Below are 144,179 nucleotides of genomic sequence, written 5' to 3'. Positions count from 1 at the left end.
CCCGTTTTTCCCAAAAAGGGTCCTATGTTCCCCGGTCGCAATACATACCGGTAACAGTGGGGAACATAGGACCCTTTTTCAGAAAAAGGGTCCTATGTTCCCCGCTGTTGCTGGTCGATGGACTCTCTCTACTTATCTGGACTCTCTATCTATCTGGCCTGTCTAGCCTCTACCTGGTCTTTTTACTAAACTTAACCAACTCCTTTCTTCATTGCCTAAACCCAACCAATGGGACAATTCTACTTCTCACTCAAAGTCACAACTCAACTTCTCACTCAAAAATAGGCAAAAATCTGCAAAGTCACAACAGGTATGGGTACAAAAATTGCATGTTCCCTGGGTCCTTTTGAAGAAAAGCGGGGAACATAGGACCCTTTTTCTAAAAAAAAGGGTTCTGGACACAGTGGGGAACATAGGACCCTTTTGGGGAAAAGCGGTCCCATACAAAGTGGGGAACATAGGACCTGGGGAACATAGGGATGACCCCAGCGGCTCTCCGCCGTATCCCCGCTCTGCTCCGCTGGCGCCACCGGTGAGGAGTGGAGGAACGGAAGAGCCGTTGCAAGCGCCACTTTCAAATGTTTAACGTTAGGACGTCGTTTACATTCGGACGCAATCAGGACAGACCGTCTCATTTACCGACGGTCGACGCAGCCTCTGAAGACGGGTTAGGCTGCATCCTCCGAAAGGCTGCAGCCGCTGAACTGAGACACGGCGAATGTTTGACAAATAGATTTCTGACTGCATATTCATCTCTGGTCACATCTGACATCATCATCATCCTGTAAGAGAAACTCTGTCCCTGAACACCACGCTCCTCCACTACCACGTCTCTGGACATCAGCAGCTTTAGAGAAACGACTCGTAGGGATTCATATTTTGATATTCATCCATATCAATTAATCATGCATAAAGTAGTTCCATACACTGGGAGAAAAGGAAGATGGTGGGAAGAATTAGGGATCTGGGATCTGGGATCTGGGAAGGTCGGAGGGAGGCGAGAGATAAGAACATGAGTAGAAATTACAAACCTGAAACCATGAGAATTATGATTAATAATATAACAGTTAAATAAGCAGCGATTTAGGACAAATGAAGAAGACAGACCGAGTCCACATGAGTCCACATCAGACTGAGTCCACCTCAGACCAGAACCTCAGACCAAAACATCCTATAGATTCATTTGTTCATGTTTCAGTGCAGTCAGTTGTGTATCTGTGTGTGTGTCTGTATGTGATCAGTGTGTGTCTGTGTGTGTATCTCTGTGTGTTCAATGTGTGTGTGTGTGTGTGTCCTCACCAGTGCGATGGAGAACCTCTCCTCCAGCTCGGCGGCGTCCGGCATCGGGAGTCGAACCGGCGCCGCTCTGGACCGGATGACGGCGAGCTGCGTCTCCATGCTCTCTGCGTTGCCCATCACACACACACACACACACACACACACACACTGAGCTAACACACACTCAGCTAGCGGAGCGAACACACCCACTACAACAACACACTCAGACACACGGCGGCGGCGGCGGCGGCTGGAACATGTGGTCGGCCATGACGGGGCGAGAGACGGGCGGTCGAGCTGCAGCAGGCCTCTCTCTCTCTCTCTCTCTCTCTGTCAGTCTCTTTGTCTCTCGTCCGTTCTGCCTCCGTTGCTGAGGAAGAGGAAGAAGATGCTGAAGACGAAGATGCTGAAGATGAAGATGCTGAAGATGAAGATGCTGCTGCTCCAGATGAAGCTTCGCTCTGCGACGCGTGTGTGTGTGTGTAGATGTGTGTGTGTGTGTCAGTGTGTGTGAGTCGGTGTGTGTGTTGATGTGAGATGTGTGTGTGTGAGCGGTGTTAATCCTCCCCTCTCTCTCTCTCTCTCTCTCTCTCCTCCCCCACATGAAGAAAGAACGAGACTCGTTCGCCCTCTTTGTCTCTGTCGCTCTCTCTCTCTCTCTCCCAGCTGCAGTCTTTGTCTACCTCGCTCGCCCCTCCCTCCTCCTCTCTCTCTCTCTGCTCCTCAGACAATGAACCTTCTGCTGCCGCTGGCCCCTCCCCCCCCCACCGCCCCTACACACACACACACACACACACACACACACTGAGGGGGCGGAGCCATGAGGCCACTGACTGTCACATCGTCTCTGTTAATGACAATTATCATAATAACAATAATAATATTGGTAATAATAATGATGATGATGATGATGATGATAATAATAATAATGATGATAATATTGATAATGTGACATTATGAAGGGAAACGAACATGATTGGATCAATGATCAATAAGAATATCAATGATCAATATCACTCTGTTTAATCAGTTTACAACCCTTTGATTTTATTCATTAATTTCTAAAAGTTGCTCAGTAACAGATTGAAAACATGAAGCGGCTGTTAGTGTTTTATTATTATTATTATTATTATTATTATTATTATTATTATTATTATTATTATTATTATTATCATTTATTATTATCATTCTTCTTATTATTATCATTATTATTATTATTATTATCATTTATTATTATCATTCTTCTTATTATTATCATTATCATTATCATTATTATTATTGACATTATCATTATCATTATCATTATTATTATTATTATTATTATGGCCACGGGGCTTCACACCGAGCTCTTTGGTCAGTAACTATTATTATTATTGCTAACCCTAACCGTATTATTACTTATTTCCTTTTTTTTTCATCTTCCAGACTAATTTTGATTCGCTGCTGATGTCTGTGAAATGCTCCTTTAACTCTACTGCAGCTTTAAACTGAGTTTCAGCTCCGAGTCTCTGCAGCGCGCATCACCCCCCCCCCCCCCCCCCCAACCCCATCCTAACCCCCCCATTCCTTCAGTCTGCGTCACGGAGACAGAGACTGAGACAGAGACTGAGACAGAGACTGAGACAGAGACAGGTGGAGACGGAGACAGAGACAGAGACAGACAGGTGGAGACGGACGCTGCTGCAGTTGCTCGTCTCTGTTTCTCTAAATGATGATTTTTTTTTTTACTTTAATGATTTGACGCTGTAGCGCAAGGACACACACACACACGCTCTTCCTCCTCCTCCTCCTCCTCCTCCTGCGCTGCAGCAGAGAGGCTCGCGCCGCTCGGTCCGGTTGTCGTCATGGGAACGGTGCTGTCTCTGTCTCCGGGCTCGCGGAAAGCGGCGGCTCGTGGGCCGGAGCTGGCGGTGCAGAAGCCGGTGGAGGCTGGCGAGGAGGAGGAGGAGGAGGAAGGCTTAGCGTCAGAGCAGAAGCAGAAGAAGAAGAAGAGACGCCACCCGGTGCTGCTGCACGCGCTCCGCTGGAAGAAACGTCTGGTGGCGGCGCGCGCCAAGAGGAAGGGCGGGAAGAAGGTGAAGCCTGTTCCCGAGTCCGAGTCCGGGCCGGCGCAGCGGGACAAGGAGAACGACGACGGCTGCCACCGACCCAACGGTAACCCTAGCAACGGCCGCCACCAACCGAACCCCAACCCGAAGACTGGACAGAGACACGGACCGATCCCCGTTCCCGTCCCCACCGTCCCGGAGCGTCCGGAGCGTCCGGAGCGACTCGACACGGTTCTGTCGCCGCGGAGAGTCGTGGTGCAGGTCGGTCACTCAGCAGCACATATATATAATCAGTCTATACATATACATATATATACATGTACATATATGTATATGTATATACTGTATATATATAGGGTTAGTCGTGGTGCAGGTCGGCTTTCAGCAGCCGCATCGAGCTCCGATGGGTTCCGATCGATTAGAGACAAGGAATCAATGATCCATATAGACTCATTATATGTATATATACTGTATATATATACATATATATATATATAGTATATATATATACTATTTATATAGAGACTGATTGGATGTTTATTGGACACGTGATCAGTTTGATCCAAAATCAAACATAAAGAAACAGAAATTATTTTCCCTCCAGAAGAAACTGAAGTTCAGAGATCAAACTGTCCCACAGTGTCCACATGTCCTTGTCTCCTCATCCTTGTCTCCTCGTCTCTATGTCCTCATCTCCTTGTCTCCTCATCTCTATGTCCTTGTCCCCTCATGTCCTCGTCTCCTTGTCTCCTCGTCTCCTCGTCTCCTTGTCCCTGTGTCTTCATCTCCTTGTTTATGTTTCCTGATCCTTGTCTCCTTGTCTGTCTCTTCATCCTCGTCTCCTTATTTGTGTCACCTCATCCTTGTCTCCTTGTCTCTGTGTGTCCTTCTCATGGCAAGGCAAGGCAATTTTATTTGTATAGCCCGTTTTTACAAACAGTTTGTCTCAAAGGGCTTTACATGGCATCGTAACAACATCCTCTGTCCTTAGACCCTCACATCGACTGAGGAAAAACTCCATGGAAAACCCTTTTAACAGGGAAAACCAGGAGAAACCTCAGGGTGAGCAACAGAGGAGGGATCCCTCACCCAGGACGGACAGACGTGCAATAGATGTTGTTACAGACAAGAAAACAGTTTATGTCACAGAATGTGCGAAATATGGAAATGTTAGCAGGAGTTGATGAAGGCAGCCTCTGGTGAGGGGGGGGGGACAGGGAGAGCTGGCCAGCTTAATGGGGAGGACTGGATGGCAGACTGGTCCATGGGAAGGGAGGGGAGGCCGGTCTAACAGCAGGGGAAAGGGTGGGAAGGGGGGGGGGGGGGGGGGCGATGCAGGCGGCGGCTGGTGCAGAGAGATGGAGCTCCGGTGGATCTGTGGAAACACAGAGAGAGTGCGAGACACCAAGGCCAAACTACAAAGTACAACAGAAAATGACAGTTCAAAAATATACTGAGGAGAGGAGAGGAGAGGAGGGAGAGGAGATGTGGGGAGAGGAGTGGAGAGGAGAGGAGAGGAGAGGAGAGGAGAGGAGAGGAGAGGAGAGGAGAGGAGAGGAGAGGAGAGGAGAGGAGAGGAGGAGAAAGGAGAGGGCTCTGTGTAACCAGATGTGTCCCCAGCAGTCTAAGCCTATAGCAGCGGATGGAGAGAGCTGGTTCCACAGTAAAGGAGCCCGGTAACTGAAGGCTCTACCTCCCAGTCTGTTTTTAGAGATACTGGGAGTCACTAACAGACCTGTCCGTCCTGGGTGAGGGATCCCTTCTCTGTTGCTCACCCTGAGGTTTCTCCGATTTTTCCCTGTTAAAAGGGTTTCCATGGAGTTTTTCCTCAGTCGATGTGAGGGTCTAGGATGTTGTTACGATGCCATGTAAAGCCCTTTGAGACAAACTGTTTGTAAAAACGGGCTATACAAATAAAATTGCCTTGCCTTGCCTGCATTCTGGGAGCGGAGTGCTCTGGTAGGACAGTAAGGAATGATTAGTTCTTTCAGATAGGATGGAGCTTTATGATTAAGAGCCTTATAAGTCAGCAGAAGGAAGCCAGTGGAGAGAAGCTAAAGTGGGAGAGATGTGCTCTCTCTTCCTAACTCCTGTCAAAACCCTCGCTGCGGCATTCTGGACCAGCTGGAGACTCTTTAGAGAGTTTTTCGGACATCCTGACAGGAGAGAGTTGCAGTAGTCTAGCCTAGAAGTGATAAATGCATGCACTAGTTTCTCAGCATCACTCTGGGAGAGGATATTCCTCTTAATGATACTGCGTAGATGGAAGAAGGCGGTCCTACTCATGTGTTTTATGTGGGAGCTGAAGGAAAGGTCCTGGTCAAAAATGACTCCAAGGTTCCTCGCAGTTGTTAGAGGACATCCAGGATCTAATGTCTTTCAGACAGTCTTGCAGATTGATGAGGCGGCTTCTGTCATCTGGCTCCATGGACAAGTAGAGTTGCGTATCATCCGCATAACAGTGAAAATTGATTGAGTGCTTCCGGATGATGTCACCTAATGGGAGCATGTAAAGAATGAAGAGGATTGGCCCTAAGACTGAACCCTGTGGTACACCATACGTAACTCTGCTGTACTCTGAGTGGTCGTTATTATCATTTACAAATTGAAACCTGTCAGATAAGTATGACTTAAACCAGGTCCTTTAATCCCAATTTCATGATCCAGTCTCTGCAGCAGGATGCTGTGGTCGATGTTGTCGAATGCAGCACTAAGGTCCAAAAGTACAAGTACAGAGACGAGACCTCTGTCTGAAGCTATAAGAAGATCATTAGAGACTTTGACAAGTGATGTTTGAGTGCTATGGTGTTCTCTGAATCCAGATTGGAAAGCTTCAAAGAGCTCGTTGCTGTGCTGATGTTCATGTAGCTGCTCCAGGACAACCTTCTCGAGGATCTTGGAGATGTAAGGAAGGTTGGATATAGGCCTATAGTTGGCTAGGACGTCTGGGTCAAGAGAAGGTTTTTTAAGGGTTAATGACAGCCACCTTGAAGGCCTGTGGCACGTAGCCTGTGACTAGGGAAAGATTGATTTGGTTCAGAAAAGAAATGTTAATTAAGGGGAAGACATCCTTAAGTAGTCTTGTCGGGACTGTGGAATTGTGGAAGAAGTAATTGCAGAAGTTAAGTCCGACAGGTCGATGGGAGAGAAGCTGTCCAAGTGTGTACCAAGTCTGGGAGGTGCTTCTGTGGTTACCGTAATCTGTGCTCCATTACTGGCAATCTTCGTTCTAATATTAACAATCTTTTCGGTTGGAGGGATGGATGGCTCAACGACACTATGGTTCTTGGTCAGCCTGGCCACAGTGTTGAAGAGGAACCTGGGGTTGTTCTTATTCTTTTCTATTAAAGATGAATAGTAATTCTGGTCTTCTGTTTCAAAGCTCATCTCCTTCTGTCCTTGTCTCCTTGTCTGTCCCCTTGCAGGCGTCCACAGGCGAGCTCCTTCGATGTCTCTCTGACTTCCTGTGTCGTCGCTGTGTGAAGGTGAAGGAGCTGTCGTCCAATCAGATCGTCCTGTGGTTCAGAAACGTCGACCGAGCTCTGCTGGTCCAAGGCTGGCAGGTACTGGAGTAGTACTACTGTAGTACTGGAGTAGTACTGTAGTAGTAGTAGTAGTAGTAGTGTTTATGTAGTACTAGTACTAGTAGTATCTCTGTCTCTCCCTAGGACCAGTGCTTCCTGAGCCCGGCCAGCCTGGTCTTCGTCTACCTGCTGTGTCGAGAGGCCGTGGACGAGGACACGTGTTCGGAGGCGGAGCTCCACGCCGTCTTCCTCACCTGTCTCTACCTGGCCTACTCGTATCTAGGCAACGAGATCTCCTACCCGCTCAAGCCGTTCCTGGTGGAGTCCAGCCGCGATGCATTCTGGGAGCGAGCGCTGGAGCTGATCGAGCGCCTGAGCGATGACATGCTGCGGATCAACGCCGACCCGCACTTCTTCACGGAAGTCTTTCAGGATCTGAAGAACCAGGGGGGGGCGAGGGAGAGACAGAGGGAGAGAGAGAGGGAGGAGGAGGAGAAGAGAAAAGAGAAGGAGAAGGAGAAGGAGGAGAAGAGAAAAGAGAAGGAGAAGGAGGAGGAGGACAAAGAGAACGATGAAGGAAACAGGATTGTTGATCTGGATCGTTAAGAGAGAGAGAGGATCTCAGTGTTTGTCAATGAGACTCGCCCGGCGGCCGTCGACCTCCGAGGTCTGAATGTAAACTGGCTGCCCCGTTACCGTGGTGACCGAGACTCTGGCTGCCCCGTTACCGTGGTGACCGAGACTCTGGACCTCCGACACTCGCTCACTTTAACTGCATGCTGTCAATCAAAACCAACGTCATCTTCTGATTGTACCATTGTGGATGTAGACAAGTTACCATGGCAACCTTATATCCAATCTCCAGCCTTATTTTGTGTCAACACGTTGGTGAGAGCTTCATGACATCATCAACACCTGGAGACGTCCAACAGTCTCCTCTGGGGTTGGGCTCCGAGAACCAGATGGAACCGGTTCCATCAGAACCGTTGATGAGTTTTAATCTGGTTCACTGGCGCCGAGCGCCGGTAAAACAAGGAAGAAGAAGTTAAGATCCGCCCACAACCCGCAGCGTGCGACCAGTCAAACACCAACGCAGATAGAATTCCTTTCTCTTTTTCCTGCGCGTGTCAAAGCGTGTTTCCTGCAGAGCGGCGTCTGTTCTCAGAACGACGGTGGAATAAATGTAAATAAACAGAATAAACGGAGCTTCAATCAGAGGACGTTGTTGTTTCCGTCAGGAACCGGAGCCCAACCCTCGTCTCCTCGTCTCCTCCTGGTGGACGTCTCCTCTGCTCTACAAAGGCAAAGTGCAGTATCTGGAAAAATGCCAAACTGAGAAAAACAGCTTTTTGTGTTTTTCTTTAGCTGCGTTTCCATCACAGATTTTCGCAAAATAAAAGCGATATTTCTGAAACTTCGAAAAAGTGCAATTGCTATTTGCGGGTGTTTCCATTGAAAGGTGTTTTGCGAATGAGCCGTAATGCGTCTTGCGTTTCTATGGTGATAGCACAGTGATCTCAGCTGCCTACAGCTGTTGCTGTTATTGTTTTTAACAAAGACGAAAACAGCGCTTGATCGCTGAAAGGCAAAGCCCGTGTGGCGCTGGCAGCGGCCACAAATAAGGGCACACTCACACGGGCCAGTTGTTCCGTACCGCTCTGAAGCCCGAATGCCCCCCCTCCTCTGTCCCCCGCTGGCCCGCACTCACACCACCTCCAACCCAAGCTGCTCAAGCACGGTTGCCTCCGACACATACGTTGATATAGAGGGATTATTTGTTTACCAACACGGCGGATGTGCGCTTTAACCTGACTGCAGAAAGACCGGAGCCTTTTAAACACCAGCGGTGATGAGGTGGTTGTGTCCACACACCCGTACTGGTTTATGTGACTAGAGGGGACATTTCGGCGCAGGAGGGAGTGGAGCGTGGATGTGAGCCAATCTCCTTCAACCATGCACGGAAAAGGGGAATAATAGGAAAGGTTTTTCTGATTTATTGAGAAACAATGTCCAGGTCAGCAATGCATGACAAAAAACATGTGGTACATTCGTCCCCTCCAGTCACATAAAGCTGTGGACACACACAACTCCGGTGACGCCGGTGACGTGTAGAAAAGCGAAAAAAGTGTTTCCATTACACTTTTGCGATACACGTTTGTATCGATACGTCTCAAAAACCACCTCATGAAAACTTTTTAGCGATATTTGAGAATTTTTTCGAAATGTAGGTGTTTCCATTACCAGTTTTTAATTTCAATATTTGGGTATGGAAACGCACCTATTGTCAGGTTTAAGCATCAAATTATGAATAACTACCAAGTCTATAATTGATTAGATAAAGGTGGACTGAATTAAATGTATTTTGTAGTTTGTCTTTCTGACCAATTTTGACCGTTTTATGGCAGGTACGGCACTTTGCCTTGGTTTTGGTGCAGATACGGCACTTTGCCTTGGTTTTACTCCAATGGAATCATAGAGTAAATTATGGGATGTAGGGAGTACCGTTACTCTTTGCAGATACTGCACTTTGCCTTGGTTTCACATTCACAGAGCTTTTTTGGATGGACAGCTAAATAAAAAGCCTGATAACTCTGGAAATTTTAGCAGTACTAATATCAAATTCTACCAGATTGAAGAGAATATGCCACACTTTTGATTGGTCAAAAGAAAAAAGAAAAAAAGGAGATACTGCACTTTGCCTTTGTAGGGCATCCCTCCTCCTGGTGGACGTTCATGAAAACACATCCAGTTCCTTCACTGATTGATATTTACTCTGATTCTCATTCTGGTTGATTGTTGCTGATGAGACGGTCGTTCACTTCCTGTGACGGAGGTCAGAGATGAGACGGTGAGGGAAATCAATCATGTGATCAATAATATTTTTGATCAGTGAGTGGAAGCAGCAGCCATAATGGCGGACAGACCCGAACCTGTTGAATGTAAAAACCAGGTTGAATGATTTGTGTCAACTGTTTTGATCTGGAAATCAAATCACAAAGTAAACGGATCCAGAACCGGAGTCTGTCGCCCTGGTTCTGTTTGGCTCTGTTATGTTCTGTTCTGTTTTATTCTATTCTGCCCCGGTTCTGTTTTATTCTGTTCTGTTCCGCCGCAGTTTGTTTGTCGAGGTTAAATCGGCGTCTGAGTGTTTGGACCATCACAATATTAAAATGTAGAATCTGAGATATTTAGTGAGAACTGCTTTTAAAAGGGTCAGAGGTCAGAGGTCGGGGTTGTGATTGGCTGATGATGAACCTGTTTCTTCTCTCGTGACCAAAGGAAATAAAACTGGCTAAAGGTCAAAGGTCACGGCCCAGGGTTCATGATGTCATCGTCAGCATGAGTCACTGAGTCGAGGTGGTTTCATAAGTTATTTAATAAAACACTGAAGAAGTTTGAACTATGACATGGAAATGTACAGATGTGTTACAGCAGGTGTGTGTGTGTGTGTGTGTGTGTGTGTGTGTGTGTGTGTGTGTGTGTGTGTGTGTGTGTGTGTGTGTGTGTGTGTGTGTGTGTGTGTGTGTGTGTGTCACTGCAGTGAGTCATCTCTGCTCTGGTTTTGTGAATCGTGGACACACTGGTCACATGATGCAGATCCACTCGCTGCTGATTGGTCTGAATTTGCTGCAGAGAGAAGAGAGACGGAGGAAGAGGAGGAGGAGGTGTTTCACAGAGACGAAGGTGAAGAGGAAGAACTCAGAGTGAAAACAAAGATGCAGAGATGAAATGTGTTTGTCTCATGCAGGACTTGAACTTGTCCAACAGGAAGTGACATCATCAAACAACCTCAGAGGTTTTTAAACTGTAGCACTCAGTCACAGCAAGTTTCACTTTTATAATCGTAATTATTATAATTAGCTAATGAGCACCATGTTAAATGAGGTGAGACTTCAAATGATCGCAGGTTTGATCTCTGTATTGAGCTGAAACTGCTGTTAACCAAACACCAGAACACACATGTTAAGTGGAATAATATTTGTTTTTAAGTTGAACTCTAATGTCATCTAATAAAAATAATTTCATTATGATTTTTGATCTACTACTTTTATTTTGTTTGTGACGCATTTCCAGTTCAGAAAAGCCCGGGAGTTGGTTGGTTTGAATTCATTGGTTGATTTATGTGTTTGTCAAGTCCTGGTCTATTTCTATTGCTCGAATCAAACAGCAGTGACTTCCCATTGGTTAGAGAGAATAAGCTCCGCCCCCTTACAGGTGAAAGTCGTCAGAGAAGCGCGCTGCAGAGACACACATCAAAGTGATGGAAGTGTGTGACGGTTTGGAGCTGGACAGCGTACAGCCTGCTGCTGTTCTACTCATCATTGTGGTAGTCTCGTTCCAAAAATACCACTTTCTCCCCCGTCGGGTCACTTCCGGGTAACTCTTGAACGGAATGTCGTAGAGACTCGGGGGTGGTGTCTACGTGTTCCTCGTGGTCAATATAGTGGGGTAGAGGCCACTTAGAAGTCTGTGGGTGTTAGTGTTGATGATTTATGGGCGTTGAAAGCGTCCTCATAGGAATGCATTAGGTAATAGGGTGAAAGGGGGGAATAGGAGTCTCGTAGAGAGTAGAAAACATTTCCAATTCACTCAGTGGGGTACTGTGATTCCAAAAATACCACTCACTCCCCCGTCGGGTCACTTCCGGGTAACTTTTGAAGGGAATGTCCTAGAGACTTGGGAGTGGTCTCAAATTGTTCCCCGTGGTCAATATATTGGGGGTAGAGCCCCTTTGCAAGTGTGTGGGAGTTATGGTTCAAAAGTTATGTCCCTTGATTAATGTCTGAAACGGCCTGTCGGCGAAAGGTCCATCTGTCATAACTTTGGCTAGGAAGGTGGGTTAGACTTGAAATTAGTGTCATTTTACTCCATCTGGGACAAGCTTTCCAGAAATGTCCTCGGTCTGTAGGAGCTTCCTGTCAGAAGTTGGCCATACAGAGTGTAGGGTTACTGGGTAAAAGGGGGTATCGCCGAAACGGCCATCTTTTATAACTTTGGCTGGGAAGCTGGTATAAAGTTGAAATTGGTGTCATTTTACTCAGTCTGGGACGAGCTTTCCAGAGATGATCCTGTCAAAAGTTGGCCATAGACTGCCATGTTAAATCAGACGTGGAAAAATCACGAATAGATATACTGTATGTTAGGTCCTCACTAATCTTTCTTATCTCCAGGGGCCTCATTTATCAAAGAGGGTGTAAAACTGCTACTACATTTTTGCTTACGGCGAAAAGACAAAAATGGCGTACACCAAAAATATTCACACCTTTTTCAGATCAATCAAACTGTGCGTACGCACAACTCTCCGCAATAAATCACACCGGACCCAAGAATGGTGCACACGTGAACACACCTCTTACTCCACCCCCGAAACGCCTATATACAACTATATATGGTCAGCACATGCATATTTAATTAGCCATGTGCGCTCTGTGGAGCGGCTACAAAGTGACAACAAAGTGACAATGGAGGGGCGGAGGGCGGGGGAAAGAAGCGGAACTACATACACGGGCGATATCGAGCAATAAATCAGTCAGAAAAATGATCTTGCATTTTAATAAGCTACAATAAAAACAAAAACCTCCCAAATCTCAACAAAAGGGAGCAGAAAGAAGAAGAATCTTATGTAATCTGCCCCTTTATCCCAGAAAACCTTTTTTTTTTTTTTTTTACCTAGATGTTAAAACAATGTAGGAACTTTGCACGCCTTTCCACTACACAGTTACAGCTCTACTGGACTCAGTTTAGGTCATTTTCCATTACAGCTGAGTCCTTCACAGTTCCTCCTCAGGGCCGCGTTGTCTCGCTCTTTATTCTCTCCTCTCGTCAGCTCCAAACTCACGTGCACCTGGTTAACTCAGGTGACAGAATAATAACAGTCTAGGCTGCAGATCAGTGTGCGCTGCTGCCGGTGTGTTTTTAAACTTGGATGGTTTGATCCTTGTCGGACGTCACACATAGCCTAATCAAAAAAGCAAAATCCTCAATCCTGATGTCACAACAACAAACAACCTCCAAGAAGACTGCAACAATAGGATTCAAATCTGCAAAGAAAAACTTCTACCAGAGCGCTGTGGACGAGGCCTTACAGAGTCCAAATGGACACCTGGACTTGTTCCTCCGCTTCCTCCTTGGTCTTTCAATGAAGACCAATCAGACTCTCCTACAAGGCCTGATGACACAGACAGGAAGTGACTCAGGGTCCAATCAGGAAACAGTCCAGTACATAAAGAAGAAGATTGAAGAGACTCCCTCTGCAGAGAAAAGCATCAACCTGTTCCACTGTCTGAATGAACTGAATGATCGTTCTCTTGTGGAGCAGATCCAACAGTCCCTGAGATCAGGACGTCTCTCCACAGATAAACTGTCTCCTGCTCAGTGGTCGGCTCTGGTCTTCATCATATTGTCATCAGAAGAAGATCTGGACGTGTTTGACCTGAAGAAATACTCTGCTTCAGAGGAGGCTCTTCTGAGGCTGCTGCCAGTGGTCAAAGCCTCCAACAAAGCTCTGTAAGTGTAGAGATAGTTGGATTTATTCATCATTACATAAAAACCCTTCTGTCTTTTCAACAGGACAGACAAAATAAACTCCTTTGTTCTTTAATTCCTCATGATCATCTCTTCAGACTGAGCAGCTGTAACCTCTCAGAGAGAAGCTGTGAAGCTCTGTCCTCAGTCCTCAGCTCCCAGTCCTCTAGTCTGAGACACCTGGACCTGAGTGACAACAACCTGCAGGACTCAGGAGTGAAGCTGCTGTCTGGTGGACTGGAGAGTCCACACTGTAGACTGGAGACTCTCAGGTGAGGATCCATCCAGTTGTTTATCTGATGACACTTGAACACAGCAGCAGGTGTTGACAGAGGGTTCCTGTGTGTTGTTGTATGTGTTCAGTCTGCCAGGATGTCTGATCACAGAGGATGGATTGTTCACACCTGGTCACACCTGGTATTAACATCTGTCTCAGGTGAGCCTGTGGTGTTTGAGAGTAAAGCACAGCAAATGTTGAATTTCTGTCTCACGTTAGACAGCGCCCTGCTGTTCCAGGTGTTGCACACTATGTCCCTTAGAGGGCACTAGAAGTATGTAGTAGAGAGTGTCTACGGGGTTTCCTCCTCAGGTCAGTGGGGGGTCTTTGGTTATGTTCATGTCCACCATGCCTGCACACTAATAAATGGCTGCTGCCTGCTAGCAGTCCTGGTCATCGTTTTTCACCTCCTTTACCACACAGTCTGACGACACGACAGATCCATGCTTTGACGACATCAGATCCCATCACTCAGACCATATCCAGGTGCTGTAGGCCACAGTGAAGCTCTGCCCACTCCACTAGCATCCTATGTCACAGTCTGACTCGTCCCAACACAGTTTATACTGAAGCCAAAAACTCTGGGTGTTTCAAACATGAGCTGTGCAGCTTTTATCAGTCACAGGAGTTTCTCCTCATGATGACTTCAGTGTCTCATCATGACTCACTGTGTCATATTCTGGAGAAGAGATCTCAGTGATGAAAGCAGCTGTTGGCAGCTGTGCTCTGGGTCTCTCCAGATGTTTGGATCAGACTTTACTTTAGAGTGTATCAGGAAACATTTCACACTAATAACAGCACAGCAACAAGAATCAAACCATGTCCACTGCTCAGCGACATTCGTCTCCCAATGTCTCCAACCAAGGAGGAAATAAGAGACAGAAACCAGGCGGCACCATCAGGTCTCTATCTGGTCAGATATTGATGATCAATAATCAGCTCAGTCTCTCTGAGATCCTGATCTTGGCCTGATGAGATGTGTTGTTGTGTTGAGGAGACAGTAAATCACAAGTGTGACATCCAGATGTCTTCACTGTCCAGAGGCCTGGAGCTGTCAATCAGAAGAAAGTGAGTGTAGTGAACAGTGTAATAATCAGTGTTTGTGGCTGAATATGTGTGTGATCAAACAGCTATTTTCAGACTGTGTGTGTGCTGCTCAAACACGTCTGACTCCAGATCAGATGAAGCCACAAAGTGTCTCCTTAATGAAAGTCTCCAGCAGCTGGAGCTTCACTTCCTGTCTGAGTCCATGTGCTCTGAGCTGAGCCTGGTTCTCTCTGCTCTACAGTTTCTCTAAGTCCAGTAAAAATGTGTGGACAGGTTTGATGGAGCTCAGGACTGGTCCTGAGGACGGCTGCTTTGTTCCACATGTGTGTGTGACTGATCACAGTTAGTCAGTGTGTTGCCGCTGATCTGTGTGAAGAGCAGAGAAGAACAGAGTCATTGATCATGAGCAGTGGCGGCTGGTGAAAAATATTCTAGGTGGGGCTGTTTGTCCCTGACGTTTGTCCCTGACATTTTTGGTGACCATCCTGATAAAAGTGATAAACATTAATTATTTAATTGCCTTTGATAAATCAGCAGTTTGACAGATGACCCTGAACAGACAGTAGTTTATCTTTGACACACAGTGAACATGAAATATTAGGTTAGGTTAGGTTAGTTTATTGGTCTCCACCAGGGAGAAATTTGTCGTGGAGACAGGGAACATGTTGCATACATAAAAACACATACAGTACAAAAAGAACATCAAGTTAAAAGACTGGTGGAGTAAACAGACCACTGGACAATCCTGCACATGCAGCAAGCCGACGTGAACGTCATTCACATGCATCCACACCGCTACTCTAACTGTAATCATAAATATACATTCATATCAGCATCACATAACCTCAAACATACATTAATCCATTCACTCACATACAGTATGTCCATAGTTTAACTCATAATACATTCATTTCCATATACACATAGCCTATGTTCGTATACATATACAGAGACATCGCAATCATTTCCTGCTGTTGAGAAGCTTGGTTGATCAAGGCACAAAGGAATGTTTGTATCGATTGTGCCTGCACAAGGGAAGCCTATATCTCTTTCCAGAGTTCAGGAGAGTATATTCACTATTCAGCACATGAGAACTATCTGTTAAAATGGCATTTGCCTGTCTGATCGTCGCCTGCTCAAAAAGGTCCTGTGGATTTAGGGGGGGTGTTATTCCCATAATCTTGCCAGCAGTTTTGACAAGGCTTGAGATTTCAGCTCTAGATTTAACAGTTAGGTTACCAAACCAGCTGGTGATACCATAGCGGAGTATTGACTCAATTGCTGCTCTATAAAAAATTTGCATAATATTTTTGCAAACTCCAAATACTCTGAGCCTACGTAGGAAATGGAGACGTTGGTGAATTTTGGCACAAACATTGGCCACCTGTGTGCCCCAGCTCAAATCGCTGTCAACATGGACACCAAGGTACCTGAATATTTTGACCTGCACAATGTCCTGGCCATGGACGGCCACAGGGCTCTGGTCTCCCATTGATCTAGGATCCAACAACATCTCAACAGTTTTAGTTGTATTAATGAGCAGCAAGTGGGCATCACACCAGTTGACAAATATATTGGCAAATCCTCCTTTTACAAAAAAATGGTTATTAAAAGGCATAATTTATGATGTAACCTACAGCAGGGATTAATGTCAGAGATGACTTTGTTATTGTTAAATATAGACAAAGTGCTCTAGTCTTGTGGCGCGGCGCAAGGTGGCGCAGGGTGGCACAGCCGGCACAGTGCAAGTTTCGACCAGCGCAGCATGGCGCACGGTCAGGTTGGCAGTTTGGTAGACTGTGCTGCGCCGAGATGGGTGTGATGGCGCAGCAGGGGGAGGTGTCACAGATTCCGCTTGGTGCAGTGAAAGTTTCATGCCAAAAAACTGAGGGTGTGCCGAAAGTCGCCAGCTTCAACCTGGTCTACTCTCGGCGCAAGGCGCATGCGCAGCCGGCGCAGTGGTAGTTTGGCTGACCGGCGCGCAGTGCTCACGCGTCACCAAGACTTCACAGGCAGGTTTCCACTGTTCCAGGCACATTTAAATGCAATAAACTGTGGCAAGGTGAAGAGGGCCCGGGCGGGCTTCGAACCTCAGGCTCCCGGATAAGAGTCATGCGCGCTTACCGCTTGGCCAAAGGGACATCCCCTTGGCCAAGTAGCCAGGGCGCATGATCAATTGGAGGCATACAGTAGTGACAGGACCCTCAACTGTCACATCTCTCCCCCTCTTTTCACAAGCACGTCCTCGTGCTCCGCGCAGGCTGCCACACATTAGGAATCCATGGACCCACCCCTAGGAAACTCGGCCTGACTGAATAAACACAGCTGAAACTGTGGTGCAAACTAACGAAAAACAAAAAAAAACTATCATCTCTCAACCACCCACAAACAGCCTTGGCACCAGATAGTGAGTATATAGCCTATACTCAGCATCTCTCATCACAGAAAAAATAATGCAATGCGTCCCGTAGGGTGAGATGCTTCTGATTTCATCCCTTTTACGCATGGTGTTTGTTTATGTTGTGATCAGTGTACACTTCTCATCTGTGTCACATAGGGTTTAAATATGGGTTACTTAAATGTTACTTAAATGTGAGTGTCTTTATTAAGGGGTGTGTTTTGGGGGCACAGGGGACATGCCCCCTGCACTTTTTACCGTTCAAAAACGATGTTACGCTATATTAAACAGAGACGGGTCAAGCACTAGGACCAAGCGGAAAACAGTCGCTCAAGCTGAAGCCTGTTTCCCTTTAGACCGCCCACAAGCTCATTGATTGGCTCTGCTTCTTGCTAATGTGACAGCTGCTCATTAATCAGCTGTTTAAACAGAAACAGCCCCGTTGGTAGCTTCACGTCACAGACAGAAACCTCCTCCAGGTAGGAGATCTCCTGCAGGACAGAGATGAACGGCTGCTCAGTCGCTTTCTCTGTCAGACACCAGAGCTCTGACTGAGGAGGGAGTGGAGCCGCTCTGGTGTGATACCTGTTCAGGTGCAGGTGATCGCCACAGCAGAAGTTCTTTTTTGACCTGTCAGCAGGAGACCAGTCCGGTGTTTCACAACCCACCGTCAGCCGAACCTGACGAACTACTGACGGTTATAAAGTCGCGTTCACAGCACCTAATTATAATTTCCCAAACACTGATCGTTGGGTTTTCTGATGTGATCGGTGCAACCATGTGACTGATTGTAGCCTACCTGCGTCTGAAGCCTCCATCCACCAATGATCACGCTTTTAATCAGTCATTTCTCAAAGTTGGAATTCATTTGTATGTTGGTGCTGATAGTTACAGTAAAACAGCAGCAAATTAATTTCTTCATAAATAAAACTATACAAAATTTAATAGCCTTATATTTTCTTCATTGAGTGATGCAGGTCGGTTAAAGTTTGGGTTATCTACACAAATAGAACAGCCTCACTGAATCAGATGGTCATTGTTCAGCAATGGTCAGTAACTTGTCAGGGTTGGAGGAAGCAGGGGGACCCAAATGCAGGAGCTACACAGGCAGATATTTGCAAACTAAAGTTTTAATTGCTCACGACAGGCAGGAGAACAAAACATCACAACAAACACAATAATCGGACAAGGAACTGAAAGACACACAAGACTAAATACAACAGAACTAATCAAAGCAACAAGCAACAGCTGGAAGAGACGGGAGGGCAAAGAAACCTGATTGGTGGAGACACACAAGGAGCAGGGCAGGGTTGACGAGGTGAAACACATGACAGGTGTGCAAGGAGAGTGTGGAGGGAAAACACAGGAAGCAACACTAGAACAAAATGCACAAGAACTGAACTACAAAATAAAACAGGAACTGAAGAAAACAAATGGTAAAATGGTAAACGGACTTGCACTTATATAGCGCTTTTCTAGTCTCTTGGACCACTCAAAGCGCTTTACAATGTAATGGTCACATCCTTTCACACACATTCATACAGCATATATATACATACATATAGTGCAGGAAACTAAGCATTCACACACATTCATACCCCGATGGACACATCTTGCCCCTCTTGCCCAAGGACACTTCGACATGTTGACTGGAATCGAACCACCGACCTTCCGGTTAGTGGACGACCCGCTCTACCTCCTGAGCCACAGCCGCCCGGAGTCCAAAACAACAGAAAACCGAGCCACTAAATGGCGGCAGGCTCAGGACCATGACAGTACCCCCTCCTTAAGGGACGGATCCCAGATGTCCTCCCAGGCCAGACAACCTCGACCAGGGTGGGCGGAGGGGGCCTGGAGGAGGGAACCAAGGGCAAGACCATGGGATATGACAGGCAGAGCAGGGGACCTCAGGCAGGCGGCCTGAGAGGCCAAGCAGAGGGTTCGGACACTCTGTAGGGATTCTGGGGGGAGGCCAGGAGGCCGGGCAAAACAGCACGGAGAGTTTGGGGGTTGGCCCGGAGGCCGGGCAGAAGCACACAGAGAGTCTGGGGAACGGCCCAGAGGCTGGGAAGGAGGGCGACACCGCTTGCGGGTCCCCTCCGGAGGCAGGGCTGGAGGGCGATGCCGCTTGCGGGACTGGAGACCAGGAGGGCGGCTGGCCGCTGACTGGAGTCTCAGGACAGAGATGGGCTGGGGTGCCAGCTGGACACTGGAGACAGGAGTCAGACGGGCTTCCAGCTGGACACTGGAGACAGGAGTCGGGCAGGCCTCAGGCTGGACTCTGGAGACAGGAGTGGATGAGCCCCTTGGCTGGAGGCTGGGAACCTGGGACTGCTCGCCACCAGGTTGGAGACAGGAAATTCCGAGCTCTGGCACATCAGAGCTGTGGGGTGCTGAGGATCGGCGTCCTCACCGCCTATGTCTCCCTCTCGGTGCCCTGACCTCCACAGGAGAGCTGGGTGCTGCATCATCTGACACCAGAACTGGGGTGACGTCCGCCAGGACCCTCTACGCCGGAACAGGAGTGGCGTCTGCCGGGACCCCCGACGCCGGAACTAGAGTGGCGTCCGAGGGTGGCTGCAGCCCAGGGAATGGTGCCGGAGAATGCTGCAGCTCTGGAAGTGGCGCTGGAGGAAGCTTCAGCTCTGGACGGGGTGCTGGAGGATGCTGCAGTTCCGAGGAGGGCACCAGGGAATGCTGCAGCTCTGGAGGTGACCACCAATGAAGCACGGGGGCAGGCGTCGGCTGTCTGGCGTTGCTGTCTACATTCTTCCATGTTGAAGTATAAAATGACAAAATTGCAGTGCGCATCACCCGCGGTGCAGTTAAAGGTGAGGAGAGGAGCTCATTTGATTGGTGAAGATCTGAATCGGCTGTGTCAATCCCACTCCACACCTTCTCTCCTCCCTCTTTCCCACTTGCGCCAGTAGGAGGGATTGAAACAGTGTTCTTCATCCAACTGTGGAACTCTGCTGCTAGTCCTGCCTGGCATGGCTAGATGACAGCACTGTTCCTGTGTCCCTTGAGAGTTCATGTTTTTTAATCCGTTCAGATAAATAGGTCTCTAGGTCGCTAATTCGTTAGTTACAGTCCGTGTGGTGTCTGTCCTCACTGTTTTAAAAAGTAAAAAAGAACCAGAATTTGAAACTCATGAAAACTCCGTAGCCATGCTGCTACCGAGGAAAGCTCCTCTGTTATTTTCCCCCTCAATTTCTGGTTGCCACGGGAGACCAAAATGTTTGCTAATTGGCTAAATTACCTGTTGCTCCGTGTATTTTTGACTGAACAACAATCACTGATTGGCTGAGCTGCTACAGTGCTGGGGCGACTTGTCCAGCGCCCCCAGACAGAGACAGTAAATCAACCTGTAGGCAAATTACCCTCTAATTAATGGTTTTATTTTATATACGGCTCAATTTTAAGAATTCTAGTCCTCATGAAGTAAGATCAGACAAAAAAATGTTGCCTCCATGTGAACACAGTGATAAAACAGTGTGTGTGTGTGAGAGCCATGTAATGTCCATGTGTGCATGCTGACAGAGAAAGTGCTGCTCTGACCCCCCTCCTCCTTTCAGGGTGGAGCCTGCTGGAGTCCGATTCTTGACACCAGGTCTGAGGAAGTGTAAGTGTGTTTTTACTTTGAGCCGCACATTCAACCATCTGGTAACACTTTATTTTAAGGGGTCCTTGTTCCTGTGTAGTTACCTAATTAATTACAGTGTAATTACCTATGTAACTGCATGTAATAACATGTACTTACATTGTAAATACATTGTATATTTTGGTGTACTTACAGGTCCTTGTTACACATGTAATAAGAAATGCTTGTTACAATACCTGGTCAAAGTGGCCACTCTCTTTGGGGAAGGGGTACATCTGCAAGAAAAATGGGTGAAACCACAACCCATGTTGCCTGGGAAAACTTTTCCATCAATCTTCCTCCTGCCTCTTGAGTCTTGGAACATGTATGCTGTTTCACAACTTAGTCTATGTAACAGTTGTGTTACTACACCGTTGTTACTCTTTGATACAGTGTAATAAGCACATTAAAATAAAGTGTACCTGGGATACCTCAGTCCTTAAACATTAACTGCAATAACCAGTGTCTTTGATAGTGTACCACGTGTGCTGTTACACAATTTAGTATATGTAACAGTTGTGTTAGTACACCTTTGTTACTCTTTGATACAGTGTAATAAGCACATTAAAGTGTACCTGCTGGGATACCTCAGTCCTTAAACATTAACTGCAATAACCAGTGTCTTTGATAGTGTACCACGTGTGCTGTTACACAACTTAGTAACGATTGTGTTAGTACACACTTGTTACTCTTTGATACAGTGGAATAAGCACATTAAAATAAAGTGTACCTGCTACATACTTACATGTAACATCATGCAGAAACTTGGTACTCAAGTATTTTTACATAAACCAATAACTAGAATAGCATTTTTTCAGAAAATGAGACAATGCTGGATAACTCAATTCATATGGAACTGAAAACATCATCAGCAATCTGTATGCATAAACCACACACTCAAAAAATGCATTTCAGTGTTCCTTTATCGTCCTTTATTTTTATTATCCCCAAAAAACCACAAGGCTTGATCTTTTCAGTCCTTTAAATAGTCCTCTATTTCTCCTCCGTAAAACTGAAATGATCACAGAAACACAATTTACTTACAGTCAGGGGCGGAGTGGCCATCGGGAGGACCGGGAGATTTCCCGGTCGGCCGGCGGCCAATAAACCCAAGTGAGCCGGCCCGCAAGCTGCCCTGCGTGGCCGTGTGGTGCTCACGAGTTAAAAGTAACATTATTCACAAGTCCCCATGATAATCTCCAAGCTCTACCTCTACACATGATTAAAAGTCCACCCATTATTTGTACCCGTTCATGTCTCTCTACCTCTCACTCATGGTTGCGATAGTGAATCAGACTCTCATCAATCCAGCCTACTAAATGATTTTTGTTTAGCCTCCTATCTTTATCTAATTATTTTACTTCAATGTTACAGAACTTTCATGACCACAAAATATAAAATAACCAGCAATTTAATTTGTTTGTTTGTTCTTAAACTAATGTAGAATGGTGCAAAGCCTCATGGGAAATGGGAAATGCGTGAGCCTATCACTGTTAAAGTTATCATTAAACTAGCGGCTGCGGCTAAAAACAGAACGACTCACGGAAGCTACCCAGCAAACCTGATCAGTCCTGCCCGTGTGTTACGTTATCTATAAGTTATATTAATTTAACAAGACAACAAAGTCCGTGCTTTACTGTAAGTGGGCCAGGGGGCGGCGGTACGCGGACCGCGGTACCGTTACGAGCCGGAACCTCTCACATCACAGCAGCAGCCTGCTCTGTCTTCTCCATGGGCACGAAGCATGTTGGTGAGTAGGACAAGACCCGAAACCGTGGCGTTTGCAGCGCGCTGTCAGTAAAATCAATTTGCAGAGCAGAGTAGTTGAGAGTGGGAAATAAAGGAGTAAACATGACTGGATGTAATGTTATGGTCAGCAGTGTTAAATCTGCTTGGGAGGCACTAATTGCAGCTCTTTCACATTCTGTATTTCTGTAATTTCTTTCTTTCTTTTTTTTTAGCTAGATAAAAGTAACAATGTGTTAAAATCATGGATGTATTGGTTAAAATGCACCAGAATATGGGAAATGGTGTAGCCTTTAAAAAAAAATTTCTGGGGGAGGACCCACAGACCCCCAATTAAGTTGTTTCACCCACATTTTTTTTTTTTTGCTTCTGGCACTCATATATTTTGCCATATGGAATGACACATAGCTCTGTTTGAGCAGTGAGCGGTACAGAAATATGTAAATGGTGTGTGTGTGTGTGTGTGTGTGTGTGTGTGTGTGTGTGTGTGTGTGGGGTTGGGCCGATGGTGGGCCGGTGCGGTCAGAATTTTCCCGGTAGATTTTGGTGCCCCACTCCGCCCCTGCTTACAGTACTTACAGTAGCATTGCATGAATACACTTCAATTAGCATCCAGATTAACAAAATGAAAAGAGTTAGCATAGACTGAAAGCTAGCAAGGTATATTTACCGAAAACATAACTAATCATGTCTTAATTACAAAAATACACAATCATGTAACACTATTGACATATTCTACTCACAGATAGACATTCCTCAAGGCAAAAGCATCCAACAATATTATTTAGCAGTCTGTTTAGCCGTCTGTGCTCACTTTTACACCCGAGCATGAGAAGTGAGCATGCAACAGAAAAAACACAACATAGCTGGACTTGACGAGCCGAGCGCTCACTTCGACGTGGTTTCTTTGAACCAAAGCACACACTTTTTTAACCCTCAAAGACAGTACAAAGACACTGGTTATCGCAGTTAATTTATAAGAGTTGAGGTATCCCGACCCAGGTATACTTTATTTTAATGTGCTTATTTCACTGTATCAAAGAGTAACTAGTGTGTACTAACACAACTATTACATATACTAAGTTGTGTAACAGCACACGTGGTACACTGTCGAAGACACTGGTTATTGCAGTTAATGTTTAAGGACTGAGGTATCCCAGCAGGTACACTTTAATGTGCTTATTACACTGTATCAAAGAGTAACAAAGGTGTATTAACACAACTGTTACATATACTAAGTTGTGTAACAGCACACTTGGTACACTATCGAAGACACTGGTTATTGCAGTTAATGTTTAAGGACTGAGGTATCCCAGGTACACTTTATTTTAATGTGCTTATTACACTGTATCAAAGAGTAACAACGGTGTACTAACACAACTGTTACATAGACTAAGTTGTGAAACAGCATAAATGTTCCAAGACTCAAGAGGCAGGAGGAAGATTGATGGAAAAGTTTTCCCAGGCAACATGGGTTGTGGTTTCACCCATTTTTCTTGCAGATGTACCCCTTCCCCAAAGAGAGTGGCCACTTTGACCAGGTATTGTAACAAGCATTTCTTATTACAAGTGTAACAAGGACCTGTAAGTACACCAAAATATACAATGTATTTACAATGTAAGTACATGTTATTACATGCAGTTACATAGGTAATTAAACTGTAATTAATTAGGTAACTACACAGGAACAAGGACCCCTTAAAATAAAGTGTTACCCTTAACTCTGTTACAGCAGCAAGTACAAGACAAAGCAGCCAGATAAATAAATAAAACACATTACAGCAGAGTGAGGACAGAGGAAAGTATGAATGTGCTTAGGAATGACTTGTAAACAGTTCATAAAGAAAACAATATTGATAATGTATATGGAACATTTTAAGTAGTTTTAATATTCACATCATAATTAAACAAAAAGTGTGCAGTGAAACAACAAAGCAGCAAACTAAAGTATATAGATGGACCATGGATCATGAAGGGATTAAGAAACGCCTGTCAAAAGACAAATACACTCTACAGAGAATTTATTCAACAGAGAACTAAAGAGGCAGAAAATAAATGTAAGTATCAGAATAAGTGAACCAATATTATAAAGCTCTGTAGAAAAGAAAACTATAGGACAGTATAACACCAAAAACAACACTAATGGAATATGGTATAAAATGTTATTATTAAAAATGGCTCAACACAATTAAGTTCCCCAACAAGCAATGAAGCAAAAAGAGCAGCAGGTCTATATATATAGTAGCCTATATAATATATAGCCTATTATTGGTTAGGCTATATTAAATGTGTGAGCAGGCTCCATCCAAATAATGTATACACCTCATTGTTGTTATCATCAATATATTGAAGCACCAGACCAGACTGCACAATGTTCTTAGATTTAATACATTTACACCTGTTGTGCTTCTGGCCACTTGTATTTGAGCTGCATGAACTTTACTTTAGACTATAAGAGATTTGTGCAATGAAACAACTTCCACTGCTCATCATTAAAGCAGAGTTGTGATGATGACGGATTATAGTTTTGGATTACTTTCACATTCAGTCAGTCCACAGTTGTCCACCACGATCTCTCTCTCTCTCTCTCTCTGACAGCATTATTATTATTAAAGAGGTGTGTCACCTTACGTCAGCATTAAGATCTGTTGTGTGTTAGACCATGGGTTAAACTTACGCCGGAATATCCCTTTAAATAAATAATGTGTTACATTAACATTTTTAATTTGGCTCCCAAATGTCTTTTTGTGCCCCCAAATATTTGACTTTTAAAAGTGTGAGTGGAGCCGTGCATGGAGTCCTGCAGTGTCCTGGAGGAAACTGGAGATGAGTTCAAACACACAGAATCACTGACAGGCTTTTACGGCTGATTGGAAGATACAGTCCCTCCATCTTCTCTTCCTCCTGCTTTTCCATGGATGTTTTCCTGATGTTTTCTAGGAAGCTCACAGTTCTTCTAGTGTGGGTGTTGTCCCTGCTGCAGTGGATCAGTGTCGCCCCCTGCTGACGCTCCTGACGACATCACAACAACACACAGAGGGGAAACACATGTTCTTCTGACAAGCGGCGGACTGAAGATCGATATTATTATTAATATTTTAACTCTTTATGGTTCAGTAGTAGAAATAAACAGCAGTAAAAACACCAGTCTCTCTAGTCTCTACTCAGATTACAAATGCCCCCCAACCCCCCCCCTCATTCCTCCTCCTCCTCCTCCTCCACTTCCTGTTTAAAGTTTACTTTCACTTTGTCCCCGCTGTTGTGTCGCCGTTTATTTCCTCGTGTGAAGGTAAGGTGAACAGTCTGAATGTTTTCCTCGTTAACACCTGTTATTACCTGGGTTCTCTGCTCTTCAACTTGTCGTTGTGTTATTGTTGTGTTATTATAATGTTACTGTAGCTGAGTCGGAGCTGTGACTGTGAAGTCTGGACCGACAGAACCGTGTCCGCCATGTTGTGTGGATGTTGTCGGTAGAAGCGCTGGAATAAGAGCAGAAGCAGAGTTGGTCGATGGTCAGTAGTTGAACACAGTGGTTCTTTGTGTGCAGCTGGAGGCAGCTGCCTGGATCAGCCTGTGGAGGAGGCGGAGATGAGCCGCTGCTCTCCCGCTGTCTGAGCCACTAAACGCGGCCTGAGCTGGTCGAGACAGCTGCTGGAAAACAGCTGGGACTTTGTCTGTGGTGAGTGGTCTGTCATTAGATTTACACTACAGGGGCCTCGTTTATCATTGTGGATACACCTTTTTTTCTTTTTTTTTTTTTACATGCTCTTTCCCCCGTTTTGTGCGTAGCCTACGCACTTTTCTCCGCTTAATTTGGGATCTGTCAAACCAAAACCTGTCGGGAGAAAGTGTCTGTTCTTTCTGTTTTTTCCCCTGTGCATTTATACTAGTTTGCTCCTAAATACTGGCTTTATAGGGGAGAGCCGGGTCGAGTGATACACTTCAAAGATGACGTTGTGTACACAAACATTTTTATCATGTGATCAACAACTCACATGTGTATTCTCTTAGTTACAAGTGTAATTTAACACATATGTTGGATGATCGCGCTGTTTTATAACTTTGAACGTAAGTTGACATTTGTCTCAAACGCCCCACCTATGCGGGTCGTTTGAGACACAGAGGAGGGACGGTTGAAACAGCATGTTTTAAACAGAAACTACTGAACTTACTCTCGTTTTTATGCAGCATATCAGACAACATAGGCTACTAGTGTACTCGTCATTGCCAAAATGTCACATAATTTCTCACAATAGCCTATAAATAGGTCAAATAAATATTTTTGTCCCGTGCTTAATTGTCAGGATCCGCATTTCGATTAAACTCACCCTTCTTCTTTTGTACGAGTTGTTGGACAACTGCATTTTCATTTCATTGACTTATTTCCCTGTCCTAAGTCATGTTTATGGAGACACAGTTGAACATATTGTCATTTTACCCTCGGCATTTCCCCCTCACTTTGCTTAATATCTGTTGATTCATGTCATAAACACGTTTTGTTCATAAAAAATATGTGGTTAGGGTTAATAAAATATACATGTTGTTCATTCAAATCGGTTGTTGTTCATTGCAAAACAGTTAGGGTATTAATTCGGTGATTTATACAGATATTGATCGCTCAATGTGTCCACAATCACTACGCACGGTGGCGTGAGGGACATTTGAAACAGCTGTATCAATCGTCCCTGCAGCGACTACTGACACTTCAACCTGTTTTGCCTCTAAACTTCAAAACTATGACATTGCATACATTAGGACCTGTTTATGTAAGAATTCAAATGTTGTTAGGTCATATTATTATTGCATGAAACACACAATACAACTTTTGATCACAAAAAAACTGCCGCACGTAAGATTTTACTTCCCGTAGTCAAAAACCGGTTCGCGCTAATAACTTTTGAATGGCGTGACGTCATTTCACGAGCTTTCCCAGGATTGGTCGGTGTTGAGTGCTGAAGGCGGTGACGAAATCTTGTGTGGTTTTCGAGGAAATCGCTGTGTATCAATCGACCCGGCGCTCCCCTAAAACAAATTTCGTTTTCTTTTGATATCATATTGATATTTTTCCCCTGCATGTGCATGCAAAGTAGCCAGACTGGACACACACACACAGCGCAGCAAGCCCAATAATGTCGGCGCAAATTGGTGAATTCTCTGGTCGTGGCGTGGCGGTTACAGGTAAAAATGAGAAAACATTATCATATTTTTTGTGTGAATAATATTTATTGTATTTAACAAAAGGGGGTGCTGCCCAACATCATTTTAGTAAAAGACACAGACTGGTGGACTTCAATGTTTTAGAATGTTTCAAAGTAGCCTAATAGTAACTGGTAGGGGAAACCCTGCTTTGAATTATTTGTGACATTGGGGCAGATTGAATAGGATTCTTCTTCTTTCCGCTCTGTTTCATTTAGCTTTGGGAGTTTTTTGTTTTTATTGTAGCCTATTTCAATGCGAGATCATTTTTCTGACTGATATTGCGTATCTCGCTTTCAGAGAAATTCCGCTTCTTTCCCCGCTCTCCGTCCGTCCGTCCGTCCGTTTTTTGTTTTTTTTTGCTCTCCATCCGTCCGTTGTCTTCACCGTCTTCCACTGACGTCACTCCACACATTTCCAGAGCGCACATGGCTAATTAATATGCACGTGCTGATTTGCATTGACCATATGGTTGTGTTGGGCCTTTCAGAAGGCGGAATGAGAGGCGTGTTCACATCCGCACTTTTCTTGGGTCCGGTGTGATTTATCAATGAAAATTGCGGAGAGTTATGCGTGCGCACAGTTTGATAGATCTGAAAAGGGTGTAAATATTTTGGGTGTACGCCATTTTTGGCTTTTCGCCGTACGTCAAAATTTTGTAGCACTTTTACACCCAGTTTGATAAATGAGGCCCCTGGACTGATGTGGACTTGTCTGTCATTAGCCCTCATGTTGTCCTGGGCTCATTTTGACCCCAAACCAAAATCCTTTCCTTCATAATTTGCTTGTTTTTTCATCAAACAGCCTGAAATTAACAGAGGTTGTTCAATATGGTATTAACAATTAGAATAAATTTGAAGTAATTTGGTTGAACTATTGAATTTAGTAACACTCTTTGAGGACAAAAAAGCACAAAACATAACATTATCACACAAAGTTGTGTTTTATCTTTTTACTCAACTTCAGACCAACCTATTAATACTAATTTAGCACCTCATTTATATGAAATAATACCTATTTTTTGAGTTTCACAAAACAGGTGGTTTGACTGCTAAAAAGCACAAAACATAACATTATCAAACAAATTTGTGTTAAAAGACAAATCAACATTCATTTCCAAAACATTTAACATTTAACAGCATACATTAAATCTTTCAAAACTAACGTTTCAGAATCAGTCTTCATTAAGAAACAGTCTGCATGTGTCCTCAGATGCAGGTGGTAATAGTGTGTTGTGTGCAGATGTGTGCATTGCATTTTTGACCCCAGAGGACAATGGATGTTACTATTTGCTGCCATAAAAAAAAATCTTAATGGAAGTTTGTCATATACCAGTGTCTGTTCATCCATCAATTCATTTCCCTTCACATTATTCAGATTTTCTGTTTTGTGAAACTCAAAAAATAGGTATTATTTAAAGACTGAGTAAACCAAATTCAGTAATTGTCTTCTTATCATATTAATTAGGCCTTAAATGTGTCCCTCAAAACATGTAAAAAGTATTTTTGCCATTCATAATTTCCTTGAGGAGCTAGGCCTCAGAGACTGTTCTGTGTGCAGGTTTTGAATGGCCGGGCCTACTTACATAAACCCGCCCCCTGCTCTGCTCTACGTATAAATACATTCAGCCAACTGGCTTCCGAGGTTTTCCGTCCCACTTGCTCTTGAGTCTAGCTGAAAGGTGAAACAGCAGCTAAGTAAATGTAGTTCATGTTCACACACAGGGGAGACCACTACTGTCTTGTTCCTTCATATAACGAGTTTACAGTGCTAACGTAACGTACTATTCACACCGTGATAAACCACAGTCACTGCAGGGAGAGAGACTGAACCTTCATTTATTTCAGGAACGGTACAGTTACTGTCGGCCGTAACCCAAAAGAAAGAAAAACAACAAAGACAAACTTGTCTACTAACGAGCCTCTGCTCTTCTCGCGCGCGCACACACACACACGCAGACAGGCAGGCTCGGTCCTCCTCACACCGCCCCCCACTCTCTCATCCTACCAACTTGGCGACTTTATCTTTTTTGTCAATAGCGACTAGCGACAAATCTAGCAACTTTTTCCGGTGTTGTTAAAGACGTCTCTCGTTTGTAGACTCTGATGTGAAAACACGTCAAGCACCGTCTTCAACGAGCCACGGAGCCGCCGTGAGCCCCGCCCCCCCCAGCCTCACCGGCGGTCAGTCTCACAGTGTCACGGTGCCTGCTGCAGTCAGAGACCCGCTCCGCTCCGCGCAGCATGACCGACGCTCGTCAGTCTGCTGCTTTTCACACTGATGCTGCTATTCGGACTGAAGTGTGCACAACATGCAGTAGTTTACTGTGTGACCCTACATTTCACTATTTTTAGTTGTTCACGTTCACAGCTGTTTGTGGGCCAAATGGCCATGACAAAATTAAAATACTTTTGTATTCAACAGCAACAGCTTTTGGGTGAATTCTTCATGTCATATTTTTAATAATGCACCAGGTTACTGTCCCAATAGCAATCCATTGCAGTTGTTGTGTGTGTAGCTTGTTTGATCCAGTGGTTTTCTACAGGGACAGAGACTGTGTCACATCAACTCAGTGGATCTCAGTCCTTGTGTGTGTCAGTGGATGGAAACAGTGGTCCATGGATCATGTTGCTGGGCTGCAGCTTCATGACGCCATCTAGTGGACTGATAGTAGAAGTACAGCAGCTGATGGCAGCTTCCTCTTCCTCACTGCTGTGTGTAGGGATGGGTATCGAATAGGGCCGAGACTTTAACGCATTAATTACGATTAATTAATTACACAAAAATTAACGCATTTTAATCGCACCGCGGAACGTTTCTGACTGGATGAGTTTCAGGCGTACTGATTACACTGGAGCACAATCATCTAACAAGCCGCACACACTGATCACTGCAAGGGAGAGAGGAGGTGAAAAGAGACAACAACACTGTTACCTGTTGTATACTGGCCTCAGCCTGTACCATCGCTAACACACAGAAACCAGTGAGTAACGAGTCAAAAAGCCGCCGACACTGAGCTGCCTGAGGAGTTTTAATGCAGCCTGAACGCAGCTCAAACCGACCCGGTGCCTCAGCACAGCGACCAAGCTTTGATAAACACACCTGATCCGCGCTGGTTTACAGTATCCTCCTGTAGTTTAGCTGGTCGCTACCGGAGCTTAATAAAAAAAATAAAAAAATAAATAAATTGCTCGTGGCGGGGAAGCTGAGAGCAGCAGAGTGTCCTCTGCTGCAGCTGAACATCTGACATGTGGTCAAGACGTTGCTACAGACCTGTCACTGTCCACGGTGCATTTCAGAGCTGTCTGTCTTCAGACTGTCCTGACCCAGTGTTTCCCATCGTTTGGGCCCGCCACAGTCTCTCACAGAAAAAAAAAAAATATATATTATTTTTTTCTCACGTGTGTCTACGTGCGGTGCGCCCGCACGTGGGAGAGGCGGCAGTTTGAGAGGCTGACTGGCAGAGATGAGAGCTGGTGAAACACTAGCATGGTTATTTAAAACACCATCTCTGATCTCTGCCTGCACATAGATACACAGACACGGGCGCACGCTAAAATCGCGCTAATTACTCAGCTGCAGCGCTATATCCCCCCCCCCCCCCCCCCCCGAAATACTGTGGGAAACACTGCCTGACCTGTCCCTGAACATCACACAGAGACAACATGGAGCTGTGTGATTGGTTACTGAGTTTTATTGATGTTTACAGCTGGCTGCTGAGTTCAACAAATCAGTAAATGCTACTGTGATTTAAGTAGCCCTGTTTGTTCACAAGTCTTTTTTTGCAAGTCCAAGTCAAGTCTCAAGTCTTTGGTCACGAGTCCAAGTCAAGTCCCAAGTCTCTAAAAAATCATCAATCAATCATCATCAAAACTCATGGGGGCGTGTCGACATGTCCAGACTTCCATACGGGCCTTCAGTCATATTTTGCAGCAAAAACATAAATAAACAGGAGGATTTAGCCTACAGTAGCCTGATATGTGCCAGTTATGCAGCAGCTAGTCCCCGTGAAGGAAAGTCTGATAACAAACGGGCGTTGTACCTCACATGTAGGCTACGGACGGTGCCGCTATAAAAAAAGAAAAAGCCAGTTCACAGTCACCTGTCACTCACCCGCAGCTGACTGCGCTGTCAGAGGAGCTCTGCTGTTCCTCTCTCTTTAGACACTGGTGTGTGGCTGCACTCTGTAGGAGTTCAATATGAAGATCTAACCTCCATCTGAATAACGTTACCGGTCATGTGGCGCTGCTCCGCTAGTGGTGTGTTAACGCCAAAAAAAAAAAAAAGATCGTCGGTCGTCCTGTCAGGAGGGAGGCACGAGCCAAAAAAATAATGATTGTGATGATTCAAAACTCTGGAGTTGCCCATGGTGAGAGGCGGCGAGCTGGTGTGGGTTTACTCATAGCTCCCCAGCTCAGCCGCCATGTGTTGGAGTTCTCCCCACTTAACGAGAGGGTCGCTTCCCTGCGCCTTCGGGTCGGGGATAGGTCTCTCACTGTCGTTTCGGCCTACGGGCCGAACGGCAGTGCAGAGTACCCGGCCTTCCTGGAGGCCCTGGGAGGGGTGCTGGAAAGTGCCCCAACTGGGGACTCCATCGTTCTGCTGGGGGACTTCAACGCTCACGTGGGCAGCGACAGTGTTACCTGGAGAGGTGTGATTGGGAGGAACGGCCTCCCCGATCTGAACCCGAGCGGTGTTTTGTTATTGGACTTCTGTGCTAGCCACAGTCTGTCCATAACGAACACCATGTTCGAGCATAAGGGTGTCCATCAGTGCACGTGGCACCAGGACACCCTAGGACGGAGGTCAATGATCGACTTTGTAGTCGTGTCATCTGACCTCCGGCCGTATGTCTTGGACACTCGGGTGAAGAGAGGGGCTGAGCTGTCAACTGATCACCACCTGGTGGTGAGTTGGATCCGCTGGCAGGGGAGGAAGCTGGTCAGACCTGGAAGACCCAAGCGTATCGTGAGGGTCTGCTGGGAACGTCTGGCAGAATCCCCTGTCAGGGAGGTCTTCAACTCCTACCTCCGGGAGAGCTTTGACCGGATTCCGAGGGAGGCCGGAGACATTGAGTCCGAATGGACCATGTTCTCCACTTCCATTGTTGACGCGGCCGTCCGGAGCTGCGGCCGTAAGGTCTCCGGCGCCTGTCGCGGCGGCAATCCCCGAACCCGGTGGTGGACACCGGAAGTAAGGGATGCCGTCAAGCTGAAGAAGGAGTCCTACCGAGCCTGGCTAGCTCGGGGGACCCCCGAGACAGCTGACGGGTACCGGCAGGCCAAGCGGACTGCAGCCCGGGCGGTCACGGAAGCAAAAACTCGGGTCTGGGAAAAGTTCGGGGAGGCCATGGAGGAGCACTACCGGTCAGCCTCGAGGAAATTCTGGCAAACCATCCGGCGCCTCAGGAGGGGGAAGCAGTGCTCCGCCAACACTGTTTACAGTGGAGGTGGGGAGCTGTTGACCTCGACTGGGGATATCGTCGGGCGGTGGAAGGAATACTTCGAGGATCTCCTCAATCCCACTGAAACGCCTTCCGTCGAGGAAGCAGAGGCTGAGGATTCAGAGGTTGATTCATTCATCACCCAAGCTGAAGTCACTGAGGTAGTCCGGAAGCTCCTCAGTGGCAAGGCACCGGGGGTGGATGAGATCCGCCCTGAGTACCTCAAGTCTCTGGATGTTGCGGGGCTGTCGTGGCTGACACGCCTCTGCAGCATCGCGTGGCAGTCGGGGACAGTGCCTCTGGACTGGCAGACCGGGGTGGTGGTCCCTCTCTTCAAAAAGGGGGACCGGAGGGTGTGTCCCAACTACCGGGGGATCACACTCCTCAGCCTCCCGGGGAAAGTCTATTCCAGGGTGCTGGAGAGGAGAATTCGGCCGATAGTCGAACCTCGGATTCAGGAGGAACAATGCGGTTTTCGCCCTGGCCGTGGAACGCTGGACCAGCTCTACACCCTCCGCAGGGTGCTCGAGGGTGCATGGGAGTTTGCCCAACCAGTCCACATGTGTTTTGTGGACTTGGAGAAGGCTTTCGACCGTGTCCCACGTGGCATCCTGTGGGAGGTGCTCCGAGAGTATGGGGTCGGAGGCCCTCTGCTGAGGGCTGTACGGTCCCTGTATGACCGGAGCAGGAGCTTGGTTCGCATTGCCGGCAGTAAGTCAGACCTGTTCCCGGTGCGTGTTGGACTCCGGCAGGGCTGCCCTTTGTCACCGGTTCTGTTCATTATTTTTATGGACAGAATTTCTAGGCGCAGCCAAGTGCCGGAGGGGGTACGGTTCGGGAGCCACTTGATTTCATCTCTGCTTTTTGCAGATGATGTGGTCTTGTTGGCTCCCTCGAGCCAGGACCTTCAGCATGCACTGGGGCGGTTTGCAGCCGAGTGTGAAGCAGCTGGGATGAGAATCAGCACCTCTAAGTCCGAGGCCATGGTTCTCGACCGGAAAAAGGTGGCGTGCACCCTCCAGGTCGGGGGAGAGTTCCTGCCTCAGGTGGAGGAGTTTAAGTATCTTGGGGTCTTGTTCACGAGTGAGGGGAGAACGGAGCGCGAGATCGACAGGCGGATCGGTGCGGCGGCCGCAGTAATGCGGTCATTGTATCGGTCCGTCGTGGTGAAGAAGGAGCTGAGCCGAAAGGCAAAGCTCTCGATTTACCGGTCGATCTACGTTCCCACCCTCACCTATGGTCATGAACTCTGGGTCATGACCGAAAGAACGGGATCCCGGATACAAGCGGCCGAAATGAGTTTCCTCCGCAGGGTGGCGGGGCGCTCCCTTAGAGATAGGGTGAGGAGCTCTGTCACCCGGGAGGAGCTCGGAGTAGAGCCGCTGCTCCTCCACATCGAGAGGAGCCAGCTGAGGTGGCTCGGGCACCTGTATAGGATGCCCCCTGGACGCCTCCCTCGTGAGGTGTTCCGGGCATGTCCCACCGGGAGGAGGCCCCGAGGAAGACCCAGGACACGCTGGAGTGACTACGTCACTCGGCTGGCCTGGGAACGCCTTGGGGTCCCCCCGGAAGAGCTGGAGGAAGTGTCCGGGGAGAGGGAAGTCTGGGGATCCCTGCTCCGACTGCTGCCCCCGCGACCCGGACTCGGATAATGCGGCGGACAATGGATGGATGGATGGATGATTCAAAACACGAGTCCGAGTCGAGTCTGAAGTCTCTGTGGGTGCGACTTAAGTGCCTCGAGTCCCCATCTGTGGTAATCATCATAGTGTATTGGCAGGAAAGACCATTTAAATCTGTATGTATCAAATATCGATTAATGAATTAATCGATACCGAGTATCGATTCACATAAAGTCAATCGGTACCACATTTCGGTACCTGAACGCACCTTCGTCGTGCGTCAGCGAGAGAGAGTGCAGTCTGCATGACCGCACACTTGCGCCCGCCCCCCTTCTCTCTCCCTCTCTCTCTCTCTGAAATGAGACGCGGAGAAGCGGTAGCGTCAGTCCGTCGTTTTAAATCACTACCTGAAAAACAGCCGTCCGTCATTTAACGTGAAGAACAGACTGTTGTGACAACAGTGGAGTCCTGCTTCTCATCAAAGCGCCGCCATTCAAGTCCTCGTCATGTAATGAGAGCACATCTAAACGAGGATGAAGTCTCCCACTCTCCTCTCGTCAAAACGTGAAGTCCACATGTTGCAGAGTTTGCTCTGCAGTTTCAGTTGTTTTTTTTATTTGACAAAGTTTCACACAGAGCTTTCTGATGGCTGCAGGAGTCTCTCCATGTTTCTCCTTTTCCCACAGTAAAAATGGACATTTTTTCAGACAAGACGATAGTCTCATAAACTTTTTTTTTTTTCATTGAATGACTATTCCATTATATGAAAATCATTGCCCATCCCTAAAACATAAAATACTCTTAAAGCCTGAGGAGTTGTGATGTTGTTACGTAAGAGGTAAATATTAAAATTTTAGACATTTAGATTTTTTTTTAATTACCACACACACAAAAAGTACCGAAAACAGGTACCAATTGGGACTGATATTGGTTCCCAGGTACCGAGTATCGATGCCGTATCGATTCAAATGCGAAAGGTACCCATCCCTACTGATATGAAGCGGAGAAGAAGAGCCAATCAGTGGAGGAGCAGCTGGAGACATGATGGACATGTGAGCTGCTGTGCAGATAAATGATGTGTGTTTCCTCTGCAGGTGAAGCTACAAAGTGTGTGTGAGCTGATGTGGATGTGAGCTCAGCAGCATGGATCAGTGTGAGGACAGAGAGGAGGGACCCCCTCCCTCTAAAACCACTCTGTGTGGGGGACATCAGAGCCAGACCACAGGTCAAAGGTCAGAATTTTAAACAGTCAGAAAGACTTTCTCTCTAAAAGTCAGTTGAGTTGAGATTACTTTATTTATCCCATAGGGCAATTCTACAGCTGACCACTGCACCACAATCGCATACACAAGCATACATACAATTGAGGAGGAAAGTGCAAGACAGTGCAAAATTGAGATCAGGTAAGATAAAAGTACAAAAGTATAATAAATACATAAGTAGGGCAATATACATAAAAAACACAATGTCAACAACAGTACTAAACTACAGCTTCAAGCCAACTGAGCATTCAACAAACTAATGGCAGAAGGCACAAAAGACCTAGAATAGCAATTGGTCTTCCTGAGAGGCTGCATGTAACGTCGACCTGATGGCATCAAGATAAATTCACAGACCAGAACATGATTATGATTAGGGATGCACCGATGCATCGGCTGAACATCGACATCGGCCAATGTTCGGCTCGTGAACTGCCATCGGCCATCGGCAAAAAAACATTCACAGATGGCAGTGGCCGAAGTTTATGTTGGTTTAAATGCCGCATGAACGCTGTGCTCGGGAGGAACCTTTCTTTTTTCCTTTTTTTGGGGGGGAAGATATTAGTGGTGCAACAGATCATCATTGATCCGTGATCTGTTGGATCAATATCTTCGGTTCGGCACATATGTGATCCGTGGATTGATTTTTGAAAAAAAAGTTGCACGCATGTTTAATAAACACACTTGTTAAGTGCAGCGCGGTCATGGCGAGCAGAGGAACGGAGGATCCTGAACGCCCTTCGTCATTTAAATCCCCTGTATGGGCTTACACAGAGAGGAACTCGTCTGGTCGCTTTTTTTCCTAACCTCCGCCGGGCCACGTGTATGTGTTTACAACGATGCCAGTGAGAAATCGATAAATGGAGCGGTGGATTACGTAACTGTTATAAACATTAGTGTCGCAGTGCCACAGAGACAAGACCTGGGACATGGACACCGCGGGGCGGCCTGGTAGACTACTACACTGATGTTACAACTAGAGAGACGCCAGGTGAAGGCAGAGAGCCTCCGTTCTCACTCGTTACCAGTCACAAGTCATATAGTTAACTATCACAATTACTCTGGGGCTTTTTAATTGAGGTAAAAATGTAGCATAGCCACGGGAGAAATCCTGCTTAGTTCCTCTTTCAGTGTACATTATACAGATTATTTTTAGTTCATCAACCATTTGGAAAAAAAAAACCTTTCATCATTCTGTCTCTGTGTTACTGCAGATAAAGGAGGTTAGGGAGAGAAGTCTAAGTAATTTGACATATTTGAGCATTTTATATAAAAAAAAAAGTAATGCTATAGTTACTTTTCCTGGTAACTACTTTTACCATGTAGCAACTCTAATACTAACTCTAGGCCACTGTAAGTGTTATAAGGTTATGTCAACTAAAAATTGACATTAAAGGTTGTTTTTGTTTCATAAATTTGTCTAACTGAATTTGTGCTCATTAAATAATAATATGATGAAGAGCTGAAAGACTTTTAAAATAGTTCAGTAATGTTTCTGTGGCACCAAAGACGGAATAAATAACAAAAAGAAAAAACATCGACAACAACAATCGACATCGATAACAACAAGTTGTTATTTTAAACATCGGTATTGGCATCGGCCCAGAATTTCACAATCGGTGCATCCCTAGTAATGATGCATGCTGCCTTTTGTGAGACCCGTCTTTCCCAAAGGGAGTTCAAGTCAGTAAGTTGGGTGCCAGTAATTTTCGAGCAGACTTTAACAATGTTATTTAAACAGTTCCTGTCCTTCACTGCCAGGCTGTTAAAACAGCAGATGAAAGAGAAAGTAAGGAGGCTCTCAATGTATGAAGAGTACACAGTACATAGAATAGAATTGGAGACCCTGAAGGAACTGATGTGTTTATTAAAAGATTGAAGATATTTTTCATCAGTTTTTCTCCAACATGCACATTTATCAGTTAGTTGTTTCAGGATCCAGCAGCAGAGACCAGACTCTCCTGAATCCGGCTGTCTGTCTTTAAAGAGTAACATGTCAATGGGCTGGATGGATAACTTTAAAGGAGGACGTGGATCAGCTGATCAGATGTAAGACAAAATTATAGCTGCTGCGCAGCGATGGGTCGAGTCGGGCTATTTTTTGGCAAATTTAGGCAAATTCTGAGCAACAAACAGGAGAATAGGAAGACAAGACAGTTGGCCTTATAACGTTCACTTTGCACCAGTTGAGGATTGAACCCGCATCCTCTGGAACCAAAGAGCATTGTCTATCGTACTGAGCTAATTGACAAGTGGCGGTTCAACAGTGGCTTCACAAATTGAGTAAGCCATTCACTGTTGTGAAGGCAGATTTAAAACCACTGTAAAAAGAGGTAAAATTCTGGTATAAAAATCTACTGTGACTCTAAGATTTTGTTCATGTATTTCACAAAGACCATCTGGTGTGTTAGTCAATTCCCTTGACGGGTCTTGAACCCACATCCCCTCGCCCCACAAACCAGCTTTTAACTCACTGAGCTAATTGTCTAGAAGTGAGACCTGCTGTGTGTCTTCTCAAATAGACTCAGGGGGCCCTAGTTTCCTGGACCGAGCGCAGTCTAGGCGCAGCGCAGCTTCAACACGCCAATGAGGCGTGTCCAGGTGTATTTTGCAAGATTGGTGGACAGCGCAGTCCGACGCAGGCCAGCACAGACACTCCCCTTGTCCGTCCTACCGGCGCAAACGGCAAAGAGGGAGGAGACAAGGCGTAAAGTGGGATTAACACAGCCGATTCAGATCTTCACTAATCAAATGTGTTGGCCCTGTGATAGACTGCTGAGCTGTCCAGGGTGAACCCCGCCTCCTGCCCAAAGTCAGCTGAGAAAGGCTCCAGCTCACCCTCGACCCTAGTGAGGATGAGCTGTATAGAAGATAAATTAACTTAAAGAGATATCGGTGAATGAGGCCCATTGTTACAAAATGTAGGAAAAGAAACTCATTCACATGTGTAACCCTTAAAATAACTTTGCAGAGAATTATTTTGAAAACCTACAACTGTTAAACACGAGTTGTGTTGTTGTTTCAGGATCCAGCAGCAGAGACCAGACTCTCCTCAACCCAGCTGTCTGTCTTTAAAGAGCAACAACTCAAAGGACTTGATCATTTTCTTTAAAGGAGGACGTGGATCAGCTGATCAGATGTAAGCTGCAACTGACAGTCAGACTCAGGTTATTGTAGAAAAGAACCAGTTTGTACGACGTGTTGTTGGACCAGGTCTGAAACCAAAGTGTCTCTGCCTGCTGTGAACGTCCTCAGGGGACATATAAAGTCCATCTTGTATTATCTCTCTGTCCTGATGTTGACTTGACACTGATTCCTCCACAGAGTGGACCAGGAGAGCTCAGAGGTTCCCAGTGGTCAGTCTGCCCAGCAGCATCAAACACACCTGGACTCCATATTTATGGTGAGGACATGTCCAACAGCTGCTGTTACATCTGTTGTGTTCACCATCATCTCCATGCTGCACTTTGACACCAGTGGATTGTCAGTCTGTCCAACATGGATCTGATGTTTGGCTCCATGGTTTTAGTTTGATGCTGTCACTCACAGAGTTTCTGTTCCAGCTGCTGGAGGAGAACATGGTCACTTTTGTCAAGAACGAGCTGAAGAAGATCCACAAGGCACTGAGTCCAGATTACCCAGAATGCTCAGGGAGTCAGAGGGAGGATGAGGAGGTGTTGGACGGTGAGAATGAAGAGCAGAGGAGGAGCAGCAGAGAGGCATTAGTGAAGATCACAGTGAACTTCCTGAGGAGGATGAAGAAGGAGGAGCTGGCTGAGCGTCTGCAGAGCAGTAAGAGGATTTCTCTAAAGATTGAACATGATGGACAAATGAGACGTTCACTGACATCAACACATGGAGGGAAACATGTTCATATAGTCGTTATTTAGAGAAATTAAAATGTTATATTTCCTCATTAATGTTTTTTCTTTTTTTTCATTCAGAATATTTTGGTCCAGTTTGTGGACGTAAACTCAAATCTGTCCTGAAGAAGAAGTTCCAGTGTGTGTTTGAGGGGATCTCTAAAGCAGGAAACCCAACCCTTCTGAACCAGATCTACACAGAGCTCTACATCACAGAGGGAGGGGCCGGAGGGGTCAATGATGAACATGAGGTCAGACAGATTGAAACAGCGTCCAGGAAACCAGACAGACCAGAAACAACCATCAGACCAGAAGACATCTTTAAAGCCCCACCTGGAAGAGACCGACCAATCAGAAGAGTGATGACAAAGGGAGTGGCTGGCATTGGGAAAACAGTCTTAACTCAGAAGTTCACTCTGGACTGGGCTGAAGAAAAAACCAACCAGGACATAGACTTCACATTTCCCTTCACCTTCAGAGAGCTGAATGTGCTGAAGGAGAAAAAGTTGAGCTTGGTGGAACTTGTTCATCACTTCTTCTCTGAAACCAAAGAAGCAGGAATCTGCAGGTTTGATCAGTTCCAGGTGGTCTTCATCTTTGACGGTCTGGACGAGTGTCGACTTCCTCTGGACTTCCACAACACTGAGATCCTGACTGATGTGACAGAGTCCACCTCAGTGGACGTGCTGCTGACCAACCTCATCAGGGGGAAACTGCTTCCCTCTGCTCGTCTCTGGATAACCACACGACCTGCAGCGGCCAATCAGATCCCTCCTGAGTGTGTTGACATGGTGACAGAGGTCAGAGGGTTCACTGACCCACAGAAGGAGGAGTACTTCAGGAAGAGGTTCAGAGATGAGGAACAGGCCAAGAAGATCATCTCCCACATCAAGACATCACGAAGCCTCCACATCATGTGCCACATCCCAGTCTTCTGCTGGATCACTGCTGGAGTTCTGGAGGAGCTGTTGAAGACCAGAGAGGGAGGAGAGCTGCCCAAGACCCTGACTGAGATGTACATCCACTTCCTGGTGGTTCAGTCCAAACTGAAGAAGGTCAAGTATGATGGAGGAGCTGAGACAGATCCACACTGGAGTCCAGAGAGTACGAAGATGATTGAGTCTCTGGGAAAACTGTCTTTTGAGCAGCTGCAGAAAGGAAACCTGATCTTCTATGAATCAGACCTGACAGAGTGTGGCATCGATATCAGAGCAGCCTCAGTGTACTCAGGAGTGTTCACACAGATCTTTAAAGAGGAGAGCGGCCTGTACCAGGACAAAGTGTTCTGCTTCGTCCATCTGAGTGTTCAGGAGTTTCTGGCTGCTCTTCATGTCCATCTGACCTTCATCAACTCTGGACTCAATCTACTGTCACAACAACAAACAACCTCCAAGAAGACGGAAACAACAACAGTCAAATCTGTAGAGACAAACTTCTACCAGAGCGCTGTGGACGAGGCCTTACAGAGTCCAAATGGACACCTGGACTTGTTCCTCCGCTTCCTCCTGGGTCTTTCACTGGAGACCAATCAGAATCTCCTACGAGGTCTGATGACACAGACAGGAAGTGACTCAGGGTCCAATCAGGAAACAGTTCAGTACATCAAGAAGAAGATTAAAGAGACTCCCTCTGCAGAGAAAAGCATCAACCTGTTCCACTGTCTGAATGAACTGAATGATCGTTCTCTAGTGGAGCAGATCCAACAGTCCCTGAGATCAGGACGTCTCTCCACAGATGAACTGTCTCCTACTCAATGGTCGGCTCTGGTCTTCATCTTACTGTCATCAGGAGAAGATCTGGATGAGTTTGACCTGAAGAAATACTCTGCTTCAGATGAGGCTCTTCTGAGGCTGCTGCCAGTGGTCAAAGCCTCTAACAAAGCTCTGTAAGTGTAGAGTTGGATTTATTCAGCATTGTTCTTTTAGGTATCTATTTATTTGCACACACACACACACACACACACACACACACACACACACACACACACACACACACACACACACACACACACACACACACACACACACACACACACACACACACAATTCCCAGCGACTTAGATACTTTCTATGCAACATAATCAGTATGCTCTTTCCAGCTACATTTTCCATCAACCATGTCTACCAGAAAGCGAGCAGATGCTACTTTAGTAATGTTGGGAATTACCATAGGAAATTGGTGGTTGACAATAATTATTAAGCATTAATAATCAATAAGCAGGTCAACTAACTAACTAGTGTGTGTGTGTCTGTGTGTGTGCGTGCGTGCGTGTAGCCTAATGGGGGGGGGGTCAGATGTCAGATGTCAGATAATGGACATGATGTGGCTGTTTCCACGTGTTCCTCAGGTACACACACAATGGCCACAGTCACGTTGCTCACACTGATTACTCTGATACGAACGCTCGTGTTTGGGGCGGAGTCCCTTATGGGGGCTTGTTGTGTTATATAGGCAGGTGTGTGTGGGTGCGTGCGTCTATGTGAGTTAGTAGAGAGGAAAAAGGAGAGAGAGGAGAGAGGGATCAAAGGGCCGACTGGTCACACAAGTCAGGGATGAACCCAATCTCGTATCCAATACCACAGTAAGGATAAAATAACTGACGCTCAGATATCCTCTCTGGTCTTCTGACGCGGATACGGAGAATTGCGTTCAACACGTGACTAACAACTAGTTAATAACTAGTAAACACACAGCAAAATCAGCACAATCAACATAACCGGACGCGGAGGTCCTCAAAAATAAACACAAATTCACACTAATTCTAGTCTCTGCCCAGACAAAAGCTCTCTTACTTTCAATAGAAGCGTGCTTCCCGGCGCTGAAGAGGTTCGTCGACCTGATGGTGTACGGGGCAGCTGTAGCGTCCTACAGTGGGATAAACTGGTCGTCCTCTGGAAGGGTGGCAGAGACGGAGGGCCAGCAGAGTTAACTCTGATGACGAAGCGGGGTCTTCGGCGGGGTCCCATCTCGTGAAGAAAGGCGATCTTCACTTCTGCGGTAGATGCGGGAGAGAGAGAGTGGCGGTTGCTTGGCAGTCTCCACGGGATCCGGCCGTTTCAGATGAAACTTGAGGCAGTTTACTTGTCCAGCAAGCTAAGAACTGCGGCCTAGGTCTTCAGTTCAAACGTTTGGAGTGCTCCCTTTTAGTAACTTGTTGCGTGAAGCCGGAGCTCCTTGCAGCACTTCATCACACGGGAAAAAGCGGGGAGCGGCGCATCGCAGCGGCGCATCGCAGCGGCACTTAAGCCTTTGCTGACGTCACGGGGGTCCCTGGGGCTTCCCCCAGGTGCTGACCAATGGGAGGCCAGTGTTTGACCATCTGGGTGGAATCACACCTAGGTGTGATTTACCGGACGTTTTGCCGCTGGCGCGCATTCTTTGTTCTCAGCTGGTTTTATGGTCCTTTGTTTGAATAATGTGGACAGTAATCTCAATGCCATCCAATATGAGCTTCACGTCATTTTCATCATATTTTGTCCTACCTGCAAGTAGTAGAAAAAGAAAGAAAATAAGAACAAATGTAGGTTAGTGGGCCTGCAATTGAGGACTTAACCTCTTTCAGTCTCCAGCTGGTTCAGAACGCCGCAGCAAGGTTTTTTTTGTAACTATATTTTTTGGCTTTTCATGCCCTTATTGATAGCATAGTTAAGAGAGACAGGAAATGGGGAGACACGCAGGAATGAGTGCCCGACGCGGGATTCGAACCGGGGCCGTCTGCATTGAGGACCTCAGCCTCCACATGGGGCGCCTGCTTAACCTCTTGCGCCACTCGACGCCCCCGCAGCGAGGGTTTTGACAGGAGTTAGGAAGAGAGAGCACATCACCTTTAGACTTCACAATCCACAGCCATGAATCACCAAACACCACCTCACACCATCCAGCAGTAAATAGAAAAGAAGAATTTGCAAAAAAAGAGGAAAATAGATTCCCTCCTCTGCTCTCTGCTGCTGCTATCCTCACAGAAGACTTTGTGTAAAAACACTTCTGTCTTTTAAACAGGACAGATAATAAACTTCTCTCTTCTTTAATTCCTCATGATCATCTCTTCAGACTGAGCGGCTGTAACCTCTCAGAGAGAAGCTGTGAAGCTCTGTCCTCAGTCCTCAGCTCTCAGTCCTCTAGTCTGAGACACCTGGACCTGAGTAACAACAACCTGCAGGACTCAGGAGTGAAGCTGCTGTCTGGTGGACTGGAGAGTCCACACTGTAGACTGGAGACTCTCAGGTGAGGATCCATCCAGCTGTTCATCTGATGCCACTTGAACACAGCAGCAGGTGTTGACAGAGGGTTCCTGTGTGTTGTTGTGTGTGTTCAGTCTGTCAGGATGTCTGGTCACAGAGGAAGGCTGTGCTTCTCTGGCCTCAGCTCTGAGCTCCAACCCCTCCCATCTGAGAGAGCTGGACCTGAGCTACAACCATCCAGGAGCCTCAGGAGTGAAGCTGCTGTCAGACGGACTGGAGGATCCAGACTGGAGACTGGACTCTCTCAGGTATGGAGAGGCTGCAGCAGCCTGGCCCCGTTCACACCTGGTCACACCTGGTATTAACATCTGTCTCAGGTGATCCATGCAGTGATGACATCAGATCCCATCACTCAGACCATATCCAGAGGTGGTGTAGGCCACAGTGAAGCTCTGCCCACTCCACTGACGTCCTCTGTCACAGTCTGACTCGTCCCAACACAGTTTATACTGAAGCCAAAATCTCAAGAGTGTTTCAAACATGAGCTGTGCAGCTTTGATCAGCAGTGATGGGAATAACAACGTTAAAATAAACAGTGTTACTAACGGCACTACTTTTCTCAGTAACAAGTAATCAAAAACGTTACTGTTTCCCCCGTTACAACGCCATTACTGTTACTGTTACTATGCGCCGTTACTCACCGTTGCTTGACTCAAGAAATAGATTACCATCAGAAAATAATACACCCATTTAAGTGTAAGTTATATAGGCCAGCAAAATTGTGAGAAAAACACACACATCAGGTAGGCCCAGTTTGGATGGGTGCTGGATAAAGGAGGAATAAATGAAATAAAGAAAAAATCCGCACACCATAGGAGCTCCCTTCAGAGGATTTAATAGCGTCACGCTATTCGTCCCGTGACGGCACGGGACGAATACATATACCGTTACACCCCTAATAGCTCGTTTTTACAAACAGTTTGACTCAAAGGGCTTTACATGGCATCATAACAACATCCTCTGCCCTCACATCGACTGAGAAAAAAAACGTGCAATAGATGTTGTTACAGACAAGAAAACAGTTTATAAGACAGAATGTAGAAAACATGTTAGCAAGAGTTGATGAAGGCAGCTTCTGGTGGGAGGGAAGGCAGGGAGAGCAGGCCAGCTTAATGGGAGGACTGGACTGGTTCATGGGAAGGGAGGGCAGGCCGGTTTAACATCAGGGGAAAGGGCGGGAAAAAGCTGTCTGGAATTGACCGACTTGCTCAGTACTCCTCCACACAAGAAGGCTCAGTGACGCGCTGAATCACTTCGCTGTTCAGCTGTTTGGATCAGCGGCGTGTGGAAGAACAGGTGACTGTTACTGTGCGTCTGTCCCATCCAGGGGCGTCACTAGGTTTTAAGGACAGGGGGGGCTTAGCCCCCAGTAGATGCACAGGATGTGAGAAAATGTAGTGCGCAAGCACGAACTTTCACAACAGAAAAAACAACAACAGAAAAAACACAATATTTAGAATTTAGAGTAAATTTAGAGTATTGAATCATAGGCTAGTTGAATCTAAGAATTCAACTAGCTAAAAAAGTGAACCTGAGTAATTTTTCAGGTGTTTGACTATCATGGATATGTCCAGGTGGACTGGAAAACTAATTATATTTCATTAGTAGCCTGTGTCATAATGGTTATACACTCCATCCAAATACAGATGTTTTTGGCTCTTTTTGATTTCACCCAGACCTCTTCACATTTTCCAATTCAAATAAGACCAGACAACAAAAATGAAGTGCGACTCCAACTGGAGCAGATATTTATGGTAAAGAGTGCACATTTCACCCTAGAAACCCCTTCATCTTCTACACAACCAGGACCTTCACAAGAAATTTCAGATTTTTTTTTTCTGAGCTGAAATAGACATTGGGGGGTTGTGCAAATGACTGACCCTGAGAATCATTTTAATTTGAATATTCTGCTTTTATTAGTAGTTTTATTTGGACTAGGTTTAAAAAAAAATATATATTTATACCTAGCCTATATTGTTATCATGCTGTTTTTATATATTCCTGTGTCTTACCTGATCTTCTGCATATTCAGGGCATGTCTCTGTCTGGCCTCTCCCTACAGCATTTCTCTCCCTGTCTGTCTGTGCTGCTGCAGTGTCACCAGATATCATTAATATTTTAAATGAATCCATTAAATAATCTGTTTTCACTGCTAAATGTTATTTTCTTTAACACAGCCAAGCTATTAAGTACCAGATGCATGTTACAGTAACACATTACACACATAGGCTACACAGCACACACACACACACACACGGCGCATGAGACAGACAGAGAGAGAGAGAGAGAGAGAGGAACACACACAGGAGTGTTCAGGATCCCCGTTTAAAAGTTTTCCCCACCAGAATCTAGCCGAACTTTGGAGCATTATTTAGCCCGTTTTCTGACAAGCTATCATGCCATGGTTGGTACCAACAGAAGCCTAGCGTCTCCTGGTTTCATATGATCCGTTTACAACGCAATTAATATTTCACATGAATTCAAATTTTATCGCGGTCATTTTGACAACACTGCTATTTAGAGATGTAGTAGCTTACTGTCTGATGCCTGCTAGTCCTCTTTTAGCTACAGGTGGACTGACTCTCTCCCTCTGTTGACATCAGAGCTCCTGCAGCCCGTCACTGCAGGCTCGAAGCGGAGCTTCAAACAAGCCGCCGCTACATGGGCGCAACCAGCTGGGAAGGGGGGTGGTCACACACTCAACAAACTAATTAAATTAAACAAATCAGAAATAACAAGAGACAAATGCGGTGACAGCTGGGGTTCTTAAAAGGAGAATATATGTCACATATATATATAAAAAAAGTCACATAATAAAAGAACACCAAATTATTTGGGGGGGCTTAAGAATATTAATGACGCCACTGGTCGCATCATTAAAGAGGAACTAAACCCCTAAACCACTTTTTTCTGCTGAAAACAAATATATTTGGGTATAAGGTAGTGTTGTTGCTTGATTCTGGTCCAACTTTTGACATTTTAGTCAAAATATTTCAATTTGGTGTATTTTGTAGTAAAAATGTAGAGTGACTGCCCTCTATGGGTTGAAACACGGCTATTACAATCAAATTTTTCTATTGGCTGAGATGGAGGCAGATGACGTTTTGGAGGCAGCTTTCGTCACCGGCCACCAGCTCCCCGACCAATCAGCACCGGCTGCTGCCTGCCTACGGTTGCTAGGCACTCTAGCTGCTCTGCTGCGGCTAACGGCTGCTAACAGCTGCCTGAACGGGAATCGTTATTGCGGCCGGCGCTAACGAGCCGTTAACAAGCTAACGAGCCGGCGGATCGGCTGTAGATGCTGTGTCACGGCTCTGGCGTCCTCTCCTAGTAGTGTCCGCGCTACTAGTGCTGTTAGTCGCTCGTTAGTAGCTCGTTAGCCCTAGCAGAAGTGTCAATGTGTGTTTATTACTTTTTTTTTCTCTTTTGTGTGATTTCGCGGGTGTGAATGGGGCGCAGGGGGTCGGAGAGTGCTCCTGAGTCCCGCCCATAATCAAGGCATTTTTTGAATCTCAAGCTTAGAGTACGTCATCCAAAACTGAGGGGTTTAGTTGCTCTTTAATGGTTGCAGCGGTGGCGGAAATAATGAAGCAGCAGCCGCTTACCATCACTGAAACGCTCGGTGGAATCTCGGATTATAAATACGCTGAGCTGCGAGCATCGTATCTCTCTTGGTAAAGCACACTCGCTGCAGCAACCCCGTTCATTTCCACCCGAGTCCCGACAGTCCCTTTACTGCTCACTTTTTCTCCCTGCCCCCATCTCTCTCCAGCTGTTCTTTCAAAATAAATACATAAGTCCCCGGAAAAAAACAACAACAACACTGACTCGTGAGTAGGGCTGCACAATTATGGCCAAAATGATAATCACGTTTATTATATCAATATTGAAATCACGATTACTAATCACGATTATACATTTTGTAAAACATGTTTTTTTTAGGGCCGGGACTTTAACGCGTTAATTACGATTAATTAATTACACAAAAATTAACGCGTTAAAAAAATTAACGCATTTTAATCACGTTTCTCACTGGATGAGTTTCAGGCGTACTGATTACACTGGAGCACAATCATCTAACAAGCCGCCAACACTGTTAATATAATACATCCATGCACTGATCACTGCAAGGGAGAGAGGAGGTGAAAAGTGACAACAACACTGTTACCTGTTGTATACTGGCCTCAGGCTGTACCATCGCTAAGAAACCAGTGAGTAACGAGTTAAAGTTATGGTCTACGATTTGGAGCATTGGTAATTATTATTTACATCGTTTATACAGCGATTATGGTCCTGTGGTCCGATATACACGCGGCCCTGCTGAGCTGCTGGTCTTCCTCCTCTCCCTGTCACACAGCCGCAGCTGAGCCTGAGCGGGTCTCTCTGCACTGCGGCGCTGCAAAGCTCCAGGCCCCGGTCTTTCTGCTCCTCTTCCCCAGGCTACAGACCTGTCAGTGTCTCATGGTGCATAGGGCGGCACGGTGGCACAGTGGTTAGCACTGTTGCCTCACAGCAAGAAGGTCCTGGGTTCGAATCCCCGGTCGCCCAGGTCCTTTCTGTGTGGAGTTTGCATGTTCTCCCCGTGTCTGCGTGGGTTTCCTCCGGGTACTCCGGTTTCCCCCACCACTAAAAACATGTCGGCTAGGTTAATCCTCCAGTCAGTGCCCCTGACCAAAGGCACTGGCTCATAATCTGGAGTTGGTCCCCGGGCGCTGCACCGTGGCTGCCCACTGCTCCTCAGGGATGGGTTAAATGCAGAGAAAGAATTTCACCGTACTAGCTGTATATGTGACAAATAAAGTACCTTTAACACAGCACCATGTGCCCGGTCACCCAGCGCGAGGAGTCTCCCTGTAGCATGAGGCTGTCAGCGGTCGCCGCGGTCCCGTTGCCGGGGATGGCGACGACGGCAACTGGCACCACCTCATTACCGGCTGCATCTGGACTGGCGCCGCCGCTATTAGTAGGCTGGCGCCGAGCACAGCCGAGCTACAGGGAGACTCTTGGCGCTCAGGCTGCTGCAGCAGCGGTGCTGAGTTTATGTTGAACAGGTAATCTTTGGTTTTATTGTGGAAGTTGTGACTGTGAATATGACATTTTACTCCGCATTCGGTTTCTGCAGGCAGCAGCAGGCTTGTTGCTTGCTCCGCTCTGGGGGGGAGGGGTGGGCGTGTTCAAAAAAAAAAAGGAAAAAAAAGCGCTCGTCGCGGGGAAGCTGAGAACAGTGGAGTTTCCTCTGCTGCAGCTGAACAGCTGATATGTGGTCAAGATGTAGCTACAGACCTGTCAGTGTCTCATGGTGCATAAGACTTCAACCTCAGAGCTGTCTGTCTTCAGACTGTCCTGACTGTCCCTGAACATCACACAGGGACAAACATGGAGCTGCCTGTGTGATTGGTTACTGAGTTTTATTAATGTTTACATCAGGCTGAGTTCAACAAATCAGTTTATGCTTCTGTGATTTAAGTAGCCTAGTTAAATACTACAGTAATCATCATAGTGTATTGGCAGGAAAGACCATTTAATCTGTATCAAATATCGATTAATGAATTAATCGATAATTTGCATCCCTAGTCTGTTGGTCTTGGTTAATTACCACCTTGAAAAAAAACTATGTTTTGTTGCTTAAGCTTATGTATTCAGTCATTCAATGGTATACTAAAATCCATGTGAAAAAAAAATGCTTCTCACTGTTCTCAGGTCAAATATTTATATGCGATTAAAATGTGATTAATTGCGATTAATTAATTACAAAGCCTCTAATTAATTCAATTAATTTTTTTAATCGAGTCCCAGCCCTAGTTTTTTTATTTTTTTATAACGATATGTGAACAAGTATACAGTATTGGTGTAGAGGAGAAGAACATAAGACTTGAATCAGAAGAAAGTGAGTGTAGTGAACAGTGTAATAATCAGTGTTTGTGGCTGAATGTGTGTGCTGAAACACATCTGACTCCTTCTTCTATGTGCTCAATGTTCATCCAGACATACCAGCCTCCATGTGAACACAGTGATAAAACAGTGTGTGTGTGAGAGCCATGTAATGTCCATGTGTGCATGCTGACAGAGAAGGTGCTGCTCTGACCCCCCTCCTCCTTTCAGGGTGGAGCCTGCTGGAGTCCCATGGTTGACACCAGGTCTGAGGAAGTGTAAGTCTGTTTTTACTTTGATTCATTGAAACAAAGGGACATATTCAACCATCTTCACACTGTCACATCACTGACGTCATGAGTCTTCATCAAACTGTGTCTTGTTCTCTCCATCAGATTCCCGTCCACTCACAATCAACACAAACACAGTGAACACAAACATCAAACTGTCTGACAACAACAGGAAGGCGACACGTGTGGAGGAGGATCAGTCATATCCTGATCATCCAGACAGATTTGACCAGTGTTGTCAGCTGCTGTGTTCAACTGGTCTGACTGGTCGCTGCTACTGGGAGGTGGAGTGGAGAGGAGGGGTTTATATATCAGTGAGTTACAGAGGAATCAGGAGGAAAGGACGCAGTGATGACTGTAGGTTTGGAAGGAACGATCAGTCCTGGAGTCTGAACTGCTATGACGGTGGTTACAGTGTCTGGCACAATAACAGAGGGACACGTATCACCTCCTCCTCCTCCTCCTCCTCCTCCTCTGACAGAGTAGCAGTGTATGTGGACTGTCCTGCTGGCTCTCTGTCCTTCTACAGAGTCTCCTCTGACTCACTGATCCACCTCTACACCTTCAACACCACCTTCACTCAACCTCTGTATCCTGGGTTTGGACTCTGTTCTGGTTCCACAGTGAATCTGTGTTGAGTGAACCAGAGTCTCCTCCGTTCACAGCAGTGTTAATTTTGTCAGCTATTTTTCAATTTAGTTTTAGTCTTAGTCTTGTGTCAAATGCCCTGATTAGTTTTCGTCATATTTAGTCAGCTTGTATTCTTTTTTGTTTAGTCACATTTTAGTCAACGAAAAGTCTTGGCATTTTAGTCTAGTTTTAGTCAAAGAAAATCCAAAGTATTTTAGTCGAGTTTTAGTCAATAGTCTTTTTTTAGTCTTTGAAAGGAGATTGACAGTATGTTAATCACAATTAATTTAGTCAAATCAATAGATTAATTTTAGTCTTTTTCTCACTCATCTCACAAGATTTATGTCATTATTACCTGATGAAGTAGCTCCACATGTTGAATGATTAGGAATTTCTTCCAAGCATGATGTTAGCAGGGAGCTTAAACTTTCTCTGCTGGGCCCCCCTTTGGCTGATAAGAACATTTCCACACACACACCCCCCACCCACCCACCCCCCTTTTTTTTGAGAGAGATGAACACACACACACAGAAGCGCTTGTCGACCGACCAGCGCGGAGACGCGTCTATGCCAAGGACACACCGGCCGCAGAAGAGCTGCGAGAAGCGGAGCCCTATGATGTTAACTATAGCGTCGTTCACACCAGAGCCGTATCGCTCTGGTTCACGGCAGCAGCGCCGTGGCGCACGAGCCGCGATCGATCCCGTCAAGCCGGACAGGAAGTCGCACAAAGAAACAGCGGGAGAATCCGGTTAATTTTAAAAATAAAACACAGCGATTGACAAATGCAATGATGTGAACGGGAGGGCTCCGGCTCGCACATGATTTCCGTTGCTCGGCGCTTCGGCCCACGCCCCCCTGCAATGCCCATGCCCCCCCCCCCCCCCCCTAGCCAGTTTGTAGGCTACTCACCGCACTTAGCACAGACAGCACAGACGGTGTGTGTGTGTTCCTCACTCAGACACACAGCGCAGGAGGAGAAAAAAACAGCATCCAGTGATGTGGCACTTTTTGGATTGTAATTTAAAAGTCTGTGACGAAAAAAGAAAGAGACATTTTATCAACTTTTTATTTGATTAAGTAGATTTCGTCTTGTCTTTTTTCGTCAACAAAAAAATAGTGTTAATTTCCTCACAGTCAGTGTTTAAGGGCATTGATTTCGTCTCGTTTTCGTCATGAAAAAAAACATCGTTGACGTATATTTTTCGTCTCGTCTGACGAAATTAACACTGGTTCACAGAAACCTTCTCACTGTTGAACAGACAGTTCAGTCTCTACATGTCTGTCTCTGTTTTCACATTCATGGATTAAATCAGTTGATTTTTTAAACTCTTCTCGGTGATTCTTGTAAACTTCCTCTTCCTTAAAGATGGAAGCGTTGATTAATATAGGACAAAAACCACGGTGACTTTTACTCAGCTGCTGATGAAGGACGAGGCCTAATATCACCAAGCTAAAAGTCTCTGAGCCGCCAGCGTCACTGAGGAGAAAAACACATTTTAAACAAATTCACTGTTCTTGTTCAACTTTACAGGATGTTTGTTAGCTGGTCACAGGTAAACACACACAACAAGAAACACAACTAGAAACAAACATCATGTTGTATAGAGGCTGAATAGAATGAATTACATGTGATTTCTTTTTCTTTGCGTTTTCACTGAATCAAATAAAAGTTTCTCTTTACCGTAGAGCAGCACAAAACCATCAGCTACTAATCCTACCCGCAAATGATTTTTTTGTTACCATGACACTAAATTCATTATTAAACTATATTCATCTCTGTCCTGTAAATAATCTGATGTGAAACAAATAAAAAATGTGATTTAAAAAAGTGTCATGATGTGTCATGTACATGTTTACGTTTATTAATGGATTTATTTTGAGATACATTTCCTGGCAAATTTTTATTCATTAATTTATTCATCAAGTTTTGACTAAAATGTCTCTCCATAGGTGTCGACGTCTTACTCTGAAATTATTCACTGCTGCCAATGTGTGACTTTTACTTTGAAGGTGAACAGTCGCCATTTCCGACTCAACACTTCCTGGTTTATTTCCCATTACGAGTCCAGAGTCTTCTATGGATGTAAGGACACACACACACAGAGTTCCCATGCCCATCACGCTCTGCACCGACCTGCGGGCGCTGCTGTCTGCAGTGGTTTTCAGGCTTTTTCTGCTCATGGCCTCCAAAGGTGGAGCCTGTGAAATAATCTCTAAAACCCTTGTGTGCACTCACATCAGACTGTAAACATTGATTCTGATTTAAAAACCTAAAGTTGGAGAAACAACTAATCCAGAGGGAGGATGAGTGTCTCTGCTGTTGTGTGCCGTTTCTTCTGCTTTGCTCACACAAATTGACAATAACACACTGTCAAACTTACCTGTTGTTCCTGTGTCTTTTACCTCTGCTACTCGTTGCTTATTGCTGGTTCTCTCCTGTACACCAATCAGCTTTTCACACATTACCTGCAGCTCACAGCACAAACTAATAGGAAAACACCTTGTGATGTCACACTGACGTCATTACACCCACATCAAACTGACACCTTTCAGTGTCTCTTACTCTGAATGGCAAACCTGCTCCGGGGCAGGGCAGCTTTCAGGATTGATCTGAATCCAGTAAAATGCTCCACCCGCCGACCAATCACCTGTACGAGAATAATGACACGTGTCCTCTCACCGGTAACCGGAGCCCAGACAGTGAGAAGACAACGGATTTTCACGCTGATTATCCATAGGAGAGGTAGGCTGCCGGTTCTCACGGCCCGGACTTCTGCCAATAGTTTTTTTTTTTTTTTGAGGGTGTGTGTGTGTGCCGAGCAGACCCGTCTATAGAGACACGCGTCTATATGGGACAGGCTTTTATTTACTTTAGAACAAACCTTATGCTCAGCAAAGATGGAAAATATATAGTCTATATAATAAAATAGTTCTGTTGTTTGGCCACGGTTTAAAAGAATCAGAATAGAAGGAAAGAATCGGATCCAAAGCAGTATCATTTACAAGTTTATCAGCACTGATTAAACTTCTTCTGAATAAACGTAAACATTCAATAACTGGGTCAGGTCGGACCACGGGCTTCTTTTTTTTTCCTTTTCCTCACAGGAGAAATAAGGTGTTTGCTGCACTCTCTGACGCGTCGGTGCTCATGGTTGTGATTGGTCAGCTGCCTTGAATCCGCCCTTTATACGTGCGCGTTCACAGATTCACAGCAAGACAAGCCGAGGTTGAGTTACCGAGTTGATAACCAGCGTTGTGGTACCGCTGATTGCTTTCGATTGCTTCATGATACAGGCCCCCCCCCCACCACCAACAAGTGCAGTATGATCAACACAAAGCAGAGTCTCTCTTCAGAAGAGTTGAGTGGTGTAGGTGCGTCTAAAGACCAGCAGAGGGCGACGCTGCCACACACACACACATACAATCAAACAGAACAAACCACTGACACCACAAACAAGAGGCTGCATTCGATGGTGAGGAAATCAAGACATGAACTGAGAGCAGATGGAAATCTGAAACCAGACCTTGAACCGAGCCACAGAATGCGAGTTCTGTTGTGGGGCGGAGCCTGGACTCCCTTGGGACTGTGGTGGAGAGAAGGATGGGGAGCAAGTTCCTGTGAACAGGGAGTTTAACAATTTACAATGACAATGACTGAATAAATATTAAAGAGTTTATAATACTTACCTCTAATCCTGACTGTAGCATATATCTGTGAAGAACAGTGAAAAATACAGGATATATATAACTATAGAACTGTAAGCAGACCAACTGTGTGAATATACATGGTCAGAAAGTAAGGCTCTCGTACTAGTTTCATCTGACCAGTTGTAGTCGGTTACATACAATATTCACCTGTTAGTAAAAATGGAAACAGTTTCAACTAAACACTGATTCCTGATTATGACTCAAACAAATGAAGCACAGCATCAGTGACTGTAGGTTTAACACATCTGACTTTACTGAACATTATCTTTGTTGTTTGTCAGTGTTGTCATTGATGAAAATCTATGGTTCAAAGCCCCATGTGGTTCCTGTAAAAGTCTCATTACTCATTTTTTCAGTGAATGTGACAGTTGTTGTAATAAAAACTCTTGTAATCTCTGACATGGACGCTGCTCTTCTCTTCAACAGACTCTACTGTGCATCATTAATAGTAGTGAATAGTGAACTCACCTCTCTCTGCTGCTCTGTTGGCTCCTTACATCCTTTGTTGCAGCCGTGTGGCCGTGTGACTTCTCTGACATCAGATCGAACGTCCTGTCGTCACGGCGATATATGATACTAGTTGTCATAGTGTTTGATTGAAGATGATTGGCTGGCTCCTACCTTAAGGGGATAGTTCACCCAAAATTCAAATTGCACTCATTATCTACTCACCCTCATGTCGACTAAGTGCTGGCAGAAGTTTCAGATTTCAGCTTGTTTGTAACGGAAGCTCCTCTTCCTGGTCCGTCCTACAAACAAGCTTGAAATATAGCATTTCGGGGCTTCAATACAAGACGGACATTACATACGAGCAGCATGGAGGTATTTGGATGTTTTTTGGTGTGTCTTTTTGTTATGAAGAAAAGTGGTATCCATTTGCAACCGTCATATGGACATGCACTGCTACGCCGAGACCCCCTGTAACTCAGAGAAGGCACGGAGGACTCTGAAACTTCTCCCAGCCCTTAGTCCACATGAGGGTGAGTAGATAATGAGTGCAATTTGAATTTTGGGTGAACTATCCCTTTAACCCATAAGCTTCTCCTGTAACTACTATACTCATGTAGTGTGTAGGTTACAGTTGTTATGGTTCTTCAACAGTGGACTGACTGTGTTCCCAGTCATGTTGCTCAGACTAGAGCCAGAAACCAGTCAACTCTGAAACACAGTGAAGTGAGCCTGCAGTCCAGCCTGGTCATGTGACCTTCTACCTGAACACACCACTTTCATATGAGTGTTCATTCATGTTTATGCCCTGACCCCTTGTGGTTGTTAGGTGGTACTGCGTTACACTGATAATAATATGAACAGGTGAGTGTTACAGTAAATGTTCACTGTTTCAGGTCTGAGTCTCATCACATAATCCATCATGTAATATCATTTAAAAACATCATTATAAACCAAAGACTGGAAATTAAATCATGTGATCAATTTGTTTTTTGTTTCTTAACTAAATGAAAAATGCATCTCTAATAAACATCAGTCTGTGATTCAAAAGAGAATTTTTGGTGTCACAATCAAGACATGAAATTCTTCTTCTTTTAAAAAAAAAATTCCTTCTATCATAATTTATTTTGAAACCAGAAACCATATTCATATGGATGTATCTGATTTTTAATTCTAAACCAAAGACTAGAAACAAAATCATTTGGTCAATTTGGTTTTGTTTCTTTACAGAAATAAAGAAAATCCCCAAAAAATCAAATTCAGAGTTTTTGTAATTAATCTTTTCATTTCATTTCATTTTTTACTTAAAGCAGAAGTAAGTGATATATTTGTGTTAATATAAGTCTTAAATAGTTATATCTTCCGACAGCAATCACTTACATAGAGTGTTTGGACTGAATCACGGGTCTCTCAGTCACTCTGCTCTGCTCTGAGCCGAAGAGAAAACATTTATCGTATCCTACAGTTTTTATCCAATGAGGAGAGAGAACGGCATGCAGGGCTGTGTGTGCAGCCAAGGGACGCCGTGAATGTGGTGACGTAGGGACGAGGACTGTTATGGTGCGTTCAAGGAAACTCGTATTTTTCCGACCGTGAAGTCGTACCAGTTCGATCTGGTACGACTTCACGGGTCGGAAGTTACGAGTGGCCGTTATAGTGACTTTCACCGGTAAAACAGGTCGGAAAAACACGAGTGGGTTGCCTGGAACGCTACAAAGTCGTAAGTTGTGACTTGAAGCTGTAATTTACGATTTCAAAAGCCTGCCTGGAACGCAGCATTAGCGAAAACGACCGGACCACTTACTTCTGCTTTAACCATTATTTATACAGATATTCTCATTAAGACATGGTGTCTTATTTGCATTCTGGTTTGACAGAGACAGTAGCTCAGTGCACACACAGGAAGAGGACATCAAGAGTGAATAAATCTAAATAAAAGCCAAATAAAAGAAACTGTCAAACACCGAAGATGCACCATTTTGACAGTTTTTTTCTTGCTTTTGTTCTGATGCCAAAAGGTTTTTTTTTGAATTAGCAGATTTACAGGTTCTTTGCTTTAGGAAAAAAAATGAATTATGGATGATGCCCAGACCATTTCAGTTTTAGAAACGCATCAGCTGTGTAGCCTACCATCTTGGTAACTTAATAAACTTAATACTAATAGATGAATACTCAGAGTTGTGTATCAGTGCTGGTGGATGTGACTGTCTCTGACCTTTGTGTAGAGTCTGTGTGAACGCTGCCTGAATCCCTGTAGATCAGCTGTGACACATGGGAAGATGTGCTGGCTGATGAATCCAGTTGGACAGCATGTGATGTAGCAGCAGCAGCTGTGATGACCCTCATGGAGCTCACAGGTCGTCAGCATCGATGAAGCAGAAGCTGTTAGTGAAGAAAACTCCAGTCAGACCATGGTGAAGCACACTGATGTTTCCACAAGGCAAGGCAAGGCAAGGCAATTTTATTTGTATAGCCCGTTTTTACAAACAGTTTGTCTCAAAGGGCTTTACATGGCATCGTAGCAACATCCTCTGTCCTTAGACCCTCACATCGACTGAGGAAAAACTCCATAGAAAACCCTTTTAACAGGGAAAAACAGGAGAAACCTCAGGGTGAGCAACAGAGGAGGGATCCCTCACCCAGGACGGACAGACGTGCAATAGATGTTGTTACAGACAAGAAAACAGTTTACAGTTTGTCACAGAATGTGCGGAATATGGAAATGTTAGCAGGGGTTGATGAAGGCAGTCTCTAGTGAGGGGAGGGGGGGGGGGCAGGGAGAGCCGGTCAGCTCGATGGGAGGACTGGGTGGCAGACTGGTCCATGGGAAGGGAGGGGAGGCCGGTCTAACGGCAGGGGAAGGGGTGGGAGGGGGGCGATGTAGGCGGCGGCTGGTGCAGAGAGATGGAGCTCCGGTGGATCTGCGGAAACACAGAGAGAGTGCGAGACACCAAGGCCAAACTACAAAGTACAACAGAAAATGACAACAGAAAATGACAGTTCAAAAATATACTGAGGAGAGGAGAGGAGGGGAGGGGAGAGGAGAGGAGAGGAGAGGAGAGGAGAGGAGAGGAGAGGAGAGGAGAGGAGAGGAGAGGAGAGGAGAGGAGAGGAGAGGAGAGGAGGGGAGGGGAGGGGAGAAGAATAATGCTGGAATAAGCTCTTTAAATCTAGAAACAGCTGTGTCAGATAGACATCTACTGTAGCGGGATTTTTTCCCAGGTAGGATATTTGTTAAAGTAAATTCAAATGTTATTAAAGAATGGTCAGACAAGACGGGGTTCTGAGGAAGAACTGTGACATGGTCAGCTTCTATTCCATAAGTAAGTACTAAGTCAAGGATATGATTAAAAGTGTGAGTGGGTTTGTTTACCCTCTGAGAGAAGCCGACTGAATCCAAAAGTGACTTGAACGCAGTAGCCAGACAATCATCATCGACGTCCACATGAATGTTAAAGTCACCTACTATAATGACTTTGTCTGAGCTCATTGCTAAATTTGACAGAAAGTCAGGGAATTCTTCTAGAAACTCAGAATAAGGTGCAGGAGGACGATACACTACAGCAAGTAAGAGTGGTTTTTCTGCTTTCCAGTCTGGGTGAGAGAGGCTGACAGTAAGGCTTTCAAATGTATTATATGAACTATTATGTCTAGGGTTGATAATCAGATTTGACTGATAAATAGCAGCCACTCCTCCTCCTCGGCCTGTGTTACGAGGCACATGACAGTTAATGTAACTAGGAGGGGTAGATTCATTCAAACTAACATATTCATCTTGCTGCAACCAGGTCTCAGTTAGTGTTAATATGTCAATATGGTGACTTGTAATTAAGTCATTCACTAGGAGAGACTTGGATGGGAGAGAACGAATGTTGAGCAAACCACATTTAATAGTTCTATTAGGTTGGCTTGCTGGAGCAGTGGTTTTGATTTTAACTAAGTTGCTATAAACAACTCCTCTAGATTGGGGTTTAGGCTTAGACAGCCTCGAGGCAGACACAGTTTCTATAGGCTGGGTGGGTGACAACAAGAGGGAACCAGCAGAGGGGCGTGTTAAACTGCGGCTCTGCCTGCTGGTCTGAACTCTGGGTGCTTGTCAGGGATTAGCACGGCTAATAAAGTTCCCTATGTTACTAGATAGGACACTTTAGCACGTGTTTTGGCTTCCAAGAGGGCACTTTAACGCGCGTTTTGGCTCCCAGGGGGCACTTTAGCACGCGTTTTTCAACAATTGGGCCACCCCCCCTGTGCACGCCACTGATCCATTCAACACTCATCTGCTAAATCCCAATAAGCACAGAATGACTGATGAGTTTATCAATACAATGTTCAGCATGAGCCTATATCCAAAAACCACTGGACCCAGCAGAACCACAGCCCAGTGTAGCGCCGTAATCAACCACATATTGACCAATGAGACAGAAAACAAGCCAGTGACTGGATTATGAATCTCTGAGCTCAGTGACACCTACCAGTTGTTACAGTTGATGGCAGTGGAGCGGTTCAGTGCTTTCTCATGCGTCGTGTAGTTTCACAGAGGACAAGGACCGTCACTGTCAGACTTCCATCAGACTTTATTTACATCTGCTAATGAAAAGAGGAGAAATAATCTCTGCATCAGGCTTCACACTCACAGCTCAGGATAACACACACACACACACACACACACACACACACTGGAACAAAATAAACTTCACAACACTCTCTGCCTGTTAAACAGTCACGCTGCTAGGATTAGCCACAAGCTAACATGAAGCTATCAAAGTTAGTGAAAAGCTTTTCCGTATCAATGAACTTGTCATGTATCTCACTCAGCATCATCACAGAACATCAGCAGTTGTTGTCTGGAGCAGATCTTCACATGTATGATCAATAAAGTCACCTTTAACCCTCAAATAGAAAGTTAGATTAACGGAGCTCAGTACAAGTCAACCTACCACGAGACTCCCACAGCAGACTGTTGCCTAGAAACGGGGCCAACCCGCCAAGTCTGCAGGGGCTGTTGGTGTGGCGTTTCAAAATAAGAGCTTATAGCACATAGATCATAATGAATAAATAAAAAATAAATAAAGGAGTGAACGACTTCATATTGTAACAGGCAAATACTAATAATAAACTAAGTGTAGTGCAGCTTCCATAATAACATTACAGTTAGTGGAATTACTAACTCCTTAACTCTGTTACAGCAGCAAACAAGACAAAGCAGCCAGATAAATCAATAAAACACATTACAGCAGAGTGAGGACAGAGGGAAGTATGAATGTGTTTAGGAATGACTTGTAAACAGTTCATAATGAAAACTATTTTGACAATGTATATGGAACTTTTTAAGAATATTCACATCATTATTAAACAAAAAGTGTCCAGTGAAACAACAAAGCAGCAAACTAAAGTATATAGATGGACCATGGATCATGAAGGGATTAGGAAATGCCTGTCAAAAGACAAATACACTCTACAGAGAATTTATTCAACAGAGAACTAAAGAGGCAGAAAATAAATGCAAGTATCAGAATAAGTGAACCAATATTATAAAGCTCTGTAGAAAAGAAAACTATAGGGCAATATTTAATAACACCAAAAACAACACTAAAGGAATATGGTATATCTAAAATGTTATTATCAAAAATGTCTCAACACAATGAAGTTCCCCTCAGTATTTCATTCAGAGTGTGTCCCGTTAAGTGTCACAGGATATTAAGCTATATGGACCAGGAAAGACTGGGCTCGTAATGATAAACACAATGAGTAAATGAAGTCACAAGCTACTTTGGACTGGAGTTAACAGCATATGCTTTATGAAAAATAAAAATAAAATGAAAATTCAGCACAATAATTGACTTCATGTTCCACTGTTTCTTTCTTTTTGGTCTTCAGAAATGACAAATCAAATTGTTCTCTATCACATATGGGAAATGTCCACATGAGAAAAATAATAATAACAAAAATGAGTTTTAATTAATGTTGTTTGAAAGTCTTTAGGGAACAGAGACAGGACTGTTACTACATAGTCATAACACTTTATGGCCATACTCAAATCACATAATCACACAATTAAACACACTAGCACTGTAATACAATAGTGAGAGGAAAACATGTTTTAACTGTACAGGTTTTAGATCTATAGCCTATCAAATGGAATATTTATTTTTACACATTTTAAAACAACCATAAATTATTCTAGCTTTTTTTGCCATGAAATGTGAAGATTTGAGCTCTTTTCCATGAATTACAATACTTTTTGTTTTACTTTTAACCATGAAATATGATTCATTTTGTTTCATCTCTTTTTATCCATTACATGAATCCTTTAAGTTATCAACTGTGAAAACAGTAAAAACACAAATCAAACACTTCAATTTTTAAATTCACAACATTGCTTTTGCTCTTAATAAACATATTTAGCAAGTTCTCCGTCTATAATGCACATTATCAGTGCAAGCAATACACACACACCAACAAAATACAATGAGTTCAGCATCCACACAATATATCATAGATCATAACAGGTTATCAGTGCCTTAAATCTTCCTTTAATGCACAAACAATAGTAACTGTAGGTCATGTTCATATTTCTGTGGGGACGATAAGAGCTTTCTGCTGCCTGAAATAAATGAATTTTGAGGTAAACAAACAATATTATTATATTATATATTCATATGAGCCAATCATCTACTGGGTTACAGTAACATTAAAAAGGACAACATGGATGATGTGCTTCACAGCTTTAATAAATGTTTTGTAAGTGTTAGAGGAAAACATGGCAGAAAAACTCCCTGATCCAATTCCATGTGAGGACTGCAATGATCACTCAAAGGAACCCCAGCTCCATGTTCCTCACGTGAAAACCACCACTAAGCTACCTGTTTGCAATGGTTATCATGCCAAACTGTTCACTAGAGACGTCTACCAAGTCAAAAAAACAAACTAGAAATTGCCCACCCGATCGATTTCGGGAGGCCAATTTTGGGGTCTTGGCTCATGAACTAACAGGTGTAATATCAGAAGTTGTCCAGCAGATGGCGCCATTCTACCTGTATGAAGTCACTTCTCTTCTCTCACAACAATCATCAACATTATTTATATTAAGCTGGTGATAACGAGAGAGAGTTTCTCATTAAAACACATTAGTTGTCATTTTAAACAACAGGCAATGAAATAACAACTAGTTTGAACAACACACACTCACAGAGTCATGTGACTTCCTATAAATGCAGAGAAGGAGGCGGGGCCATTAAAACTACAGGTGTTCAACAGGTACAGACGTGTTGAGTGAGTTCACACTCCATTTTTAAGTGACGGAGCAGAAGGAGAGAAAGTGAAGTCTGAGGCAGGTGAGTGTTAACACAACATTATTATTATTATTCTAGTTGTTATTGAAGTATGAGAGTGTGTGAGTCAGTTGTCCCTGTGGACTGTGGAGGGAAGAAGAGTCACAGTGAACTTCTGTCCACACAGAGACACTGAGAGAAAAGGAGGAAACAACAGGAGCTGATCAGTAGGGAGGGGCACAGCAACTACAAACACTTCACTTCACTGTCAAACTATTCCATTATTCTTCGTAGTTCACCCAAACACCCCTGAGTGAGGTAACGCTGACATGATTGTTGATTTTTAACCTGTCCGTCTCTGCACGTGTAAATCTGATTGCAGGTCCATTAGTCTGTTACATAGGAAATATTTGTTGAGGAAAAAGAGGAGGCGCGACAGGAGTCTGATTACACCGAGTCCAGGGCCCCGCTTCAGGAAGCAGGTTTCATAAAAAAACTTATCTGAAGGAGACTCTGGGTTTTAGGTTTCAAACAGCCATTTTAACTTGACTCTGTGTCAGTTACCATCGCGGTCCTTCTGTGGTACGGGTCGGTGATGCCGGTCTGCTTTGGCCCAGAGACCATCACATTTTACCGCGGGAGGACCTTGGGGAGGACACGGTGTTGCTCCAGATGAAGGGGGCGGGACTGTCGGCTGAGAGCTTCCTGTTCGGCTCCGAGCTGCTGGAGCCTCGCGGGTGAGAGCAGAGCAGCTGCTGCATCCACATGCAGAACTCCGTTTGAAAAAGCTGAGTTATGATAAAAACTTCCAGATCATGAGCTGTCATGAGACTTTGATCGTCATCTATTTCAGTTCTGCTCGTCATAGAGTCCGTGGTGTGTTAAAGTGTCTAGTTTCATAATTTAAAAAAAAGAAGCAAAAAACGAGAAATCTCGTTTTTGGCACTCAACGCATGGGAACGAAAAACGAGAAATTACGTGGTTGGCACTCAATGAGTTAAAGGGGAATTGCCGTTTTTTTTACAATCTGGATCTTATTTCTAGCATAAAATACGATCATTTACTCACCCAGATAACTTTGGTATCATTACAAGTCGTTCCGACGAAATTAGCTCTGCGTATATCTGTATAATGCAAGTCTATGGGGCAGCGCAATGCAGCCCCTTAATAACACATTATCTGTAGAGAAACTCGTTCACTTCTCCAATATGTTGTTATGGTAGGCTAGTGCTATTCCCCTCTGAGTCCGGGGTTAGCTGTTATCAACATCCGGGGTCTGTAGGTTGACCTACTGACCTCTGACCTGGATGATGTCATCTCTGAGCACAACGCAGCTACGTGTTTCTGACTTGTCAGAACAAAATGAGCAGCTGGATGAAGTTCAGCTTCCACAGGCTTCCTCTCCACAAGCTAGACTTACTAAAGCTCTGGCTAGTTGCGCTAAAAATGGACCCAAATGCAAAAGTGGAATTATTATTGTCAGAATGAGCCGTGCAACATTCGTTAAGCTTCAACCTCCAAGCTCTCTGTCCTCAGACTGTCCTGACCTTGAACATCACACAGGGACAACATGGAGCTGCTTGTGTGGCTGGACTGGTTATTGAGTTTTATTAATGTTTACATCAGGTTGAGTTCAAGTATACTACTGTGATTTAAGTAGTAAAAATAATGAGATGTAATTCATATCAGAGTTAATATCATTATAATAGTGTAGTGTCAGGAAAGACCAATTCCCCAAATATTGTGTTGGTCTAGAACAAGTTACTGCTTGTCTGTTAACTTAAAATAGGCTAGTTGAACTATTTCCATGTATGTAGGAAGTCTGAAGTTTTACGGTTCTCAAATTACTAATTTCAACAATTAAAATTGCTATATTTTTCATAGCTCTCAATACAATGGTAAACAGAATCATTTATTGACTATCAAAGAAACAAGATTTTCAGAACAAGGCTCCTTCATCAGGTTTAAAGTACAAGGCAAGAAATGATGACAATTTATACGCACACCTGGTGAAGGAACCTTGTTCTTTGGGCCGATACACCGGTGAAAAAAAAATCCCCATTTTTCACAACCCATTGTTGGCAAGTATGTAGATGTGACGGGCCGGGGAGCGCTACTGACTTCGCCTTTGACCTCGCATATCTCCCAGTTGGCCCTGAACAAGCCGCCCCGCTTTCACCTACGAGGTGTTTGCAGCTCGGAGCTGATCAGGAAGGCTGGAAGATCTGTTAGACTCAGGGTCAAACTTCCTCAGAGTTGATTAAACTTACTGTTATCACCTGTTCTGCAACCGAAAACTCAGGATTAGTCGAACGAGAGTTCAGGTATTAACTCAGTTTGTTAACCCATGTCACACATGAATATAAAGCCAGCAAAATGTGGATTGGGAGTCGTGTTAGTCCAAGTACAGCGATATATAAGCTCTTTCTATTGAGCAGTGGGTCATGTCCACAAATCTCCATGGATACACCTTACTGTTTATTTCCATTGCACACTGTGACGTCAAACAATGGCGACAAGAGATTAATTGTGGTTTTCCTCGATTTTCCTGTCCACACATGACTGCTGAAACCGGACTTTCAAAAAGTTCACCCTGGACTCTGGTTTCAAAAAACTCCGGTTTCAGGAGCCCACAACTGCGATTACATGTGGATGAAAGGCCAAACCATGCAGAGAAACACACAGTTTCAAAAATACCTGTGTTTCCCTGAAGTATGACTTGACTTACTCTGACAAGAGAAAGAGTTTTCAGTTCCAGAACAGCTGGTTTAGCATGTGCCCGACGACTAGAAAAAGCCATCAGATGAGAACAGGGTTGTAGTTTAAGATGTGAATAATAACAGACAGCTGACTAAAAATGTCGAGTTTAAATCAATAATTACAGGTAATGGGGATGGAAAGGCTCAGAGAGAATGGTCATGTGCTCAACTTGGGTCAGATTGGGCTGGAGTTTTTGGAACCAGTCTAAACGTTAGACAGATTTAGTTCAGTAGTTGTGTTCTGTGTTTCCATGTTGTGATACTATATAGTCTGTTCAATTACCAGGAAACAGAAAAATGTGGAAAATTATATTATTATTATTATAAATAACATGAAAAACAGATAACAATTTGATTTGATCCAACTTTAATAATTGTGAGAATATTTGAAAATCGTGAGTTATCCCCAGTGATGAGCTGAATAATACAGATGAAAACTAACCTGTGTGTGTGTGTGTTTTCCTCTCAGACTGACTGAAATCTTGCAGATGAGTGTTCGTGTGGATGAAGATGAAGACGGAGCAGAGTCTCCAGGATCCATCTGTCCATCGATGAAGAGTGACAGGTCCAAAAACGATCCTCCTGTCTTCTGTCCTGAACCTGGACCCTCAGAGTCACAGTAAGAGATGGTTTCTACTGTAAACTGAGCTGAAGTGTTCAGTCGGTCAGATGAAGCTGCAGCAGGATGTACTGTTTGATGTGTGTAGTCACAATAATCACAACACACAGGCTGTACTTAAGAGATAGAATCAACATGGAGAAGATGAGCAGACACATAAGCTGCTGTGTTGCTTCCATCCTTCACTAGTGTGTGGTGCTGGACGCTGATGTCACTGGAGACTTCCCACAATGCCTCTGTCATCAGAGAATGGATCAGTGATTGATGTGATATGAATATAAACATGTTTGTGTTTGCAGAGGTCAGAACCACAGACTCAGAGCAGAGTCTCCAGGATCCATCTGTCTGTCTATGAAGAGTGACTGGTCCAAAGAACTTCCTCCAGTCTTCAGTCCTGAACCTGGACCCTCAGAGTCACAGTAAGAGACGGTTTCTGCTATAAAGTGAGCTGAATATTATACATCACACATAACATTATAGCTCTGTCTCTGATTTTACATAATAAGCCAAGGCAAGGCCATTTCATTTGTGTAGCCCGTTTTTACAAACAGTTTTTTACAGTCCGGTGGTGATGCGGCTGAATCTGCGTGTTTGGTCACTAAAAAGACTCTTAAGAGTGGGTTACCTTGATCTTACATTTCCTTCTTAGTGAAAGATCATCTTAAGCTAAATACGACTCTGGGAAATGCGTTCTTCCTTCACGGAACCTTAAGAGTGGTTGAAAGAAGCGCTAAGATCTTCTTACTGGACCTGGGAAACGCGGCCTTAATTATGCCGATAATTATCAGCCAATATTGGGACAATAATTATCTGTAACGTTATCGTGCATCTCTAATAGGAACCTTCAGTCAGGACAGGTGTTTCTTCAGGGAGGAGCACAAACAGTTTTCTGACTGAAGCCACAGCAGGGCTGGGCCCCTATAGCAGCCCCTCAGTGGCTTTAAGCTCAGCCTTAGCTGCTACAGTAAACTTTTAAGGTCAACTAATAAACAAAGAGAGATAGAGCACTTAAGGACCAGGCTTTAGTTCAGCTCACCTCCTTCTTTTTCCTTCTCTCTCTCTACTCCTTTGGTTTCTGAAGCACCACCCTCATGGGGTGGACAACCAATCAGAGCACAGATGTGGAGTTGTAATTGTGACATGCTAGTGATACAGAAATGTCTTGACAGAGAGAAGAGGAGTGGTGTCTCTGTGGACGAGCAGCTGTCCTGCTGTGGTCTCTGTCAGGACGTCCTGAAGGATCCAGTCTCCACCAGCTGTGGACACAGGTTCTGCAGACAGTGCTTCACCTCAGACTGGGACCAGTCTGGTTCTTCAGGAGACCCCTCGTGTCCCCAGTGTGGACAAAGACCCAGAACCAGAGGTGGACTGGAGACAGCCAATCAGAGCAGCTGTGTACAAAGTGAGACTGAACATCTGCTGATGTGGTCGTTTCTGAAAGCAGGACCTGTTGTTGTCTACACAGTCATTGTTCCATCACGAAGCACTGTCATTTTAGACGATGAACAGTAGAACATTCCAAGCTCTACTTTGTTGTCTGTAGTTTTTCTGTAGCTGATGAAAATAATCCCATCAGATTGTCAGGCTCTCTGTCTACAGTCTGCAGTGTTTCCGCTAGGATTTTTTTAAGCAGTGGCTACGGCTGTGGACAAGTTGTGACCTGCACATTCAGCATGCTATGAAATAATAATGTATAATTATGTAACATTACAACACATGTGGCAAATACTCAGAAATACTTGCCTTTTTGAAGTTACTCTGCCCAGCAGCCATGTCTGGAATGTAGTTCTGGCTACGCATTTGCCTAGAAAACAACTCTGTCTCGTAACGTTTCATTATTATCTCATAGTGTGGTGAATGTGCAGGTCACAACTTCTCCCCTGAGCGTTTTGGAGTTGTTGGATTGCGTATTTGATGAGTTTGATGAGGGATAGGCGGAAGTATCGTGTGCCTCCATTGCGTTAGCTGAGTAGCTTGCGTCTCTTCTGCGGCAATCTAGATTAAAGGTAATTTACCTAACCCTATAACTATAGGGATTATGGCAGTAGGCGGATTTTCCAAAATGTTGAACTATCCCTTTAAATCTGTGGGCTATAATAACCTCGTCAACGTTGTTTATTGATAAACCCAGTGGATTGAGACACTTTAGGGGGGTTATTACTTGTGGCCTTTTTGCACTAGTGCAGCTCGACTTGACTTTTTGGTTTTACCACTAGCAAAGGCCGGTGTATTTTCAAATGTGGCCTGATAGAACCGTTTTTCCAGAATCTCCAGCCCTACTTTTAATGGTAAGTGGTAGTTTATTATTGTGTGTCTGCCCCAGTACTGGAGCAGTGGCGGAAATAATAATTTTGTTGTGCCGGGCCACCACGACTAAATGCATATAGCGTAAATCCTGGTCTGACTATGTCTCTTCTCTTTCAGCAGATGGTGGTCTGCAGGAGGTTTTAGATCAACATAAGATCAGTCTGAGGAGCAGATGTGAACGAGTGACTGAAGGAACTGAGGGAACAGGAAGTGGAACCCTCCTCAACAGGATCTACACTGAGCTCTACATCACAGAGGGACAGAGTGAAGAGGTTAATACCCAACATGAGGTGACACAGCTGGAGACAACGTCCAAGAAGAAGATCCTCCATGACACTCCAATCAAGTGCAATGACATCTTTAAAGCTTTACCTGTCGAACAGAGAGACAACGTCTCTACTGTCTCACCTGTCCAACAGAGCGACAATGTCTCTACAGTCTCACCTGTCCAACAGAGAGAGGACGTCTCTACAGTCTCACCTGTCCAACAGAGACCCATCAGAGTGGTTCTGACCAACGGCGTCGCTGGCGTTGGAAAAACCTTCTCGGTGCAGAAGTTCACTCTGGACTGGGCCGAGGGCTTGGAGAACCAAGATGTCAGTCTGCTGGTTCTGCTTTCGTTCAGGGAGCTGAACCTGATCAGAGATCAGCGGTTGAGTCTTCTCAGGCTGCTCCATGTTTTCCATCCAACATTACAGAAGGTCACAGCAGAGCAGCTGGCTGTCTGTAAACTTCTCTTCATCTTTGACGGCCTGGATGAAAGCCGACTGTCACTGGACTTCAACAACATGGAGGTTGTGTCTGATGTCACACAGACGTCATCAGTCAACGTGCTGCTGACAAACCTCATCCAGGGGAATCTGCTTCCCTCGGCTCTGGTCTGGATCACCTCCAGACCTGCAGCAGCCAATCAGATCCCTCCTACATGTGTTGACAGGGTAACAGAGGTTCGAGGCTTCACTGACGCCCAGATAGAGGAGTACTTCAAGAGGAGGTCCAGTGATGAAGATCTGTCCAGAAGAATCATCTCACACATCAAGACGTCCAGGACCCTCCACATCATGTGTCAAGTCCCAGTCTTCTGCTGGATCAGTGCTACAGTTCTGGAGCACATGTTGACCACAGACCAGAGAGGAGAGCTGCCCAAGACAACGACTGACCTGTTCTTACACTTCCTGCTGGTCCAGACAAAGAGGAAGAACAACAAGTATGGTGAGTGATAGAGGTGGATAGGACTTTTATAAACTATTGTTATTGCTCAAGTTCAGCAATGATAGTAGCTGATGGCAGTGCCATGCACCGTTTTGCATGCTGTTTCACGTGAGCAGTGTTTTTTCCCTGGCCCGTTTGGTGATTTTGGCCGCCGCCTTGATTAACCCTACTGTTGTCCTCCTGGGTCAAGGAAGGAAGGACGAAGGAAGGAAGGAAGGAAGGAAGGAAGGAAGGAAGGAAGGAAGGAAGGAAGGAAGGAAGGAAGGAAGGAAGGAAGGAAGGAAGGAAGGAAGGACAAAGGGTAAGATGGGAGAAAAGAAGAAAGGGAAAAAGGAAGGAAAGATTGAAGGAACGAGGGAACAGATTGGGTCAAAAAGGAAGGAAGAAGACGAAGGGGAAGAAGGAAGGAAGGGAGGGAAAAAGGAAGGAAAGAAAGATGGAGGGAGGGAACAGATTCATTCAAGGAAGGACGAAGGAGGAAGGAATGAAGGGAGGGAGGGAGGGAGGGGGAAAGGATTGTAGAAAGAAGGAAGGGAAAAAGGGAGGAAAGAAAGATGGAGGGAGGGAACAGATTTGTTCAAGGAAGGAAGAAGAAGGAAGGAAGAAGGGAAAGAAGGGATGAAAGAAGGAAGGGAAAATCATTAGCTGACCAAAATTTCATTGGTTGCAGGAAAAAACAAACAAACATTTGGAGCTGTGTCTTGTCAAAATTAAGTCAAAATCAATATGATTGAACTGTATAAAGGCCACTGGGCTTTTATTTTGAAGGGCCAGATACAGGAAGTTGTGACACATGACAATTTAGTTGTTTTTTTTTACACGGCACGGCAGGTCTCTCTCTCTCTCTCTCTCTCTTTTTTTTTTTTTTGTCAAAAGCGACTTTTTCCGCTGTTGTTACTCCAATATTGACTCCGACGTGGAAGCACGTATCACTGCTGTTTCAACCATTAGCGCTGCCATGCCGGCCCAGTCCCACAGCGCTCACAGGCGGTCAGTCTCACTAGCTGTGTCCCAATTCAGCGGCTGCAGCCTGTCATGGTGTCACGGAGCAGAGACATGATAGTCCCCGCTGCAGTCAGAGTCGCGCAACGCTCCACGCCACCGCCTCCGCGGACCCCCCCAGTCCCCCCCCACCACCACCCGCCTTACAGCCTGAGCTCAGTCACTCCCCATCTACTGTGTTTATTGGTGATAAACGGGCATACTGCCGGTAATAACGGTAAAACCCGACCGGCTTGTGGAATCTCGGACCCAACACAGCCGGACTCATGAGCATAATTAATTAATTGTCAACCCGAACACGGACAAAAAAAGGAAAAAGAAAGCTAGCGGCAACACTGGTATTGAGACAGTTAACTGTTAATCAACTTCATCAGCTGTGTGACGTGTGTGCGTGTGTGTGAGCTACTATGGCGGAACCATAGACTGTAAAAAGAACGGAACGTGTCGGGGGGGGGTATATGCGTATCTTTTGCACTAGAATATTTTAATTCATTCTATTTTATTTTATTTTCTTATTCTATTCTATTTTTGGTACTTTTATGTTTGCACCTGACACCAAGACAAGTTCCTCGTGCTGTAAACTGACCTTTACTGCTCTTGGCAATAAAACAGTTCTGATTCTGATTAAGTATGCTTGAGTATAAGTATAGCAAGTATACTATGGACCATGTACTTGTAGCATACTAGAAAATATACTAATTTAATACTTCTTCGGACTAAATTGGAACATTTTAAGTTTATAAACGTATACTTTATACGTCATTTTAAGTTTAAAAAAGTACACTTTCAAGTATACAACAAGTACACTCATCTATATACTCCTAGGGCCGGATTTACTAAAGGTTTGCGTGTATTAAAACGTGTGCAAACGTGATTGCACGCACAAACACATGTGGAACCTGATCTACTAACCGGACGCACCGAGGATTGCGTCCCTCACACGGGCAGAATAGCACGTGCGATCCATTTAGCGTGTTTGCCTTGATGAATATGTAAATATGGGCGTTTCAGCCAGAACGTGCAGAATACTGGGAGGAGTAGATGCAAATTGATTTATTTAGCGTGTGCAATGTGATTTACCAAACCAGGAAGAGATTGCGGTGGCTGTTTTTGCGTCTTTATTCACCACGTCTGAAAACCATGTACTAACTGATACAACTTTGCCAAAACGTATGCGTTTATTGATTTGATACCTGTCAGAGCCCCGTGATCTTACATCTCTGCAATTCCTCACGTCTGGGTAATTCTGTAACAGTTTTTCAGCCGTGTTAAAAGTCTTTTACGCGCCGTTACGCACGGGGCACGTCTGTCCTGCAGTGAGCTCCTCTCCTCTCCTCTCCTTTCCTCTCAGTACCTGGCTGCTCAGCTCCGTCTCTCAGTCCCGGTCCCGGACTGAGAGACGTCACCGCTGCCTTCACCCGTCTTTGATCCCTCTGGTCAGTGGTCAGAGCGTTTAGATCCGTGTGTCCCACCTGAGCTCTCTATTAATCCACTGGATCATGGGCGGCACACACATATTATAGGTGCGTGATTGTCGCTGCAGCTGCTGCCTGTTCGTCACTATAAGACGAGTTGGGCCCTGTAGCAATTTGTGTTTATTTATCTAAACAGAGCGCGAGAGAGATGAACACACATGCTGTCATCGTATGCATCGGATCAAATGTCATTCTGTCCCTTCGTCCGTCCAGCTCTCTGTCCACTCTCTCCATGGCGGAAACGATTACCACGCGCAAAACCCTCATTTACATATTGTGGTTTGCACGTGTTTTCATTTAGCGGGTTACTCTTAGTAGATCACCTGTTTTGCGTGCACTAACCAAACTCGCAATATTATAGCCGGCGCAAACAATATAGCGCCCGCTATCTGGGATCTTAGTAGATCCGGCCCCTAGTGTACTAACTAGGACTTTTAGTATACTTCTAGTCCACATTTTAGTTTCCTCCGCATTTGAGACTGACACAAGTCTCTAGCTAATCCATCTTGTTCCAGTGGTGGGAGCTTAGGGCAGGGTTTTTTTTGTTTTGTTTTTTGGCTTTTCGTGCCATTAGATAGTGTAGTTGAGAGAGACAGTGTGTTTCTCTAGTGTGTTACTGTATGACATGACTTCAACTCAGAAACTGAATGTTTCAAACACAATAACAGAAAGCTGTCTGAGTGTGCTCTATACGTTTATCTTGGTTTGCCACAAATCAACAATGAGTCAAACTCTTGTAAAGAGCTGCTGACTGAGACAAGCAGCCTCTCCTCCCTCTAGCAGCAGGGAGGGGGCAGAGAGAGCAGGAGGATCTGATCTTGAACCAGCTTCTTCTGTCTTTCTGAACTTCACTCAGTGTTTTCATATCAGGAATGTGATTTATAGACATTTTACATCTGTGTCATTGAGATATTATTGAGTTTACTTAGAAACATGTGGGGATGCTATCAGAATTAACCAAGCACTGTGTAGTCTGTACTAAACTATGAAAATTATAAAAAGAAAAAGGGAACACAGAGGTCCTCTGCTTCTTCCCTCTCACTGCAGGTATTAACAAATACAATCTATTATATTACAGAAAGCATTAACATCTTTACTTTAAATAACATTAAATTCAGCAATACTGCTGCTTCTGATAGAAATGGTACACTGCAAACACAGCAAGATAGACAGCTAGATATACAACATAAAAACATTGATTTGACTGTTCTTTTTTCTTTGAGTATCGAGGGCGTCTTTAGAAATAACCCCTGGAAAATCAAAATGTAGAGTTTGTGATAAAGTTGTAAGTTTGTCATCATTAGCTGCCAAAACAAAACCACATCTTCAACTTTTTCATTTTCAACAATGTCATTTTTTGTTTGTAGGACATCATCCATTGACCTCTATTGAGGGACATGAGACAAGTCCACAGGAGCTGACGGAGGCCGACAGGGAAGTTCTTCTGAAGCTGGGGAGGCTGGCGTTTGAACAGCTGGAGGAAGGAAACATCATGTTCTACCAAGAAGACCTGGAGCAGTGTGGTCTGGATGTCACAGAGGCCTTGGTGAACTCAGGACTCTGTACTGAGATCTTCAAAAGAGAGAGTGTGATCTTCCAGAAAACAGTCTACTGCTTTGTTCATCTGAGTGTTCAGGAGTTTCTGGCTGCAGTCTACATGATCCACTGTTACACCAACAGGAACACACAGGTCCTGGGCAATTTCCTGGAAGAACAACTTGAGGAATATTATGACAGTGACGGGTTGTCAGAAGAAGAACAAGAAGAACAAGAACCAGAAGATTTTAGTGATTTAACCCTGGATAACTTCCTGAGGAGAGCCATGGATAAATCCCTCAGAAGTCATAATGGTCACCTGGACCTGTTTGTTCGCTTCCTTCATGGCCTCTCTCTGGAGTCCAACCAGAGGCTGTTAGGAGGTCTGCTGGGTCAGAGAGAGAACAGTCGAGAAACCATCCAGAGAGTCATCGACAACCTGAAGGAGATGAACAGTTATGAAATATCTCCAGACAGAAGCATCAACATCTTCCACTGTCTGACGGAGATGAAGGACCAGTCAGTTCATCAAGAGATCCAACAGTTCCTGAAGACAGAGAACAGATCAGAGAAGGAACTCTCTGAGATCCAGTGCTCAGCCCTGGCCTACATGCTGCAGATGTCAGAGCAGGTTATGGACCAGTTGGACCTGAAGAAGTACAACACATCACAGTGGGGGCGATGGAGACTGATCCCAGCTGTGAGGAACTGCAGAAAGGCTGAGTGAGTCAAGACATGATCATTATAATTATTGATCAGTGGATCAGATCAGTAGTTTAGGCAAGAGAGTTTCATTGATTCTCATTCTTCTTAGTTTGACTTTGAAAAATGACAGGTCACTTGTGTTTTTTTCTGGAGCTGTTGTGAAGGCTGTGAGCTCCAACATGGAGATTCTTCAGTTGGTTGTGATTGTTGCTGCTCAGTGAATACAACAGTTCTCTAGTGTTTTTTGTTGAGTTTATTTTTGACTTTTTGGTTTGATTCAAACCTGATTAAATAAATGAACAGAGTTCCACTGATCTTCCACCTCAGTGTTTCCAGCTGTTTCCAGGTGTTACTAGGTATTACTAGCCAGGCTAGCGCCGCCTACTGGTTCCGGCAAATTTCATTTGCCTCAACAATGTAGTCAGGACACTAGCAATGCGTTTCGGTTTGCTCCGTCCGCCAGAGCGGACGGACCAATCAGCGAACAGACGGGTAAGTGAAGGCGATGACGTTGAACTCAAGCGCTCAAGATTAACCTATGAGCTTAACCGGTGTATAGCACACGTGACCACCAAGCAGCAGCGATTAGTTGAAGCAAATGTAAGCAACCGCCTCCCGGAAGCAAACGAATCCCTATGGCTCGTGTTCAGACGCTTTTTGAAATGTAATGAAATAAGCGGCTGATGCATCAGGCTAAGGTATTACTGCATGTGAGAGAACCGTAGTATTAAAGCTTTAGTGTCTCCAGAGGGAGCTGTGTGCAGACTGATAAATATCCTCAGGTGATGCCACCTGAGTCAGTGTGGGTGGAGTCTGAAGATGAGGTGAAGTTGGGGGGGCTGGTCAGTCAACCCCTCATCATCACTGTAAATGACTTCTATAGGTCAGGGTTAGTGGCGGAGCGACCCCCATTACGAAGAGCGCCATTCCGAACATTTCCAAAGGTCCGTCATTTCGAAGGTGTTCGCGGTGTTTTATTTAGAAAATTGACCGGATTCTGTTGTGTTTCTTTGTTTGACTTCCTGCCCGGCTTGACGGGATTGCTTGCGGCAAATAGACCAGATGCTAAAATGATCGCTGCAGGGCTCAAACCGGGTGCGGCACATTTGGTGTGCGCCCCTCTTGGGATTCAATCCCTGATCACCCATGTCGAAGGCAACTGCTGTACCCATTGTACTACCGCAGCAAGCACCTTACATGCTCCACCCAGCAAGTACTTAACCAACCGTTCGAAATTTCAGACCTTTTATCAGGTTCGGAATGGTGCCCCTTTTTCAGAAATAATTAATTCCGAAACATGAAAGTAAATGTTCGGAATGGCGGCCCTTCGGAATGGCGGCCCTTCGGAATGGCACACTGGTACCGGGTCAGTGCTACGTTGTTACTCACGATACTTAGTGTGAGTAAAGTGGCCCGATCATTGCAGACACCTCTAATCTTGTTACCCAAGCAACAAGACTTAAAGGGATAGTTCAACATTTTGGCAAATTTGCCCATTGCCATAATCCCTATAGTCAAAGGGGTAGGTTTATTACATTTAATTATCGGTGCATGTTGTTTTCAGATCTGCAGGGCAAATTCTGAAAGTACTAACACACAAAGGAGACAATTAAAACGACCCCCCTGAAAACCTCCGTCTTAAGCAAGGGGAGTGGAGTCAGACAATGCCCGGCTACAGTAATGAAGCTTTCTGCCTGTGATGGCAACAGAGTTTGACCAGCCAATCATTTTAGAAGACCGGCTGCTTGCCTATGAGTTGACCCACTGGTCTTGACAAGCTGGTCCCATAGGTGGCTCTTCACATCTATGAAAACATCAGAGCAAGTTTCCGAACAGGCTTTATTTGGATAAACTGACAAACTGATCTAAATGGTTACTTTTGGTTCATCCAACACGTCATCTGCTCGCTTTCTGTCATTTCCAAACACTATTCTCTGTGTCCTGCCCCCTATCTGAACTTCACACGTCATTGGAATCACATGACTGCAAACAACCTACTGTATATAACCCTATTTAAAAAAAGAGCCTACCAAATCAGTTGTGCAGGACCGAACCATTAGGATCATCCCAGTGAGAGAAGATGAGCTGAACCATCACATTATCATGTCGCACATCCTATGCACCAACTGTATTTTCACTTTTTTCTTTGTATTTTCCACTATTTACATCAGATTTTTATTTGAAAAGATTTTTTCTCTCATCACAGACTACGTGACTGTCGACTCTCAGGAACTCAATGTGAAATTGTGGCCTCAGCTCTGAAGTCCAACCCCTCCCTCCTGACAGAACTGGACCTGAGCCACAACTGGAACCTGCAGGATTCAGGAGTGAAGGTTCTGTGTGCTGGACTGGAGAGTTCAAACTGTAGACTGGAGACTCTGAGGTCAGTTTGTCTGTTTTCTGTCTGTATTCAGGTCAAATGTTTCACTTGTCCATTTGTTGAGGATTTCAACAAAGAGCTGGAGAATAGAATAGAATATCCTTTTTTGTCATTGTCACATGTACAACAAAATTAAAATGCCAAACCAGTCTGTGTAACAGGTCAATAAAAAAAGGGAGCATACAAATTTGCTAGAATAAATACTGTTAATAACAAACAAAATCAAAAACAAACACACCCCATACATTCAATATCTGCCCAATGGCACAACCCCCTAATAATGCACTGGTGTTTTTGAATGTGGTTATTGCTATCAGGAAGGAACTGTTTTTGAATCTGTTTGTCATTTTTCTGATTGCCCTGTACCGTCTGCCTGATGGCAACAGTTCAAGTTGCGTTATTACAATGATATGGCCGGCACCTCAACATGGCGTATGGCCCGGTGTAACCCGCTCCTCCCCTCCCCACTGCTACCATTTGTCTCTTTCTTCGCCAACAGACCTTCTGCCGAATGGGAAGGCTTTTTCTTTTTAGTGGGATCCACTTCTGAACCTCTTGGTTGCTTCTTCGGGTTCTCCGCCATGTTGCTTCTAGCAGCGCTCTCCTCCCCCCTACCTTCTCGTTGTCAGGTAAAACCCAGTAGAACGCGTTTCCTGTGCACCAGTGTGGGAATGTCGCCCAAGACACCAAATACAAAAAGAACAAATACTGAAAAATACCGCGAGGTGTTAGAGGAGCCAAACGGCTTAATCAGCGTTGTATGTATCTGCTCTTGTAGTGGCTTGGGTGAAACGGATATTACGCACTATAGCTTTAAATGACTGGGCTCTTTTGAGGCAGCAGGAACTGTGCAGTTCTTCCAGGGTGAGGAAAGGGCAGCCGATCTTTTGAGCCATGTCAATGACCCTCTGAGGCGCTTTCCTCTGAGTCACTGTGCAGCTGGTGTACCACACACACAAAGTATACTCAGTATGCCTGTAAAAGGACATCAGTAGTCTCTGATAAAATCCTGCAAGAATGGACCATGGCTGGATTCATTATTGGGCAACAAACTCACAATAACCGTGTCGTCTGCAAATTTTAAAATGTGCCTGTTTTCATAAACACTCTTGCACATATTTGTGTAGGATAAAAAGTAAAGGGGAGAGAACACATCCAAGGTGAGTCAGTAGAGGAACATAGTGACTCAGATAAAATGGCATTCACTTTGACTCTGTTAAAAAATCTAAAATCCAACCCACCAGATTATGGCTCAGCTGAAAGTCCTCCATAAGCCTTGTGGCTAATTCTAACATGGGTTTCGTTCCCCTCCAGATGTTTAAATAAAAGGTTTAGTAGGGTAAGTATGGCATCTACAATGCCTCTGTGGGCCCTGTAAGCAAACTGCATAGGGTCAAGTGCATTTGCTGTTCTCCCTTGTAGTTCTGACTTGACAAGTTTTTCAAACGATTTCCTTAAAAGAGGTAAGGGCGACCAGTCTAAAATCATTCAGAGTTTTAGGTCTGTTGACTTTAGGAAAGCGATAATCTCTGCTTGTTCCCACAACCTGGGCACCTTTTGCTGTCTCAAAATGTGATGAAAGATAGGACTCAATTGTTTTGCACATGGACATGTCTTGATTTTTTTGAACGCAAACTGTTGATCATTTTTAAGATTGTCTCTCAAATTCTTAACTTCCTCGCTGAAGTCGAACTGGTCAAATCGTAGATGGAATTTATTAAGAGCACTGGCTAAATCACAGTTTGACCCAAAACGATCAATGGTGATGTAAGTGAATCCGTGTATCATTCGTTCTTTCCATTTTCAATTGGAAATCAAAAATGAAAAAATGAAAAAGTGACAGCTTATTTTGTTTTTTGTTTTTTAATCTAACACAAAAAATGTCTGGTTTTTCGTAATTCAATTTTAGGCTTATATCAAAAATACGAAATGGAAAAACAGGCAGCATGACTGAATTTGATTTTAATATTTAATTTGTCACGTTTACGTGACCCGGAAGTTTGGCGATATCAAAGAGACGCAGTCACAAAGATCATTCATAGTTTTCAGTGACCCGCAGAGCTGGAGGGTAAAACATCGGTTCAACGACAAGACCGGACACTGTACAGAGCAGCAACCACGAAGACTTAGGTCATCTCACTAGTCATTAACCTGTTCACGCAGGCCCCCTAGTGGTTAATTAAATTAATTAACACATGAAAGTCGTCCTTTATACAACGAAAGTAGGCATGTTGTGATGAAAACTTCAACACAAGACATTTTAAGGACACTTTCGGCAACATGTAGGAAAAAAATGAAGTTTCTAGGTGCTACGTTTTTTTCACAGTCACTGAAAATGTCTCAAACAATATCAGACTACGGCAGCCCACAAGCGACGTCACGTCAACAACGAAGGTGATTTAAACATATACGTATGTACCATCTGTACACCTCTTCTTTCACCACCAAAAAATCGTATGCTGTCATATAAACAAAAGCAAAGAACAAAAATTCCGTTTTTACCCCATAAAAGTTTTAAACAAGCCTGCTCACTGAACACAAACAAACCCGGAAGTCATTTTCGAGTGCCGAAAAATACGGACAATCATCAATAAAAGACCCACTAAAACACTGAATAAAATTACAAGCTTACCCTCTTTTTAAAGCTGAAGATGTGCTCGACAAGGATCCATGGCTCGATTTTATCCATTGTGACCAGATAATCCATAGCAGTGTCACGTTCCCCCGCAGCTCTAATACTACTCTCATTCTCCGTCAGACTGCGCACGTCACCCCCGTGAGTTTGATTGACAGGCGAAAAGTCGTTCGTCCAATAGGAGAGACTGTAAGGTGTGACCTGATATATATTGATCACTGATTGGGCAAAGCTTAAGCCTGCACCCAGCTGGTTCCTGTGGTTCCCTCTCCCCCTAGTGTCAACAAGTAAGCAATACAAGTCTCCACAAAAAGTGTGTTTTTACTGCCCCAGGTTTAATGAAAATAATAATTTAAGACAAAATGAACTATTTCAAATGTCCTTGTTAATTTAAGCCATCACTGATTGTTGTGGGATGTTTACTTCTGGAGTTATAAAGGAAAATAACAATATAATACAGGCGAAAATAGGTAAATTCATGTTTGGATGGGTTTTGGACACTAAATATTCATCCCCATAAATTAAATTTTCAAATGGCATTTTACTTATGTAACTGGTGTTCCTAAAAGCCATCAATTATGTGATTGGCCCATATAGGTTATCTGTTGGGGGAAAAAAAATCTCACTAAAATCTTGCAGTGTGCATTTTAGCCAAATTGGACAATTTTGCAACACAGAGCTGATAACGTGCCCACCAGCTCACAGGCCCAAGGGGCAGAACACAAGCACCTGAGAGGCGCCCTCACAACTTGTGGTTACCCTAGTTGGACCTTTGTGAAAACTGCAGCTGCTTCCAGAAAAAAACCCAGCAAAGTGGTTGAGAAAGAAAGACAAAACAAGAGAAACAACATAGTCATTCCATATGTGTCTGGAGTATCAGAAAAACTCAGGAGGACCTTTAACAAACACCGTATCCCTGTGTATTTCAAACCCAGCAACACACTCAGACAGAGACTGGTACATCCCAAGGACAAAACACCACACACCCACAAAAGCAATCTGGTGTATGCAGTCCAATGCAACGAGGAATGCAAAGACCTCTACATTGGAGAAACAAAACAACCACTACATAAACGTATGGCCCAACACAGGAGAGCTAACTCCTCAGGCCTGGACTCTGCTGTCCATTTACATCTCAAGGAGAAAGCCCACTCCTTTGAGGACAGCAATGTCCAAATCCTAGACAGAGAGAACAGATGGTTTGAAAGAGGAGTCAAAGAAGCCATCTATGTAAAAATAGAGAAACCATCCCTAAACAGGGGAGGAGGTCTCAGACAGTTCACAAGTGGCAAGTGCCTCCAACGACTGTCGTTATAACACAATAGGGCACTAACGAAGTCAAAACCAACTTTCCATCAAAGACAGTCATTTAAACAACTGTCGTTGGCACTTGGAGCACAAAAGGGAACCAGTGACATCATCACCCTTGTGAACGCCCACACAACCCAGTGAGCAAAAAGTGGTCCAAAATACGTCGAAAAGACGTGTTTTCCGAACGTCCAGAAGACGTCTTCAGAGGAGGCAGAATGAAAGTTTTTATTACGTCTTTTCTAGACGTTGAATAGATGTGTATTTTAGATGTCATATAGACGTCATTAAAATACGTTTTCGGGACGTAATTATTGAACGTCCAGAAGACTTCTTCAGAGGAGCCAGAATGAAAGTTTTTATTACGTCTTTTCTGGACGTTGAATATACGTTTTATTGTGGATGTCATTTAGACGTCATTAAAATACGTTTTCGGGACGTAATTATTGAACGTCCAGAAGACTTCTTCAGAGGAGCCAGAATTAAAGTTTTTATTACGTCTTTTCTAGACGTTTAATAGATGTGTATTTTAGATGTCATATAGACGTCATTAAAATACGTTTTCAGGACATAATTTTTGAACATCCAGAAGACGTCTTCAGAGGAGTCAGAATGAAGGTTTTTATTACGTCTTTTCTGAACGTTGGATATACGTTTTATTGTTGATGTTATGTAGACGTCATTAAAATACGTTGTCAGGATGTAATTATCAAACTTCCAGAAGACGTCATTTAAGGAGCCAGAATGAACGTTTTTATTATGTCTTTTCTAGACGTTGTGTAGATGTGTTATCTTGGATGTTATATGGACGTCATTGAAATACGCTTTATTTTTTTTAAATTATTTTTATTATTATAAAATAATAATAAAATATAAAGCAAAAAACGCAACAAAGGCATCTCCTTTTGTGTACAACACAGGAGGAAATTATAAACAAATCAAACACATCGACACAAACATCGACAAAAAGAAAACGTTTTCAAGACATAATTATTAAACATCCAGAAGACATTATTTCAGGAGGAAAAACTGCTACTTTAAAGATTTCAAATGCAAATACATGACTACAATAAAACATACTTACTGCACTATTTAATGATTCAGATCAAACTGTTACATTTCTCATAAATATAATATAATGGAGGAATATAAATGCATTTGATAGGTCAATAAGACTTTCAGCTCAACTTAATTAAAAGTAAAATACACAACATCATTGCCTGTGTAATGTATTCAGCTTTAAATTTACAACAAACTACTGTTCACAAACAGTTGTTCAAAACAATTACACAATGCAATGTAATAACGAGTAAAATTAAAACATCACAGAGGTCAATGATTCTATACCAGAAGTCATGCAGCAGATGAAGCAGATGAAGAGACGTCCACCTTCCAATTGCTAGTATTCAGCTGGCTCCTTGGTGCATGTAGGGAAGAGAAGAGGGGAGAAAAAAAAATAGTTTTTTATATTATTTAAATTATGCGTACAAATAATGCTCTGGCATCCTTTGCTGCATTCTAATGTCCAACCTAAGTTGTGCCACACTGCACCAGTCTCAAACTAGCAAAGATAGGCTATTTAAGTTGTGCTTTACACCTGATGAAAGATAGAACGCATACACTTGCGTGGAAAAAAGTAACCACTAGATGGCAGAAAACTTAATTCATATGAACAAGGAGAAACAAAGACAGCAGGGGTGCATTTCACAAAGCAGGTTCAACAAACTCTGAGTCTAATCCTAAACTCAGAATTCAGAGTTTTGTGTTTCAGAACAGGTGATAACAGTTAGTTCATTCAACTCTGAGTAACTTGACCCTGAGTTACGGGGAGATGAAAAGCCCTCATCAATGGAACAAAGATAACAGGATTCACCATGGTAACCAGCAAAAAAAAGCCTCACCCCTCCCACTTCTCACAGTGGAGTGAACACACACACTACAAAAAAAAAATTAAGAGAGAGAGAAGTGTCTGTGTGGTGTCATGTGAGGGTTGTTCAGATAAACTGAGGGTGCAGAACAACGGGAACGATCAAACAAATCCTCATGGAGAATAAAACATCACGTCCTGTCAGCCGCTGCTTTCAGTCTGCAGCTTCAGATAAAAAGGAGAAACTCAGGGTTAGTTGGAGAAAACCTGCTCCCGACCAGGTTAGGTTCACGGAGTGTGTTGCCATAGTAACTGACTCAGAGCTGTTACTCTCTTTGTGAAACGGGCTGGAGTTACTCCTCTTTCTCCGGTTTTGACTCGCCTCCCTTTGTGACACGGAAAACCCAGAGTTTGCCTCGCAGGGTTACGGTAATAGACTCAGAGTCTTCACTAAACCTGGGGTCCGTGTCACAAAGCAGGTTCAACAAACTCTGAGCCTAGTCCTGAACTCTGAGTTGATCTACTCTGAGATAGGAAACTCAGAGTTGTGGGTTTCAGAACAGGTGATAACAGTTAGTTCAATCAACTCTGAGTAACGGGGAGATGGAAAGCCCTCATCAATGGAACAAAGATAACGTGATTCACCATGGCAACCGGCAAAAAAAAAAACGTTGCCCCTCCCACCTCTCTTGGTGGATTGACGTATGAATGCTGACGCAGACTCAAGAGTTTTCACTAAACCTGCTTTGTGAAACAGACCCCAGATCTGTGAATACCTGGAGTCCAGACTCAATACCAGTAACATCAACATGCTACATGTCGTTTTCAATTCAAAAAACCTACTCTTGGTCAACAAAGCAGCTCCTGGTCTGGCTACACAGTACATCAAAGACAGTTTAAAACCCCAGCAGACTGCCAGTTGGAAATCTCCAACTCTGCAAGTAAAGATGGCTTTTAATATTTATCCACCTAAAACAGTTTACCTACTAATTTTATGACTTTCTCCATTACTGTGTTCTTTTAAAACCAAACTCAGGACCTCTCTATTTTCTTAAATGTTAGTGGACGGGGCACAACAGCTACACTGCACTTGTTGGAAATTGAATTCCACTTATTTTGAGCAACTGAGGTGAATTACAAACAATGCGTGGTCTGGCAGATAGATGCTCATCAATGACTATTATTGTCAGAACAGTACAAATCAGAATAGAACAGAGACGCCAGAGAAATTTCCTCCAGTGAGAGGAGTTGAACCCCTGACACCTGGTATATGCTGACTGTTCTTCATCAGATCCTACACAAGTTTGATAAATGAGGGGGGGCCATAGTCACTATCTTGGGTGTAAAAAAGTGTTGGAAGGAAAATTCTATAGAGCAGGGCTGTCGCCTTCCATCTAGTTTTGACTTGAACATAACACACATTCATCAGAGATGTGATGATTAAAATTTAAACAGTAATACGGTAATCTGTAACTGTATTGAAAGCGTTAGCTGTTTCATCTCAATGTGTGTGTATCTGTGTTTGTGTTTAATTCCTAGTTTGTTCATTACTTATGTAGGGGGAGGTGCTATACAAATAAAACTGAATTAATCTGAAATAGGTTTTACTGTATGAAAAAATTTAGAAACAAAACTGCATTTGGTGTAGATCTTGGTCTGTTTTCCTACCTGTTTGTGTGCTGAACTCCCCATCATCTTTTGCTCTCTTGTGGTTCTCCAGCATGATGATCTCACAGGTGAAGCACTGCTGTGGGTCCTTGGCTGTGTAAAATACAGTTGGACATAAAGAATATTCAGTCATATTTCACATCTAGTACTTTGGGATATTTGTCATGTGGGGAGGTTCTTGAACGGTGATCTACCCTGCACACATCAGTGTTTACATAAACAGATATAGATATTTTATTGGTCCCTACAGGGAAATTTAGAAACCTCATGTGAACCTAAACACAAAACCAATGAGGACATCTCTTCGTATCAGGTGGAATTATATGTGAATGAAGAGCACTACCTACCAGGCTGAAGTAAGACATAAAGTGAAGTTGTTGATATTTTGAAGTCCCCAAAACAGCATCACACCATCTTGCCGCGCAGTTCTTGATCTCAGCAGACTGGAAAGAGATGAAGGTTGTGCCTAGTAGAATTTAATGCTACTCCATCTCATATCAGTTAATGTTGTTTTCTTCAATGGCCAGGAAAAAAAAGGTTGTTTCCAGTTTAGAATTATAGGGATAGTTCGCCCAAAATTCAAATTTCCCTCATTATCTACTCACCCTCATGTTGACTAAGAGCTGTGGGAATTTTCAGAGTCCTCTGCTCCTTCTCTGAGTTACGGGGTTTTCGTCCAAAGAGACACACCAAAAAACATCCAAATACCTCCATACTGCTCGTCTGTAATGTCCCTCTTGTATTGAAGCCCCCACATGAGAAATTTTTCCGCCGGTCAGTGGAAGAGCAGTGAACTGAGACACTGGGAGCTTCCGCTACAAACAAGCTTAAAATATAGACTTATTTCATTTTTTGCGGACCCCCCTGTAACTCAGAGAAGGAACGAAGGACTCTGAAAATTCTCACAGCTCTTGACATGAGGGTGAGTAGATGGAGTGAAATTTGAATTTTGGGTGAACTGTCCCTTTAGTAATAGCCTATTATTAGTATTAGTTAGACAATTACTTACCAGTCCGAGGGGACCATGAGCAGCAGACTGGAAACAACTCAGTCCAGATGAAGTGAAGGTTGTGCAGGAAACATCTGCTGTTCTGCTGCTCCTCTCCTCATCCTCTGTAACTGTACAAGTATATGACAGTCACTTTTCTGTTATTCACCGACTCTATTCATTTACCTGCAGACTTCAGACCTGGTAGCAACATACACTGAAATTCGCTACTTAATACATTGTGAAACTGTTAGTATAGCTCATGTGCTAATGGCAGGTAATTTTTCATTTCAACACACACGTTAATGAAGCTGCACTGGTTGCAATATCGTCCTCACCTTAGTAAGATGCAGGAAAAAAATACTGCCACGGTCGCAATTACAATCGGCGTTCCACGTCCGTTACCCCGCCCGCAGACACACACACACACAAAGGCACACACAAACACAGACACACACACACACGCACGCACACACTCACACACGGAGCTACTGAAACCGATGGCACACAAACAAACGTCACAATAATAACAGAGGAATATTATCTTACCTGTTCTTTTTTTGAAGAATTTAAATTCACTTGGTCTTGACCAGGTCCCGCCCGACGGTTTGTCCATGCCTTTATCCGTTTATCCATGGCATAAAAAAATCCACATGACGGTGATGCGCATTGTCGCGGTTACCATTTCCCTGCTGCTGTAGCGCGTATTTTCAAATTTGACGGAAAGGCGCGCCCATTGGCCGCGCTGTGATGACAGTCAAACTAACCAATCACGGTCAAATGCTCAGGTTGAGACAGCCAATGGGTGTTGTTTACTATGGTTACATAGTAATAGGGGGGGAAAATACTTAAACGTTTTTTATATGTGCTTAAAACCAATAAATGTGTGCATTTAGTTAATATCATTCATTGATTCCTTCATAATCAAAAGAGAAAAGAGCTGATGTTATGTACATTGTCCTTTTTAAATACATGAATTAAATTAAATAAGTGAAACATTGTATTTTTCATTAATTTATTGAATACATTTTGAATTAAGTGTTTCTGACAATGAAGAGCACCAGAGGTAGAGACAAGAGACAAAGATGCGGCACATGCATGTTTTTTGATTGAATATTTTGAATGATGTATTATGAAGTTCTGGGCTCACACTGGTTCACACATGTAGAAATGAAGACAACATGAGCCACAGCTGGGTCAAGCTTCAAACCTGATTCTTGCTTCCATGTTCTACCAGGGATCTGCCATGCACTTTTATTGAATTGAGGACCCTTGTCCATACAGTATATTCGTTTTACTGATATACAAGCTGCTCTGGGGCTAGCACCCAAGGCAACTCTGTCGGTGAATTGGCAGCAATGCAAAAAAAGTTTCCTATATTTACATCCAGAATTAGAAAAATTTTAATATTAAAGTGCACAAAAACCATGAACTGTAAACAGAGATTACCTTGGTAAAAGCTCCACATTTATACAGATATACTTTCATGTGCTTGAATAAAACAGAGAAAGATAGTAATGTTTCATTTACAAAATGGGAAATAAATGAAATCACATTTTTTTTCACATTGAAAAAGACTACGGTCGAAACGTCTACCTGCCTGTCCTACATTAAAGATCACCAAAGGATCTTATATTCAGAGTGTGCTGGTTTTTCTCCCTTTCAAATAAATGAAATCCACCATAATCCTTACAGGACATTCCTGTAATTTCATTGGCCTTTGCACACTTTCAAAAACACTATATTTACTTCATAAACATTAGAGTTATACAAGTAATTATAAATAATCTTTTAGCAGAACATCATTTGTAACTCCTTTTGGTTGTCTATTGACGTCCAGGACCGGGTCAGGCTGGACATATATTCTCCATGTCATATATCAACTAATTCTGGCTGTTGTATTGACGTTCAGATCAAGGCCTAGCAGAACGTCTATTTGCAACTCATTTCGGTTGTCTATAGACATCCAGAACCGGGCCAGGCTGGACGTATTGTCTCAATGTCATATATCAACTAATTCTGGCTGTCATGTTAACGTTCAGATCAAGGCCTAGCAGAACGTCTATTTACAACTCATTTTGGTTGGTTGTCTATAGACATCCAGAACCGGGCCAGGCTGGACGTATAGTCTCAATGTCATATATCAACTAATTCTGGATGTCGTATAGACGTTCAGATCAAGGCCTAGCAGAACGTCTATTTGTAACTCAATTTGGTTGTCTATAGACATCCAGAACCAGGCCAGGCCAGACGTATAGTCTCAATGTCATATATCAACTAATTCTGGTTGTCATATTGATGTCCAGATCAAGGCCTATCAGAACGTCTATTTGCAACTAATTTTGGTTGTCTATAGACGTCCAGAACCGGGCCAGGCTGGACATATTGTCTCAATGTCATATATCAACTAATTCTGGATGCCGTATAGACGTTCAGATCAAGGCCTAGCAGAACGTCTATTTGTAACTCAATTTGGTTGTCTATAGACATCCAGAACTGGGCCAGGCTGGACGTATAGTCTCAATGTCATATATCAACTAATTCTGGCTGTCATATTTACGTCCAGATCAAGACCTGTCAAAACGTCTATTTGCAACTCATTTTGGTTGTCTATAGACATCCAGAACTGGGCCAGGCTGGACGTATAGTCTTAATGTCATATATCAACTAATTCTGGCTGTCATGTTAACGTTCAGATCAAGGCCTAGCAGAACGTCTATTTACAACTCATTTTGGTTGTCTATAGACATCCAGAACTGGGCCAGGCTGGACGTATAGTCTCAATGTCATATATCAACTAATTCTGGCTGTCATATTTACGTCCAGATCAAGACCTGTCAAAACGTCTATTTGCAACTCATTTTGGTTGTCTATAGACATCCAGAACTGGGCCAGGCTGGACGTATAGTCTTAATGTCATATATCAACTAATTCTGGCTGTCATGTTAACGTTCAGATCAAGGCCTAGCAGAACGTCTATTTACAACTCATTTTGGTTGTCTATAGACATCCAGAACTGGGCCAGGCTGGACGTATAGTCTCAATGTCATATATCAACTAATTCTGGACGTCGTATAGACGTTCAGATCAAGGCCTAGCAGAACGTCTATTTACAACTCAATTTGGTTGTCTATAGATGTCCAGTACCGGGCCAGGCTGGACGTATTGTCTCAATGTCATTTATCAACTCATTCTGGCTGTCATATAAACGTCCAGAACAAGGCATAGCAGAATGTCTATTTGCGACTCATTTTGGTTGTCTATAGACGTCCAGAACTGGGCCAGGCTGGACGTATAGTCTCAATGTCATTTATCAACTAATTCTGGATGTCGTATAGACGTTCAGATCAGGGCCTATCAGAACGTCTATTTGTAACTCAATTTGGTTGTCTATAGACGTCCAGAACCAGGCCAGGCTGGACGTATAGTCTTAATGTCATATATCAACTAATTCTGGCTGTCATATTGACGTCCAGATGAAGGCCTAGCACGACTTCTATTTACGACTCATTTTGGTTGTCTATAGACGTTCAGAACCGGGCCAGACGGGACGTATAGTCTCAATGTCATATATCAACTAATTCTGGCTGTCATATTGACATTCAGATCAAGGCCTAGCAGGATGTCTATTTGCGACTCATTTTGGTTGTCTATAGACGTTCAGAACCGGGCCAGGCTGGGCGTATTGTCTCAATGTCATATATCAACTAATTCTGGCTGTCATATAAACGTCCAGAACAAGGCATAGCAGAATGTCTATTTGCGACTCATTTTGGTTGTCTATAGACGTCCAGAACCGGGCCAGGGTGGACGTATAGTCTCAATGTCATTTATCAACTAATTCTGGCTGTCATATAGACGTCCAGATCATGGCCTGGACGGGCCGACGTGATTTCAACCTGTATTGGACGTCCATGGACGTTGCTTGCTCAGTGGGAAGAGGTTAAATAGTGAGTCTCCACACCAGATAGTTGGACCAGTCCCAGCCTGGTCAGTTGCGTACATGAACTGATGAAGCCTCTTGGATGAGAGGTGAAACGTCTTCCTAGACAAATAACTAAGTCCAGTTGCTTTCGATTTAACCTCCTTTGAAATGAAAAACCAGACATTTTTTCGTTTTTTGTGTTAGATTAAAAAACAAAAAACAAAATTATCTGTCACTTTTTCATTTTTTAATTTTTGATTTCCAATTGAAAATGGAAAGAACGAATGATACACGGATTTGAAGTGCTCTTTGTCTGTTTTGTGCCTGCCATTGACCAGGCAGCAGGCAGAAAGGTTATTCTCTGCTAGTTTGCTCTCTATTTTGGATTTGGATTTCTGTTTAGCCCGTAAAATTTAAATTCTCAGCTCCCTTTAGCTGCTTGTTGTACAGCAGTACAACAGTTTTGGTAGACTTGTTTTTCGTGGCGTAGGCTTGGGCGAAACCAGTGAAATTATCAATCACAATAAGAATGTATTCGAACCCCTGTTTGCATGTCCCTAAGGTCGCTTTCACACCTGAAGATCTATTTTACTTCATTTTATCTGGTGTTTTCCCCATTGCAAATGACTGAGTGTAAGATAGCGTTTCCTCAATGTCTCTAAAATCCAATGCTCTGAAAATTATTGTGTGTGTGTATGTGAATGTATGTGTGTCTCCCAAAATGTGTCCCCTATGTTCCTTGTTTTCATCATGTGAAGCACTTTGAGCTGCTGTGGGTATGAAAAGTGCTATAAAGTCTGATTGATTGATAGCTGAGCATTTAAACAGCATAAACAGGACCCTAGTTTTATTATTACGACAAAAAGGTGAGACCAGTCATTGTGAGAAATTCTCTGGTTTTTCAATTTTGATCTTCAAATCAGAAATTTGATGAGGATCAAACTGACAAATGCTCTGCTGATTTGAACATGACAGAAGCTGCATCTGTCTTCAACAAATATTTCACCAGGCTGAAGTCACATCAGTGATGATGAACGGCAGCAGATTTCTGGAAACATCAGTTCATTTTTAAGCTCATTCTTGAGAACAGAACCTATTGTGTCCATTTTGACTGTTGATCATTTTATTCTTGGTGTCTGTTCAAACAGATTTATAGGCTTCAATGTTCCAAAAAGAGCTGATTCTCCTTCCATGTGCCTGAAATGCTCTGATAGAGCTCAGGGCTGAGCAGAAGAACGGGACAGAAGGACAAAGTCCCTCTGCTCATCTAGACACTGATCATTGATCAGGACACATCTGATCCATTATCACTAATTTGATCTACATCTGTTATTCTTTATTCAGATTGGAGCGCTGCAGTTTGTCAGAGATCAGCTGTTCTTCTCTGGGCTCAGCTCTGAAGTCCAACCCCTCCCACCTGAGACTCCTGGACTTGAGCCACAATGACCTGCAGGATTCAGGAGTGAAGGATCTGAGTGGTTTTCTGGAGAGTCCAGACTGTAGACTGGAGACTCTGAGGTCAGACTCCATGTTTTATTTCTGTGCTCAGATGAATATGATGTGAAAGTTGTGTTGACACTGAGCTGCAGACATGAGGCTGATATTATACTGATCCACACTGAGGATCTCCATGGTGACGTCTGTTTTCTTCTTCTCTGCTTTTAGTCAACTCACTCATTTCACCTCAACTACACAAACACATTGAATGTGTCAGACAATAACTGATCTATAATCAACAGAGATGGCTCCACCTCTTTCCCGAGGCTCTGTGATTATTGTAGTGATAAAGCAAACACAGTCTGTCTTCGCTAAATGTTGTTCGCCTGAATGTATATTTAGCTGTACAGAGCTAAAGTGCTTAACACTCTGACTAAACTTTTTAAAAAAAAGGCCGCTGTGTTGACTTGGAGTAGTTTTAATCAGGAAAAGTGTAAAAGTGTTGACACACACTGTACTCCCCCACAGGAGCATAGTCTGGGAGCTGCTCCCCCCCCCCCTCTTATCGCCCAGTCATCCTGTTATGTGTGTCTTATTGTATGTATTGTATGCTGGATATGTACGGATGGGTTAATTGCTGTAATTTCGCTGTACTTCTGTATAGTGACAATAAAGACATATAGGTATAGGCAAAACAAATATTGACAAAAACATACTTATTTATAAACATACACAAATAAAAATATTACCGAAAATGTGTGGAACTAACAGACAAGGGCCGCGTTTCCCAGATTCGATCTTTCTTAAGGACTTAAGAAGGCTCTTAAGAAGGGTTCGGCTAAGAAGGAGCGCTAAGATACGGGTGTTTCCCAGATGCGTTCTTAACTGCCTTCTTAAGATCACGCCAAAGAAGCTTCTTAAGAAGCTCTTAACGGGAGCTGTCCACCACCACAGTACTGAAACTGAATCAATCGATGCCAGGCAAATCGATTATTATATCACACGCCACCTAATACACACATAGATCACACACAGTGACCAGCGCAGCTGCACCGACGGGCGACGAATAAACCGAAGACGGGATTTCCAAACATGGGGTTAACACAGGTCCCGGTGCCCGCGGGCCTGATTAGAAACTTCTCCGCTGTTGTTGCCGCGTTGGTCACGGGCAGTGACGGACTGGCCATAGATGACACGGCACAGCCGCGTAAAGATGCGGCCGAGACGGCTGCGTGACCATGTGATTGATGTGTGTGAAAATAAAAAATAAAAACGTGCGCAGGGCCTGGCTGGTTTACAGCCAGACAACTCTGGAAAAGAAAGTGGAAGCATTGACGTGGTCTGGGTTCGAATCCACCCACTAAAATATTATTTCGGTGATCAACACGTTTTTCTTTTCTCATCATCATTAAATGATCAATGCAAGGCTACATATGTATATAGGCTACATATATATTTAGGCAGTGGAGTGTTAATGCGTGACAGTCTTTTTGGTGCCAGTATAACATGGCACAGGAGGATCAATGTCACGGCTGCCACACTCCGTGACACTGACCCTTGCTTGCGATGCCCCCACCACACCAAGAAGCTGCCCACTGTGTAAAAACACGATGCAACAGCGACACTAGGGGTTGATTTAAGAACGGTTGTTTTTGATGTTCATGCAGATATGGGACGTGGATGTGTGCGTAAAAAGTTATGATGAATGATGATGATTAATTTTATTTGTGTGCCTGATGTGCAGAGCACATGTTATTCCTCATATTTAGTTTATTATTGTTCTTATTTTATTTTTTTATCTCTTTATTTTTTATTTCGGCACATAATTTAATGTTTTAAACATACGATGTGCACTGTTTAATATCTTGCTTAGTGTGATATTGATTTGCCTCGAAAACGTGAGCGTTGGTCGCTAAGAAGACTCGTAAGAGTGGGTCCGCTCGATCTTACATTTCCTTCTTAGTGAAAGATCTTCTTAAGCTAAGAGCGACTCTGGGAAACACGTTCTTCTTTCACAGCGTTCTTAAGAGCGCTCCAAAGAAGATCTTAGCGCTAAGAGCTTCTTAACAAATCTGGGAAACGCGGCCAATGCCTTTAAAAACTGTGAAGGCGTGGATGGCAATATGGCTGCAACCATGTGCTCCTGGTACAATCTTGAAGAAGAAAAAAAGCTAGGAGGAAGTGACCCGAAAGGAAGTGACCAACAGAATAAAATACACAAAACAACCACTAGGGTGCAACAATAAATAGATCCAATACCATCCATGGAGGTTGCCATGGATTTGCTGAATAGATTCAGTTTGGATTCACAGGGTCCTGACTCAATTGGGTTTGACTCAGAGATTTCAATTTCACTTTCTATTTGCTTGGATATGAATGACATCTCTCAGAGAACTAATGCTGTAAATAGTTCCTTGCTGCATTATTCTAAATATTAATATTCATCATTCATTTTATTTTATTTCTTAAAGGGATAGTTCAACATTTTTGAAAATTGGCCCATCGCCATGATCCCCCTAGTAATAGCAGTAGGTTCGTTACCTTTAATTGTTGGTCCAAGCTGCTTTTAGATCGGGGGAGAAGAATACCGAGCGGCGCAGCTACACTACGGAGGCTAATGGAATTTCTTGGTTTTGCTCATCAAACTCAGCAAATACACAACCAAAAAACTCAAAAACGCTGTGGTGGACAAGTTGTGACCTGCACATTTACCACGCTATGAGATAATAGTGGAAAGTTAAGAGAAGTGAAGCAAATACTCGGAACTACTTTCTTCAGTGAACCACTGGTCGGAGGGACACAGTGTGCGCACCTCAGCCAGTGCCGTAGTATACGGACGTATCTGCAGTAAACAGGCGCTTTTGAAATCACTCCGCCGAGCAGCCGTCTAGAGTGCAAAGTCCGACTTTGCCTCTAAAACAACTCCATCTCGCAACTTTCCGCTATTATCTCATAGCGTGGTGAATGTGCAGGTCACAACTTGTCCACCACAGCGTTTTTTAGTTTTTTGGTTGTGTATTTGCTGAGTTTGATGAGCAAAACCAAGAAATTCCATTAGCCTCCGTAGTGTAGCTGCGCCGCTCGGTATTCTTCTCCCCCGATCTAAAAGCAGCTTGGACCAACAATTAAAGGTAACGAACCTACTGCTATTACTAGGGGGATCATGGCGATGGGCCAATTTTCAAAAATGTTGAACTATCCCTTTAAAAACTCTTGGATCTTATCACATCTTGTTGTGTCCACAGGAGTGTGTTCAAAACCAAACTCAGCTTTTATGAGTCCATACTGGATTCTTCCAGTGAAAATGGATTTGAATGGGAGAATAGATTTTTTCCAACCAGCCCAACATGTCATAATAACAAGTTGTGTGTGTGTGGTTTCAGCAGGTTTTTCTGTCTCTGTGCTTCATCAGCTGCTTTATTCAACATGTGTTTCTAGATGTTTATTTTTAGTATATTTTTGGGCTTTTTCACCTTTATTTGATAGCACAGTAGAGATAGACAGGAAAGGGGGAGGCAGAGAGAGGGGGAATGACATGCAGGAAAGGTCTGCCCGATGTGGGACTCGAACCAGGGAAACCTGCATTGAGGACTGTAGCCTCTACATGGGGGGGGCGCCTTAACCACTGCGCCATGCACCGCCCCAGTGTTTCTAGATGTTTGTTGTCATGGCAACAGACTTCAGCCTCACATGTTTGTTGTCTTTGAAAACTTGGATGGTCAGTAGAATCTCTGAGAAATGTGGCTGACCAACATGAGTTTGTATAGATGCAGTCACACATCACTACATCTGCTCATTAGGAACTTTGTCCTCAACTCACTGCTTTTATTCTTTATTCAGATTGTACAACTGCAGTTTGTCAGAGATCAGCTGTTCTTCTCTGGTCTCAGCTCTGAAGTCCAACCCCTCCCACCTGAGACACCTGGACCTGAGCCACAACAAGCTGCAGGATTCAGACCTGAAGGATTTGAGTGGTTTTCTGGAGAGTCCAGACTGTAGACTGGAGACTCTGAGGTCAGTTCACTGACTGTTACTGTTGTAGATCTTAGATCTTTAACGTACACTCATGGTATTCCGGACACTTGACTTTTTCCCGTAAATAAATTAATAAATATTTCCGGGCATTTTATATATGTCACCCCTTGATTCCGCCTCTTTTGACCCCAACCACTGCAGATCATCCACGCCCACTGCCCCCTACGTATCGCTGTAAGTTTCCACTGCGTGCCAATGACCGCACTGATAATGCCGGGGGGGGGGGGGGGGGGTTGCGGCCGGAAAAAGCGCAGCGGGGAGAGGCTTACGACTTCCACCTACCGGTTTTAAGACATAATTACCGACCGGAAAAATCACAGAACCGTGTTTCGGGTGTCACAAAACACAGAGGAGATAATTTATACCAAAATGTTGACTTTTTGAAGGGATTTTGACATGTATAGCGGCACTTTGTCTGACATGAATGTGCGCGCCAATTAATTGTTAACATGTTAACAGTTATCAATTAAAAATATATCATTAACATTAACTGTGTGTCTGATTAATGGCAGAAAATAACCATAATGTTATCATAATTTGGTTAATCTAACCTGAGTCAACTTAAAGGGATAGTTCACCCTAGAATGATATTTCGCTCATTATCTACTCACCCTCATGTTGACTAAGGGCTGGAAGAATTTTCAGAGTCCACCGTCCCTTCTCTGAGTTACAGGGGGTCTTGGCGTAGCAGTGCATTTCAATGCAACGGTTGCAAAGGGACACCAGAGCTCTTCGTAAAAAAACACACACAAAAAAACATCCAAATACCTCCATGATGCTCGTATGTAATGTCCGTCTTGTGCTGAAGCCCCAAATTGCGTAATTGTCCTGAAAAAAATTAAATAAGTCTATATTTTAAGCTTGTTTGTAGCGGAAGCTTCTCGAAGCTCCTCTTCCTGGTCCGTCCAAATCTCGCGTGATTCGCAGTAACCGCACTGACGCCGGCGCAAATCACGCAAGATTTGGACGGACCAGGAAGAGGAGCTTCGAGAAGCTTCCGCTACAAACAAGCTTAAAATATAGACTTATTTAATTTTTTTCGGGACAATTACGCAATTTGGGGCTTCAGCACAAGACGGACATTACATACGAGCATCATGGAGGTATTTGGATGTTTTTTTGTGTGTGTTTTTTTACGAAGAGCTCTGGTGTCCCTTTGCAACCGTTGCATTGAAATGCACTGCTACGCCAAGACCCCCTGTAACTCAGAGAAGGGACGGTGGACTCTGAAAATTCTTCCAGCCCTTAGTCAACATGAGGGTGAGTAGATAATGAGCGAAATATCATTCTAGGGTGAACTATCCCTTTAAGTTACGTTATTAACAGTTAAATTACACAACAATAACGTTTATGTTAATTATTGAAACACTGTGTAAGGTTAACTGTTAACTTATTATCAAGTCAGGGGAACAATAAAAAAAATGATATCTGGAATGTTTTTAAATAAACCATTTATTACAAATTATATACATAGCTAAAGAACTATTTACTATTTTCTCACTATTTACAGAAGTTAAACATGGAACAAAAAGAACAAATCTAACATAATCGTGCAACAAAAAGAACTAATTTAACTATATATAAACATACAAATTGAACTATATATAAACATGTAAACATTGAACAAACAAGAATAAATATTAAAGCAGAAGTAAGCGGAATTTTTGTGTTAATATAAGTCTTAAATAGTTATATCTTCCGACAGCAATCACTTATATAGAGTGTTTGGTCTGAAACATGGGTCTGTCAGTCACTCTGCTCTGCTGTAAGCCGAGGAGAAAACTTTCCTTGTATCCTACAACCTTTATCCAATGAGGAGAGAGAACGGCATAAAGGGGCGGTCCTCTCTGTGTTTGCAGCCAAGGGATGCGCGTGAATGTGGTGACGTAAGGATGAGGGGACTGCTAACTCCATCGGCTGACAAGAAGTTAGCCAAAACCACCGGATCGCTTACTTCTGCTTTAATATGAAGATGTGGATCCTCTCCTCCTGTGGTGTCTGGTCTCCCCCTCTCTCCCCCACTGTGAAAGGCAAAATAACAGTGATTAAAAACTGTAGCTACACTGAAACACATCACACATATTTAAAGTTACATTGCATAAAATCAATCAATATTAAATTTCATAAAGTGCTTACAAATGCAAAATGTTGACTGATGTGTTCTAGGGTCATAATGTCAGGGAAGCAAGGAAAATACTCAAAAGAGCAGCTAGCTCAGGCAATGTCAGAGATTGAGAGAAGAGAGAGCGTCAGGGCAGTGTCGAAGAGGTTCGGGATCCCAAAATCAACCCTCTCTGACAAAAAACTCAACAAATATGAGTGCCAGCCCCACCCCAACAGGGCAATCAGCCACGGAGAGGAGGAGGCCCTGGTCAGCTACAGTACATCCTGTGGATGGCAGAACACAGGTTTCTGCTCACCAGGACTCACCAGGACAACCCGCTCACCAGGACCACCCTTGTGAATCTTCACAAGGATCTGAGTGACAACTGGTGGTCCTGGTTCAAGGCTCGTCACCCAGAGCTTCTCCGATCGAGGACCCCCGACTCCCTGGACAGGGCCAGAGCCATCGCCGCCATGCGGGAGGCCATCTCCTGGTTTTTCGACGTATACGAAAATATCATCAGCACCCACAGTCTCCATGATAAAGCACACCTCATCTGGAACTGTGATGAGACAGGTTTTCAGTGACAAACCTAAGTCGAGGGAGAAGGTCATCTGCCTGCGGCATGTGTACTGGCAGCAGACAACCACCAGGGAGCATATCACTGTGCACCTGGCGGTCAGTGCTGCCGGTGCTCATGTCCCTCCCTTCATCATCTATCCCCGGTGTCTTCCCTCGGTGGCCTACGCTCTGGATGGCCTGGCAGACAGCCTCTACAGGTTCTCTGAAAAGGGTTACCTGACATCTGAACTCTTTCAGAAATGGCTGGTGCATTTCATTAAGCATGCCCCGCTAGAGCGTCCATTGGTGCTCGTCATGGACCAGCATGAGACTCACTGTGGACGCCCGGTGATTGATTTCTGTCGGGCCAACCAGGTGGAGATCCTGCTCCTTCCTCCTTACACCATGCACATGCTTCAGCCATTGGACGTGAGTGTGTTAAACCCACTCAAGGCCACATTCAGCACCCAGGCCGTATGGGCCTGATCAGGGCTGACATGGTAGTGGGAAAGACTCACTTTTTTCTCCTTATGTTATGCAACTTAAATCAATCTGAAAAACACTAGTTTTTAACCTGTACAATTTATGTCTATATCTACCCATCTCAATTGTAAAGCTCGTACCCACCTCTTCTGCCGGTGGGTCCACCTCCACTGCTCCACTCCAGCTGCTGGTCCCTCGTCGCCTGCTCGTTGTGATGTCTGCCCGACATGCAACAGAAGTGTGACAGTGGTGGTCCTGTCACTACAGGCGTTGTTGGCAGGATCCATGTAGCACTAGGGGTGGGTCCATGGATTCCTAATGTGTGGCAGCCTGCGCGGAAGCACGAGGACGTGCTTGTGAAAAGAGGGGGAGAGATGTGACATTGGTGGTCCTGTCACTATGCCTCCAATTGATCATGTGCCCTGGCTACTTGGGGTGTCCCTTTGGGTGACTGGCAAGCGCGCTTGACTCTTACATGGGAGGTGTGGGTTCAATCCCCGCCCGGGCCCTCTTCACCTTGCCACAGAAGCAAAAAAAAAAACACCTGGTGTAAAGCCCTTTGAGACAAACTGCTTGTAAAAACGGGCTATACAAATAAAATTGCCTTGCCTTGCCTTTTCTTTCCTGTCTGGAATACTGTGTGTGAAATTCTCCACGTGTCCAAAGTACCGTGAGTAGTCACGGAAATCCGGACGCCCCGTCTTCCGGTATTTTTTTCTAAATTTCTTCAAAATGATTCGTCCAAAATCTGTCAATCAAACGTTGAAATACTCTTAAGACCCGCCCCCAGAAGCCAGATAAGCCAATCAGGCGTTCTGCGCATTGATATGTTATGGGCCTTTTTACTGTGCTAGGTGGTCACAAAGTGTCCAGAACACCGGGAGTGTACGTTATCCCACAACTGAACCTGATTGATCGTCACACACAACTTGAATCATTGACTTTGATGTGATGAATGAAGGACTTTCAGCTCATTTCACTCAGTCCTCATCAATAATGTGTGTTCACTTGACTCCAACCTTCAGGGGCAGCTGTCACAAACACATGTTAGACTGCTCTGTAGTGTTAGGCCAGTCTTAATTTTGTTCACATGATTTTAATCTAATCCTCAAGTCAGAGTGTTTGACTCAAATAAAGACTCACTGCTTTGACTGTTGTGAGGTCAGCAGCAATGATCAATCAGTTTTGACATGAAGAGGTGTATGAATGTTGTTCTTTTATTCTTTATTCAGATTGAAGAATTGCAGTTTGTCGGAGATCAGCTGTTCTTCTCTGGGCTCAGCTCTGAAGTCCAACCCCACGCACCTGAGAGAACTGGACCTGAGCGACAACAACAAGCTGCAGGATTCAGACCTGAAGGATCTGAGTGATCTCCAAAAGAGTCCAGACTGTAGATTGGAGTATCTGAGGTGGCCAAATCTGTAGCTGTTTCCCTCCAGATCAATCAACTCATTAACTCAACTCATTCTTGGATGTTTAAAGCAGAAGTAAGCAATATTTTTGTGTTAATATAAGTCTTAAATAGTTGTTTCTTCCGACAGCAATCACTTACATAGAGTGTTTGGACCGAAACACGGGTCTCTCAGACACTCTGCTCTGCTCTGAGCCGAGGAGAAAACTTTTCTTGTATCCTACAAGTTTTATCAAATGAGGAGAGAGAACGGCATGAAGGGCTGTGTGTGCAGCCAAGGGATGCGCCTGAATGTGGTGACGTAGGGACGAGGACCAATAGATCCATGACGAGGGCGGGGGCTGCTAACTCCATCGGCTGACAAGACGTTATGGTGCGTTCAAGGCAACCCGTAACTCGTGTTTTTCCGACCTGTGAAGTCGTACCAGTTCGATCTGGTACGAGTTCACGGGTCGGAAGTTACAAGTGGCCATTATAGTGACTTTCACAGGTAAAACAGGTCGGAAAAACACAAGTGGGTTGCCTGGAACGCTACAAAGTCGTAAGTCGTGACTTGAAGCTGTAATTTACGGTTTCAAAAGCCTGCCTGGAACGCAGCATTAGCCCAAACGACCGGATCGCTTACTTCTGCTTTAAACAGTTTCTGGTGTTTTTTTGTTTTTTTCATCATGCAACTTAGTTGTAGTCTGGTTTTTCAATATACCTTTAAAATGAACCAATACATTTGATAACTAAAAAAACAATAAATTCTATATTGATGCATCCCAACTCACTTTTAAATTCCGCAGTGCTCAGTCGAACTATGGCAGCCTAGAATAAATTTGTTCGTAAAAACTTATCGGGAAACTTTTAACTGTCATAGCTGGAGGTGCAGTTGTGAGTATAGAGTGTATAGAGCAGTGGGCTCAGCACACAGCCCTGAGGGGACTCCTACAGCACCCGTCCTGAGATGCAATCCAGTCCAGCAGCCTTTCTCGGATTGTTAAGGGATAGTTCACCCAAAATTCAAATTTCACTCATTATCTACTCACCCTCATGTCAACTAAGAGCTGTGAGAATTTTCAGAGTCCTCCGTGCCTTCTCTGAGTTACGAGGGGGTCTGCGCAGCAGTATTTGTCCATATGATGGTTGTGAATGGATACCAGTTTTCTTCGTCCAAAAAGACACACCAAAAAACATCCAAATACCTCCATACTGCTCATCTGTAATGTCCCTCTTGTATTGAAGCCCCAACATGAGGGTGAGTAGATAATGAGTGTAATTCGAATTTTGGGTGAACTATCCCTTTAGCCCCTAACGTGCGCTTGACATCATGCTCCTCTACTGTCAGGGTGAATCTGCTGTGGGTTGTAGGGTGTAGTGTAGCTGCCTCTGGTGATTCCACTCCAAAGCAAGCAAAGAAGAAGATACGCTCCTCTGCCAGCGCAGCATCACCTTCAGCAGCTCTGAGGCTGGTCCAGTTGGTGAGATGCTGGACACCTTGCCACACCTACCTGCTGTTGTTTCTGTCCAGGTGGTCCTCGATTCACAATCATGTATTTCGTCTTATTATGTAGTATTTATAATATAACCTCTGCAAGAATCATGTATCTCGTATTATCATATACTATTTATAATGTAACCTTCGCCAGAATCATGTTTTTCCTGGAATCATGTATCTCGCCTTACTTAAGTAATTATAATAATGTAAAGTACATGAATAAAATATCTGTATCTGAATCTGAATCTGATTCTCCTCCTGTAGTCCGACTTAGCCACTCTGATGCCTCTCTTCAGGTTAGCTCTGGCCATGCTGTAGTAAGCCCTGTTGCCAGACCTAAAGGTGGTGTTCCTCTCCTATAGCAGCTGCTGGACCTCCCTGGTCATCCTGGGTTCCTAGTTGGGGTAGACCGGGCAAGGCAATTTTAATTGTATAGCCCATTTTTACCAACAGTTTGACTTAAAGGGATATTCTGGCGTAAGATTAACCCATGGTCCAACGCACCGTGACACCGAGTTAGACCCCCCTGGAGAGATGAAGTCTGCTAACCGCAGCTTCTCTAGTTGTAGCAACTTTAGCAATGACCGCACCATAACAAACAGCGCAGTCTATTTATAAGATAAGATAAGATATACTTTATTGTCCCAGAGGGAAATTCATTGTGGGCAGAAGTGCAGACAGAGACTGTTTCGCCATACAGCAGACATAAGACAGAATAACATGATGGACACAACAGCTACATGACAGCAACATCACAGTACAAGAGCAAGCACAAAACAACAGCACCAGACATACAGTGACACACAGTAGCAGCAAGAGCACAAGGGACGGACAGCACCAATAGACAATAATAGCTATTACACAGCTCGATATTTGCTAGAATCTGCAGGAGCAGCACAGAATGAAATACATATATAAAAGTATAAAAATATATTTAAAAAAAATATATATATATGTAAAAATGCAGCAGTTAGGGCAGAAAATTGAAACAATGCTATAATAAAGACACCACTGTTGATAATAAAAATAAGAAAATAGTGGCAGTGACTACCTACTAACTAGGCTGACGCAATTTATTGAGAAGAGAAATAGAAGTGGGTATAAAGGAAAGTTTAAGGCGATTGCTTTTACAGCGGGTAGCTCTAAAACGTTTCTTAGAAGGTAACAGTTCGTATTCCGAGAACAACACATGAGACGGGTCCTGCAATATTCTGTTAGCCTGTCTGATTACAGAAGCCTCATAAACAGACTGCAGGGGCAGGGGCTGGTTATTTGACCCGATTACTTTCATTGCTGTTTTCACTATGTTTGCTAATCTACTTTTCGACTGTACTGTTAGTGTGCCAAACCATGCCGCCATTCCATATCTGATGATGCTACCAAGAACAGCATTGTAGAAAATGTGCATGATCTCAGGTCGGACACCAAACAGCCTGAGCCTGCGTAAGAAATGAAGCCTTTGGGCTAGTCTGGAGCACAAATAATCAACATGTGTGCTCCAACACAGGGAGCTACACATCATAACACCAAGGTACTTGAAAGTATGCACCTGCTCGATCACATTATTATCGATAACCACCTGGTCCTGGGTCGTCACACCCCTGGGATCGAAGATCATTTCTTTAGTCTTTTTAGTATTCAACATAAGATGGTGGTCGTCACACCAAGCCTTGAATGTGGCGATCTCTCCATGATACACAGAAGTGCAGACATCAGTGCGCAGCAAACTTAAGATAATAGTGTCGTCAGAAAACTTAATGACATAATTGTTAGGCTGAGAACTTCTACAGTCATTTGTGTACAGTGTAAAGAGTAAAGGCGAGCTGACGCAGCCTTGGGGCACACCTGTGTTACTGTACTTCACATCTGACAAGGACATGTTCACCTTCACTTGTTGAGATCTGTTCGTTAAGAAAGAATAAAACCATTTAATAGTAGAAACATTGACACCCATATTTATTAATTTTTGAACCAACAAATATGGTTGCACAGTGTTAAAAGCTGAGCTAAAATCTGCGAACTATCCACACACAACTGATCAAAAAGCCACTCATAGCCACAAATAATGCTCAGAACAGCACCAAACGTCATCAGCAGTACAAACAGGGTCCCAGCCCATAATACACGGCATCAAACATCTGTTAGCTTTGCCTGGTTTCTATTGAAAAGAGATGAAAACAACTCACCTCACGAGTCCGACTGGCAGTGCAAATATTCGGTTTCAGCAGCCACTGGCAGGCAGTGAGCACACTGACCACTTGATTCCCCCAGGTCCAGCACATAGACTCCACCGGCAGCTCTCTTTCACTTTTCTCCTCCATTTCCTTCAGCTCGTGTTCGGTAAACTCAGTCTCAAACTAATAGTGGCGCCCATTAAAATGAAACCAGTTGTTGTTGTTCTCAAACTGCATAAACTCAGCTGTGTGGTCCCTTCTGTGATGTCTGCTTCACTATGTTACAGTGCGGTCACTGCGAAAGTTGGTACAACTAGAGAAGCTAGCGGTTAGCAGACTTCATCTCTCGAGGGGGGGTCTAACTCGGTGTCACAGTGCGTTGGACCATGGGTTAAATTTACACCGGAATATCCCTTTAAATGATACATGGCATCATAACAACATCCTCTGCCCTTAGACCCTCACATCCACTGAGGAAAATCTCCCAGAAACCCTTTTAACAGGGAAAAATTGGAGAAACCTCAGGGTGAGCAACAGAGGAGGGATCCCTCACCCAGGACGGGCAGACGGGACAGAGATGTTGTTACAGACAAGAAAACAGTTTTATAGCATATGTAGTGGGATGAGCACTTTCCCTTTGCTTTGCTCCTGGTGTGGTTCCGTCCCTTTGAGCCCCAGCGTATATAAGAGGGAGGGACCCTTAGTGTTGCCTTTCTCTGGCAGCTAGTGCACACTTCCCCTTTCCAGGTTAGGTCTCAGGTGCTGCAGACGCTCTGCACTCCTCTGTCCGCTGTTGCGCATTCACATCCGACAGCACAGACGCTGGCAGGTTCCAAAATGTTTGTTGGCTCCCTCTCTCCCTGAACCACACCACGCTGATGGGGTATGTAAATGTTTGTTCTGCCTGTCATCAGCCATAGCCATTCACTCTGCACTCAGGACCGCTGCTGCTTTGTGGGGCTTCAATGTGCAGCCGTGTGGAGCCTTAAAGTACCTGTGCTTTTGCTCCTGTTGATGAAGATCTAGTATATTGTTTGTTTTAAAGTTTCCCTGTGCTGCGTACAACTTTCTTCATTTTGAGTTTAGATTGACATGATTTGTTTCTTTTCTTTTCGTTTCATAAGCCAGAGTTAAAGTGTTTCTTTTTGTTTTGTGCTTCATCATTTAGATTAATTTGTTCATGATTTTGGATTCAATGCTGCTTTTAAGCCTCTTGACATGAACACAGACAGGACCGGAAACATCACCAAAGTAACTGGCATCTAGCCTAAATTAACCAACATTGATTCATTCATATCGGGTGGCGCTGGTCATGGCGACACGCAGCAAGAGTGTGTGGGAGTGATTGTGGGAACTGCGGTTTTTAACTGTGGTTTTACCTGTGTTTTTAACGACTGTGTGTCGTCTTTTTAAATACTTTAATACCTGAGTCATCATGGATTTAGTGAGTGTTTTTTTCCTGAACCTGGTCGCTCTTGGGAGTGCTATAAGCGTCCAACAGAGCAACCGACCTGACAGGCTCCGATACAGCCATGACTTCCTTATGCACTGCAGCAATTCGGGTGCAGTGATTTCACCTGATGGCATCCCGCCGGAGATCCGGAGGAATTGGGCTGGAAACTCCCGTCCGGACCGGCTGGCATCGGTGGCGGCGGGGCATACAACTTTTCAGAGACCCGGAAGCCCTCAGCAGCAGACTGCGGCTCGAGTGAGGAAGCGTGGCCGGAGAGGAGGTGTGCGTCAGCGGCTGCGGAGACCGGGACTCCGCCGCTTGCCGCTCCCTTCAATTATCCTTGGCAACGCGCAGTCTCTGAGAAATAAGGTGGACGAGCTTCAAGCGAATGTGAAGCATATCTCGGAGTACAGGGATGCCTGTGTGATCGCTTTAACCGAGACCTGGCTGAAGGATTATGATCCGACTCAAGATTTTGACATTGATGGTTTTGGTCAGCCTTACCGGCTTGATCGTGACGCACAAATCACCGGCAAATCATTGGGAGGGGGCGTGTGCTTGTACGTCAATCCTCGTTGGTGCAAGTCTCACTGCGCCCATTTTATCTGCCACGGGAAATCCCACAGGTGTTCCTGACAGTGGTTTATATACATCCCAGAGCTGATACGGCAGAAGCAGCGTCCTATATTGCTAAACTTGTGCACCAATTGCAAAATAAATGCCCTGATGCCCCACATTTTATCCTTGGTAATTTTAACACTTGTAGTCTGAAACAGCATCTTGGTCATTTGCACCAGTATGTAAAATGTCCAACGCGACATGGTAAAATACTGGACTTGTGCTACAGCACTATAAAGGGAGCTTACAAATCCTTCCCACTGGCTCCACTTGGCTCTTCTGACCACAGCTGTGTCCTGCTTGCTCCGGTCTACCAGCTGGCCCTCAAGAAGGGGAAAGTTGAGCGCAAAGAGGTCGCTCTATGGACAGAGAGTGCTATTCGGGAACTGAATGGCTGTTTGCATAATACGAACTGGGATGTTTTTAAAGACTCATGTACTAATTTAGATGAATTGACTGACACTATGGTAAACTATATTACCTTCTGCAAAGAGATGATAATCCCAAGAAAGACAATCACACTGTATCCTAATAATAAGCCTTGGGTCAGCAAATCCCTCAAGAATTCTATCAATAAGGAAAAAAATAGCTTACTATCAAGGAGATATATCTGAACAAAAAGAAGCCCAAAAAATGGTGAAAAGGGAAATCAAATTGGCCAAAATGCAGTACAAGGACAAGGTTCAGGATGAATTCAGGATTCAGAATTCAGGCAATTCTCGCTCCGCTTGGAGAGGAATTAAGTCCATGATGGGAATTCAGGACAAGAAGAAAAGAGTGTCTAACAGTGACAAATCTGACTCCACCCTGGCAGAAGAATTAAATCAGTTTTATTTGAGATTTGATTCAATTGACTTCTCTGGAGAACTGTCTAAATTCAGGGAAGTTCCAGTAAGCAGTGGGATTCAGATAGATGAAATCAGTGTGTGGAGCACTTTTGAAAAGACTAACCCAAGGAAAAGTCATGGGCCGGATGGCATAAGTGGCCGACTACTTAAATGCTGTGCCCCATTCTTAAGTGAAATCTTCACATACATTTTCCAGTGGTCCTTGTCATTAAATAAAGTTCCCACATTATGGAAAGAATCCACTATTGTTCCCGTGGCAAAGGTACCATCACCTAAGACATTAAATGATTATCGTCCTGTGGCCCTCACCTCAGTGGTGATGAAGAGTTTTGAGCGTATAGTAAAAAAAGAGCTTGCTTGCTATGAAGCAGACCGTGATTTATCCCCTTCAATTCGCCTACCAACCCAGGAAAGGGGTGGAGGATGCTGTGGCGACACTATTGAATTTAATTGTCAGGCACCTGGAAGGCAGGAAAACACACATACGTCTATGTTTTGCTGATTTTTCATCAGCCTTCAACTGTATGCAGCCTCTTGTCCTTGCTCACAGGCTTTCAGAAATACCCAGTGTTGATTTGGGAACTATATGCTGGTTAGTTGATTTTCTGACAACTAGGCCTCAGAGAACTCGTGTTAATGAAACCCTGTCCGGGACTCTGTTGTGTTCCACAGGCTCGCCGCAGGGATGTGTCTTGTCACCTCTGTTGTTTATGTTGTACACTAATGATTGTAAGAGCACGTTTGAGTCTAGGCACATAATTAAATTTGCTGATGACTCCGTGATTGTCAGCCTCCTGCAGGACCATGAGGCGGGCCACGGACCGGTCCTTGACCATTTTGTTAGATGGTGTGATGATTCTTATCTGCAACTTAATGTGTCAAAAACGAAAGACATGATAATTGATTTCCGTAAGAATCCAACTATCACAGCCCAAACCTTTGTCAAAGGCACAGCTGTGGACATAGTCAGCCATTATAAGTATTTAGGCACCATCCTGGATGATAAACTGTCTTTTGAGAGCAACTCAGATGCCATCTGCAGGAAAGTAAATCAGAGGTTGTTTTATTTAAGGAAAATGAGGTCTAAACTGTTTTACTCATCTTTTATTGAGTCCATTTTAACTTTTGCAATGATTTGTTGGTTTGGGAACCTCAGCATATCAAATAAGAATAAGATGAAGAATGTGGTCAAACTCTGCCAAAAAACAATTGGCATTAACTTGAATGACCTTGATAATGTTTATCAGGTCAGAGCCATTCAGAGGGCAAGGGCCATTCTGGCAAACCCTCTCCACCCTCTTCATGCAGAGTTTCCACTCCTACCATCTAAGAGGAGGTACACGTTCCCTTGTCAGGCCAAATCAAACAGATATTTAAAATCCTTTGTCCCGTCTGCCGTTAGATTCCTTAATACGCTGTAGGCGAGCCTGTTGGGAAGGATGTACAGTACTGTAATCTGTGATGACTATATGTATTTATTGTATCATGTGTATGCTATGTGAGCTCTACTGTGTTGAACTTTTGTTGCAAACCAAATTGCCCTTCGGGGACATTAAAGATTTTCAAATCAAATCAAATCAATTGATGTTAGTTTCTTGTTTTGTTTTTTATAATAGTTGTCAGTTGTCAAGTATTCCTCTAGAATTAATGAATGGTATTATAACACTCCTAAAGGACTTGTTTTATTTTTTTTAATTCTTTTATTTTTTTTAAACTTTTATTACACAAGACAGATTTTAATTTTACATTCAATTAGTGTCTGTTGTACCGAACCTGTACCGAACCGTGACCCCCGAACCGAGGTACGTACTGAACAGTGACTTGTGTGTACCGTTACACCCCTGTGTGTGTGTGCTTAGTGTTTACATGTGGACTGTGGTGCTCCCATTTTAGTTGACGCCCTCACTCTCCCACCCCCCTCTCACTCACCTTAACCATAGCGGCCCCGGCCCTGGAGGAAGCCCTGTTCTTTTCTTGGTATTAAAGACCGGGTAAACCAAGAATAAATATGTGTTTTAAGTTTATAATACCACAGGAAAACATATTATTAACCACTCTGTCAAATTTGGAGGACTAAAAGTTGTTAAGTATATAAAATTCTGCATCAAAGTTGTCAATAAATGAGCAGTTTTCTCTGCTTCCGGACGGTGTGGGTGTGTCCGCTGCAGGCAAAGAGACCACGCCCCATGGCAGGAGAGCTGGACTTCACTGAACGTCCCTGATACACAACCTAAACATGTACATGTCTTCATGAAATAAAGACGGGAAAGTGACCTCAAACACACTCCACCACACACCCCAGTCCTCAGCACTGACACAGCTGATAAACCTCCAGGAAATATTTCTTACCTTCACTCTTGGTGTCTAAAACCGTCGGCAGCAGCAGTCATCCAGCCGCTAAAAACTTTTTTTTTTCGTTCACATAGTGCAAATGGATGAAACGGGCAGACCGTGAGTAACGATCAAAACGGGAATAATATCGGTGGATTATTAACCTGTTGTTGGTGCTGGATGACTGATGCTGCTGCCTGTTTTAGACACCAGAGTGAAGGTAAGAAATGGTTTGATCAGCTGTGTGTCCGCTCGGATAAGCAGCAGCTCTACGTTGCACACAGCCACAACAACCACAACAACAGCAACTACAACTTCCTCCTACAAATGCACGATGGTCGGTGTGACGTGCAGACCACAGTGGGACGACTCCTCAGTCCATGAGTTTCATGTCTCAGACCGGATCATGTAAATCCAGCTGCAGAAATATCCGGGGGACGGGAGTGTCGCCGTAACCGTAGTAACACACACACACACACACACACACACACACACAAACACACACCTGGAGAGAAGCAGCCTCTCTGTTTTCCAAAACTACGGAGTGGCCCGCGTTAATGTGCCAAACCTGAAGACCTATTTATTCAGGAAAGCTTTTTGCTAAAATTTAGTACACTTTGTCTTCTCTTAACTTTTCTTAACTTGTGTCCCTTTTTAAATTAAGCTTGTACTGTAGCACTTTGAGATTGCTTAAATATAAAGTGCATTACAAATAAAATTTACTATTATTATTATTATTAAAATCATTTTGCGTTGACGCGTTAATAACGCTGAGAGGACAGCTGAAGAAAGACACAGGGACGTGGAGACAACGTGTTCTACCGAGCGATTCAGTGACTGTAAGCAGCCTGACACTGCTACATTACAATTTACTATTGCATTTTTCCAATTCGGAGGTCGGATCTTTCCGACAAAGAAAAATTCTGCATTTGCCCCACGGACACTACACTGTTGGCTATTTTCTTTGTGAATTTAGTTATGGCTCCCCATGACCTATCTTTTGCATATTTCAGCTTATTTTATGCTATTACTGCTGTATTTGCGTTAATGCTCCTTTAATACTTATGAAAACCTGAATTTGAATTGAATTGAATTGAATTGAAATGAATTGAATTGAATTTGATTTGCTCACATCAGGTCACCGATTCAGGGTTCCAAGGGCAGGCAATAACATCTATAAGAAATCTTTTGTTCCATGTGCTATATAAGAACTCAATGCAAATGACTGCACTTGATTTCAAGTAGATTTTTTTTTTTTTACCTATTACTGCTACTGTTTGTTTGATGTTATTTCTTGTCCACTTATATGGATTGTCTGTACTGTCATTTTAGTTAAAGACACATTTCCACTTAGGTGGAAAATAAAGTTAAACTAAACTAAACTAAACTAAACTAAAGTGAACTCAAAACAACTGAGTTATTACTTCAACATTTAATTTCTGGGTTTGTTTAATTTGTGGGAGGAGTTACTCCAACATTACATTCACTTGTTTCTTTTATTAAGATACTGTCATGCTTTTTAGGTGTTCTAGTGGGTTCTTCACTTCACAGTCTTGGTGGCTGATTACAGATGTTCAAGATGTTCAGCTTCTCCTGACACCTTTGTACTATATGGAGCTGATTTATGCTGTATGTATTTATTGATTTCCATCATTAATTATCTCATACAGTTGGATTAGATTTAATTGAAAGCTGGTCAGGTGAGTCAATAAAACAACAACTGGTTTAAACAACTTGTACCTGAACGACACACGCTGACAGAGAGTCATGTGATTTCCAGTAAAAGGAGGAGGAGCCATGAGAGCTACAGGTGTTGAACAGGTACAGACAGTGTTCAGCGAGTTCAGACTCAGATGCCATTTTAGGGACGGGTGAGTGTCAATGCAACATTATTGTTGTTACTTCAATAATATCTATAATAATAATAACAGTGTGTGTGTGTGTGTGTGTTACTGGTTTCCCTCTCAGACTGAAGATGAGTGTTAATGTAGAGGAAGAGGAGGACGGACCAGAGTCTCCAGGATTCACCTGTCTGTCTCTGAAGAGTGAACAGCCCAAAATAAATCCTCCAGACTTCAGTCCTGGACGTGGACCAGAACCTGGACCTTCAGACTCACAGTAAGAGACCTGATACAAACCTGAACGCCCACTTAGCCAAGTGTGTTGAGTTGCTGCAGTTGACGTAATGTTTCTTGTGTGTGAAATTTTCACCAAACAGGTAGTGCAGGTCCTCAGCGTGCTCCGCCTCCACCCAGTCAGGGAATCCTGGGAAACTAGTTTTAATAAATGACTTCCTGGTTCTTTGGGTTTGTACACATTCACATCTTCAGTAGGTGTGTGTGTGTGTGTGTGTGTGTGTGTGTGTGTGTGTGTGTGTGTGTGTGTGTGTGTGTGTGTGTGTGTGTGTGTGTGTGTGTGTGTGTGTGTGTGTGTGTGTGTGTGTGTGTGTGTGTGTGTGTGTGTGTGTGTGTGTTTTGTCCTCCTGTTGTTCTGTCTTCATTGAGCCAGTGGATCCAGATGCTGAGCAGTGGTGTCAGTGTGTGATCCTCTGTAGAGCTGATGTGAGACAGATGTTCAGCAGCTGGACACTGGACACAGTTAATAACTGACTGAGTCTACTGTTGTCTATGGATGCTGTTGTGTTGCTTTCATCCTTCACTACAGTGTGTGGTGCTGGACGCTGATGTAACTGGAGACTTCCCACAATGCCTCTGTCATCAGAGAATTGATCAGTGATTGATGTGATGTTTGTGTTTGCAGAGGTCAGAACCACAGACTGAGAGCAGAGTCTCCAGGATCCATCTGTCTGTCCATCAAGAGTGACCAATCCAAAGAATGGCCTCTAGGGTTCAGATCTGGATCTGGATCTGGACCTGGACCTGGACCTTCAGAGTCACAGTAAGAGACAGTTTCTACTGTAAACTGAGCTGAAGATGATCCAGTCATTAGACCAGTGGTTCTCAAACTTTTTTCGTCATTCCCCACTTTTAACAAGTGGGGATTTTCAAGACCCACTTCCCCCCGTCGCCCCAACAAAAATGACTTAAAATTTATTGAACTTACTAGCACCAAGTATATCAGTCATATTTCATGTCAAAATCAAAAACATGAAATAACACAAAGTTCAAAAAGAGAAAATAAAAGTGCAGATCAAAAACGAAAAGTAAAAGTAGGCTACAGTAGTCAAATAATGAAACAGTGTTTCATTTGCAATCTGTGCAAAAAACAAAAACATGAACAAGTGAACTTTCCCTGCATTAGTGGCTGCAATGTGCCTGTGTTGCACTGCACATCCTCGGGGTTGCAGGCTTGAAACTGCCTCAAGTCATGCTCAGTGTTGAGCTGAGATGTGTGTGTGTGTGTGTGTGCGTGCGTGCGTGCGTGTTTTCATCTCTCTCGAGTCTGACATAAGAGCTATAAAACGCACACAATGATCGCATTTGTCAAACGCTGTGTTTTATTTTGAAAAGTGCTTTATTTTGACAATTGACCGGATTCTCTCGTTGTTTCATGTGTGACTTCCTGCCAAGATTGACGCGTTCGCTCGCGGCTCGCGCACAAAATTGACCAGATGCCGAACCATTGCTGCAGGGCGCGAGTCGCTTTTGGTCTGAACTACACAACCGGTACTTGAGCACTGAAGGGAAGCGGTCTCTGCTCCGCGCTATTCGCGGTGCTTCGGCGTCCGGTGTGAACCCAGCAGCCTGCTACCAGAGCCAGTCTCTATTAGAAATTCTCTGCTGCTGCTGCTGCTGCCTTGTTGTCCCACTGCAAATGTTGGCCCGCTGCAATTAACATCCCGATGTCAATCATTGTTTTTGCACTTTAGTACCAGGTTACATTTTTTCTCCCGGTCTCCTAATGCTTTTTAATAATTTTAGCTATTCATTATTACTTTGTTTGTGTGTGGCTGTTTTGTTTAGAGTGAATTATCTTTGTTGTCAATAGCATTTACAGTAAGATAGGCATGAAATTGAAAATTTCCTCCCGTTTGTCGCGCCCCACCTGTCATGTCTCCGTTCCCCACCAGTGGGGCGCGCCCCACACTTTGAGAAGCACTGCATTAGACTCATGTGAAGGAAACAGAGAAAAAACAGGAATCAGATCCATCAGACTCTGAAGGTTCACAACAAACCTCAGAGACCCAACCTCTGCAGTTTCAATAGATGGATTCAGACACGCCCACAATCAGCTGATCCATCCCTCCAGTGACCGGTTTCTGAAACAGAATAGAAACATAAGAAACCATATACAGGTGGTGTATCTTCATATCAACACAACATGTACTTGAAACTACAACTGTTACATTACAGGTCAGTCTCACTAACACAACTACTCCAAACTACATGACAACATCACTCCAGTTTACATTCTGCATCCACAAACAGCAACAAAGGCAATTTACTCCATGAATAGCTCAATCCCATCACATGCACACTCACTTCTACAACTCAAACCAAATAAATGTTATAAGAAATTAGAATGTAATTTATAGTTCACATGGACTCACATGCTCCACTGTAGCTGCAACACCAAACTTTAAGTCCGCGTAAAGTGAGATTTGATTGTAAACATTTAAATAAGTTGCTGAAAACATGTGAAAACATTGATAATTGTATAGAACTGAACTGTGGAGTTTGAGGGTAAAACTGTTTTTGGGGACAAGGATTTCTATGTTGTTTCAGGTGGGACTAAAGAGGACACTGGACCCAGTTAATGACTGACTGACCCTACACTGTTGTCTATGATGCTGTAGTGTTGCATCTATCCTTCTCTCTACAAAAAAACTATACAGGCTTACATTGGGAATTAATCAAAAATAAATGTTTCCTAATCTTTCCAATTCATTAAAGCAGAAGTAAGGTGAATGTTTGTAATTTAAGTCTTAAATAGTTCTATCTTCCGACAGCAATCACTTCTATAGAGTGTTTGGTCTGAAACACGGGTCTGTCAGTCACTCTGCTCTGCTGTAAGCCGAGGAGAAAACTTTCCTTGTATCTTACCTTTATCCAATGAGGAGAGAGAACGGCATAAAGGGGCGGTCCTCTCTGTGTGTGCAGCCAAGGGATGCGCGTGAATGTGGTGATGTAGGGACAAGGACCAATAGATCCATGACGATGGCGGGGACTGCTAACTTCACCGGCTGACAGGAAGTTAGCCAAAACCACCGGATCGCTTACTTCTGTTTCAATTCAGCGTTACGTTGCATTTTTCCAGTGGCGAGTGATGACCTTTAATTCTGTCTGAAAGCTCTGCTGTGTGAGGTTATTGGTGAGATTATGATCCTTATTAAACCTATGACAGGGATGTTACCTGCTCTGTCCGAATGATGTTGTTTGATCAACTGCTCCCAGAACGTTTGCGCACATCTCTCTCTCTCTCCCCTTACCTACTGTCAGCTCCTAACCACTGAGGAACCTTTGGAGGTCTCTCAAATATCTGGGGGATTAGGAGTGATTCTTGGATTTGAGAATGTTGATTTGCTACTCTACTCAGGGTCATCGGGTGACAGACAGCCATTTCAACAGTGATTGTGACATGTTGTTGAAACAGAAATGTCTTTGCAGGAGGAAGAGGAGTGGTGTCTCTGTGGACCAGCAGCTGTCCTGCTGTGGTCTCTGTCAGGACGTCCTGAAGGATCCAGTCTCCACCAGCTGTGGACACTGGTTCTGCAGACAATGCTTCACCTCATACTGGGCCCAGCCTGGTTCTTCAGGACCCCCCTCCTGTCCCCAGTGTGGACAAAGACCCAGAACCAGAGGTGGACTGCAGACAGCCAATCAGAGAAAAATATTCGGTAACACTTTATTTTAAGGGGTCCTTGTTCCTGTGTATCTACCTAATTAATTACAGTGTAATTACCTATGTAACCGTATGTAATAACATGTACTTACATTGTAAATACATAGTGTATTTTTGTGTACTTACAGGTCCTTGTTACACTTGTAATAAGAAATGCTCGTGCAAAGAGAGAGGCCACTTTGGCATTTCTTATTACAAGTGTAACAAGGACCTGTAAGTACACAAAAATACACTATGTATTTACAATGTAAGTACATGTTATTACATACGGTTACATAGGTAATTACACTGTAATTAATTAGGTAGATACACAGGAACAAGGACCCCTTAAAATAAAGTGTTACCAAATATTCTGTATATTGTTGTGAAAATTGGAACTACATTCTACTATGTAGTTTGTCCTCAATGTTTTCATTGGGTTGGACTGGGTGGAGTGATAAACAAGTAAACTTGTTTACAAAAGCACACAAGTTGTCCTGAAAAGCTGTTCCTGTGCTGTTTTTACCCATGAGCCAAACGTTCAGTTCAGATGACAATAACAAGCACTCAGCGTTACATTAACATACTCTGACAAAGTTGGATCTAGGTCAAGTGGACTTGGTTGTAGATTGTTAAAGACGTTTCACATCTTAGCCAAGAGGCTACATTATTAAAAATCAGAGTTTCTCTGATGGTCTCAGTTCTGCTCCCAAAACTCGAGAAATCAAAAAATAAAAGATCAACTTTGAGTGATGACTTTCACCATTTCTAATTTTCTCTTCAATAATCTGATCAGATTGTCAGACTATCTGTCTTCAGTCTGACTCTGTCTCTTCTCTTTCAGCAGATGGTGGTCTGCAGGAGGTTTTAGATCAACATAAGATCAGTCTGAGGAGCAGATGTGAACGAGTGAGTGAAGGAACTGAGGGAACAGGAAGTGGAACCCTCCTTAACAGCGTCTACACTGAGCTCTACATCACAGAGGGACAGAGTGAAGAGGTTAATACCCAACATGAGGTGAGACAGCTGGAGACAACGTCCAAGAAGAAGACCCTCCAGGACACTCCAATCAAGTGCAACGACATCTTTAAAGACTTACCTGTCCAACAGAGAGACAGCGTCTCTACAGTCTCATCTGTCCATCAGAGAGACAATGTCTCTACAGTCTCACCTGTCCAACAGAGAGCCATCAGAGTGGTTCTGACCAACGGCGTCGCTGGCATTGGAAAAACCTTCTTGGTGCAGAAGTTCACTCTGGACTGGGCCGAGGGCTTGGAGAACCAAGATGTCAGTCTGCTCGTTCTGCTTTCGTTCAGGGAGCTGAACCTGATCAGAGATCAGCGGTTGAGTCTTCTCAGGCTGCTCCATGTTTTCCATCCAACATTACAGAAGGTCACAGCAGAGCAGCTGGCTGTCTGTAAACTTCTCTTCATCTTTGACGGCCTGGATGAAAGCCGACTGTCACTGGACTTCAACAACATGGAGGTTGTGTCTGATGTCACACAGACGTCATCAGTTAACGTGCTGCTGACAAACCTCATCCAGGGGAATCTGCTTCCCTCGGCTCTGGTCTGGATCACCTCCAGACCTGCAGCAGCCAGTCAGATCCCTCCTACATGTGTTGACAGGGTAACAGAGGTCCGAGGCTTCACTGACGCCCAGATGGAGGAGTACTTCAAGAGGAGGTCCAGTGATGAAGATCTGTCCAGAAGAATCATCTCACACATCAAGACGTCCAGGACCCTCCACATCATGTGTCAAGTCCCAGTCTTCTGCTGGATCAGTGCTACAGTTCTGGAGCACATGTTGACCACGGACCAGAGAGGAGAGCTGCCCAAGACCACGACTGACCTGTTCTCACACTTCCTGCCGGTCCAGACAAAGAGGAAGAGGAACAAGTACGGTGAAAGACATGAGACGAGTCCACAGGAGCTGACGGAGGCCGACAGGGAAGTTCTTCTTAAGCTGGGGAGGCTGGCGTTTGAACAGCTGGAGGAAGGAAACATCATGTTCTACCAAGAAGACCTGGAGCAATGTGGTCTGGATGTCACAGAGGCCTTGGTGAACTCAGGACTCTGTACTGAGATCTTCAAAAGAGAGAGTGTGATCTTCCAGAAAACAGTCTACTGCTTTGTTCATCTGAGTGTTCAGGAGTTTCTGGCTGCAGTCTACATGTTCCACTGTTTCACCAACAGGAACACACAGGTTCTCAAGAACTTTCTGAGAGAAGACAACGAAGAGAGAAACTCAAACCAAAAGTCTGTCTTTAAAAAGATTCCTGAGTTTTTTGGACTCAATGCGAGCAGTCTTCCACCCCTGGATGTCTTCCTGCAGAGAGCCATGCAGAAATCCCTCAGCAGTAGAAATGGTCACCTGGACCTGTTTGTTCGCTTCCTTCATGGCCTCTCTCTGGAGTCCAACCAGAGGCTGTTAGGAGGTCTGCTGGGTCAGACAGACAACAGACCCGGAACCATTCAGAGAACCATCAACAACCTCAAGAAGATGAACAGTGATAGAATATCTCCTGACAGAAGCATCAACATCTTCCACTGTCTGACGGAGATGAAGGACCAGTCAGTTCATCAGCAGATCCAGCAGTTCCTGGAGTCAGAGAATAGATCAGAGAAGAAACTCTCTGAGATCCAGTGTTCAGCTCTGGCCTACATGTTGCAGATGTCAGAGCAGGTTGTGGACGAGTTGGACCTGAAGAAGTACAACACATCAGCTCAGGGACGACTGAGACTGATCCCAGCTGTGAGGAACTGCAGGAAGACTCGGTGAGTCCAGACATGAACAATATAATAAATGATCAGTAGATCAGTCAAGTTCCGATAAACACAGTGTTTTACATTAAAGTTGATATAAATGTGGGGCATCCATAAAATAGCGCCATCTCTGTCTTCATCCTGACTCTGGATCAAATCACATGATGAAGCAGAAATGTGACGTCACTTTCCTCCTTCATCTAAAACACAGATCCAGATTAAACCAGGGCAGGTCTCAGAGTTTCCTGTCAAACTCAGTCAGAGAAGATGAGCTGAAGCTCAGATGTTCATCACATCATCACATCATCACATCCTGTCATCAGATGCATCAACTGTGTTTTTACTGCAGCTTTCATCTGATTTCATTCTGACACATTTCATATTTTCTCTCTTCGCAGACTTGTTCGTTGTGGACTCTCAGAGAGCCACTGTGAAGTTGTGGCCTCAGCTCTGAAGTCCAACCCCTCCCACCTGACAGAACTGGACCTGAGCTACAACGACCTGAGTGATTCATCAGTGGAGGTTCTGTGTGCTGGACTGGAGAGTCCAAACTGTAGACTGGAGACTCTGAGGTGAGTTCACTGACTGGACCTGTTGGACTTTTGTCTGTGTTCAAGTGAAATGTGTGAAGTTCAGTTTGAAGCAGCGACTGATTGTGACTCCAAGTTACTGCAGCTGGTAGAAGGTGAAAGGGCTTCCCAGTGTGAGAGGTCAGGTTAAAGTCCTATAGCTCAGAGAATAGTTGGAAATTTCTTCATTTTCACAAACCCCTTGAGATGCGTCATCTCGTTTTTGAGGGGATCTAGACATAAACAAACATGGACTCAACGTACAAACATGGGTAACCCTTTAATTTCCAGGCCGTTAATTACGTCATAATATCAAGAAATTACCCAGAAATAATGATTAATTGCGTAGTAATGTCAAGAAATAGCCTAGAAATAACGGTCAATTTCATAGTAATGTTGAGAAATATAACCAGGAAATAACTTTTAATTGTGTAGAAATAGCCCAGTAATAATGATCAATTGTGTAGTAATGTTGAGAAATATAGCCCAGAAATAACAATTAATTGCATGGTAATGTCAAGAAATATAGCAAAGAAATGACACTCTAGTAATATAGACAAGTTGTAGTAGTAGAATTGCAGTGAATTACTGCTAAGTATTGGGTAATTACAGAGTAAATAGCCTGTTGTTTCCATGATATAGTCAAGTACTTTCAGTGTGATTAACCTGATGTAATTGTAATTTCCACAGTCTTACCTTATGGTTAGCTGCAATATCTGTTTCCCAAAAGCAAATGGTAGATCTGGCAACTGCTGGAAATGTCACCATAGTTAACCCATAATTACCTTTCTGCTGCCTGCAAAGTGTAGTGGACTTTGTTCCTTAGAAACGTATGGGTAGTTTCAGCATAACTAACATGGTTATGAGAACTTCCACTGTAATAGTCTTGCCCAGTGGAAATGTCACCATAGTTAACCCATAATTACCTTTCCACTGCCTGTAAAGTGTAGTGAGCTTTGTTCCTTAGAAACGTATGGGTAGTTTCAACATAACTAACATGGTTATGAGAACTTCCACTGTAATAGTCTTGCCCATAACCCATTTGGATGAAAGATGGTAGATGTGGCAACTGCTGGAAATGTCACCGTAGTTAACCCATAATTACCTTTCTGCTGCCTGCAAACTGTAGTGGGCTTTGTTCCTTAGAAACGTATGGGTAGTTTCAACATAACTAACACGGTAATAAGATCTTACACTAATAGTCTTTCCCAGTAACCCATTTGGATCAAATGTATAAATATTTTCCAACAAAGATAAGCTACGTACCATGAAATGTCACAACATGAACTCTTTTTAGGAACATAGAAGCCATTTCCAAATAATGGAGGAGATAATTACCTTCACATTTTATATTAAGTGTACAATATTCCTGCTATAACCTATCCACCTTTTTCTGAACTTCATAGAAGAAAGGCAAAGTAGATTAAAGTACATGAATGGGATGTTGTCCTGTTAAATCTCAAAACTCATATTCACATGTTCCCATGAAGAAAATACAATGAAGCTGTTTTCAGTTGTTTTTAATAATTTTTAAAGCGTATTGGAACATTCCCAGTAGAGTTATTCCCTTTCTGATACAGTATTGGAAATGCCTCCGATACCACCAAAAATGTTGGCATCGGTATCAGCAGTCGGCTACTGGAGTCCATGTGTCTGGTCTGCAGGCCCCGACTACTGCGTTGTGTTCTGTGCACAATAACACGAGACGCAGGGCTGGGTTCACACTCAGGTTTATTCCTGTATGATGGCGACATAAAACAAAAAGGATGTGAATTAAATGGTCATCTTCTCCATAAAAGTCCTCTCTCAGTCAGGAACAGTGCAGACTGACAAATGCAGCACTATTTCTCCCAAAAAACTATCACATTTCTTCACATGGTAAAACACACAAGTAAACATCTCTAACATAACAATGGAGGCTGAGCAACCACACACATACCTGTATGATGGCGACATAAAACTAAATGGATGTGAATGAAATGGTCATCTTCTCCATAAAAGTCCTACCACACAAAAAATAAAATACATTTAGCATGACGGCTAGTACATGGAGGACGCATTGACACATGCACACCACACACACACACGCACGCACACTCACGCACACACACAGGAAGAAATCGCGGCAAAATAACTGTCTCTCTCTTGCTCAAAACAGCTCTTAAAACACACTACACGACAGAAAACACCATTACAAACAGTTTTAGATTAACATTTGTTCATTAAATTGGCAATAAAACTCAACAAATATAACTTTTCGGTCCCGGAGCCTCAACAACATACCTCTCTCAGTCAGGAACAGCGCAGACTGACGAGAGAGAAGGGAGCGACGTGCGTCATATCCGCAGACTTTCAAAATAAAAGATCGGTTTTGTAAAAATGAAAGAAATACAAAAATAAAACCACAAAAATTTAATTATATTAACAATAATCCATATTTAAAGTAAAAAAGAACTTAAAACACATCATCAGATGGATTTTGGTGAAATTAATAACAATAAAATGTGTCGTTTCCTTTGTTACAGGCACCGATCCGATACCACGTGTGTTTATCTGTGGGTTATAAATACAACATGCAGCTAGAATAGAATAATAATTATTAAAATAATAATTAAAATGATGTTGTGGGCCACAGATAAACAGAAAAAGGAAACTACTACACATTTTGGTGTTTATTTTATTGTTATTAATTTCACCAAAATCCATCAGATGATGTGTTTTGGTTTCTTTTTACTTCAAATATGGATTATTGTTATTGTTAATACTGTATCATTCAAATTTTTGTGGTTTTATTTTTGTATTTCTTTCATCTTTACAAACCCGATCTTTTATTCTGAAAGTCTGCGGATATGACGCACGTCGCTCCCTTCTCTCTCGTCAGTCTGCTGTTCTTGAGTGAAAGTCGAGAGGTATGTTGTTGAGGCTCCGGGACCTAAAAGTTATATCTGTTGAGTTTTATTGTCAATTTAATGAACAAATGTTAATCTAAAACTGTTTGGAATGGTGTTTTCTGTCGTGTAGTGTGTTTTAAGAGCTGTTTTGAGCAAGAGAGAGACAGTTATTTTGCCGCGATTTCTCCCTGTGTGTGTGCGTGAGTGTGCGTGCGTGCGTGTGTGTGTGTGGTGTGCATGTGTCAATGCGTCCTCCATGTACTATGTACTAGTTTTTTGGGAGAAATAGTGCTGCATTTGTCAGTCTGCACTGTTCCTGACTGAGAGAGGACTTTTATGGAGAAGATGACCATTTAATTCACATCCATTTAGTTTTATGTCGCCATCATACAGGTATGTGTGTGGTTGCTCAGCCTCCATTGTTATGTTAGAGATGTTTACTTGTGTGTTTTACCATGTGAAGAAATGTGATAGTTTTTTGGGAGAAATAGTGCTGCATTTGTCAGTCTGCACTGTTCCTGACTGAGAGAGGACTTTTATGGAGAAGATGACCATTTAATTCACATCCTTTTTGTTTTATGTTGCCATCATACAGGAATAAACCTGAGTGTGAACCCAGCCCTGCGTCCCGTGTTATTGTTCACAGAACACAACGCAGTAGTCGGGGCCTGCAGACCGTCCCGGCTACAGCTGGACTCCAGTAGCCGACTGCTGATACCGATGCCAACATTTTTGGTGGTATCGGAGGCATTTCCAATACTGTATCAGAAAGGGAATAACTCTACTGGGAATGTTCCAATACGCTTTAAAAATTATTAAAAACAACTGAAAACAGCTTCAATGTATTTTCTTCATGGGAACATGTGAATATGAGTTTTGAGATTTAACAGGACAACATCCCATTCATGTACTTTAATCTACTTTGCCTTTCTTCTATGAAGTTCAGAAAAAGGTGGATAGGTTATAGCAGGAATATTGTACACTTAATATAAAATGTGAAGGTAATTATCTCCTCCATTATTTGGAAATGGCTTCTATGTTCCTAAAAAGAGTTCATGTTGTGACATTTCATGGTACGTAGCTTATCTTTGTTGGAAAATATTTATACATTTGATCCAAATGGGTTACTGGGAAAGACTATTAGTGTAAGATCTTATTACCGTGTTAGTTATGTTGAAACTACCCATACGTTTCTAAGGAACAAAGCCCACTACAGTTTGCAGGCAGCAGAAAGGTAATTATGGGTTAACTACGGTGACATTTCCAGCAGTTGCCACATCTACCATCTTTCATCCAAATGGGTTATGGGCAAGACTATTACAGTGGAAGTTCTCATAACCATGTTAGTTATGTTGAAACTACCCATACGTTTCTAAGGAACAAAGTCCACTACACTTTACAGGCAGTGGAAAGGTAATTATGGGTTAACTACGGTGACATTTCCACTGGGCAAGACTATTACAGTGGAAGTTCTCATAACCATGTTAGTTATGCTGAAACTACCCATACGTTTCTAAGGAACAAAGTCCACTACACTTTGCAGGCAGCAGAAAGGTAATTATGGGTTAACTATGGTGACATTTCCAGCAGTTGCCAGATCTACCATTTGCTTTTGGGAAACAGATATTGCAGCTAACCATAAGGTAAGACTGTGGAAATTACAATTACATCAGGTTAATCACACTGAAAGTACTTGACTATATCATGGAAACAACAGGCTATTTACTCTGTAATTACCCAATACTTAGCAGTAATTCACTGCAATTCTACTACTACAACTTGTCTATATTACTAGAGTGTCATTTCTTTGCTATATTTCTTGACATTACCATGCAATTAATTGTTATTTCTGGGCTATATTTCTCAACATTACTACACAATTGATCATTATTACTGGGCTATTTCTACACAATTAAAAGTTATTTCCTGGTTATATTTCTCAACATTACTATGAAACTGACCGTTATTTCTAGGCTATTTCTTGACATTACTACGCAATTAATCATTATTTCTGGGTAATTTCTTGATATTATGACGTAATTAACGGCCTGGAAATTAAAGGGTTACCCAAACATGTACTCAACAATACAAAACAACAACAACAACAAAAACAAACAGTCAACACCAAAAAAGAAAAACAAACAAACATTAGAACAATACAACCATAAGAAGGCCACAATGGCCAAAACTGAGACAACAGCAGATAATGAATACTATCCATTCACAGAATCAGAAAGAACGTGCAGTGTCAATGAAAACAAGACCAGGCCGCCATAAGGTGAGAAGACAGAGCACACTTGAAGATACCAAAAGAAGAACTAGATCTGATATAAGCAGGTAGGCTGAGATCTGCACAGGTTTAAGAAAAAAAATGTGATTTTAACACGTAAATTAAGCATTCTGTTGTACTCTGAGAAGAAAATAATTGTAATGGCAAGAATGGCTGGAATGTATGAAACTGGTCTAGAGGGAAGCTGTGGCTGGTGAGAAAAACAAAAACTATTTTCTTTTAATGTTTTGGCCTGGATCAGAGGAAGCTCCCGCACACTGTCTTGACCTGCATATGTGAAGTTTAATGAAAGAACAAGTCTAAATTTATACGGACGCGCCAAGTGTGCATGGACCCCTATGAGATTAGATTTAAGATCTCAATGGGCCCAACCAACCAGACCGGACGTATCAGTTCAAGATCGGCCCAAAAATATGACCCGGTCAGGTAGGGCTGTGCCTCAGGCCTTTCCTTTTTTTTGGTCAGGTTCTGATCTAGAATTAAAGCTTGGGTCTGGGCTTCAACACCTGCAGGCCAGCACGGAAAGTTCAGAAATAATTCGGAATGAGTTAAAAGCAATTTATAAGCAGACAAACTAGTGTTCAAGACTGCATGTTGCTAGTGGATCTATTTTTTGACCCAAAGTGCGGCCGGGACTGGTTCTGAATGACGGCTTTATAGCAGGCAGCTGCTCTCCCCTCTTCCTGGTACTGCGTACCACCACTGAGTGGTACGCAGTACTGGACTATACCAGCTTACTTTCACCCCTGCTAATGAGTCATGAATTATAGTATTGTTGTATGGGAAATTTTGGTTTTAGTCTTTTTAATCATCTTAGAAACAAAGGAATGATAATTTAATCAATAAGGGTCAGGTGCTACTCTGAGTGGTAGCTGATGTCGGCAGTCACTTTGGACCACCTTTTTTAGACAGTGGCTCTATAAGCCCTATATAATGTAATGTATGTTTATTGATCAACAAAACAACACTTTTTTGGGGGGTGGGGTGGGGGGGGGGGGGTTATATGGTCCTTTCCCACTAGCGCCACACGTCTCAACATGGCAGCGGCCAAAATCACCCAGGCACCTCGGCTCTGCAGGCAGGGAAAACCCTGCAGTCCAGCCAGCTCCCTAAACGTGCATGCACGGGGCTTTGGGTACCGCGGTGTTTCCTAATCCCAGTGCAGGGACTCACAGGCACACACAAACACTTTGCACGTATCTGCGTGTCTCCGTGTCCCAGCGCATTGACTTACAGGCGCACACAACGGGAGACTGAGAATTATAATACTTGTAAACTATTAGAACTCAGTCGCGGGCCGGATTGGAAGGTTCGGCGGGCCGGATTTGGCCCGCGGGCCGCCAGTTGATGATCACTGATCTAGTGCTTCACTGCTCTTTTGATTTAATTTATCGATTGGCTAACCATTTTTTTTATTGAGGACTTAAAAAGAAAGTAGGAGGAGGTAACAGTTTTAAGGTTTAAAGGAAGGCCATTCCACAAGACAGCTGCTGAGTAAAGAAAGGAAAACTTTCCCATACAGCTCTTAAAACGGCAGAGCCTGTAGTCAGTGGAGCTCCCCCTGGTGGAATAATTGTGTGTGTCACTGACTTTGGAGAAGTAGTTTACTAAATACTTTGGTTCCAGGTCGTTTTTTATTTTATACACTAAACACAGCTTAAGTTGAGAAACTCTCTCCTCCACTCTGAGCCACCTGAGGCTGGAGAAGTGGTCAGAATGGAGGTGTGTTCTGGGATGAAGTGTATGTACTACTCTAATCAATTTGTTTTGACATGTCTGTAGCTTTACTTTGAGGCCTTTAGAGGTGCCAGTGTACCAAGATGTACAGGCATAGTCAAAGTAGCATTGTACAAGGGCATCAGCTAAGGTTTTTAGGGTGTAGCTATCCAATAAGCTAGAAATTCTTGCCAGGAACTTAGTCCTTTGGCTCACCTTTGAAATGACTCTTCGGGCCATGAACTCCCCTGATAATTTGTTGTCTAAGATACAGCCTAGGTAGGTGACCATTTCCCTGTGATTATAAAATTACCTAGTGTGACCCTAAAATCTTGTGACTTTCTTAGTTTGTAACTGGACCCAAAAAGAATTGATTCTGTTTTGCCTAGATGAAGAGACATCTTATTATCTACCAGCCATTCACTGAGTTTGGAAAGTTCTATACTAAGCAGCCTTTCCACCTCTAATTTCTCTTTATGAGAGACTAGTATGGCCAAATCATCAGCAAATAGATACAGATGGCAATCTATGGCTGACGGCATGTCATTCACATATAGTAAAAAGAATAACGGACCTAAAATACTCCCCTGGGGAACTCCACATGTTAATCTAAGAGGTGAGGACAAGGTCCCTTCTACATCCACCACCTGTTCTCTACCCACCAAATATGACCTCACCCACTGGAGAGATGAATCAGAAAAGCCAAGGGCTTTTAGTTTGTTCAAAAGGATGTCGTACTGGACTGTGTCAAACGCCTTTTGAAGGTCTATTAACACCATGCCACAAACATTCCCCTTATCCACCTCTTTCCTAATGAAGTCTGTGAGATAAAGCAGACAGGTGTCAGTGGAATGGGCTTTTCTAAAACCTGATTGAAAGTCAAATAAGATATTCTGCTCTGCTAAATAACTGTCTATTTGCTCATAAATTATCCTTTCGACTATTTTTGAAATTGTGCACAAGATAGATATGGGGCGAAAATTGCCAGGGTCAGATTTGCACCCCTTTTTATATAAGGGGATCACTCTTGCCACCTTAAGCTTGTGCGGGAAATGATTACTAGTAATTGATCAATTTATTAGGTAGGTTATGACAGGAGTGATAATTTCAGCAGCATCCCTAAGAAATTTGGCAGGGATGCTGTCGAAACCAGTGGCCTTAGAAGCACCCAGTCCTTTGAGTTTTTTTAATACCAACTCCTCTGTCACTTGTTTAAAATAAAAAGTGTCGGGTTGTACTCCCTTTTCTTCATAAAACTTTTGCACCTTATGTGGATCACTAAAAACACCAGAGGTAGAGGGAAGCTTGCTATTGTTGTGAAGAACCTATTAAAGGTATTCGCCACCATTTTTTTTATCATGTGATATCGACCTATTAATGTCAAGGCCAATTTTACTTTGTTTTTGCTTAGGGTTCTCTTTCGTCCCCAAAGGCCTAAGGGTTTCCCACAATTTCTTTGAATCCTTTTTATGCTCCTCAATTTTTTACCTAAAATAACCCTTTTTCGCCTCATCTACCATTCGCTGTACCTTATTCCTAAGAGCTTTATAATCTTTAAAAAGAGCAGGCAGTTTGGTTCTTTTGAACTCACTTAGGGTTTTATCTCTCAAGTGGATTTTGTCCACAATATCATTATTTATCCAAGGCTGAGATCTCTGCTTTACCCTGGTCTCTCTTAAAGGAGCTATCTTATCAAGTACATCCAAGAAAGTAGTTTGAAAACGACCCCATGCTAAGTCCACATCACATATATTTGTAATTTCCATCCAGTTTATTTTATTTAGCATGTCCTGGAAGTTTATAGGATCATATATTTTTAGACTTCTGCTCTTTTACACATTTACACTAGTTTGCTCCTAAATACTGGCTTTATAAAACAATTTTTTTTTTTTTTATATCATTTTGATATTTTTCCACACCTCTTCCACAATATTTTTACCAGTCTGTCCAGTCTGGAAAATAATTTCTGTGCCGTGCGTGTGTGTGAATTAGCCAGACTGGACACACACACACACAATAATGTCGGCGCAAATCAGTGAATTCTTTGGTCGTCCAATGAACAAACGTGACGGTTACAGGTAAAAATGAGAACACATGATCGATATTTTTTTGTTCGAATAATAGCCTATTTATTGTATTTAACAAAAGGGGGTGCTGCCCAACATCATTTTAGGAAAAGTCACAGACTGATGGACTTCAATGTTTTTTTTAAATAGCTATGCACAAATGAAAATCAAAGTCGTCCAATGAATGGCAGTTGGCGGTTAAGTGCTAGTGGAAAGGGGTGCAAAGTAATGGTAACTGGTAATGGAAACCCTGCTTTAAATTATTTGTGACATCATCTAAAATAAAGGGGCAGGTTAAATATGATTATTCTTCTTTCTACTCTGTTTCATTCAGATTTGGGTTTTTTTTGTTTTTATTGTAGCCTATTTCAATGCAAGATGATTTTTCTGACTGATATTCCTGTGAAACTCGCTTTTAGAGAAATTCAGCTTCTTTCCCTGCTCTCCGTCTGTCCGTTGTCTTCACCGTCTTCCACTGACATCACTCCACAAATTTCCAGAGCGCACATGGCTACTTAATATGCACATGCTTATTTGCATTGACCATATATGGTTGTGCTTGGCCGTTTAGAGGGCGGAATATGAGGCGTGTTCACATCCGCACTTTTCTTGGGTCCGGTGTGATTTATCAATGGAAATTACGGAGAGTTATGCGTACGCACAGTTTGATAGATCTGAAAAGGGTGTAAATATTTTGGGTGTAGGCCATTTTTGGCTTTTCACCATACGCCTGGTGTCTAAAACAGGCAGCAGCATTAGTCATCCAGCAGTTTTTGAAATGTGGCTACAGAATTTAAAAAATTAAAAAATCTGTATCTTCTTTGTTTATTCTTCATTCAGATTGGAGAGCTGCAGTTTTTCAGATATCAGCTGTTGTTCTCTGGGCTCAGCTCTGAAGTCCAACCCCTCCCACCTGAGACACCTGGACCTGAGTCTCAACAACCTGCAGGATTCAGCAGTGAAGGATCCGAGTGGTTTTCTGGAGAGTCCAGACTGTAAACTGGAGACTCTGAGGTCAGACTTTTATTTCTGTGCTCAGATGAATGTGATGTGAAAGTTGTGTTGACATTGAGCTGCAGACATGAGGCTGATATTAAGGTTGTCATGGTAACATCTGTTTTCTGACAATGACTCTTCACTTTCAGCTCATTTCACTCCATTAGTTGTAATTGTGATTCCAAACAGGGCCGGCCCTAGCATTTTGGTGGCCCTAAACAAGAGTTTTGTTTGTGGCCCACTCTAAGTGCAAACACCAAATCACATACACTGCTTAACTCATTGAGTGCCGCGCTCCTTTCCAAAGTTTTAGTCAAGTGTACCGGCAATTTAGACCATTTTTGACTTTTTATGTAGAGCCACAGTGTATTCTATATTATTGCCACCAACACATACTGTGGCTCAATTGAAAGGTTTACCTTAATGCTTCAAGTGGCCACAAACCGTTTGTTTCTACGTGCCTCTGTTCCTGAGAAAAGTCAAGCTAAACATGGCTGGGTTTCACCAAAATCCCTCCTTTTTTTCTAGAAAAGGAGATACAGCGTCTTTTATGAAAGCTGCGCTGTTTGTGTCTGTCGCTCTTCTGACACTCGCATTTCTGGATCAAAGGGCTCGTATAAGATAAATATATACAACAGTTGTTGTTCTATTCACAAAACCACCATCGGGGGCGGGGGGGGCGCCACTAAACAACAATAACACAGACGCACCGTGCCGTGTCACAGCTTCTCCCCGCGGAGCGTGAGGGTCAGTCGGCCACCGCGGCTCGGGAAGACCGGTCTGGCCGGTGGTCGCGGTCCTTCTGTGGTACGGGTCGGTGATGCCGGTCTGCTTTGGTCCAGAGACCATCAGATTTTACCGCGGGAGGACTTTGGGGAGGACACGGTGTTGCTCCAGCTGAAGACCGGGCGGACTGTCGGCTGAGAGCTTCCTGGTTCAGCTCCGAGCAGCCGGAGCAGCTGGAGCAGCAGCGCGGGTGAGAGCGGAGCAGCTGCGGAGCAGCTGCGCTGCATCTGCATGCAGAACTCGTTTGCAGAAGCCGAGTTATGATAAAAACTTCCAGATCATGAGCTGTCATGTGACTTTGATCGTCATCTATTTCAGTTCTCCTCGTCGTAGAGTCCCCAAATTTACATATAATGTGTATTAAAGTGTCTATTTTCATAATTTAAAAAAAAAGCAAAAAACGTAAAATTACGTTTTCGGCACTCAACGCATGGGAACGAAAAACGAGAAATTACGTGGTTGGCACTCAATGAGTTAAAACTGAATACAGATGTTTGATAGACAGATGTAACAATACTCAAGTGTTTTATGTCTAATCTTCCGCTCTAAGTACACTGAGGCCAATTTGTCCTAGAACACTGTATAAAGAAATAATTTAGGCCAAATTTTCTGAAAAATTTCAAATCCCTTGTGAAAACACTCCTTCAGTCATGAGAACAAACTCATTTGGTGCTTGAAATAGGATATGAATACAGTAACAGATAAGTGTAGAAAACAAGTCTAAAATGAAATTTTGTGACATTGCCTTTTGAGCATAAATGTTGTCATTCTGGCATTCTATTTTCACCAAATGTCTTAAATGTGAGATAAAAGAAGCTGAATATTGACTTCAAAGCTTCATCAGATTTTTTAAATGAGAAAACTTTTTTTCCTCTTCAAACAAAAATATTTACTAAATAAATGGAATTGTTGTGCAATGAAATAAATACATGGAAAACACACAATTTACATTGTTCATATAATGTGTGTTGTCACTGTGTCTGTGCTGTGTGAAAGGTTAAAAAAAAGTGTAAGAGCTCAACAGGTCTGTATACAGAGCTGGAGCTGAGTTTAAGTCTGAACTTTCTCTCATATATATATATTTTTTAAATAATCATGCTCATCAGATGAGTCAAAACTTTCAGCGTCTGAAGCACCGTCCTCACCGCTTCTCTCTCTCTCTCTCTCTCCTAACGATTCTGCGGGTTTGAAGCTTCACCGTTGTTTTAATTGACAGGTTCGGTCTCCTCTGCCGTCTCTCTCCATGCCAGCCGCTGTAGGTAAACCATGGAGCTAAAACTGTGATAGAAAGGACCTTAGTGATCCCAGAGTGCCAATTGGTTGGCCGAAGTTGACTGACAGGCGATTCAACCAATCACGCATGCTCAAATTGACGGACAACGGATTCAACCAATTACGCACAGTGAGAGGGGACGATGCGTGCACTATGCTCTGTTATTGGCTCTCAAACCCTGGCTGTGAATAACATGGTTGTCGAGGGCGGGTGTATTTGAAAGAGGAGAGCCGTCCCTCGGTCACGGGAGCAGTTAAACCGCGTTTCTATGGCGTAAAATGACCGAAATATAAACAAAAACATATCAAGACCGTCACGTAAACGCGCGCGCCGACCTCAGTGTTAAAATGACTTGAATTGAACCCCAGTACCTTCTGATCATGTGGCCCCACCTAACGGCTGAGGCCCTAAACAACCGCATAGAGTGTTTATGCCAGGGGCCGGCCCTGATTCCAAATTAAGGTCCGAACAAACTTATATAAACCTATATAATGGAGGAAAAACAACATTGTTTTCTATAGTGGGATTTTATTCTGAAAGACACACATCCGTGATTCCATCCCCGAAGCCCGAAACGTACGTGGATAAGGCAACTCATGTGGTGACCATGGATCGGTTAGTGATCCATGGTTGTGAGCGCTGGTAGGGGAAACACTGTATCAGTTATCAATCATTTGATCTTATTTTATTCTTTATTCAGATTGCATGACTGCAGGTTGTCAGAGATCAGCTGTTCTATTCTGGTCTCAGCTCTGAAGTCCAACCCCTCCCACCTGAGACACCTGGACCTGAGCTTCAACGAGGAGTCAGGAGTGAAGGATCTGAGTGGTTTTCTGGAGAGTCCAGACTGTAGACTGGAGACTCTGAGGTCAGACTCTATTTTTATTTCTGTGCTCAGATGAATGTGATGTGAAAGTTGTGTTGACACTGAGCTGCAGACATGAGGCTGATATTATCCTGATTCACACTGAGGGTCGTCATGGTGACGTCTGTTTTCTTCTTTTCGCTTTAGTCCAGTCATGGTTTCTCTTCACATTTCACCTCCACTACAGAAACACATGTGTCGGACAGAATCTGATCTATAATCAATAGCTGGTGGCTCCTCCTGTTTCCTAAGGCTCTGTGACAATAAGCAGGTGTGTGTGTGTGCTGGTTGCAGCTCTTTGAAGAAGTTTGAGCAGGTTTAGTCTGTGAAGTCAATCAGAAGGTTTTTGTCTCTGAGCTTCATTTGACATGTTTCTATAAGTTTGCTGTTTGGCAACAGAGTTCAATCTCACATGTTTGTTGTAGTAGGAGTAGTAGTAAACCTTTATTTTACCAGGCAAGAATTGCTAAGAAAATACCTCCTAAGGGCAAGGGAGAGGGGGAGTATAACATTAAAATATAGACAATAAAAGCACATACAACAACAGTGAGACAAAAGAAGGAAGAAATAGAGACAATAGGCCAACATAACACAATGACATACCACAAAATGACAGTTAATTTGACGTACAGTGACATACAACAAGTTATGTAAGGACAGAGATACTACATGTAAAAACAGTTACTAGACAACCATAAAAGAGACAGCAACAAAATAACAGCAGTAACAGACAGTGAGGAGGGGCTGGTGAGGTGACAGGATCAGAGAGAGCTTTGGCTGGGACAGCTGCAGGTATACTTTATGGATTTAGTTATGATATGTTTGAAGGAGTTGACAGAGGTAAGAGTTTGTAACTGTAGGGATTTTTGAAGTTGATTCCAGCTGTCGGCGGCAGCAACCTGGAAGGAGGAACGGCCCAGGGAAGAGTGTGCCCTCGGGGCATTCAACAGAATGAGTGGAGCAGAGCAGAGGGCGCAGATGCAAGAGCTGGGTTAGGTAGGGAGGAGTAAGACCTAGGAGGGTTTAGAATACCAGCATCAACCAGTGGGTGTTGCGCCTGGTTTCCAGGGGGGGCCAGTTTGCCAGGGTGTAGAGGTCACAGTGATGGGTCCTATACGGGGCGTTGGTAGCAAATCGAATGGCGGAGTGATATAGAACGTTGAGCCGTTCGAGTGCTCCTTTGCAGGCAGATCTGTATATGACATCGCCGTAGTCAAAAAGTGGAAGTACAGTAAGCTGGACCAGGGAACGTTTGGCAGTGGCAGTGATCGAGGAGCGGTTACGGTACAGAAAGCTGAGCTTTCACTTTTGACTGCAAAGAGGACAGGTGATCGTTGAAAGACAGGCTGCTATCTATCCAGACTCCCAGATATTTATAAGAGGATACCAGGTCAAGTTTATGGACGTCAGAGTTCAGTTTAACACGTTTGTCATGGCAGCAGAGTTCAGCCTCACATGTTTGTTGTCTTTAAAACTTGAGCGTCGTCAGTAAACCTCTGATCAATGTGGCTGATCAACATTTGTATGGATGGAGTCACTGCATCTGTGATGAAGCAGCAGCAGCTTCTCATGAATATTAATGAGCTGTTTTCTCCTGCTCGCTGTTGCTTCAGCTGTTGGACTTTGATTTTCTAAACTTGTTCTCTCTGAAGCTTCTTCAGCTCTGAACAGTTGATGAGACACTGAACGCTGTCAACAAGGAGTTTTGTCCTCAACTCACGGCTTTTATTCTTTATTCAGATTGAGGGGCTGCAGGTTGTCAGAGATCAGCTGTTCTTCTCTGGTCTCAGCTCTGAAGTCCAACCCCTCCCACCTGAGACACCTGAGAGAACTGGACCTGAGCTCGAACAACAAGCTGCAGGATTCAGGAGTGAAGGATCTGAGTGGTTTTCTGGAGAGTCCAGACTGTAGACTGGAGACTCTGAGGTCAGTTCACTGACTGTTACTGTTGTAGATCTTAGATCTTTATCCCACAACTGAACCTGATTGATCTTCACTCGGAACTTGAATCATTGACATTAGGCTTGGGCGATAGGTTAAAAATTTCCTATCGGCCACCGTACCCCTTTAAATCGGCGATTGACGATATATTCGGCAGTTATGACACGTGTGCGGAGCGCAGGTGTGTATGTAGATAAATAATTTCAACAGAATAATTATATTTTATTGCATAAAACGTTTTATTTGAACGGAATGTGCACATATCACATCGAAAATTATTAAAGTATGAAATTAAAAGGCATGGTAAAGTTATGTGTGGACTGTGCACCTATGCTGACCACTGAGCCAGCTGCGCCGAGGGCAGAGGCCTGTACCACGAAGCAAGCTCAACCTACCCGGCGTTATTCCCAGCCTATCCAGCTGAACCTACTGTATATCCACAACACTGTCACTCCGGATCAGCGGTACCATGACGCTGGTTATCAACTCGGTAACTGAACCCCGGCTTGTCTTACTGTGAATCTGTGAACGCGCATGTATAAAGCAGATAAAAAGCAGATAATATAAAGCAGATAAATCACAACCAGAGCACCGACGCGTCAGAGAGTAGCGAGGTGAGCGCAGCGCATGCCTTATTTCTCCTGTGAGGAAGAAAGAAAAAAAGAAGAAGCCTGTGGTCCGACTCCGACCTGACCCGAGTTATTAAATGTTTACGTTTATTTAGAAGAAGTTTAATTGGTGCTGATTAAACTTGTAAATGAATGCTGCTCTGCATCCAAAGTATCCAAACAACAGAACCATTTTATTATATTAGACTATATATTTTCCATCTTTGCTGAGTGTAAGGTTTGTTCTAAATTAAATAAAAGCCTGTCCCATATAGACGCGTGTCTCTAGACGGGTCCGCTCGGCACACACACACTCACACACACCCTCAAAAAAAAAAGAAAAAAAGAACTATTGACAGAAGTCCGGGCCGTGAGAACCGGCAGCCTACCTTTCGTCTGGATAATCAGCTTGATAATCCGTTGTTGTGATAGACACATGTGTCTTCATAACGTATCATAAAGTGGATACAATCACAGCAACTCTGTCCGGAGCTTCGCTACTTTTATTTCCGTATCCTTAACAGTAACCCCCGGTACAAGGATTTCAAAATAAGGGCACACTGAATATCATAAAACATTTACAGCCATAACGCTCTTCTAAAAATAATTCTGACTCGTCGGAAATCAGTGTGAATAACATACATGTTACACAACTATAGCTGCCAGATCCAATTTACGCACGATTTGAATTGTGCTCCATGTAAATTAGAGTTGAATTCTGTGGAGACAGACCATTAATTTGGCGAAATAAAATGCAAAAAAATCGCCCAGACAATCGCCAAAAATTAAATCAACCGTGACGGACTCAGCCGGTGGCCGATTGGCGATACATTCGTCCTATCGCCCAAGCCTAATTGACATTGACATGACTCTTTGATCCAGTTGATGATGATGGTGTGTAAAAGCCACATGATGATGACCCACAAGAACACAAGGGCAAAGTTCCTCTACTGATCATTGATCAGGACACTGATCTGAATGAAGCAAAGCTCTTTGAGGGCATTGAGATCATCCTCTGCCCGTTTTCTAGGTGTCACAGTGGATGAACATTGTAACTGGAAAGAACAAATTGATTGTGTTGCAAAAAAAATATCACAGTCTGTAAGAATCATCAGAAAAATCAGTTAATTCCTTTAATTCTGCATCTTCATATACAAAGAAATCCACCAATGTCATGTATTACCAAATCAATTTCAACAATATTTTTGTATGGGGCAATGTTTAGCTCACTTGGTAGAGCTGCTGCCCCATGTTGAGGCTACAGTCCTCACTGCAGGTTGCCCTGGTTCGAATCCTGCATTGGGCAGCCCTTTCCTGCATGTCATTCCCCCTCTCTGCCTCCCCATTTCCTGTCTCTCTCTCGACTGCGCTATCAATTAAAGGCAATAAAAAGTCCCCCCCCCAAAAATACTTTAAAAAAACAAACAATATTTTTCGTATAAATACAAGTTTTCACTCACACGCAACAAAATAAGCAGGCCACCACAGAGGGATTCTGATGTGGAATGAACATCACCAATTAGCTGACAGCTCTTCCTCCTTGGCAATATTCAAAAAGAGACTATCGTTAAAATGAACAGAACAACAAAAATTGGTTTGACTGTTCAATTTTGCCTTCCCTAGTGCCACACGTTTCTTTTTGTGTTACTTGAACCTAAATAATCCTTATTAGTCTTTTTTTTTCTGAATCTCTTTTTTTCCCCATTTATTGATTTAGTGTTATTATCATTACTACTGCTACTACTGTTTTTACCATTATCATTATTATGGTGCGTTCCAGGCAACCCGTAACTTGTGTTTTTCCGACCCGTGAATGGATAGGAGGTTACGAGTTTGACAGCCCTTCTAGTGCATTTTCACGGGTAACAGGCTAGAAAAACACAAGTTACGGGTTGCCTGGAACGCTACAAAGTCATGACCTACGGGTTCAAAAGCCTGCCTGGAACGTGGTGTTATTTACTTCATTTATTTTATTTTCTATTTTATTTGTCTACATCGCACAAGTTATGTTAATATTATTTCTTTACTTTGTTTAAATTATTGTTAGATCAAAGTGAGGTCATTCTATAAGCCTTTCGGGTTTCTGACCTCACCTGCACATTTTTCGTATCTTCCACCCTACCAAGAGAGATGTATTTGTTCTATTTTTATATGTGCAATATTGCAAATAAAGTCTAAAAAATACACAGCTGACCAATTATCAATCATTTGATCTTCTTCTTTTATTCTTCATTCAGATTGAGGGGCTGCAGTTTGTCAGAGATCAGCTGTTCTTCTCTGGACTCAGCTCTGAAGTCCAACCCCTCCCACCTGAGACACCTGGATCTGAGTGAAAACAAGCTGCGGGATTCAGGAGTGAAGGATCTGAGTGGTTTTCTGGAAAGTCCAGTCTGTAGACTGGAGACTCTGAGGTCAGACTCTGTTTTATTTCTGTGCTCAGATGAATGTGATGTGAAAGTTGTGTTGACACTGAGCTGCAGACATGAGGCACACTGACAATGACTCTTCACTTTGAGCTCATTTTACTCCAGTAGTTGTAATAGTGATTTTCGATTTGCGACTTTTATGAAGGAGGAAAAACAACATTTTGTCATTTTCCAAGAGTGGGACTTTAGTCTGAAAGACACAGGCATCCGCAGTTCCACCCCCGACGCCCCAAGACTCACTCAGTGGTTGAGGCAACTCGTGTGGTGACCATGTATCATTAGTGATCCATGGTGGTGAGCGCTGGTTTTTAATGTAATGCAAGTTTGAGCAAATAAATGCCGGTCTCATTAGAAGCCGGGTCTATCTATTTTCTGCATGTTCTTGTGAATGTCCTCATTTAAACTGTTTCTAAGCTGCTTAATTCATGCCAGAGTTCTCAAAGACCCGACCAGGTTCAACCAGTGTTGAAGCCTGGGCCCTGGACCTGATGCGGCCAGACTCACGAGCATTAAGGGGCTGTGTCCACCAAACGCGTTTTTAGCTCTGACAGCGCTCTCAGCGCTGCTTTCCCAGCGCTTAGCGCTCTCTCTCTCCCTCGTCAGAATGCCGCTGTTGCTAGGTTACAAAACGAGTCCTCTGACACTTCCGTGTCCCTGCCTTGTTTAATGTAAACACTACAACGAGTGTCAGAAATACACAACAGCATTAGCGGCAGCTTTTGACATGGACCCTGAGGTCGGCCTACCTTCAATACAAGTGTGGGTCATGATATAAACCACGTCTCCGGTTGTGTTGCTGTCGGTAACGTATGTCCCGCCCCTTCTTGATTCTGATTGGTCAGTGCGGGGAAAAGTGACATTGACGAGCGCAGCGCTGTTCTAAAAGTTGAACAGATTTCAACTCGAAGCGCTCTGAGCGCCGCAACAAAAAGAAGCAAGCGCCGAGGGCGTTTTACCGCCGAGGGCGCTGAGCGCTGTGAGCGCCCAACTCAATAGGGTTTGAATGTAAAATAGACGCCCAGAGCGCTGAAAACGCGTCTGGTGGACACGGCCCCTAATTCTCTGCCGGACTGCGGCAAGAAAAAGAAGAAGCCCGTTCTGTTTATAGAGACGTGACAGGTGGGGCACGACAAGCTGGTGACAAGCTGTGGTCACTGAATTGTTAGGCAACACTATTCAATTTGCGCGTCTGTGTTTTTACCTTTTTATTTTTTATAAAATATTTATATGCGGATCGAGAGTGAGCAAGTGAGCAAGTGCGAGAGAAACAGTGGGAGTGCAAGATATGGTTGCCAACCGGCAAAAACTGAAACGAGAGGAAAAACACAGAATATACAATATATGTCCAAGAGACTTTGTCCCGTCGTCACGGCGTGAGTGAGGGAGGGTCTGATGGTGGCTCAGGTTTAGTGATGAGGATTTCTGGGTGGGGGTCCTGTTGGAGGGGTCGGGGAAACAATGGATCAGTTATCAGCAGTGTTGGGTAGTAACGCGTTATTAGTAACGCCGTTACTTTTTTCAGTAACTAATAACGTAACGCGTTGTTTTTTTAAATCAGTAACACTTTGGTGAGGTTTTACAGCGGCACACACTTCCCATTACATTTTAGCGATCAATAAAGTTTCATTGAATTTCATTGAAAGAAAGACAGAGCACACTGCGACACTGTGAAAAACAAAGTGCTTAGTGGCCGCCCTCTAGCGTCCCACACGTAATCTAACCATAGACTGTAAAAAGAATCTAACACGCTCCATGAAGACTGAGGACTGGACAGGTCAGGGCATGACGGCGAGCTAAGCTAACGTAGCTAACGTAGCATCAGAGACCGAAGCTGTGTCCCAGTTTAGGCTGCAGCCCCTGAACTGGGACACAGCTCGAGAGTCACAGCGAGACACACAACCCACACACCCGCAGCAGCGGTATTGGAGTCCGACAGACGGACGCCTGAAACGGTAAACACAGAGCGACCGCTCTGGGTAAACACAGCTGATCGATCGAAAAAAATTACCGCTGGAGTGAATTTAGTACTTTCCATCATTAAATCAGGTTCTTGAACGTAAGTCAAAGTAGTATCCTCAAGATGTTTGCAGTTCTGTCATGCTGCTGTAGGCTACATGATGACATCATGCAGCATGATGATGATGATGATGGTAAAATTTTAAAGATAAAAAACGTTTTTTCATCAGCATCAGTACAGAACTGAAATGAGGTTAGAGGGGAATTCAATCAACCTTTATTTAATGGGAGCATTGGGGAAAAAACATTTTAAAGTAACGAAAAAGTTACTTTCTCAGTAACGCATTACTTTTTGGTTGAAGTAACTGAGTTACTAACTGAGTTACTTTTTTAATGAAGTAACTAGTAACTGTAACTAGTTACTATTCTCCAGTAACTAGCACAACACTGGTTATCAGTCATTTGATCTTCCTCTTTTATTCTTTATTCAGATTGGAGGGCTGCAGTTTGTCGAAGATCAGCTGTTCATCTCTGGTCTCAGCTCTGAAGTCCAACCCCTCCCACCTGACACACCTGGATCTGAGCTGGAACAAGTTAAAGTCTTCAGGCCTGAAGGATCTGGATGATCTTGTGAAGAGTCCAGATTGTCGACTGAAGGTTGTGAGGTCAGTAAGGGGGCGGAGTCAGTCTGTGCTGCTCTCAGTGGTTTTGTAGTAAAGTGAGAACATAGATCCAGGCCCAGTTCCAGTCCGCCCCCTAAAGACTCAGGCCCTGAACCCTCACTGACTTAACTGATGTCAGCTGTAAGTGACTGAGTGTGAGAGTCTGTGAGGGTCCAGATGCTGTAAACATGAATGCTCACAGCATTCTGTTCCTGTGTGAAGGTGTGAGTGTACTAATGCTGTTATCTACTGGTCCTCTGTTTTTATGGACTTTTTGTGTTAATTGTTGTATTGTTTTGGGGACTAAAGATGAAATTTAGCACCAGTGCTAAATCCAGTATATTTACAGTGGGTACTCTAGCACTCACTGTTCATTAATATGCACTGTCTCGACTAAATAAACAAATAAAGTAAAGTCCATGTGACGAGCATCATCATGGGCTCCATCACTCATCACCATGGCAACAGTCAGGACCAGACCAGAGCCACTTCCTGTCAACACCTGCACTTTGTAAAATATGAGCAGGCTGCATCATCAACTGTGATAACTGGTAACACAGGTGATGATGGTAATGATGATGATGATGATGATGATGATGATGTCAGTGGAGGTGGAGTCACATGTCCCAGTAGAGAACCAGCAGGGGGCAGTTCTTGTTTAGTGTCAACTGGGATCCAGTGACTGTGATCAGTCCTGGTGTTTGTGACCAGTTGAACCAGTCAGGAGTTCACAGTGACCAGTGGGACCTTTAAGATCTGTCCAGAGGTTTGGTGTGAAGACGTCTAGGTGTCAGTGTCACATTGAGAGGAAGCTACATCGCTGTCACTCATCACTTCTTCTTCTTCTTCTTCTCCTACAGGTGGGAGTCAAGACTCTAAATGGGACAAGTGTGTGAGACAGAGTCCAGTCCTCCGTCGTCCTCGTGTCCCCAGGACCTGACAGTGTCCTCTCTGTCTCTGGACTATAAGACACTGATGTTTAGATCCAAGATGGCGTCCATCAGTCCTACAGGAGCTGATCACCTGGTGCACGTGCTAAAAGACCCTCTGGTTTGTTTCTCTAGTTACGCTACCAAGTCACATGAAGGTGAGAAGATCCCGGTGCTGGCGGGGATTCCTGCGGTTGCAGGGTTGCCGGTCCTGTTGCGGCAGTCAAGTCCAGTTATTGTGTCTCTGTCCGATGGACTACAGCCGTCCTGGCTGTGTAGTTTGAGTTCTGTTGAGGAGAGTCCTTGGTTCTCCTTGAACAATTGGTTGCTTGCTTTGTTTTGTCGCTCCATAGCTCAACTAGCAGACCTTGCGTCGTGCTAGCTGGTTCCTTTTCTTGAGTCTGTTAGTAGGCACTCGGGGCCAGGGGCGGATCTAGGTTCATGGGAGATCCGAGGCTTAGACCAGAGGGAGGAAAGACAAAGATCTGCCTTTTTTTTTGTCTTTGTTGCTGACTGTGATAGGCCTACTGGAAATTTCAACATATCAACTTTAGGTAGACAAAAGCATTGTCCTGAAGGATCCACAGGTGTTACATCATAAAAAAAGAAAATATAAAACATGATCATAAGCTACTCAAATAAAAATGATATGGCAGTGCATGTAATCCTGATTGACATCAGCCTCCCTACCCACAGCATTATGCTTTGAAAAAAAAAGGAAATAATCTGAATTTGAACTCCATTTGTCTGACTTACATTTACACAATTCACAAAAAGTTAGGGATATTTGATAAGAATATCCCTATAAAAAAAGTTCATGCTACAGTGATATTCTATCATGAAAGCCTTTTAAGTAAGGATGCAATGGTCATTTCTTTATCTCAAACAAAAGCTAACAACAATGGTGGCCATAGCACAACACAAATCTCAATGTCTCAATAACTTTGTGTTGTCTTGGTCTCATGATGTCAACATTTGAACATGGTGGAGAGGAGAGGGAGAGAGATGAGGATACAAATCCTTGGTCATGACCAAGGAGAACGGCACAATGACCATCCTTTGGTCATTGAACCAGAACATTACAACTGAACCACTAAATCAGATGGTGCTTGTGATTTTTGTGGTTAATCACCTTGTTAGAGAACAGCATGTTATTCAATAAGGACTGAAACATTGAACAACTGGACATGTGCATTCAAAAGTTTAGAGAAGGATAAATTAAAGGGACAACGAGGAGTTTCTATTTGGTTATAAAAAAGTATGACGTTAATGTGGATGAATCTACGTTACCCACACTTGTTAATGGGCCCATTTTCGATAAATATATTGTTTTGTCTCTATCGTTATTTTGTTATTATTAGTGGTGGCGGAAATGCTGGTCGAGCTGACCAGCGTTTCTTTACTTTCGGTTTTGTGGCAAGTCTTGAGAATAACGCCACCGAATCGCCGTTTATGGTCAGAACTACGACGGTATGTGATCGTCTTCCAACCTCTGACTTTAATTCTTGATGAATGAAAACGTGAGTCTGTCTTGCGCAGGTCAAAGAATTTTACGGTGCGCAGAGGCTCATAAATGTAGTGTGAAAACGCTTCGCTTTTGCAAAACTCCTCGTTGTCCCTTTAAGTTTACCTGTAAAGGTTATAGTGCATTTTAGGTGCATTCTGAAATTTATTCCAAAAGCCAAACATCCCTAACTTTTTGTGAAAAGTGTATCTCATATAATGCATAGATCTATGTGATATGCAGCCTGCCTGGCTCCATACAGCAGCCTGGCATCTGGCATAGTGGAGTCAGGCTGCATCTGACAGCCCAGTGTGACGTAGAGGCTCTATGGGAGGCAGGCTTTTATCTGAGGGAAGCCTTTATTTCTAAATCCCTCCTTTTATTTTTACACATAGCGACCAAGCTCATCGTTCATTAGCTCATCTTCATCTTCTTCACGTGCTTTTCTCCTCGCTGCGCTGTCGGACCTGTGTCTCAAAAGCTCAAAAGACATCCAAACAAACATCGGCCATGTTTTCCGAGGTTGTGCAATGAAATGCATTTACCTCAGAAGTCAGAATTTCCAACTCATTTCCATCTTTCCGAGTGCAATCGAACGACGCAGCATAAGGGTCCATGTTGGTGACAAGTTGGTTAATCACCAGTCCAGTTTTAGCCCTATTTTAACTCCACATGAATAATAGTGACACTGAAACAACAGTAATATAAAACACATACATGCTCTCCTCTCCACCCCCCCCCCCCCCCCCCCCCTTGAGCTGCTGCCTGTTGACATCAGATCCCTGTGGTTTCTGTCACTGTGATCGACCTGATAACATCTGCTGCTTCTTTTTATCAGTTGCACTTGATGTTGCAACGTTGCAGCTCCTGAAACGATATGATCAGTGTCTCACACACACACACACACACACACACACACACACACACACACACACACACATGTACATAGTTGTATGTAACTGATCTTAGTTTTATGTTTTGTTATTCCATTTTCTAGATGTGTCCAATAAATTTCCTTGAAACTTTGCGTGTCTGTTAATGTTGTACAATAGTGACTATGCCAATCTCTACACTGTAGAACTCTTTGCAACTATTGATAATGTTATTTTGTTTAAAATTATTAAAGCAGAAGTTAATTTAAGTCTTAAATAGTTCTATCTTCCGACGGCAATCACTTACATAGAGTGTTTGGTCTGAAACACGGGTCTGTCAGTCACTCTGCTCTGCTGTAAGCCCAGGAGAAAACTTTCTTGTATCCTACAACCTTTATCCAATGAGGAGAGAGAACGGCATAAAGGGGCGGTCCTCTCTGTGTGTGCAGCCAAGGGATGCGCGTGCATGCTGTGACGTAGGGACGAGGGCGGGGACTGCTAACTCCATCGGCTGACTAAAATGACCGGATCGCTTCCTTCTGCTTTAACATAATTATTAAACAAGGTTTTATGTTAATAGTTAGCACACCTTTACAAGACTGATTTTGGTACATTGGCTGTCTGGTGCCCCGAGGTGGATTTAATCAAATTAAATCCCATAATTTTTTATATAGTAATTATTAACTCATTGAGTGCCGCGCTCCTTTCCAAAGTTTTAGTCAAGTGTACCGGCAATTTAGACCATTTTTGACGATTTTTGTAGAGCCACAGTGTATTCTATATTATTGCCACCAACACATACTGTGGCTCAATTGAAAGGTTTAACTTTATGCTTCAAATGGCCACAAACCGTTTGTTTCTACGTGCCTCCGTTCCTGAGAAAAGTCAAGCTAAACATGGCTGGGTTTCACCAAAATCCCTCCTTTTTTTCTAGAAAAGGAGATAGAGCGTCTTTTATGAAAGGTGCTCTGTTTGTGTCTGTCGCTCTTCTGACACTCGCATTTCTGGATCAAAGGGCTCGTATAAGATAAATATATACAACAATTGTTGTTCTATTCACAAAACCACCAGCGGGGGCGGGGGGGGCGCCACTAAACAACAATAACACAGACGCACCGTGCCGTGTCACAGCTTCTCGCCGCGGAACGTGAGGGTCAGTCGGCCACCGCGGCTCGGGAAGACCGGTTCCGCCGGTGGTCGCGGTCCTTCTGTGGTACGGGTCGGTGATGCCGGTCTGCTTTGGCCCAGAGTCCATCAGATTTTACCGCGGGAGGACTTTGGGGAGGACACGGTGTTGCTCCAGATGAAGACCGGGCGGGACAGTCGGCTGAGAGCTTCCTGTTTCTGCTCCGAGCAGCTCGAGCAGCTGGAGCAGCAGCGCGGGTGAGAGCAGAGCAGCTGCTGCATCTGCATGCAGAACTCCGTTTGCAGAAGCCGAGTTATGATAAAAACTTCCAGATCATGAGCTGTCATGTGACTTTGATCGTCATCTATTTCAGTTCTCCTCGTCGTAGAGTCCCCAAATTTACATATAATGTGTATTAAAGTGTCTATTTTCATAATTTAAAAAAAAAAGCAAAAAACGTAAAATTACGTTTTTGGCACTCAACGCATGGGAACGAAAAACGAGAAATTACGTGGTTGGCACTCAATGAGTTAATATTTAGGTATTAATATTTTACTAATTTGATAGCCAATAACCCTCTTAGAATTCCCTATATTTTGGTGCTTCTGCATGAGCCATCTAATTATTTGTGTTTTATTAAATCACAACATAATTGGAGCAGTCCATGTGAAGCATCTTAATAAATTATCATTATAGTTATCTTACAGTTGTGAGAAATCACAACATTAATGGTGCCCCGTTGTGAGGCATCATAATAACTTTACCCATAGTTGTGAGAAATCATAACATTAAATGATGCCCCCTTTTGAGGCATCTTAATAACTTTTCTTATAGTTGTGAGAAATCACAACAGTAACAAAAATGCTAAATTAAACGACACATAACAGACTAAAGGTTGAGGAGAAAGTGACGTGTTTAGGCAAGGCAACGTTTTTCCACATATTTCCAACCTACTCGGTCTGCTTGGATCCTACCCGAATTCCCGGGACTTGGGCAGCAGGTTGGTACCTGGCCCAGGGTGGCGGAAAGGCTCCAGGGACATGGACTTCACTATGGAGGCTCTTCCCTCCTCCTCCTCCTCTAGGGACAAACAAAGACTGAGAGGAGAAACGTAAGGTTTTGGTCGATCAAGGCAAGGCAAGGCAAGGGGCAAGGCAAGGCAATTTTATTTGTATAGCCCGTTTTTACAAACAGTTTGTCTCAAAGGGCTTTACATGGCATCGTAGCAACATCCTCTGTCCTTAGACCCTCACATCGACTGAGGAAAAACTCCATGGAAAACCCTTTTAACAGGGAAAAATCGGAGAAACCTCAGGGTGAGCAACAGAGGAGGGATCCCTCACCCAGGACGGACAGACGTGCAATAGATGTTGTTACAGACAAGAAAACAGTTTACAGTTTATGTCACAGAATGTGCGAAATATGGAAATGTTAGCAGGAGTTGAGTTGATGAAGGCAGTCTCTGGGGGGGGGGGGGGGGGCAGGGAGAGCTGGCCAGCTCAATGGGAGGACTGGGTGGTAGACTGGTCCATGGGAAGGGAGGGGAGGCCGGTCTAACAGCAGGGGAAAGGGTGGGAGGGGGGGTGATGCAGGCGGCGGCTGGTGCAGAGAGATGGAGCTCCGGTGGATCTGTGGAAACACAGAGAGAGTGCGAGACACCAAGGCCAAACTACAAAGTACAACAGAAAATGACAGCTCAAAAATATACTGAGGAGAGGAGAGGAGAGGAGGGAGAGGAGAGGAGAGGAGAGGAGAGGAGAGGGGAGGAGAGGAGAGGAGAGGAGAGGAGAGGAGAGGAGAGGAGAGGAGGGGAAAGGAGAGGGCTCTGTGTAACCAGATGTGTCCCCCAGCAGTCTAAGCCTATAGCAGCGTAGCTATAAAATGGTTCAGAGCTACCTGAACCAGCCCTAACTAAAAGCCCTGTCATAGAGGAAGGTCTTAAGTCTAGACTTAAATGTAGTTAGAGTGTCTGCCTCTTTGACCCATGGAGAGAGCTGGTTCCACAGTAAAGGAGCCCGGTAACTGAAGGCTCTACCTCCCAGTCTGTTTTTAGAAATACTGGGAGTCACTAACAGACCTGCGTTCTGGGAGCGGAGTGCTCTGGTAGGACAGTAAGGAATGATTAGTTCTTTCAGATAGGTTGGAGCTTTATCATTAAGAGCCTTATAAGTCAGCAGGAGGATTTTGAAGTCTATTCTAGATCCTACAGGAAGCCAGTGGAGAGAAGCTAAGGTGGGAGAGATGTGCTCTCTCTTCCTAACTCCTGTCAAAACCCTCGCTGCGGCATTCTGTGACATACTGTGACATACTGTGCTGTGCTTGTTATCTGACCCATGTCATGTCAGGTATCACTTTAAAGCTCTGGTCAGGTCAGGTAAGTGGTTTCTCCACCTGCAGACTTTGGCTCAGCAACAGGTAGATCCATGTGTCCCTGTGGTCCACCAGGACCATGTCTTCTTCCTGTCTGATTTATCCGACCAGAGAAGGGACAAAGAAATACGGAAGCGGA

At 43.8% G+C, this 144,179-nt stretch overlaps 5 protein-coding genes across 5 annotated transcripts in view; 4 read left to right on the top strand and 1 right to left on the bottom strand.

Moving 5' to 3' along the window:
• The window catches only part of fmnl2b (formin-like 2b), a 20,483-nt gene extending 18,201 nt beyond the window's left edge, over positions 1-2,282 (bottom strand). Inside the window, 1 exon segment of the mRNA XM_083992035.1 lies at positions 1,300-2,282. Within this exon segment, the coding sequence (XP_083848161.1) occupies positions 1,300-1,416 (117 nt within the window). The 5' untranslated portion in view covers positions 1,417-2,282.
• Positions 2,283-2,615: 333 nt separating this feature from the next.
• Positions 2,616-10,881, top strand: LOC311000857 (cyclin-dependent kinase 5 activator 1-like). The gene is made up of 3 exons (XM_083991719.1): positions 2,616-3,587; positions 6,752-6,889; positions 6,995-10,881. The coding sequence occupies exons 1-3, from the start codon at positions 3,123-3,125 to the stop codon at positions 7,454-7,456; spliced, it is 1,065 nt and encodes a 354-aa protein (XP_083847845.1). The 5' UTR covers positions 2,616-3,122; the 3' UTR covers positions 7,457-10,881.
• A 14,860-nt stretch (positions 10,882-25,741) lies between these two features.
• Positions 25,742-51,324, top strand: LOC311000680 (protein NLRC3-like). Its single transcript, XM_083991439.1, has 10 exons — positions 25,742-25,772; positions 35,839-35,976; positions 39,029-39,142; positions 39,328-39,406; positions 39,567-39,795; positions 39,948-41,751; positions 43,917-44,090; positions 44,182-44,355; positions 50,210-50,256; positions 50,374-51,324. Exons 2-10 carry the CDS (start codon positions 35,888-35,890, stop codon positions 50,904-50,906), a joined length of 3,243 nt encoding a protein of 1,080 aa, XP_083847565.1. The 5' UTR covers positions 25,742-25,772; positions 35,839-35,887; the 3' UTR covers positions 50,907-51,324.
• A 14,250-nt stretch (positions 51,325-65,574) lies between these two features.
• LOC310997614 (NACHT, LRR and PYD domains-containing protein 12-like) lies at positions 65,575-139,974 on the top strand (the record flags this gene model as incomplete). Its single annotated transcript, XM_083987380.1, has 15 exons — positions 65,575-65,705; positions 66,005-66,124; positions 110,409-110,495; positions 112,270-112,291; positions 113,223-113,445; positions 114,274-114,515; positions 114,576-116,206; positions 116,593-116,766; positions 126,567-126,740; positions 129,482-129,649; positions 131,387-131,572; positions 134,433-134,606; positions 137,069-137,242; positions 138,304-138,443; positions 139,916-139,974. The coding sequence occupies 15 exons, from the start codon at positions 65,575-65,577 to the stop codon at positions 139,972-139,974; spliced, it is 3,705 nt and encodes a 1,234-aa protein (XP_083843506.1).
• Positions 67,744-98,758, top strand: LOC310995675 (protein NLRC3-like; the record flags this gene model as incomplete). Its single annotated transcript, XM_083984792.1, has 7 exons — positions 67,744-67,749; positions 68,432-69,224; positions 73,069-73,960; positions 76,149-76,325; positions 90,058-90,231; positions 93,991-94,164; positions 98,566-98,758. 7 exons carry the CDS (start codon positions 67,744-67,746, stop codon positions 98,756-98,758), a joined length of 2,409 nt encoding a protein of 802 aa, XP_083840918.1.
• Positions 139,975-144,179: the final 4,205 nt, after the last annotated feature.

The sequence above is a fragment of the Trachurus trachurus genome (assembly GCF_905171665.1).
Source record: "Trachurus trachurus genome assembly, chromosome: 2".
In the NCBI taxonomy this organism is placed as follows: domain Eukaryota; kingdom Metazoa; phylum Chordata; class Actinopteri; order Carangiformes; family Carangidae; genus Trachurus; species Trachurus trachurus.
Note: the sequence above shows the minus strand (reverse complement) of the source record. Positions and strands in the feature narration are given on the sequence as shown.

What these genes read in the sequence shown, in the direction of transcription:
- LOC311000857 (XM_083991719.1), top strand. Translation starts at nt 3,123, where the DNA reads ATGGGAACGGTGCTGTCTCTGTCTCCGGGCTCGCGGAAAGCGGCGGCT. An exon ending in CGCGGAGAGTCGTGGTGCAG is followed by an intron (nt 3,588 to 6,751) that starts GTCGGTCACTCA and finishes GTCCCCTTGCAG; the next exon opens with GCGTCCACAGGCGAGCTCCT. An exon ending in TGCTGGTCCAAGGCTGGCAG is followed by an intron (nt 6,890 to 6,994) that starts GTACTGGAGTAG and finishes GTCTCTCCCTAG; the next exon opens with GACCAGTGCTTCCTGAGCCC.
- LOC311000680 (XM_083991439.1), top strand. Translation starts at nt 35,888, where the DNA reads ATGGATCAGTGTGAGGACAGAGAGGAGGGACCCCCTCCCTCTAAAACC. An exon ending in CGTGGATCAGCTGATCAGAT is followed by an intron (nt 39,143 to 39,327) that starts GTAAGCTGCAAC and finishes ATTCCTCCACAG; the next exon opens with AGTGGACCAGGAGAGCTCAG. An exon ending in TGTAGACTGGAGACTCTCAG is followed by an intron (nt 44,091 to 44,181) that starts GTGAGGATCCAT and finishes GTGTGTGTTCAG; the next exon opens with TCTGTCAGGATGTCTGGTCA.